The sequence below is a fragment of the Furipterus horrens genome, unplaced genomic scaffold (genome assembly GCF_987537825.1).
Source record: "Furipterus horrens unplaced genomic scaffold, mFurHor1.1.pri manual_scaffold_1, whole genome shotgun sequence".
NCBI lineage: Eukaryota > Metazoa > Chordata > Mammalia > Chiroptera > Furipteridae > Furipterus > Furipterus horrens.
In genome coordinates this window covers 82,712,752-82,827,272 of record NW_028327171.1, presented here as the reverse complement: position 1 = coordinate 82,827,272, position 114,521 = coordinate 82,712,752, and the positions used below count along the sequence as shown (strand labels likewise).

The 114,521-nt window shown below is 38.0% G+C and overlaps 1 pseudogene; it reads left to right on the top strand.

Moving 5' to 3' along the window:
• The first annotated feature begins 919 nt into the window (after nucleotides 1-919).
• LOC150021376 (actin-related protein 3-like) lies at nucleotides 920-90,665 on the top strand (annotated as a pseudogene).
• Nucleotides 90,666-114,521: the final 23,856 nt, after the last annotated feature.

Here is a 114,521-nt window from a genome sequence, read left to right as displayed (position 1 = left end):
CCCTTTATGTCATTTGTTTATGCTGTCTGGTTATATTTCAGATGCTTTTTGGTGGGATCTTCCCTCTGGCTAGTTGATTGAGAGTCACTCTGTCCACTTTGTCTTGAGTTCTTTTGTGGAGATACTTTTAAAAACATAAACACACAGCCCAGGCAGGAAACCCACACCCTCAAAAATATCCCCCACCCTGTATCCCACTATCGTCAGCAAATGAGCCAGTATTAATATAAATGTGGAGAGGTTAGGGCTTTTATACTATAGGAAGAATAGATACGAGTTGTTTTTAAAAGAGGAAAAATATAATTTTTGAGAGGGGGAATGATAGATTAGTAATAGTAGCAAGTAGTGTCGAGACTATGCAAGACAGTAGGTAATATTTACATTGTATGTTAATAATCATAAAAGAAAAAGAGGGAAGAATGCAGAATATAGAAGACAGTGAAATTGTATAGTATTAGATTTATATAGTAGTTATATTCTATTTATTTAGTGTAAAAGGGAGGCTAAACAAAACAGACAAATAAACAAAAATTAAAGAGGAAGGATGAGAAGGAGAAATGGTATGAAACAAATTAAAGAGATAGTTTTTTAAAAATTTTTAAATAAAGTAAAAATTAAAATTAAAAATAAGAAATTAAATTAAAATAAAGTACAAATAAAAAACTAAAATAAAAATAAAAATTTAAAAAAATACAAAAGGAAAGTTTTTACTCAGTTCAGCCTTTGTGTGTCATCTTCTTTTTCTGAATCCACAGCTGGTCTAATGAGGCGAGCCAGAGGTTTCTGATCCTTGCAGCAGCAGTGTGCACCTGCGTGCGGTCTTGCTCACGCACCCGGGTTACTCCCGCACACCCACGGTGGCCAGTGCATTGGTTTGGCGCCTGTTTGGAGCCAGCCGGGGTGCTTGTGCATGCGCAACATGGCCTGCGCGCTAGCCTCAGGCCTGCCGAGCCGTGTTCCGGGAGTCAGTCTCTCGCCCCTTGGGGCGGAGCCTGGACACTTGTGCATGGTGAAAGCGAGAGTCTGTGTGTCACCACCGCCCGCTGTTCCTGCGCCACAGCCACCCACCGTTCCTGCACCCACCTGGGAAGGCATGAGCAGAGCTAGCACAAGTGGGCTGTGCTCCGGCCTGGCACCCACTGGAGCTGGCCAGGGGTTTCTGTGCACGGTCTTCTGTGTGTCCAGTGCGTCCTCCCTGCACCTATTGGGGCACTGATCTTATGTCTGTTGGGATGTTTCCAAGGGGCACCCAGAAGCGTGGCTGGCGACCTGGCTGTGCGGCTGGGCCAGTGTATGAGAGCATTTCCCTGTGCGCACCTGCGCTACCCAAGGGGAGGTTTGGGGAATGGGCAAGCACACTTCTGCACCTGCGCTCCTCAAGAATGTTCTATCACCCCCAACCTTTCCTCCCCTCTCCGCAGTATACAAGAGAAAAATATAAAGGAAAATCATATTCTCACATGCACAGCAGTATGCTGTTTCTTGTCTTTCAGTGCCAGATGCCACCTGGCCCACTCCTGGCTCGACCAGTGGGCAGATATCCGCTCTCCTCCCGAGTCCTCTCTGGGGAAGCCTGTGGTCGCTAAAAAGTCTTTGTGTACTTCCAGCTGCAGCTCAGGGAGCCACCCCAGTCGAAAATCCCGTCTCATCCCTTTTTCCTCTGCTATCCTCACCAAACAGGTCGCTCCCAGATGGTTTTCTCTAATCCAGCATTGCCAAGGCTCGACTCCTGCCAGTGTCCAGCTGCTCACTGAGATGTTCTGTCTGCAACTAGTCCAAACTACAGATGGGTCTCAGGAGCCAGAAAGCACAGCCTCCCCTCACTCCTCCACCATCTTCTCCCCAAAAATCTATTAGTTATTTCTAACAGAGATTCCAGTACAAGAGTCAAACAATAATGTCAGATTTTTTTTTAAAGAAATATTTTAACTCTATTTTTGGGTGATGAAATTCTGATTTACGTTTTCTGCACTCATAATTTTATTACAAACTTTCCCCAAAGAGTTAAAGTCCCTATGATTGAGTTAGATACCAGTTTCCTTTAACCAAAAATTCTGGAACAAAACTATACTTTCTGCCTAATTATATCAGTTAGATTTGTGATGACTAACAACCTGATTTCTGACTTGACACAATTGTGGACTTAAAAGAACAAGTTCATATTCAGGTTAGTACCTATTCTGACAATGATATTAAAGAATCCTATCAAAAGGAACCCCATTGCTCTCATTAGCATCATTTAGACAAAAATCTAGGACCATTTATCAGATCATTCTACTAATCTAAAATATTAAAGCTATTTATCTGTGGTAGAAAACAAAACCAAGTTGTTTATATAATGTCTTGCTATCTTATTCAATAAAGAAATCATATATTGTTGCAATGAGAACAGAGAAGTAGAATCATGAGTATAATTCATTGACTAGATATATTTTTTACAACTAGAAGGGACCTAGATGTCATTTACTCCAGAGGTTTCAATGTAGCAGTTCATTCTGCAATTGTGTTTTCTTTGGCCTGCAATGTTAGTTCACTGCCAATATTAAATAAAAGTACCCTTTATATAAAATACCCAGACTTTCACTTCCTCTCAAAGATTTTAATTAGCTGGCACAATTCTCACGTTTATATGGGGCAAGTGTCTTCCAATATGCAAAAGTCATTTACTCAAATTACCATATGGCTTTTAATTTTGAGGATTATGACACATTCCCCATCCTGGTACAGCTAAGTATCCTAAACAGGGTGTTAGAAAACAAACCAACAAACTACTAATCAAATGAATCATTTTTTCTGGTTTCATTAAGGCCAAATCCTAGTTGATAAAATGGAGCACTTCTTCTTTATCTTACTGGAATGTGAATATTTCACTCCAAAAACTCAAAACAAGAATTTATTTTTATTTAATATTGCATGATTAGAGAGAAAGAACCAGGCAGGGCAGGAAAGGTAACTAATAATCAAATCGTATATAACTCTTGAATTTCCATTTGAAAGAAAATATTTTTTAAAATTTTTTCAGTGGCATGTGCTTATTGTATGTTGTAACAAAGCAAAAGGTACATATCTTTATATATACATATACATAAAGAGTATAGCCAAAGTAGATTTCTAGTTGTGAACACACAAAACAGAGTTAATAAAACTACTACAATAATCATTACCTGCATGTCTTTTTCCATACAACGGTAAACCTACTTTTGCCCCACCCTATATATAAATGTGTGTGTATGTGTGTGTGTGTGTGTGTGTGCGTGTGTGTGTGGAGAGAGAGAGAGAGAGAGAGAGAGAGAGAGAGAGAGAGAGAGAGAGAGAGAGAGGGAGAGAGATCACATTTTCTTTATCCCTTCATCCATGAATGAATCAATGAACCCCTTTGTTGTTACTATATCTTGGCTATTGAAAATAGTGCTACAATAATCACTTTGTGGGTGTAAAAATCTGTGAGATACTAATTTTTGTTTCCTTTAAATATATACCTAGAAGTAGGATTGCTGAATCATATAGCAGTTCTGTTTTTAATGAACTATTATACTGTTTTCCTTAGCGGCTATACCAATTTAAATTTCTACCAATAGTGTACAATGTTCTTCACATCCTCACCCATATTTATTACGTGTGTGTGTACATATATACAGCCATTATATTATAGGTGTGAGGTGATATCTCATTGTGGTTTTGATTTTCATTTCCCTGGTGACTGGTGACATTGAGTACCTTTTCATGTAATTATTGTCCATTTGTATGTCTTTGGGGGAAAATGTCTATTCAAGTCCTTTGACCATTTTAATTGGATTATTTGGGGGGTTTTTTGTTTATTGTTGTTGTTTTTTTAATGGGTTGAATGATTTCCTTATATATTTCGGAAACTAATCCCTTATCAGATATATGATTGCAAATATTTTCTCAAATTCCATAGGTTGCCTTTTCTGATTGGTTCTTTTGCTGTGCAGAAGCTTTTTAGTTTGATTTAGTCCAATTTGTTAATTTAACTTTAGTTGCTTGTGCTTTTGAAGTCATATCTGAAAAAGCATTGTCAAGACCAATGTCAGGGAGGTTTTTTCTCTGTTGTCCTCAAGAGTTTTACAATTCCAGGACTTTTATATTTAAGTCTTCAATCCATTTTGAATTGCTTTTTTGTGTCTGGTGTAATATAGTGGTCCAATTTTATTATTTTGCAGGTCCAGTTTCATTCTTTTGCATGTCAATGTTCAGCTTGGCCAACACCACTCATCAAAGAGATTATCTTATGCCCACTGTGTATTCTTGGCACACTTGTCAAAGATTAGTTGACCATATATAAATGAATTTCTGGACTCTCTCTTCCTTTCCATTTGTCTATGTGCCTGATTTTATGCCAGTACCATACTGTTTTGGTTACTATAGCTTCATACTATGCTTTGTAATCAGGAAGTGTAATGTTTCCAGTTTTGTTCTTTTTTCTCAAGATTGCATTGGGTATTCAGGGTTTTTTGTGATTCCATATAAATTTTAGGAATTTTTTATTTCTTTGAAAAAAAGGTTGCTTTAGGTAGTATATACATTTTAACAATAGTAGAACTTTCCATGAGCATGAGCTATCTTTCCATTTATTTTTGTCTTCTCTAATTTATTTCATTAATGTTTTAGTGTAGAGATCTTTTACCTCCTTGGTTAAATTTATTCCTAAGTATCTATTTTTTTGCATGGTAATGTAAATTGGATTATTTTAAATTTCTCTTACAGTTTATTAGTATATAGAAACACAACTGATTTTTATACAGTGATTTTATATCTTGAAACTTTACTTAGTTCTTTTATTGGTAGAGTTGGGTTTGTTTTTTTATTTGTGGTGGAGTCTTTAGTCTTCTATATATAAAATCATGACATCTGCGAATAGGAAAAATTCTTCCTTTCCAATTCAGATGCCTTTTCTATCATTCTCTTAACTAATGGCTTAAAGTGTCCAGTACTATGTAGAACAGAGGTGATAAGACTGGGCATCTTTGTCTTATTCCTGATATTTAAAGAAAAAGCTTTTATCTTTCACCAATGAGGATGATATTAGATGTGACCCTGTCATATATGACCTTTATTTTATATATATATATTATGGTGCATTTATTCTATATTTATTTTGCTGAGAGTTTTTATCATGAAAAACTTTGGAATTTTTAAAATGCTTTTTCTATATTTCATCTTGAGATGATCAGTGATTTTATCCTTCATTCTGTTAATGTGGTAAGTCACACTTATTGATTTGTATCTGTTGAAACATCCTTAGGTGCTAAGGATAAATCCCACTTGATCACAGTGTAAGATCCATTTAATGTGCTATTGAATTAAGCCTGCTAGTATTTTGCTGAGGATTTTAGCATTTGTGTTCATTAAGAATACAGGTCTATAATTTTCTTTTCTTGTAGTGTCCTTGTCTGGCTTGATTTCAGGGCAATGCTAGCCTTTTAAAAGCTAAAAGAAGGGGGGAAAAGAAGGAAACCATGCCATTTTGGACAACTTGGATAAACCCGGAGGACATCATGCTAAATGAAATAAGCCAGACACAGAAAGACAAATGGTGTATGAGCTCACATATATGTTAAATCTTTAAAAAGAAAAAAAAAGCCATATTTATAAAAATAGAATGGTGTTTGCCTGGGACTGAGGAGTGGGGAAAATGGGTAAATGTTAGTTAAAGAGTACAAACTTTTATTTATAAAAAGAATAAATCATGAGGACCTAATTCAGTGACTATAGTTAATAATACCCTATTGTACACAGTCTGTCTCCACTCATGCTGCAAACTTTCCTAAGATCTATCAAAGGTTCACAAACATCAAACAAGCAGCATCTGGACTTGATATGCCTCATACCTCTTACTAAGTGGCCCCAAGCCTAGCACTAGTGGCAACTGGCTTAGCTTTGCAGCTTAGCCTTTCTCATGTGCCTGTAAGCTCAGCAGAAATGGCAACCATCTGCAGATTACTTTGTACCTAATACCAGGTGGCTACTGGCCAGGCATGGGGAGCAGCTGACCTTGGCCTATACCAAGAGGCCCCAGAACCAACATACCCTGTGCACTTTAGACAATACCAGTGCACTATCCAACCACCTCCAGAAATAACACACCCATGGGCAGACTCTGCAGGAACCAAAGCCCCACTAAAGCAAATCCTGCTCTGTGGATTTAGCACTTGCACAATAGCTCCTTCACTGTAGTCATGGCTATTCTCACAGTCAAACACCGTGAGGGTCAATCCCTCCCAGTGATGTGCCAACAGTTTTCAAGACTGAACAACAACAGGAGTGCACACACAACCCACAAAAAAGATAACCAGGAGTACCTAGCTCAAGTGACCAGAAAGGCTGCACCACTGGCCCACACAGGACACCCACTGCATGAGGTCACTCTACCAAGACTGGGAGACATAGAAGATCTTCCTAATACACAGAAACAAGCATTGGGATACAGCCATAATGAGGAGACAAGGAAACATGTCCCAAATGAAAGAACATGACAAAGCTCCAGAAAAAGAACTAAACAAAATGGAAAGAAACAATCTATCAGATGCAGAGTTCAAAACACTGCTCATAAAGATGCTCAATGAATTTAGTGGAAGAGTGGATGAACTTAGTGAGAACTTTAACAAAGAGATATAAAACATAAAAATAAAGATAGGAAACAGGAAAAAATCAGTCAGAAATGAAAAATAAGTAACTGAAATGAAGAATACATTAGAGGGAATAAACAGTAGATTAGATGAAGCAGATGACTGAATCAGCAATTTGAAAGACAAGGTAGCAGAAAACACCAAATCAGTATAACAAAACTAAATGAAATAAATAAATAAATAAATAAATAAGGATAGTTTAAGGGACCTCTGAGGCAACATCAAGGATACCAACATTTATATCGCAGGGGTACCAGAAGGAGAAGAGAGGAAAAAAGAAATTGAAAACCTACTTAAAAAAATAATGATGGAAAAATTTCCTAACCTGGTGAAGGAAGTAGACATACAAGTCCAGGAAGCACAGAGAGTCCCAAAAAAGATGAACCCAAAGAGGTCCACACTAAAACACATCATATACTGCACTGTTGGTGGGAATGCAGACTGGTGCAACCACTATGGAGAACAGTATGGAATTACCTCAAAAGATTAAAAATGGAACTGCCTTTTGAACCAGCGACTCCACTACTAGGATTATACCCGAAGAATCTTGAAACACCAATTCAAAAGAACTTATGTACCCCTATGTTCATAGCAGCACTGTTTACAATAGCTAAGTGCTGGAAACAACCTAAGTGCCCATCTGTAGATGAGTGGATCAAAAAACTGTGGTACATTTACACAATGGAATACTATGTAGCAGAAAGAAAGAAGGAACTCCTACCATTTGCAACAACATGGATGGAACTAGAGAGAATTATGCTTAGTGAAATAAGCCAGGCAAAGAAAGAAAAATACCATATGATATCACCTAATACAGGAAACTAAAGAACAACACAAACAAAGGAACTAAATAGAACAAAAAGCAGAATAGCAGTCAATAGGGGGGAGGGGAGAGGGAGAGAAGGGGGATAAGTAAGGGAAGGGTTTAATTAAAGAGCCTGTATAAAAGACTCATGGACATAGACAACAGGGAGGGATATGATTGCGGGAGAGGGGGTGGGCTGGGTGGGGGAGAGAAATTGGGGGAAAAGGGGACAACTGTAATTGAAAAACCAAAATAAAAAAAAAAAATAAAAAATAAAAAAAATTAAAAAAAGAAAACACATCATAATTAAAATGCCAAAGGTTAAAGACAAAGAGAGAATCTTAAAACAGTAAGAGAAAAGCAATTACCTACAAGGGTGCTCCCATAAGACTAATTTCTCAACAGAAACTTTGCAGGCCAGATGGGATTCACACTAACTATTCAAAATAATGAAAAGAAAGGTCATACAACTATGATTGCTCTACCTAGCAAAGCTATTATTTAGAAGCAAAGGACAGATAACAAGCTTCCCAGACAAGAAAAAGCTAAAGAAGTTTATTACCACCAAACCAATATTACAAGAAATGTTAAAGGGGTCTTCTTTAAGAAGGAGATATGAAAAATAAGCCCTGGCTGGGTGACTAAGTTGGTTGGAGCATTGTGCCATGCACCTAAAGGTTGTAGGTTCAACCCCAGCCAGGGCACATACCAAGGTTGCCAGTTAGAGCTCTGGTCGAGGCACAAAGAGGAGGTAACAGATGGATATTTCTCTCTCACATCAGTGTTTGTTTCTCTCTCACCCCCTCTCCCTTAATTTCTCTCTAAAATCAATAAACATATCCTTGGGTGAAGAATAAAATATATATAACAAAAAATGAAATGACAATAACTACATACCTATCAATAATTACTTTCAGTGTAAATGGATTAAATGCTCCACTCAAAAAACATAGAGTGGCTAAATGGATAAGAAAATAAGATGCTTACATATGCTACCTACAAGAGACCCACTTAAGATCAAAAGACATACACAGACTGAAAGTAAAGGGATGGAGAAAGCAATTTCATGCAAATGGAAAAAAATAAACAAGCAAAAACTGGGGAAGCAATACTTATATCAAACAAAGTAAACTGTAATACAAAGGCTACAGTAAGAGACAAAGAAGGACCCAGCAGTTTCACTTATGGGTATTTATTTGAAGAAACTGAAAATACTAATTTGAAAAACACATATGCATACTAATGTTCATAGCAACATTATTTACAATAGACAAAATATGGAAGCAACTTAAGTGTTCATCAATAGATGACCAGATAAAGTGACACATATATACAATGAAATATGAGCCATAAAAAAGTGAAATCTTGCCATTTGTGACAACATGGATGGCTCTAAGTCAGACAGAGAAAGACAAATACCACAATTTCACTTATATGTGGAATCTGAAAAACTAAACAAACAAGCATAACTGAAACAACTCATAGGTACAGAGATCGTTTTATGGTTTCCAGATAGGAGGGAGTTAGGTTGATATGTGAAAAGGGGACAGAATTAAGGTGTGAAAATTGTCAGCTATAAAAACAGTTACAAGGAGGTAAAGTTCAGCATAGGGAATATAGTCAGTAATATTGAAATAACTATGTTTGGTGTCAGATGGGTCCTAGATTTATCAAGGAGATCACTCCATAAGTTATATACATGTCTAATCACCATGTTGTACACCTGAAACTAATATAATATTGTAACTAAACTGTAATTTAAATTTTTTAAATTATTTTAAAAATAATACTCTATAATATACTTGAAATTTGCTAAGAGAGTAGATAATAAACATTCTCACCACACAAAAAGAAAAATGGCAACTATGTGAGGCAACAAATGTATCCATTGATTGTTATAATTATTTCACAGTGTATACATATTTCAAACCAACATAGTGTACTGTTTAAATATATTTGCCATTTATGTCTTAATAAAGCTGAGAGAGAAGGAAAAAGAAATGATTAGTTTGCAAAGGAGCACAGGGTACTAGGAACTAACTGCTTTTATCCTGAATAAGCCTGTAGTTAAAGTTGAATTTGTTACCCACTTTACTGTAAGAAAGCCCAAACTACAGAGAATATAATCTAGCTGTTCAGCATTTTACATAAGAAATGTCTTAAATTTTCCCACTTGCTCAGACTGATAAGGCTATTTTACATTTTTGATAACTTGGTCTGATTTGTAAAATTCATAATCTCAAGAGATTGCCAGACAGCAGCACGTGAGAGCTCAAAATAATTTAAGAAAAATACTCCCTTAGAATGTTTATTTAATGCAAGTATCTTGTATGAAAGTTTACAAAACTTTAACTAACATTCTTTTTAGAAACCTCTAAAGTCTCCCAAATTATTATTTGTTTTAGCTTTATGAATTATATATATATCTAAATGTATCACTATAAAAATAAAGAATAAAACAGCAGCCCTAGCCAGGTGGCTCAGATCATAGGAGCATCATCCTGTACACCAAAATGTTGCAGGTTCTTCTCCTAGTTCTCTTCCTCTCTCTCTCTTTCTCTCTCTCTTCATTTTCCTCTAAAATCAATATTCTTGGGTGAGGATTAAAAAAATAAAAATAAATTTAAAAATATAACAGTAGTATTTTCATCACAAAATAAAAAATCTGTAATAAAAATGGATTGCTAGATTTAAACAAAACATATATTTGCCTTAACAGTAGTTCTTTTATAAGACAAAACCTATTCTGGAATAAGCTAAACCAAAATATTTCATGTAGCCATAGAGAGTAAAAACAGATAAGAACACTTAACAAAAAAGCCTACAAAAATGACACCTAAGGTCAATGCAGCAGCCACCTTTGGGGATGTAAAGTTTGTTTTCCAATAAAATGTAATATTTTTGAGGAAGTGTACAGCTTATAACGCTTAATTCTTCCAGAAGCTCTGTGGTGAATCATCTATTATTCATCTCTTTGAACTAGTAATCTGCAGATAATCACCCTGAAAATGTACTTGAAGTAGGTTCTGTAATCACCAAACTTCTTGTGTCAGTTGCACCAGATACATAAACAGATGTCCCAGGACAGACACCTGGAACAAAACTTCAAGAGCTGTAGTGCAATGAAAAGAATAAATTCATAGGTGCACGATGAACAGAACAACTCAGAGAGGTGTGCAATCCATTTATTAAGATATGGCCATGGAAAAAGTTGGAATTCCAGGTAACAACTAGGACTCAATAATTTATATGAAAATCTAAAGGTGATGTGTTGTACTTGTTGCCCCAGAGCTAAATGCCTCGGTCAAGGACAGCCCTACACGAAGTAAAGTAGCATCAGTGCTGAATGGTCTGCCCACCTCACAATGTAGCAAAGGTCAAGATTCAATAACTCCTGGGCATTGGGGAAGGCATCCTTGTGCAGGCCAACAGTTGCCTTCCATGGAGCAAAAGCTCCATAGCAAACCACAAGGTAAGCACTAAGTATACAGATACAATAAATAAAAGATTCCTGAAAGAACTATAAATGTTCTATGTTCTATTAAAAATGCATAATTATTCTTTAAGGTCATTCAATTTATGGATATAATAATTTTTAAGATAAAACTTACTATGTTTGTGTTGCCATGGAAATTCATAATAGGATCATCACCTAAGCCAACTTCTTTCAGGTTAATGTGTTAATTCTACTTGAGTTTTTATAGAAGTATATGAAGTATTGAAGTAGTAATTAAATAAATATTGAAACATATTTTGCTTATATCTAGGTTTGCCCCAGCAAAGATGGGTTTCCCTCTTTTCTATTCCTCAACAAAAACTGAGGCGCTGAGAGGTTAAACAGCTTCCTCAGGTCATATAAATAATTAACAGCATAGTCAAGTCTCCTGACCCCTGACTTAAAACTCTCAACACACAGCTATGGATAAAAACTTTGCAAACTAGGACACTGTGAAGAATGCCACAAACTATCAAACTCCACACCCAATAAGAATTCAGGTTCTTGAGCATTCAGATTAAATTCTGTATTGAACACTATGACTAACTCACTACACTTTGGAGGAGGGAAGAGAGATCCCAAATTTCCACAAAGAACAAATACGCATTTTCTTTGTAAAATTATACACGTGTAAAATATTGAAACTTGCCAAGATTCTTCTTGGTTTCATTCACAGGCAAAAATAATCCATTGCTGAAACCAGTAGGGATGAGGATATGAACTCTGTATAAGAGAGACAAAAGCACTTCTCTAAATGAAACTCTTCCTGCAGTTCACACCAGCATTTATACAGTTAACATCTCTTCTCACTTTGTGTATTTACATGACCACTTTCTCCGCTTCCTACCAAAAAACATCTGAGACTTATTTCCAAACTGTTAAGTTACATGAATTTAAACAAAGTTCAATCAATCACAATTCTTTAAAACTGGTTCACAGATTTTGTTTCTTTTTAAATAAAAATGCCTCATAGCTGCTAATGTGAGAATACAGAAAAGTCATTAACTTCCTTCATTTGCCTCTGAAAATAAACAAGATACTTGAGAAATTTTTGACTAATTTATAGAAAAGGTATTTATTTATTATGCCTAAATTATAAATATGAAGACTACTTCCTACATTCTATACTTTTTCCTTAAATTATTTCATAACTATAGAGCTCCGTGTAAAACGCTGCTAAAAATAGGGTAGCATTTTCATGGGCTCAGGCTCTGTGTTTTGACACATGAGGAGAAGCTGGAGACTGCCAGAGCCAATGGCATGAGCTCACCTGAAGGTTAACCATTCATGGGTTAATGAGGGGCTTAATGAGAGGTTTTATATTAATATTCAATGTCAACCTAGTGTATTTCCCTCAATTAAATTATCATATACCATGTCACCTTTGTCACCCTTAAACCTAGAACAACACTCTTGCTATACTATTAGGATACTATACCATTTCTACAATGTTAAGATAGGTGCTAAATTTGAAGTAACTTGGTATTTCAACTTTCTAATTCAGTTCTACTAATTCAAGAATTGACAAGTACAGTCCACCTACACCTGTTTTTCTACCTCACAAGAACAAACATAACAAAGAAACCCCGGATATATGATTCTATAGATTTTGAAAAGTGTGATGTTTTATGTATTGTAAGTAGTTAGGAAGAAAGTTAACATTTTTCCTGTGGTCCCTGAGGCTAATATAAGGACTATGTGTGTACATGCATATTAGCACACTCTCAGAGTGCACGCATACATTTGAAGATATTGAGACTCTTCTGTCACAGGAAACATTCTCCATTCTAACATTTTGTCCGTACTCTGTGTCTGAGCCACACACTGTGCTAAGCAGTAAAAAAAAGAGGAAATATGGGAGACAAACGATCTATTCTTCTGGGGCCCACATAGGCAGTGATGTAATGTAATTAATAGAATATGTTGTTGGAAGAGAGGTTAGTCCTGAGAAGAAGGTGTAAGAAGGGGGAAGTGAGGAAGACAGCAATGTGGTGTGGGAGATGCTCACAAGATTTGCATGAACCTGTAGAGATTCAAGATGTCTAGATCACATTACAGAATATCTTCCTTTTTTTTTTTTTTTCTTTTTTTCTTTTTTTACAGAATATCTTTTTGGAGGCACAAGGGAGTATACACCAAGTAAAAAAAGGGTGTAATCATATTTGGGGGAAGGTACTGGGATGAGACAAATGCTGTCACTTATATATGTACAAATACACATCATTTTATTCCATTTTTCAAAATGGAAAAAAATTAACTCAAAACAGATAATTGTGTTTTTAGAACCACCCACTTATTCTGTGAAACAAAGCCTCATTTCTTTCTCTTGCAACTGTATAAAAAAATAATTTTTAGAGAGACCTGCCATTGGTCCAAGAAATGGATTTCCTGTACCCCATACCCACCATTTCAGACACACTCTACATGTACTGAAATTGTACTCACAGTCAGGTTGAGGATCTGAAGTCCCTGGACTGTTACTGGCAGTATAACAGCCAAGCAACACCTGGTTTAAGGGGAAAGGACACAGAACCATAAGAACTTGTTTCCAATGTCATCAATGAAGGAGCTGAGATTAGAAGAGACATGAGCTTAAAGCTCTACTGCTTGCCTCCTAACTAGGACTCAATCTAGTCAGAAACTAACCTATTTTGAGATGCCTTGCCCTTTAAGAATAGAGTGGCTACTAGCACTAAACTCCCTTCCTAGCTCATTTTTCCAATGAAAAATTAGTCTTTAAACATGTGATTATATTCTTTAAATATATGATATTATTCTTTTATTTTTTTAGTTTTTTTCTAAAAGTTACTTTTAAGTGATATTTACTATTATTGTTATAATTTATTCATAATTCTGATGTGCTGATCAAGTGCTATGTGGTAAAAATGCACTGGCTTGAAGGACATAGAGAAAGAAATTGGCATACAATCTTTTTGAGGTTCAATAAATCAAGGGCTCAAGCAGAGAAAATTAATGTTATGGGAGGAAAATAATGGCATATTTAGTTGAGGATATAATGCATAAAAATTAAAGTAAAAAATTATTGGAGCAAAGCCCATTAGCAAAAAGAAAACATCCATGGAGTAATTACTAGAAATAGAAAAGTCATATTATTTTCCTGTGGTGTAATGTCCATTCTGCAGGGGTGCAGTAAGGACTGAGTATAGATGTTATGCTATATACTTTCACTCACATACAATCTGTCCCAGAGTAGATGACCAATAATTACTTGTTCCTAAATTTGAGGAGCAGACAGCAGTAGAAAAGCAGGAGGAAGAAGATGAAATTTAGTTTGTTATTTAAGCACAAGCTGCACTTGAGGAGTTCTAGATAAATAGAACAATATTGTGGCAACTAGGGTTAATCTTCTTGGTTTTTGTGGCATACACTAAAACATGTCTGTGTGAATTCTCATTTGTAAATACTCAAGTTTTTCAAGCTATTCAGATCTGAATTTATCTGTTAATCTAACAATATATTCATCTATGGCCAAATAGAACAAAATGTTGTAAAAAAAAAAAAAAAAGAAAGAAAGAAAGAAAGAAAGAAAAAAAGAATGAAAGAAAAGCCAAATTGGACAAAACTTTTAAAAATAGAAGCCAATATAATATAGCAACACAATCCCACAAGCAATACATGAAAATCAGTCTTACCAGTGCTAAATCCAAAGTTGAGAAACCTTGGGACAAAACTGACTCTATCATTAATTAATTCAGTCACTTCAAATATATTAAGCAAGTTAGACCTCAACTTCAACATAGAGTAAGTACATGGAATATCTGATTATAATATTTTAAGATTATCTAGAAAAATAGTTTAACTTAACAGATTTAGAAATGTTTTATGTGTGTATCATTGCTTATATTTAGGGTAGGCAATAAGTCACAGAAGAAACAATGCAAAGTTTTGAACCAGAACAGACTTCAGGCTGGCTTCTTAGTCTCAGGATAATCAGTACTCTAACATGTGACCCAGCAATATTGCTCTTTGGTATTTACCCAAAGGAGTTAAAAATTATGTGCAGCCAAAAAGTGTGCACATGGATGTTTATAACAGCTTTATTCATCATTGCCAAAGTTTGGAAGCAACAAAGATGTTCTTCAGTTGATGAAATGGATTAATGAACTGCTGCCCATCCAGACATGGAATAATATTCAATACTAAAAAGAAATGAGCTATCGAGCCACATAAGGACATGAAAGAAACTTAAATTTATGTTACTAAGTGAAAGAAGAGAATCTGAAAAGGCTACATTAATAGGATTGCATCTATATGACATTCTGGAAAAAGATCATTGATTGCTGGGAGGGAGGAGTAGGTGAAGCACAGAGGATCTTTAGAGCATGGAAACTACTCTGTATTATACTATAATAGTGGATACATGTCCTTATACATTTGTCCAAACACATAGAATGGACTTTGTGTGATAATTATTTGTCAATGTAGGTTCATCAATTGTAACAAATGTACCACCTGTACAGACTATTGATAGTAAGAAAGATGGTGCTTGTACAGGGGTAGCAGGTACAGGGGAACTCTGTACTTTCTGCTCAGTTTTTCTATGAACCTAAAACTGCTCTAAAAAAATAAAGTCTATTTTTTCAAAAAATGCATCACACTAAAAGGGCTTTAAAAAAATTCCAACTCAGTCTCTTTTCAGAAGTAAGCACAATGACTTGCCAAAAACTGCATTCAACAAAATAATTATATTGATTGAAAGAGGTATGTTTATAGCTGCTTGGATTCACTCACAATGAATCAGGGGCGGAGGAAAGAAGAACAGTTGATTTATCCAACTTTTAAACTATCTTTAGTTTAACATTAACCAAGTTTTTGTCATCATCAGATGGATCATCTAGGTGGCATATAGAGAAGGAAGAGACAGAATAAAAAGTCTCATCCTTAGTTAAGCTCTTCATTTTGTCAAATAAAGACAAACATCCTTTCAAATAAGCATGACAAGATCCACCCCACTCAGGCAGCTGCTTTCCAAACATCGCAGCTGTGCTGTAATCTGGGTTAATGGAAATTTTCAAAACTGTGCTATTATGTATGGCTTATGAAAGCAAATTAAAGATCTGGAGAAATTCCACTGATTTCCAACATGAGGAAAAAGTACCTTGTATTTTCACATGGTGAGTCATGTATGTATTTATTTTTCAGAGCTAAAATCTCTCCAGTATTGTTTCAAATTTTTAAAAAATCTTAGCTATGAATTGATAGAATTCTCTGTTACTTAAGTAAGCAGGTCACAGGTCAGCACATCTTCATATAGCTACATAGGTATTAGTCAGAACTGCATGAGTCTATAGAAGTGGAATTAAGGAATCATATACATCACTTAGTCATTTCTGTCAATTCCAAGTCCTTAGCCAAAAGCAGCTTGAAACTCTCTGTGACCATAAACACATAACCACATCACCCCTCATTCAGATAGGTCTCTCCAGCACAAGTCAGAAAACATGAAGAGATAGAAATACAAATATTTAAAGACAAGCCTCAAAAAGAGATAGGAACAATTTTCAAACATTTTTAAATTTTAAAACAAATGCCTTGACTCTACTCATCTAGAACCAATCAAGTCTTTATTGTGCATCTACTGTGAGTAAAGAACAGTGGCACATCTATGTTTTTTAATAATTGTAGTACAGTGTTTTCTAATTTCGTCCTTTCTCTTACCAGGGATCAAATAGGTAGGTAGATAGATACATAGGTACATAGATAGGTGATAGATAGGCCATCTTTTAAAAATAAAAAAATAAGGTCTGTGTTATAAAAGCTCATCAGAGAAAATTAAATAAAAATCTAGTGTCATGGTTTATTTTCCAGATAGGACAAAAAAATTTTTAGGTAATAGAACTACATAGTATACTCAGGACTTTAGGATATACTCAGAATAGCTGTTTAAAGTAAAAGTAGATTGATGTGGACAATCAAAAATTTATTATTACTTTAAACACTTTAACTAAAACATGTAAATATACCAACTTTCAGACTTAAAACATTATCCCAATATCATAGTCAAATTTCCAATTAGTCTCCAAGCAAGAAAAAAACAGTTTCCCTTGTCAAACTGTCTGAGTGAAAACACTTTCCAGATTGGTGAGATCCCTTGCTCCAACCTCAGTTATCTCATTCACACCTCATTAGGCAGCGAGCATAGTGCCATGTTTTCATTAATACCCAAAGCATTCATCTTTGTTTTCATAGAAATTATTCTCATTCCAATATTTAGTTCATTGATTTATATACCATCTAATTAAATTATACAATGATCTTATAATAAGCATATATTAGATTGACTAATATACAACTGGAAGAAACATATTTTGGAACAAGCAATTTAGTTGAAGGTAATAGAAATATATGGCCATGCTTGAAAGTAACCTGCAGCTATGTAACTACAGGATTACTGTATTCAAAACAGACTTTAGGAGAAAAAAAAAACTTCAGCAGCTACAGAGAGCTGGCAAATGGAGGTCAATTGAAAGTGTTTCTATCATATGAATTGGCGGGGAGGCAGGTGGGGTTGCTGAATTGTGCACATGATAAAACAGGCCTAATTAACACCTTTCTCAAACATGTATCTTCAAATGTATCTTATTTCTCTGGTGTATGTGTGTATAAGCATGTGTGTAGTAGAAGACACTGTGGCTGTCTGTGAGTGCTCTAGGAATGCTTTCAAACCTTATTTTTTTCTATTTGGCAATTTTTTAAAATTATGTGAATATATGCTACATTGTCTAGAAACTCACCTCAAAGTTGAATCCTGGCTCCCCATTATGATCATGGGAATACCAATGATCATCTAAAGTCATAGAATTTAACTTTGTACATGTGGCTAAGCAGGACCAACTGCTATTACGTAGGTACCACTTAATGTCAAACTAACTGTTCTACACTGTATGTGTAATGAATTATTTTTACCATTTAGTAAGATAATTTTTCTTTACCAAGAGACTCTGTAGCTGAAAGGCATGTCTTTCACAGAAACAGACTTCAGTTTAAGATATTAACATTGATGCCAATTTGATATACGATATGGTATGGTGGAGAAATGTACTTGTTTAATGGTCACAAATTATGACAAATAGCATAAATGTGGACTTACTCTATAAATGTAATGGACAAATCACACTCAGTTTACTACAAAAGTTTTCAACAATTTAAAATTTCTAGTTAATGATCAAAAGAAGGAATAAAGAAATCTATGTTACAGGCATGTCACTTTTGAATCATTTATAGTATTTATGGATTGACCTCCATCTGAGATCAGGCTCAGTATTTAAACTATTTCTATTTTCAACATCTGGAAAAATAAAAAACTTCAAATATTTTTCTTCTTCTGTGATTGGATTACATGCCACTGTAATACAGAATTCAATAACAACACAATAATTTTATCTTAAATAAACATGGAAGCTTTATGGTTAAAGTGATATGTTATCAAGAATGGCATCTAGGAGTATTCCTTGTAGTTTTGGTTAAAGGTAAAGTCTAATTATGGTGAATGAAGCCTGGAGATTATTAATGATATTCTGTACAGCATACTTATATAAGCAGTCATTCTTTGCATTTGTGGATTGAAGTTCTAATATACCAAGTCAATATATTACATCTAATAAAAGTCCATTTATTTTCAACAAAATAGGCATATTAGAACAGTTCACTTGAATTGTATTTGATTTTATAATATTATTTGCTAGTTTGTAAATTTGTTTTACTTTTATAGTTGCATAAGGGCCACAGGGACAAGGAGTTGATAAATATGTATAAATATAAAAGTAAGTAATAGTGAAATAAAAATAGTTTAAGTCTAGTGGGAGCCCCTCCGGACAACTCCCATATTCTTTGGGAGACCCACCTGTCATTATTCAAACCTTAGCTTGCTGGCACCACAAAGTGTTCAGAACTTATCAGTGCCCTCCTTTCCCCGGATTGTAATCAAACATTTCTCAAAAGAAGAAATTCAGAAGGCACGACCTGGGCACCAAGCAAACTTCTTGCTACACTGGTGCTATTGCTTCTATGTACCCATATGTTGGACAGAATTAAGAAATATGTATCTTTAAACATCATAAATTCATACTTATTGTTCATACCAATATCACCAATTCAAGTGCATTAACACAGATTCTTTGTCACCATTTGCATTTCATATTTCTCTTTACTTTTTCCTACAGTGAGAACCCTCATCCCCAACATCAAAATTTTTACTCATATACTCCCACATAATGTACACAAAAGTTACAGAATTAACTCATTAATACCACAACCAACTTCAATACTTATAAGTAAAGTTCAATACTTCTGTACTGCCCTGCTCTAGCTTCTTCCCAAACACTTCAGTCTTAGAGCTATTAGATGGGGCAGAGCAAGATTTGCTAATCTCATGTGATGGAGGCTTGGGGGAGCCATGGTGAGTGAGTCAGTGTGAGGAATGGGAGCCTACCTGGGGTCCGAGACCTGTTCCTTTGATCTGTAGGGTTACAAGTATTTTTAGAATAACACTAAGATATTAATTGCCTTTTGTACTTTTATTGTCTGAAAAACATACTAAGGAGTTCTTCGAAAGCTATAGGACTTCACAACTGTATGAGGCTGAATTTTCTTCATATACTTCAATCAAAACAACATAGTTCAATAGTTTGAATTCAGAAGCAGATTCAGAATCTATCTGCCTTTCTATTAAGCCAGACATTAGGATTTGGAAAAAATGTAAAGCAATAATACATTTCTCATAAATTGGTTTTGTTTTTTAAAAATTTTTCTTTCATAAAAATATTTTACTCATATTAACATGAAATGGGCTTGCTACTATTATTTTAAATAAAGTAATTATATTTAAAATATATCTGACTAATAAATATTTTTAACTTTTTGGTTTTATTTTTAATATGGCAAATGTCAATAGCTATAACTCACATAAATTAAACAAAATAAATTAATAAATAACCCATGTAAATTATGGCTCTTTTGAGTCCTCCATAATTTTTAAGAGTGTAAAGGAGTCCTGAGAGGAAACAAACAAAAAATCAACTGAGAACCAGTGCTCTAACACATCAGTGACAAGGGGAAAAAAAGAGGAGGAATGATCTACAGATAGGAAACAGTAATAACCAAATTCAATGAATGTCTTTTTGAACACTCATCAAAAAAGATATTTCTGAGATACCAGAAAATTTTAATTATGTACTATTTAATGGTATTAGGAATTTTAATTTTGTTAGGTTTGATAGTGGCATCGTGATTATGAAAAAAAAATTCAGGTGAGGGGGAGGGAGAAAAGGGGATAAGTAGGAGAAGGGTTTAGTAAAGGAACTAGTATAAGTAACCCATGGACATGTACAATGAGGCAGGGATTGACTGTGGGAAAAGGGGTGGGCTGGGTTGGGGGGAGCAATGGGGGGAAAAGTGGGACAACTATAATAGAAAAAATAAATTTAAAAAAATAAATTTAAAAACAATAATAAATTTTTTTAAAAATTCAGGTGAAATGAAATGATGACTAAAATTTGCTTTAAAATACTATAGAAGAAAAGTGTTGTAGCAGAGAGTAGATGAAACAAAATTGGGAACTGTTGATAATTCTTGATGATGGATATATGTTATTGATAATATGCTCTATACCTAAGTATTAGTCAAATTTTCCAAAATAAACTTTACCACAAAAAAAGGAAACAACAATAAAAACTTACAAAATATTGATTTTAAGATTTCCAGGAGTACATATCATGTAGGGATTCAAACTTAATTTTTTAATTAATAAAGTTAAATTTCTATTTTCTTTTAAATCCTATGCTTAATTAGAAAGAAGAACATCACATCAGTAGATTAAACACAGTTAAAAACAATGAGAATCTCAGATAGTCATGCATCCCTTTTCTACATGACTTCAAAAATGTTCCTAACATTATCCTGTGGATATCTCTGGCTATATGGGAAATTCCAAGACACTGTGAAGTTGTGAAATAAATTTAGTAATTGGAATGTGAATTGTCTAAGTTAACCAAGGGATTCTAGTAAAGAAAACAATTTAGAGCAAACTGGAAGTGAGCTTTTCTTTTCTTAGCCAAGTAAGAAGAAAAGGGAAGCTTCCTCAAATATTAAAGTCTTCTGGGAACAATCAATTTTGTTAAGTAACTGTCTTGTGCAAGCAGAATTTTGTGAGGTCAACTATATATATATATTAGAGTTCTATGGTGTAATATCACAAATAGTTTAAGATCTAAGAGACAAAAAGACTAGACTATACAAAGCAGTAAAGTGCCCAACTGTACAACAGAGAGGATATGAAGTTCATTATGTGTCTGAGTTGGGGCTATTCCATCCTATAGCACTATCATTATCTATCCCTTGATATTAAAGCAAGGCAGTTGATGAAAAAATTCACTCTGTATAGACTTCTGGTAAGAATTTCCATTCATGAAAAACAGTTGACTAGAAGATAAAGATATTCATCAAAAAATAAAGGAGACACATGCCAGTTATTCTATACTTTAATCATTAATGTAAATGAATAACCAAGGACCACCAGGAATACCTATGAGGAGATCTAAATTTATAAAAGAGAAAAAAATTCCTTTGCCCCACAATAAAAAATAAATAAGTAAATAAATAAAGAACTCGGTAGAGACAAATAGTTCAAGGTATAGAGGAAAATTCTGCTCTACCTGAAGTAAATCCAGCCTCCACCACTCATCTTTCCAGCTGTCCAAGGTAAAATCTTCTCCAAAGCTTCATCACCTACAAAGTGGGGTGAAGACAGACCAGCTGGACCTCATGACTGAAAGGTGGCAGGGGCCTCTCCCCACCTCTTTAAAATGTGGAGCCAAGATGCAGCCTGGAAATGAGGCCTGGGCTGTGACAAGTGATTGATGAACTCCTGGTCAAGGTGGAGGCATAGGTAAACATGGCTCATCTCGCACAATGACAGCAAAACTTACAACTACACTACAAAACAACTATCACCCAGAATAGTCAGAAAATTGAGCTGAATGGAAGTCCAACAAGCAGGGAATTTAAAAAGTCAACATTCATCCAGATGGGTAGGAGGGGCAGAGACATGCAGAGATGTGGAATGGGCACTCCCACACCCACATGTGGTGGATAGAAATTGGGAGGGATACCTTGGGATATGGGAATCACAGCCTCACACCAGACCACCTAGGCCAAGGTCCAGTGCCAGGAAGTTAAGTCCCACAACTTCTGGCTATAAAAACCAGTGGGGGTTAGGGCATTGGAAGAAACTGAGGGATTCTCATGCTTCTCGTCTTAAAGAGCCTGCAACAAACTTAGGACTTACACAGGCTCATTCCCTCTGAGCTCCAGCACTGGTGCAGCAGCTGGAAGGGCAACAATGGCATATAGGGAGAAGCTGAAGTGTCTGGTATCAGGGCAAGTGCAGGGGGACAAAATCCTCCCAGACAAAACTCCAGAGGCCAGACAGGGGCATTGTCCCCTTTCTGAAACTCCATCAATCTGGTTCACATAGGTTGCCCTGATCTGGTGATTCCCTAAAACTGTACAGTAGGCCATGCTACTAAGACAGGGAATCAAAGCAGCTCTACCTAATACACAAAAACCAACAAAGTGAGGTGGCCAAAATGAGGAGACAAAGAAATATGGCCAAAAATATAGAACAGAATAAAACTCCAGAAAAAGAACTAAACAAAGTGGAGATAAGCAATCTATCAGATGCAGAGTTCAAAATACTCATTATTAGGATGCTCAAGGAACTCATTGGGTATTTCAATATCACCCAAAAAAAGAAAAGAAAAAAAAAAAAAAAAACAGGCAGAAATGAAAAATACACTAAGTGAAATAAAGAAATATTGAGACTTCCGGCCAAGATGGAGGCCTAGACAGACATGCTGCGTCTCCCACCACAACTAGGAAGGAATACAACTACCTCAAAACTAGACACAACCAGAAGTTTCAGAAAATCATGTTGCATGGAAGTTCAACAAACAAATATCTAAAGAAGAAATACTCACCCAGACAGGTAGGAGGGGCGGAGATGGGGCGGAGAGGATGCGATGTGGTGGCAGCAGCAGCGGCAGCAGTGACAGGATGGTGGAAAGCACAGTCACACATTTTAAAAGGTCTGGAGGGACACCTGGGGAGCGCTCCCAGCATCAGACCAGGCCGTGCAGCTCACGGTCCCAGCACCAGGGAAAATAAAGCCTCATTGCTTTTGACTGTGCAAACCAGTGGGGGTTGGGGTGGAGGAAGAAACTGCTGGTCTCTCAGCAGAGTCCGCTTATTTAAAGGGCCCCCACAGTCCTAGAACATCCACAGACCCTCCCACTCTGGGAACAATGGCCAGGGAAACAGCTAGAGAGGCGCCAGTCCCATACGGAAGTGGGAGAAGTGCCTGGAAAAGGGGCGAGTGCTGAGCAAGCAGCATTGTTCCCTCTCAGACCCCTCCCCCACATACAGCACCACAATGTGGTGAAACAGGTTGCCCTGTACTGACGAATCCCTAAGGCTCCGCCCCTTACAACATAACAGGAGCAAGAGTTCTGCCTAAGACACAGAGGCAAACAAACACAGGAGCCTGTCAAGATGAGGAGACAGAAAACTGGCCTAAAAGGGAGAACGGATCAAGGTTCCAGTGGGAGAACTAAGCGACGAGGAAATAGCCAACTTAACAAATGAGGAGATAGCCAATCTAATAGATGCAGAGTTCAAAACACTGGTGACAAAGATGCTCACAGGCTTGAGAGATATCCTTAAGTATGGCAAATACGTGAGGGAAGAAATGAAGGCTATGCTAAATGAAACAAAGGAAAATTCACACAAAACCAATGGTGAAGGGAAGGAAAACAGGGATCAAATCAATGATTTGGAACATAAGGAAGAAAGAAACAGTACAGAATGAAGAAAAAGAATTTAAAAAAATGAGGAGAGGCTTAGGAACCTCTGGGAAAACTTTAAACGTGCCAACATCCAAACCATAGGGGTTCCAGAAGGAGAAGAAGAGCAAGAAATTGAAAACTTATGTGAGAAAATAATGAAGGAAAACTCTCCAAATTTGGTGAACGAAATAGACATACAAGTCCAGGAAGCACAGAGTCCCAAACAAGCTAAACCCAAAAAGGACCACACGAAGACGCATTATAATTAAAATGCCAAAGGTTCAAGATAAAGAGAGAATCTTAAAAGCAACAAGAGAAAAGCAGAGAGTTACGTACAAATGGGTGCCTATAAGACTCTCAGCTGATTTCTCAAAAGACACTTGCAGGCAAGAAGGGACTGGCAAGAGGTATTTAATGTGATAAGAAGCTAGGACTTACAGCCAAGATTACTCTATCCAGCAAAGCTATCATTTAGAATGAAAGGGAAGATGGAGTGCTTCCCAGACAAGGTGAAGCTAGAGGAGCTCATCTTCACTAAGCTATTATTATATGAAATGTCAAAGGGACTTAAGAAAAAGAAAATTAAAATTATTAACATTAAAATGACAACAATGTCACAACTATCAACAACTGAATCTAAAAAATAAAAACAAAATTCAACTAAGCAAACCAGAATAGGAACAGAATCATAGGTATGGGGATCATTTGAGGGTTATCAGCTGAGAGGGGGGAGGGAGAGAAATGGGGAATGGTGCATGGATTAAGAAGCATAATTGGCTGGTACAAAATAGACAGAGGGAAGTTAAGAATAATATTGGAAAGGGTAAAGCCAAAGAATTTATATGCATGAACCATGCACATGAACTAAGGGGGGCGGGATTGCTGGAGGGAAGGGGGGTACTGGGCAGAGGGGAGAAAAGGGGAAAAATTGGGACTATTGTAACAACATAATCAATAAAATATACTTTAAAAAAACAGATATTAACAGGGAACCTACAGTGGAGTGGATGAAGCCAAGAATCAAATCAATAATTTGGAACATAAAGAAGAAGATAAAATTCAATCAAAACAGCAAGAAAAAAAAAGAACCTCCCAAAATAAATATAGGCTAAGGAGTCTCTGGGACAACTTTAAACATACCCACATTCAAATCACAGAGGTGCCAGAAGGAGAAGATAAAGAGCAAAAAACTGAAAATTTATTTGAAAAAATAATGAAGAGAACTTCCCCAGTTTGGTGAAGGAAATAGACATACAAGTCCAGGAAGTACAGAGAGTCCAAAACAAGATGGACACAAAGAGGACCACCTCAAGACTCATCATAATTAAAATGCCAAAGATTGGACTGCCAGTCAAGTTGGTGGCATAGGCAAACATGGCTTGCTTCTTTGCCCAAACATATCAAATTACAACTAAAATATAGAACAATTATCAATCAGAACCAGAAGAAATTATATTGGATAGAAGTCTAAGAACTATGGAATTAAAGAAACCACATCCATCCAAACTGGTAGGAAAGGCCCAGACGTGGAATTGGTTGATTCTACATATGCATGGTAAATAAAAATTTGGGAGAGAGATCTCAGGAGTGAGGAGTTCCAGCTCCACACCAGGCCCCCTAGAGTTTCACTGCCTAGAGTTTCACTGCCAGGAAGATAAGTCCCAACTTCTGGTTGCAAAAACCAGCAGGGAATGAGTTGGTGGAAGAAAATGCTGGAGCTCCAAGCAGTTCCTCTTAAATAACCCACAGATGGACTCACCTCCTCAGACTCACTCCATCTGAGCTCTAGCACCAGGGTAGCAGCATGAAAGGCACCAGTGGTATACAGGGAGAAACTGAAGTGTCTGGCATAAAGGCAAGCAAAGGCCATTGTCCCTTTTCTAAGCACTCCCCTGAAGAGCCACAAAGCCAGCAAGCTGGTGCTATATCTGAGACTATATCAACCTGGCTACTAACAGTTTGTCCTGCCCTGGAGATCCCCTGAGACTCCATCCCACACAACTTATAGACCCACCTAAGCTATTAACAGAGACTTTCCGATATGAATGGCTGGTGTTGGCTCATGCTGTACAACTAGCTAAATTCTCTCAAGAAGCATCAGCTGACCTCAGTAAAGCCCCAGGCCTGACACTAGCAGCAGCCAACCTAAATTCCAAGCTTGGCTCTCCTGGAAACCCCAAACCCAGAAGAGGTAGCAACCATCTCAGATTATTTCATATCATGCCCGGTGGCCCTGGGAAAAACACAGGTGGTGGCTGATCTTAGTCTGCACCACATAGGAAATCTCAGGGCCAGTACTCCCAGTGGATAGATACAAACTACATCAGAGCACCAGCATCCTGCCCCTGCACATATAATACTCCACAGAGGGTGGAGGTTGGTGGTAAGTGGTCACAGCCAATCCTTGCAGCTGACTTGCCTGGGTAAACCCCTCCTATTGATCTGCCAAGAGCAATCAAGCCTCAACTACAAAACAGGGGTGTATTCAGCCCACACAAAAGGCACACCTTGAGTACCCAACTTGATAGGGTACTCAAGGTGTCCCTACAGGACACCTACTACATTAGTCCACACTACCAAGACAGAGTCAAGGCAATTCTACCTAATATATAGAAACAAACACAGGGAGGTGATGACCAAAGAAACATGGCCCAAATGGAAAAACAAAAACAAAACAGATGAAAAATCCACACAAAAAAACTAAACAAAATGGAGAGAAACAATCTATCAGATGCAGAGTTCAAAACACCGGTTATAAGGATGCTCAAGGAACTTAGTGAGGATCTCAGCAACACAAAATAGATCCAGTTAGAAATGAAGAACACACGAAATGAAATAAAGAACAATTTACAGGAGGAGAACAGTAGAGTGAATGAAGCTGGGAATCAAATCAATGATTTGGAACATAAGAAAGCAAAAAACAATCAGAACAGGAAGAAAAAGGAATCCAAAAAAGTGAGAATTGTATAAGCAGCCTCTGGGATAACTTCAAGCAGCCCAACATTCACATCATAGGGGTGCCAAAAAGAGAAAAAGCAAGAAATTGAAAACTTACTTGAAAAAATAATGAAGGAAAACTTCCCTAACTTGGTGAAGGAAATAGACATACAAGTTCAGGAAGCACAGAGAGTCCTAAACAAGCTAGACCCAACGAAGACCACATCAAGACACATCATAATTAAAATGCAGAAGGTTAAGGATAAAGAGAGAATCTTAAAAGCAGAGAGTTACTACAAAGAAGTTCCCATAAGACTGTCAGTTGATTTCTCTAAAGAAACTTTGCACGTAACAAGGAACTGGCAAGAAGTATTCTGAGTGATGAAAAGCAAAAACTTACAACCTAGATTACTCTATCAAGCAAATCTATCATTTAGAATGGAAGGGCAGATTAAGTGCTTCCCAGACAAGGTAAAGCTAAAGGAGTTCATCATCACCAAGCCATTATTACAGGAGATATTAAAGGGACTTATTTAAGAAAGAGGAGAAGACCAAAACTATGAACATTAAAAGGGCAACAAATTCACAACTATCAACAACTGAATCTAAAAAAGCAAAGCAAACAACTAGAACAGAAACAGCATCATAGATATAAAGGTCATTTGGAGGGTTATCAGTTAGGAGTGGCAAGGGGGAAAATGGGGGAAAACATGAGGGGATTAAGAAGCATAATTGGTAGGTATAAAATAGACAGGGGGATGTTAAGAACAGTATAGAAAATGGAGAAGCCAAGGAATTTATATTCACAACCCATGGACATGAACTAAGGGGTGCTTGCTGGAGGGAAGGCAGGTACTGGGTGCAGGGGGACAGAGGGGAAAAATTGAGACAACTGTAATAGTATAATCAATAAAACATATTAAAATTCTTTGAGGAAAATATTTTAACCCAAAATTAAATACCTAGCCAAAATATCAATCAAGAGTAAAACAAGAACAAGACACTTTACAAATGCAAAAATACATACTTATTCTTTTCTCGCATATCATTTATTCAAGAAATTACTTGAGAATATTTCCAGAAAAATAAAAAGCAAAGCAAGATAGAACAAAGCATTGTATCTGGAAAACAATGAACCCAATCCAAATCTTTCCAGGATAAAAAAAAGGCCATAGGCCCAGGAAGGATGTCACAAAATTGGGTAAGGAAGAAAGTCAGGCTTGCCATCAAGATGACAAAGTAGATAAACATGCTACTGGCATCCTCCCATAACCACATCAAAATTACAACCACAGATTAAGAACCACCTGAAATCTAGGTGAGCAGAAGTTCTACAACTAAGGAAATACAGAAGAAGCCATGTTGAGACTGGTAGAAGGGGCAGAGACATAAACTGGGTTGGTCACACACCCATGTGTGGTGATTAAATCAAGAGGGATAACTAAGCTTCAAAGAACCCTACTGAAAAGCAAGTCCCAGGCCCATACCAGCTGCCACCCCCCCGCCCCCCAGGCCAGGGTTCCAGTGCCATGAAGAAAAATCCCTGTAATTTCAGGTTGTCAAAACCAGTGGAGATTGTGGCTGAGTACGACAAAGGACTTCTGGAGTCCCAGCTATTCCTCCTAAATCACTAGCACACAGATGTACTCAGACTCACTTTGAACACCAGCACTGGGAAAGCAGCTGAGAGGGTGCCAGGGACATACAAGAAGAAACTGAATTGTCTGATATTGGGGAGAGGGCTGGAGGGGTAACTTTCTCTCAGACAGAATTGCTGGCAGAAATCATTACTCTTTTGCTAAGCCCTCTCCCACCAAGTGCAGGCAGGCAGCATATCTGAGCTCCATCAACCCAGATAACACTGTTTGCCATGCCCTGGTGGTTCCCTGAGACGTCTCCCCCAACTTTCTGGCCCACCAACCTGCTTCAAGTGGCTTTTTCATACAAACATCTTGTCTTGGCTCATGTTGTGGACTTTTCTACCTCTCAAAGGTTTACAAACAAACAAGCAGCATCTGGGCTCAATGTGCCCTGTATATCTTGATAATAGCCCCCAGACCTAATGCTAGCAATAGCTAGACTCGGTTCATAGCTTGGCCTCTCCAGGGCACCTCAAAGCCCAACACAAACAGCAGCCATCTTCAGATCACTTTGTAGCTCATGCTGGGTGGCCCAGAGCAGAGCACAAGTGGCAGCTGATCTTGATCTGCATCACCTAAAGGCCCCAGATCCAGCACACCCAGTGGCCATCTTTAGACAATGTTGTGCGGGAGATTGGTATGTCTTGTATAGAGGGCTGTTGACACTGTGTGGATCCAGGACTGGAATATGGGCCCATAAGTCTTAACTGGCTGGCAAATGTGCCCCACATACCATACTGCCAATCGCACACTCCAGAGGGTTTTAGAAGTAGAATAGGAATGCAATGTACTCTTCGAAGCTGATGAAGCCTGTTTGCTCTGGGTAGCCTCAAATTCTTATCAGTAAAATGTGAAGACAAAATTGTTTTCCTATATACAAGCAATGAATAAGTGGAATTTGAAAATGAAAACCCCTAATTATTTACATTAGCACCACAGAAAATGAGATACACAGGTATAAATCTAATAAAATATCTTATAAGGAAAACAACAAAACTGATGGACAAAACCAAAGAAGAGCTAAGTAAATGGAGAGATATTTCATGTTCATGGATAGGAAAACTGGACACTACTAGGATATTAGTTCTTCCCAACTTGAACTATATATTCAACGTCTTCCCAATATAAATCCCAGTAGGTTATTTTGTGGATATTGACAAACTGATTCTAAAGTTTATATGGAAAAATAAAAGACTCAGAATAGACAACACAATATTGAAGGAGAAGAACAAATTTGGAAACTGACATTATACAAATTCAAGACTTATTATGAAACTACAGTAAGTAAGAATGTGTGGTATTGGCAAAGACTAGACAAGTAGATCAGAGGACAGAATAGACAGTCCAGATATAGAACCACATATATATAGTCAATTGATCTTTAACAAAGAAGCAAAGCAACCCAGTGGAGAAAAGACAGTCATTTCAACAAATCATCCTGGAATGACAGGACAGCCACATGCAAAAAATAAATAAATAAATAAATCTAGACACAGACCTATGTCCTTCATAAAAGTTACCTTAAAACAGATCACAGGGAGATCCAAGATGGCGGAGGAGTAAGTGGAACCTACACTAACCTCCTCCCAGGACCAGTCTGGATTTACAACTTAATTTTGGAGAAATCATCTGGAATAACCAACGGAACACTAGCTGGAAAGAAGTCTTATAACCACGGAGAGACAGAAAAGGCCGCTACATCACAACGTGACCGGTAGGGAGTGTGGAGACGCGGAAGGGCTGGCTGGGCTCACACGGGTGGCTGCTGAAGGGACTGAGAAACAGCTCAGCAGCCGGGGATTCCCCCTGAGAAGGGCAGGGTCTAAACCCCCAGCTGGGCTTCCCAGCCTACAGCGACAGAGTGGAAAGTAAAATAGTATCAGCTGTGAAAAGTGAAAAGCCACAGGCTTTCTTGCTAGCCGGAGAGAAACAGCAGGAGAAAAAGAGCTCTTAAGTGGATCACATACGAAAATATTTTGGCCACCACTTACCCTGGGCTCAAGCAGAGGGAAGGCAGAGAGGGCTGGAGACACTTGGGGAGAATTTGGCACGGTGGCTTTGAGGGGAGAACTGGAGGAGCAGCTGACTGGGTCCCAGTGCTGACTCATCCCCAGTACTGCGGGTAGACCATTCCCCTCCAAGTGGCGTCAGCCTGAGGGGAAGCAAAAGCCCTGCCTACAGGAATTAAGCTGCCACACCCACAGTCCTTAAGCCTGACAGCTAATCACAGATTGAATAGATTAACAATCAAAGAAGACAGACAACAGCAGTAGATCCCTGGAAGTCTCCAACAGGCTGCCTAGGGCCAGACTGGTACATGATCTGACGCCACCAGAGGCAGATCCAGGAAGTGCAGATCATTCCAAGAAGCACCAACAAACAATAGGAGTCAAAAAAATGGGGAGACAGAGAAACAACCTCCCATCAAAAGGAAAGGTAGAATCCCCAGAAAGAGTGCTAAATGAAATAGAGGGGAGCGAACTATCAGATATGGAATTCAAAACATGGATTATGGAGAAGCTGAATGAGCTCAGCGGAAACTTCAAAGAACTCCAGAAAAACTACAAGGAACTCACAGAAAATTACGTGAGCATGAAAAAGGACATAGAAGCTATCAATAAGAGCCAGGAGGAAATGAAAAATACGATCTCTGAATTGAAGAACACAGTAGAAGGAATTAAAAGCAGGCTAGAGGAAGCAGAAGATCGGATCAGCGAGCTGGAGGACAACCTACACAAAAACTCCCAGACAATGCAACAAAATGAAAAAAGACTGAACAAGACTGAAGAGGTTCTAAGACAGCTGCAGGACAACATGAAACGTAATAATATCCGTATCATAGGAATTCCAGAAGGAGAAGAAGAAGAGCAAGGGATAGAAAACCTCTTTGAAAAACTAATGACAGAAAACTTTCCTAACATGACGAGAGAAAGAGTCACGCAAGTCCAGGAAGCACAGAGGGTCCCAATGAAGATGAACCCCAACAGGCCCACCTCAAGACACATCATAATTAAAATGGCAACATTCAAAGACAAAGAGAGGATCCTAAAAGCAGCAAGAGAAAAACAACTAATAACATACAAGGGTACTCCAATAAGGCTATCATCAGATTTCTCAGCAGAAACACTACAAGCCAGAAGGGAATGGCAAAAAGTATTCCAAGCAATGAAAAACAAAGGCCTACAACCTAGAATACTATACCCAGCAAAGCTCTCATTCAAAATGGAGGGTGAAATAAGGAGCTTCCAAGACAAAAGAAGGCTAAAAGAATACATCTCCACCAAACCAGCAATGCAAGAGATGCTAAAAGGTCTGCTTTAAGAAGATAAAGAAACAGAGAGAGACAGAGAAGAACACGAGTACAAAGGGGAAAAATGACAATGAATAAGTACTTATTGGTAATAACCTTAAATGTAAATGGATTAAACGCTCCAATTAAAAGACATAGGGTAGCTGAATGGATTAGAAAGAATGACCCACATATATGCTGTCTACAAGAGACCCACCTTAGAACAAAAGATCTACACAGACTGAAAGTAAAGGGATGGAAAAATGTATTCCAAGCAAATGGACATGAAAAAAAAGCTGGGGTAGCAATACTTATATCAGACAAAACAGATTTCACAGCAAAGTCCATAAAAAGAGACAAAGAAGGGCATTTCATAATACTTAAGGGAAAAATCCATCAAGAAGATATAACCCTTATAAATATATATGCACCAAACCTAGGAGCACCCAAATATGTAAGGAAACTTTTGAAAGACTCCAAGAAAGATATAGACAACAACACACTCATAGTAGGGGACTTTAACACCCCATTGTCAACAATGGACAGATCTTCGAAGCAAAGAAACACCAAAGATATGGAGGCACTGAACAACACTCTAGATCAAATGGACTTAGTCGATATATATAGAAGTTTTCACCCCAAAGAAGCAAAATATACATACTTCTCAAGTGCACATGGAACATTTTCAAAGATAGACCACATGGTAGGACACAAAACAAGCCTTAACAAATTCAAGAAAATTGAAATTATATCAAGCATCTTCTCAGATCACAATGGCTTAAAATTGGAAATCAACCTCAAGGAAAAAATTCAAAAACATTCAAACTCATGGAGAATGAATAACATGCTATTAAATAATGAATGGGTTAACAATGACATCAAGGAAGAAATCAAAAAGTTTCTGGAAACTAATGATAATGAACACACAACAACCCAAAACCTATGGGATACAGCGAAAGCAGTCCTAAGAGGAAAGTTCATAGCAATACAGGCCTACCTAAAAAAGTTAGAGGAATATCTAATAAAAAATTTAACCCTACAGCTACAAGATCTAGAGGAAGAACAACAAGCAAAGCCCAGATCAAGTAGAAGGAAGGAAATCATCAAGATCAGAGCAGAATTAAATGACATAGAGTCTAAACTAACAATTCAAAAGATCAACAAAAGTAGGAGCTGGTTCTTTGAAAAAATAAACAAAATTGACAAGCCTTTAAGCAGGCTCATCAAGAAAAAAAGAGAGAGGACCCAAATAAATAAAATCAGAAATGAAAGAGGAGAAATCACAACTGATACCACAGAAATACAAAGGATTATAAGAAATTATTATGAACAACTGTATGGCAAGAAATTTGACAACCTAGAGGAAATGGACAGATTCCTGGAAACCTATAGTCTTCCCAAACTGAATCAAGAAGAAGCAGAAAGTCTGAATAGACCAATAACAGCTAGTGAAATTGAAGCAGTAATCAAAAAACTCCCAGCACACAAAAGCCCTGGACCGGATGGCTTCACAAGTGAATTCTACAAAACATTTAGGAAAGAACTAACTCCTATCCTTCTCAGACTATTCCAAAAGATACAAGAAGAGGGAAGACTGCCAAACTCATTCTATGAAGCCAGTATAACCCTAATTCCAAAACCAGGTCAAGACACAACAAAGAAAGAAAACTACAGGCCAATATCGCTGATGAACATAGATGCTAAAATCCTCAACAAAATATTGGCAAACCGGATCCAGCAACACATTAGAAAGATCATACACCACGATCAAGTAGGATTCATCCCAGGGATGCAAGGATGGTTTAACATTCGTAAATCAATAAACGTAATACACCACATAAACAAAATGAAAGACAAAAACCACATGATATCAATAGATGCAGAAAAAGCATTTGATAAAGTACAACACCCATTTATGATAAAAACTCTCAGCAAAATGGGAATAGAGGGAGCATACCTCAACATAATAAAGGCCATATATGAGAAACCTGAAGCCAACATCATACTCAATGGGCAAAAACTGAGAGCATTCCCCCTGAGATCAGGAACAAGACAAGGATGTCCGCTCTCCCCACTCCTATTCAACATAGTCTTGGAAGTTCTAGCCACCGCAATCAGACAAGAAAGAGAAATAAAAGGCATCCAAATTGGAAAAGAGGAAGTAAAACTGTCATTATTTGCAGATGACATGATAGTGTACATAGAAAACCCTATAGACTCCACAAAAAAACTACTCGACCTAATAAGTGAATTCGGCAAAACAGCAGGATACAAAGTCAATATTAAGAAATCAAAGGCATTTTTATACACCAACAATAAAAACTCAGAGATAGAAACTGAAAGAAAAATTCAATTTACCATAGCAACAAGAAAAATAAAATACCTAGGAATAAACTTAACCAAGGAGGTAAAAGACCTGTACTCAGAAAACTACATAACATTGAAGAAAGAAATTAAAGAAGATACAAATAAATGGAAGCATATACCATGCTCATGGATGGGAAGAATCAACATCATTAAAATGTCCATACTACCCAAAGCAATTTATAGATTCAATGCAATCCCTATTAAAATACCAGCAACATATTTCACAGACCTAGAACAAATACTTCAAAAATTTATATGGAACCAAAAAAGAGCCCGAATAGCCACAGCAATTTTGAGGAAGAAGAACACAGTAGGAGGAATCACAATACCCGATATCAAACTATACTACAAGGTCACGGTAATCAAAACAGTCTGGTACTGGCATAAAAACAGACATATAGATCAATGGAACAGAATAGAGAGCCCAGAAATAAACCCAGGTTCATATGGTCAACTAATATTTGACAAAGGGGGAAAGAACATCAAATGGAATGAAAACAGTCTCTTCAACAAATGGTGTTGGGAGAACTGGACAGGGACATGCAAAAAAATGAAACTAGACCACCAACTTACACCATACACCAGAATAAACTCAAAATGGATCAAAGACTTAAATGTAAGCCGTGATACCATAAAAGTCCTAGAGGAAAAAATAGGCAGGAAAATTTCAGATATCCCACGTAGCAACATTTTCACTGATATATCTCCTAAGGCAAGGGAAATAAAGGAAAGAATAAACAAATGGGACTACATCAAACTAAAAAGTTTCTGCTCAGCTAAAGAAAACATCAGCAAGATGAAAAGGAAACCAACCATATGGGAAAATATATTCGCCAATGACATCTCAGACAAGGGATTGATCTCCAAAATATATAAAGAACTCATACGACTCAACACCAAGAAGACAGACAACCCAATTAAAAAATGGGCAAAGGACCTGAACAAACACTTCTCCAAAGAAAACATACAGAGGGCCCATAGACATATGAAAATATGCTCAACATCACTAGCCATCAGAGAGATGCAAATAAAAACCACAATGAGATACCACCTCACACCAGTCAGAATGGCCATAATCAACAAATCAACAAACAACTTGTGCTGGAGAGGATGCGGAGAAACGGGAACCCTGGTGCATTGCTGGTGGGAATGCAGACTGGTGCAGCCACTATGGAAAACAGTTTGGAATTTCCTCAAAAAACTAAAAATGGAACTGCCTTTTGAACCAGCAATTCCATTACTGGGATTATATCCGAAAAATCCTGAAACACCAATTCAAAAGAACCTATGCACTCCAATGTTCATAGCAGCACTATTTACAATAGCCAAGTGCTGGAAACAACCTAAATGCCCATCTGTAGATGAGTGGATCAAAAAACTGTGGTACATTTACACAATGGAGTTCTATGTAGCAGAAAGAAAGAAGGAACTTCTACCATTTGCAACAACATGGATGGAACTAGAGAGAATTATGCTTAGCGAAATAAGCCAGGCAACGAAAGAAAAATACGTTATGCTGTCACCTATTACAGGAAACTAATGAACAACACAAACAAATGAGCAAAATTGAACCAGAGGTATGTAAACAAGGAGTAGACTAACAGTAACAAGGGGGGAGGGGGGAGGGAGAAAAGAGGGTAAGAAGGGGAAGTGTAAAATCAAAGAACATGTATAAATGACCCACAGACATGGGCAACTGAGTGGGGACTGAATGTGGGGGAAGGGAGGGGCAGGATACAGGGAAGCAAGAGGGGAAAAAAAAAAAAGTGAGACAACTGTAATGGAAAAACAAACAAAAAAATTTTTTTTAGTGGGGGAAAATGAAAATATGAAGAATGGAAATGCCAGTTCAGTGAATATTAGGACAAAGATTTTCCTTCACGTTGTATATTTTTCTCCCTATTTGATCTCTCCAGAGTTTGGCATTCTAAACAAGTAAGTAATGACTTAAGTTTCTTTGCATAGACCTAATAAGACCAGTTGTTAATAGAGGTTCCTTTTTCTGAACAAGCCTTTGACTGGAATGTCAAGCCTAAAGGAGACATGCTTGGGCTCATGTTGTTACCAAAAAGCCCTAAGGAACTGGGAATGACTTTCAAAGGTAATAAAAGCCCGCGAAATAAAAGGCCTGCTGCCATGGTTGGTTGTGCGGTCCACAGCAATCTCTCCAGGGAAGGAACGAAGGTTGTTTTCCTGAAAGATGGCTAGAAGGGACCTTAAGGCACAATGGAAAACCAGAAAGACTTGGAAAGGACAGGTGTGTACAGGCAAAGATGAATGCCAGATATGTGGCCCAGCTTCTGTGCACTGAAGAGCAGACTGAGGGCCACCCTAAATGTTCCTTGGGTAAGTTCCAGCAAAACAGAACTAAAGATCATAAGTGATCATTTGCTGCTCTTGTTATGCTTATGCAAATGAACAGGATAAATTAAAAATGGACTTAATGTAGTCCCTTTAAAGACAAGGAGAGTAATCTTAGGGAGAAAAATCAGTATTCAAGGAAAATCACAATGATCAGTGGCAGACTGTAAAGTAGGGCAGCTAACCGTCTTTAAAGTTTCTTCTCATTTAAAAAATGGTTTCACTTGAAAATTAAACCATATCTGTGATATCACCAAAGAGATTCAAGTTGCAGGCAAGTAGAATGTCAAGTGCCTTGCAACTGTATGTCTTCCCAATAAGACAGTCTTACAGATTTAGAGACTTTTTTGTTGGTTATGTTACATAAATTAACATGTGTTTTCTGTTTTCAAAGGGCATAAGCCTATGACCGCATTACCTGAGTGATTGTCTGTACGCATAAGCTTCACTTAATCCTCTCTGCAGCGCTGCCTCCGGAGACTCAACAGTTTGGCTGAACTAAATGGCTGAGTTGGTGAAGAATGGGGTGGTCTGTGGGCTTCACTTTAAAACTGAATTCTCTTTTCTATCCTAATGGCTTGGACAGAAAGGGCCCAGAGGTCTGAGAGGGGGGAAACATAAACTATTTCCCTCAGCCCAAACTAAATAAAATGGGCAAAAGGGTTTTGGACAGGAGAGATGTGCCTAGCACACCTTCCTCCAAAGAAGCCCTTTTTTTTTTTTTTTTTCTCCTTATGTGGAACATTGAAAAATTAATCCCTGCCTTTTGCCACCTAGTAGTTATGGATTGAATGATGCTTTTTAACCCTTTTTGCCAAATCTGTTGCCCCCAGAACACAACAGGGATGCCAGCCTGCTAAACCAAGCACGCCGTTGTCCGGAGACAGCCAACTGACCTGGAGTCTGCACAATCCTTCCCCATGTGGGAAGGCCACCCTCCCCTCCACACCCCCACTGTTATTAGGGATTTCTGGACCCAAGGGTAGGTAGGACGACGACCATGTTCAGCTTGAAGCAGCTAGAGGAGCTTGAGACCTTCGCCCATTGTCCTTTACAAGATTACAAAGGGTCTTAATATCTGAGAGGGAGGGATAGTTATTTTTTACGAACCATGGGTATGGACTTGGGGGGGGATGCTGGGGGAGGGAGATACTGGGTGGAGGGGAGTAAAGGGGAAAAAATTGGAACTACTGTAACAACATAATCAATAAAATATACTTAAAAAAAAAATAAAAAATAAAAGTAGTGCCTGAGGGACAAGTGGAGGCATGTAAGTCACTTAAAAAAAAAAAAAAAAACAGATCACAGACAAATAAACTATACATCTCCTAGAAGATAACATCGGATGACCTTGGGTATGTCAATGACACTTTAAATATAACATCAAAGGCATAATACATGAAAGAAAGAACTGATAAGAGAGCTTTCATTAAAATTAAAATTTTATGCTCTGTCAACGACGGTGTCAAGAGAATGAAATAAGAAGTCATAGATTAGGAAAAGATAAAGGGGTATTATCCAAAATATAAAAAGAACTCTTAAAACTCAACAACAAACCAATTAAAATATGGGCAATGTCGGAAATTTAAGAGACTTCTGGCCAACTGGAGGCTTGGACTGACACTCTCTGTCTACCTCCACAATTAAGAAGGGATACAACTACCTCGAAACCAAAAATAACCAGAAATTCCAGAAAATAAAACTACATGGAAGTCCAACATATGAAGTTATAAACCAGTGTTGCTCGTCTGGACAGGTAGGAGGGGCGAAGCCAGGATGGAAAGGTTGGGCTGTGCTGTCCGCGGTAGCAGCAGGGATAGCGGTGGGACTGCGAGAAATGCTAGGGGAGCAGTCCTGGTGGCAGTCGAGCTCCATCAGCTCGCAATTCTAACGCTGGGTAAGGCAGACCCCCATTGCCACAGACTGTGAGGCCCAGAGGGCATGGGGAAGGAGGAAGAGGCTCCCAGTCTCTCAGCGGAGAGTAATGGCAGGAATCCATCTTGGACCCTGTCCCTACACAAAGTGCCACAGTGTGGTGAAAAAGGTCGCCGGGTTGTGATGAGTGCTCAGGGTGCTGCACCCAACAGCGTAGGAGGTGTGACAGCCCCGCCCAAGAAGGAAAGATAAATGAAAATAATCAGAATGACAGGAATAATTATTGAAATACCAGTTATGAAGCTAACCAAAAAACAGATAAAGGAATTAACCAATAAACAAATAGAAAAACTTTCTGAGGCTCAGTTCAGAGCTATAGTCATAAGGCAGCTTACAGAATTAACAAAAGATTTTGAACACAACAGGGAGGGAATGAAGGCTAGCCCTGCAGAAATTAGCGAAAACACATACGAGACAAGTGGTAGTGAAACAAAAACCAGGGATCAAATCAACAAACCGGAACATCGGGAAGGAACAAACAGTCAACCAGTGCAGAAAGAGGAAACAAAAAGTGAGGAATATGAGCAGAGGCTCAGAAACCTCTGGGACAGCTATAAGCAAACAAACATTCAAATTATAGGATTGCCAGAAGGTGAAGAAGAAGAACAAGAAATTGAAAAATTATGTGAAAAAATAATGAAGCAGAACTTCCCTAACTTGAGGAAGGAAATAGACTTACAGGTCCAGGAACACAGAGAGTTCCTGAAAAACTGGACCCAGGGAGAACCACTCCAAGATACATTATAATCAAAATGTCAAAAATTAAAGATAAATAGAGAATCTTAAAAGCAGCAAGAGAGAAGAGAAGAATTATGTACAAAGGGGTCCCAATTAGACTATCAGCTGATTTCTCAAAGGAGACCCTGCAGGCAAGAAGGGACTGGCAAGAAATATTCAAAGTAATGAAAATCCAAAACCTACAACCACGAATACTCTATCCAGCGAAATTGTCATTCAGAATAGAAGGACAGAGAAAGTGTTTCCAGGACAAAGTAAAACTGAAGGAGTTCATTAGATCCAAACCACTGTTATATGAGATGTTAAAGGGACTGGATTAGAAGAAGGAGGATTAAAACTATGAATATTAAAATGAAAACTGTATCACAAGAACCAACAACAGAAGCTAGGGAATTGAAACAAAGGCAAACTAAGTAGGCAACGAGAATGGAAAAAGAATTATAGGTATGGGGAACATTATGGGGGGAGGTCAATAGGGAGGGGGAAGGGGGAAAAGGGAGGAAGATGATGCAAGAATTAAGAAGCATAGTAGGAGGGAATGGAGTAGACAGGAAGAGTTTGAGAAGAACTATATGCACAACCAATGGACATGGACTAAAGGGGGGGGGAACAACTGGAGGGAGAGGCGTCACTGGGTGAGGGGAGCAGAGGGAAAAGAAATTGGGACAACTGTAAAAGCATAATCAATAACACGTTTTTAAAAAATGGGCAGTGTCATTGAACTGTGGTACATTCATACATGAAGTATTATTCAGCAATAAAAAGATATTAGCTATGAAGCCATGTAAATACATGGAGGAACCTTAAATGCATATTACTAAATGAAAGAAGCCAACCTGAAAAGGCTTCATACTGAAAGATTCCAACTATATGACATTCTAAAAAAGGCAAAATTATAGAGACAATAAAAAGATCAGTGGTTGCCAGGGATTAGGGAGGAGGAAAGGATGAAGAGGCAAGCACAGAGGATTTTTTATACTATGAATCTCCACTGTATCATACTATGTAATGGTGGGTACATATCATTATAAGTTTGTCCAAACCCATAGAATAAATTTCAAGAGTGAACCCTAATATAAACTATGGACTTTGGTTGATAATGATGTATCAGTGTAGGTTTATCAATCATTAAAAAAATGTACCACTCTAGTGATGGATGTTGATAATAGGAAAAATTAGGTATATGTGTGGGGTCAGGGAACATATGGGAAATCTCTGTTCCTTCCTTCCAATTTTGTTTTGTCCCTAAAACTACTCTAAAAAATAATAATAAATTCTTAATATGCAAAAATATATGTATTTTGACCCTTGAACAATATGGCATTGAACTGCGTGGGTCCACTTACACGTGGATTTTTTTCAATAAATATACAGTCAGCCCCTGATATACCCAGATTTACAACCATGGATTCAACCAACTGCAGATTTAAAGTGATAGTTTTGATTCACAACTGGGAATGCAAGAATATGTAGGGAGACTGTATGCATTATTCTACCCCATTTTATATGAGGGACTTGAGCATCTGCAAATTTTGATATCTTCAGGGGTCCTGGAATTAATCCCCCCATGGATACCAAGGAACAACTGAGTTTTTAGGGAGTCAAAAGCTACATGTAAATTTTCACTGTGCAAGGGGTTGCACCTCAATACTTTCATTGTTCAAGTGTCAACTGTAATATTATTTTAATACCTTAATAATTACTTCTCCTTAACAAACAAACAAACAAAAACAGAGAGAATTCAATAGACCTGGAAACAAAGAACATGTTTTTTTCAGGGTCAATGGGTATATTATAATGTTATAATAATGTAGGCAATATTTATTGGTTTTGAACATTTAGAGATAAAAACAGAAAGCTAAGAAGTGATGCAGATAGAAGGTAACTGAGGACTACAATAAAGATAGAGAAAAAGGTAGGGGCACTGATATTCTCATTTAGCAAGGAGGAAATAAAAAATAATAAAAGAGCTGAAGGACAAGAAATAAACACATAGATTAAAGTGATGAAAGTAAAAACTGAACTAAAAACTGCAAATATAAATATCAAAACATTAGAAGAGGAAGAGTAAAGAATTAAAAGATTCATCTGCAATGTTGGAAAGTCAACAGACATCAAGTTGATAAATCAATAAATAAATACAGGTGTAAACACTTTATCTACAGTTTTTGAAGTAACCACTAGGAGAACAAAAAACAGTTCAAGTCTATTTCCTCTGAGAATGGACATGAGAGAAAGCAGAAAACTACTGCTTTCAGTTGTTCTCTACTGATCTGATGTCATGTTACCTGAATTAGTTTACTTACCAGGCGTTAATGAGGAGCTTTAGGACTCATTGGATTGGTGGTGAAGGAAAAAAAGAATGAAGGCAGACCTTATTTGAGCCCAAGTCATTGAAAAAGTGATTTCACAGAAACAGAAAAACACAATAGGAAATTGGAAACTGAGTTGAAGGAAGAAGATAAGAACACTGGGAGATGCAGTAAGAATGCATCAAGATGTTACATTAGGGAGGGTCTGGAAAAAAATATGGAGTAAAATATGAACTTGAGAGGCATTTACATAAATGTAAGAGTTAAATTGATATCAACAAAAGTCAGAAGAGGAAAACAAAACAGAAAAAAATTTAGAGGCATCCCAGTGAAACTTACAGAGCCTGTGGTGAAAGTGTAGCCAGAGGAAGAAAAAAGAGAAATATAGTGTATTGGGGTCCGCAGAATGAGAAAGTTCACCAAATGCGTCCACACTTATGAACACTGACACCATCAATTATAATAAAAAGGAGAGAAAATACAAAGATGCCTGTGGCATTCACAGATAATACTTAAAATAGGCTCATGGAATTTGAAAGCTGATCCATGTCTTCTTTATTTATAGCTGGCTCTCTCATAACATAGTTGAAAAGAAGCACTACTATTCAGGATTTTAACTGCATAAGCCATGTAAAAATATGTTCTGCCAACTCTGTTCTAAATCTTACTCATCCATTGTGTTCTACTCGAAAACCATACCATTTGGAAGAAAGAATACATGCAATCACAGAAACCTGAAAGCCAATTTTTCTTCAACGCCAGTGATGTAACCTTTGGGAATTACATCAGATAGCATTGCTATGATATCGTCGGCAGCCGTCCGTCTCGAGAGACGATGGTGTAGCTTCTTAAGAGTCCATCTGCACTGCCGAGAATGGCTGTGCAGTCCGACTCGGGAGTGACATGGTAGTATCTGTCTCCTCCCGTGTTGAATCGACATCTTGCGATGACGCTGAAGCTACAGAGCCTGGGCAGGGTAATATGGAGGGTCTGCTGTTGCCCATGCAGCAGACCCCCCCTCTCTTCGCAGCTGAAGGGTCCAAGGGAAAGACGGAGTCGATACAGCTTGGGTTCAGGTGCGCCGCAGGAGTTGCCGGTGTTGACTACAACGTCAAACCGCCTTAGGGACTCCGGCTCCGGATTTTCTGTCGGGGTTTACTCCCTTAGCCTTTCCCCTGAAGAGGTATGCCGCAAGGCAGCGGAGGTTTTTTGGAGTCAGAGTTTTCCTTCTCTGAATTGCTATGATAACAGTTTGGAAATATTCACATTTTGCTTACTTTACAAGAAATTTTGTAAGTGTTCACCTTGGATCTCTAGAGACAAGGCATGAAATCAGGAGTGGCATGGAGCTATTATTAAAGAATGCTTACGATGATGAAAAAGAGTTCAAGTTGCAATCTAAATTTGAAGAGAAGATACATTTAAAGATTAAACAAATGGGCCTTATGTGTAAATTATAAACACATATATTTTTGTTTCTCAGTGATAATAGCAAAACCTCTATGTTGGCTTCATCGATCTAAGCTTCCCCAGTTTAAAACTCTGCCATGCTCATCCCTTTCCTGCCACTGTCTTCTCCCTTCTCTCTATAATGACCACATATATTTAGATCTGCCTAAAGTGGACTCATCTTATTTCCAACTCACTTCCAAGACTTCCCACTTGCTCGTATTCATCACTCTGTCCAAGTAGCTCTTACTGATAAGAATGAAGACCCTGAGGTTTCGATACACTTCCTGTTTCATTTATCTGGCTAAATTCAACACCTTGAATCAACGCTTCATTGTTGAAACACTTTCTTCCCTTTGTTTTCAAATACAGCACTCTTTCTGTCTCCCTTGCAGGAACATAATCATCTACCAGGTTTCAATTACTCATCTGCAAGCGCAGTACTACAAAATCTCACCCATATGTACTATTATCTCTTCAGCATTTATTCTCAGAAGACTGGGGAATCTCAAAATTGCCTCATATTCACCTCTGACCCTGACTCTTTGTTTCCTCTCAAGGAGTGGACCCGACATCTATCAAAGTATACAAGCCAAAAAACTTGAAATTATCTCTGACACCCCCTCCTACATTAAACTTATCATTGATTTTGCTCTCTAAATGTCTCTTGAATCCATACAAACCTCTGTCTCCACTATCACACATTATTAGTCCAGAGTGTCATGATCTTTTAACCTGAACTACTGAACCAGCCTCCTAATGTCTTTCTATGTTTACTTCGGCCTCCTTCTAAACTCTCTTCCCCACATCAGGCAGAGCCATCATTTACAAAGCATAAAGCTGATCTCACACACAACTCTAGTTTTCCCAAGCCCTTGTTTAAACTGCTTCAATGTCTTCCCATTATTCATAGATTCAGACCAAAATTCTTAACATAGTCCACCAGGCTCTGTATGGGCTGGCCTCTGCCTACTGCTCAAGCTCACTTTACACACTCTCTTCTCATTCTCTGAGCTCTGACCTGACATTCTAATTCTTCTGATGGGTTATACTCCCCCCACCTCCATCCCATTATACTGCCATTCCCTCCCCAGCCCTGTTACCAACAGATTCTTCAGCTTTTGCTCAACCACAATCTTACAGGAAAGGCCTTCCTGACTTCCTAGGCTAGGTTTGGTTCCTCTGTTATCTGTTCCCATAGGCTGTTCCATTCTTTCAGAATACTTATATATCTCAGTTTGTGATTACACATTCGATCATGTGGTTATTTTATGAATGTCCTTCTTGCACATTAATCTATAAGCTCCATGATGTCAGTCATATTTTTTTGTTGTTTGCCATCCTATCTCCAGCTCCTAGCAAAGCTCCTGACATATAGGGTCATCAGTAAATATTTGTTGAATGAATGAAGTTATGTACGAATAAATAGCAGATTTGACTTAAAAATAAGTATATGGTTCATAAACCAATCCCAATGTCAATTCTGACCTAATTTCCCCCAATTTTTAGCTTAAAATGTGTTCTTTACTTTTCTCTTATGCAACTACAATGATAAAGATTGTTCACAGAACTGAAATGTTACAGTGCTCGTGAATATATTATCTTACTTTCGGACCAACAGAGAATAGTAATGACATGAATACATTATCTTTCATACCAAATAACTATTTTAGATAATGTTGAATAGATTCTATAATTAGACTAAAGGTATGTTTATATGACATCCAGAGACACACAGGTAGATTTACTAATCCTTTTTCTGCTTCACAGGATTCAGGATAGTATCTTGGGTCAGGCCTTTTTAGCCTTGGAGCTGAAGGAAAGAAAAGAGACAGAAATGTCAGTTGTGAGTTGAGTAACTTTTGCCTTGCAATCGAATGTTGTGTATAACTCCAAGACTGATGACCTACCCCTGGCCCAGATGCAGAGCCAGTAACAGAATTTGTAGGGTCCAGTGTAAAGTAAAAATTCAAAAACCAGGATTAAAAAAATTTTTTTTTCCTTCCACATTAATTAATGATTTGTTGTTGTTGTTGCTATTTTTGTTATTTAGTGTTTCAGTCCCTTCGACACAAAGGCACTTGTGGGGTGTCACCAGTACCTGGGTCCCTACCCTATGACAGGGTGGGGCACAAGTGCCTCCAAATGATCTTTACCATGCCCAGGTCCCCACCAGGAAGGGAGGGCAACAACAATCACTGAATGGGGCAGAAGAGAAGATGGTTGAGAACCCAATCTGGGGAGGCAGGACTGTGGCAGGAGGCAGGACCTCATGAGCCAAAGCTCATGAGCCAGTGTATATTTTAATGTCCCATTAGACTTTATTTATAGAACACAAATTCAAAGATGATTAAGATTTTTTTTTAAAGAATTTTAATGTGATCATTAAACCTCAAGTACAGTCCTCTTCTGAGTGTGGGTCTTGTACAGCTGCACTGGTCATATACCCATGAAGCTGACCTTGCCCAGATGACATTGTTTCTAGCCTAATTCAACATCATAAAGAGGGTTGGAACACAAATGGGAAAGTGATGCCCCCAGAAAGTATAATGTACCCTCACACACCAGACTACTATCTGTCACTGGGTCTCACAGTTTTTCCTGTCATGGGACAGGAAGATCTGTGCTTTTTTTGGAAAAGGTTGTAAATCTCTGCTGAATGGCCTAACTATACTACATTTTGTGTCACTCAAATAAGTGCATCTTGGGTAATTTATCTCAGTTGAGTCAGTGCCTGGTGTTTGCTCAAATCCAGTAGATATGCAACCAAGCAGATGCTTTTCAGGACAGGGATAATCATTTTCTTACTTCTAGCAATTTACAATAGCTTGTGTAAGTTGATGCTCAATAAATCCTTCTTGACTTGAAATAACAATAACTGCTCTTCAAGTTATTCTATTCCTAAAATAAAAGTCAATTTCTTTAAGTGGATGGTAGCTAGAATTGTATATTTGCTATAAACATATACACATAATATCTACATGTATGTATATGTATGTATGTGCACACACACACACACAGTCTTAATTCCACACATTTGTTCTCAGAAGTTCAATGTGGCTGTCAGGACAAATTCTATAAATAAGCAGATGGAAAAGTCCCACAAAGTTACTAGAGGTTTTTTTTTTTTTTTTTTTTGGAGGATTTTATTTCTTTTCAGAGAGGAGGGAGGGAGAGAGGGAGCGAAACCTTGACGTGAGAGACAAACATTGATCGGTTGTCTCCCACACACCCCCAACCAGGGGCCAGGCCCACAACCAGGCATGTGCTCTGACCGGGACTTGAATCAGCAACCTTTTGTTTCATAGGCCAACACTCAATCCACAGAGCCATACCAGCCAGGGCCAAAGTTACTGTCTTAACTGAAAAGAAAATCTATTTCAAGAAAGTCTCAATTAAAATGAAAAAAAATAAAAACCCACCACCTAAAACAATATCTACAAAGAATATTTAAATAACATGGAACAGAAGAGCTCATGGTATAATTAAACAAAAAACCAAGAAGAAACAATATAATAAGTCTTCGAAATAAGCCCATGTACTTATATACACAAAGTAAAAAGATTGGAAGGAAAATTATCTGACAAAATTAGCATTTATCCCTTAGTGTGTAAGATTATGAGTGATTTGAAGAATTTTAACTTGCTCTTTGTATTTATTAAATTTTTCTCTCACAATGAGCATATGCTGCTTTAAAAATTTTTTTAAATATGTAAAAAGAAAAAATCTTTGGAAAGAGCAATTTTCAGTCATTTAAACCAGTAGTTAAAAGTATTTTTATTAAAAAAGAAAAAATTCTTTTTTGGCATTAATATTATGAAACCACAAGATATTTTTTTTAAATAAGTGGGGTACAGGTTCCTCAGACAATTTAAATCTTCATCCCCAGTACTTCATTGCTTAAAAGTACTCCTGAAGTGTTACTCAGAAACTCACTGATTTAAATCCAAACCCCATCCACTGGTTGTGAAATAAGTTTATGAAATGACCTTTTATCCCATTTCTTTGATTTATATTTTATTCAACATTGTTATTATTTAACTAATTCTTGGTTATGCCTCAGTAACAAATTCTAAAATTTCAGTGATTTAACTACAAGTGTTGATTTTTCATTCATCACAATTCAGTGCAAATCAGTTGGAGGACAAGCAGTGACTAGGTGCCCAAGCTCTTCAATCCTGCAGCTACACCATCTTGGATTTCTTCACTTCCAGTTACACAGATTAAGAGAGAGAAAGGGATGGTATAGGCCATTGGTTCTTAACTGCCCTGGCCAAGAAACCATCTCTTTGGGTTCTTTTCTGCCTGAAGTAGTCACATGGACCCAACCTAACTGCAGAGCAGACTGGGAAATAGATGTGCAAGAATCTCTGGTTATTATTAACAGTGTCTGTCACAATATTTTATTTTAAAATTTCAAATCACATTAAAAAAGGTCATAAGATTTATCACAATGGAACAAAGCTTAAAAGGTTATTAAACACTGTATTAGCAGAAACTGTTTTTTAAGATTCACATACTTGAAAAAATTCTAAGAGGATATGACAAGTTACATCACTGAAGTGTGGTTGAGAATGAGTTTAAATAGTTGAAAGAGTGAAATAATACCCTAAGATGTCAGGTAACTACTTACCACCCTGTGATTTCCAGGCGCTCTGTACTGAGACAAGTGGGGGTTTTAAAATGTCCCAGCAGAGGTGGAAAGCTGCCACAACTAATTACAAGGTTTGATTTGATTTATGCTGCTTATAATAAACTTCAAAGAGGTGCATGCCAATAGTTCCTAAATGTCATATAAACACATCTTATAAACATCAGTCTGGAACTCTCCCAACTTGGTCAGAGCCAGGGGATATTCAACAGAGCAACTTAGCAAAAGATTTTATTCTCAAGCCTTCCCAATTAAGGATTATTTCATTCATTTTTCTACTTATTTAGTAGAGTACCCACTTATTGTTCCTACAATACTTTCAGGCAGCAATGTACGTTCTCCATGGTTTTACATGTCAATTTAGATTTCTCAAGAACATTGCAAATTTAATGGAAAGAGTATTTTCCAATCATGTGCACTGTACCTAGGGTTGTGCTCTGTGTGCTCAACTTCCATAAATGTTGATTAGTGACTTATTAATATAGTAACTAAAATCAATGGAAGATACACTTGAAATGTGATTCTACTAATATATGTGGTATAATTTTTTAAATGTAGCTGCACTCCTAACACTTGGATTAAGTGCATTAGTGCCAAAATGTAAACTAGTTGGTTCTGTACTATATTTTCTTATAAATGGTCAAGAAAGATTTAAGGTAGATTAACGCTTAAATGTTGTATTTGTCAGAAATTTGTAAAGATAATCCTTGCTCCTCCACTTGAACAGAAAGTAAGGGAGGGAGGGAAGGAGGAAGGAAAAAAATCTGTTTTGTACTATTTAAAGAACACTTGGTACTCTCTTTAGGTCATGGGTGTTCAACTTTGTTTCTTTATCATTCTCAATGGTTTTATAGTCTCTATGGGAAACTATAAAGTTCTTATTGGTTGTTAAACAGACAATATGAAATCAATCATTTTATTTACTAAGGGATGGAACCTCTGAATGAAAGATTTCGACTGGCTCATCTTATCTTACCAGCTTCTTCTTTGAAAAAGAATGAATCATCAGTTTAATGCATCAGTAAATCTCTAGGAAAGTTCACAAGTTTGCATAGCTTTTGAACCTAAAATAGTCAAAAACATAAGCCATCTTAGCAAACACTCAGCAACTTTATTTTGGTTCACTGACTCTTAAATTATCATATGAATAAATGAGTTGATTCATCACTTTAACTCCCTTATCTTGGGCACATTGCCAAAACAACTATATTTAACTTCCAATCATGAAATTAAATAGGCGTGATTTGGTAAACACCCCACTCCTATATTTTTTCTCTCCTAGAAGAAGTCAATAAGGTTTGTAACTGAAAATAATCTCATAGACTTTTGACTGCCATTTTCCCAGCACAAGTGGCCCTGCTGTTCTACTCCCCAGAACAGATGACATTTCCCTCAGATGGCAGTATTTACACTGCTGAACTTCTCATACAGGCGAGCAGAATCAAGATGTTCTCTGACATCCTAATAGCAGAGGGAACTTGAGTCAATTACACTGGTGTGGCCTATATTTTAGGTGTCTGTCTACTAGTCTGTCTCCCACATTCAACTGTGCGCATGAGAGAATTCCTCATAACATCACTGTGTTGTTTCCAGCATATATGTCAACAGTCACAAATGTTCAATTCATTTTTTTAAAAAGTGTTCATAGAATACTAAATGTTAGTTAAAGCAATATATTCAGGAGTGTTGGAGCAGATAATTGTGTGATTTACTTGTAGACTTTCTTCCTTCTTTTCAAATTTTTTCCAAATGTCAATAATCTAACTAAAGGAACTCCCTCCTTGTGTCCTGGCCTTAACTAATGTTGAAAAATAGAACAGGAGCTTATTTCAAATAAACTATTGCCATGAACTCTAGGGGCATGAAGAAAGCTAAGAGGAGCTTATAAAGTTTGAAAATTTTATTTAAATTAATTTCCTTAAAAAAAACAGCTAATACATGACAAACCTCAGCAATGCATTCAATGCTAAAATTCCTACTCATATTTGCAATCCAAATTTAGCTTTGGGGCACCAGTCTTCTCCCTCTCCTTTCTCCTATTCTCTTTCCTGTCACCAACTGTCCTAATTGAAACAAGACTTCTACTTTGAAGTTTACTATGGAAGCAGGTAAGTTCAGTGAGGTGGGGACATTAAAAAATGAAGTGAAATCAAATGAAGTGAAGTGAAATGAAATAAAAACCCAACACAGCCTGTCACTCAAAACAGGAATGAAAACCTGGAAGTGCATTAGTCAATTCTAGTAGTCTAGTCATCTTAAGCAGGTCCTCCAGACAAGTTGCCACATACTTCACACACATGAAATACATAATGCTATAAGATATGAAATAAGACTGACAGAGAAAATAGGAATTTAAAAAGTAAATAATTATCCATAAGGTATTTGACTAGAAATAGAGAGACTCACTTATTAAGAAGCTGTTGAAGTAATCTAAGCATGGAGAGATACCTGTCTGAACTTGACTCTAGACCAATGGTATTGAATACTACCATGCCTTAGAATCACCTGGAGAGCTTGGTAAAATAGCTAAAATACTGACTGCAATTCAGAAGGTCTGAGATAAGACCAAGAATTTGCATTTCTAACAGGTGTCCAGGGATGTTAATGATGTGGATTTAGAGACCACACTTTGAGGGGCACTGATGCAGACTGCTTAGGCAAAAATAACAAAACCAAATAACTATTTTCACTAAGAATCAAAAGGATACAACATAGCCTAATTATAAGGAATAAAATAATAAAATGTCTTGTGAAATGGTGGTAGCATTTTCTAACCAGTAAGAGATGAGTTTTGTTGTTATAAATGCTGGGTTGGTGTGACATTAGCATGGCTTTGTGTACACAATCTGTATGAGAGCTGAAACAGGTGGTTGTCACAGGAATATATTAGAACTCAGATATAAAGGTAAAGGTTTGCAAGTCCCATTAAAACAGTAGATAAACTCAAGAGAGGATAAAGACTCTGAGTTATGGGAAGAAACCAGAGAGCCATGCACAGAACCCCAGAGAATTTGGTATCATAGGTTAGGAGAATAAAAGACACCAAAAGAGAGAGGACTGGTTGCAGTGATTATGATGGCAGAAGAGGAGCCAGCGGTGAGTGTTGCAGGCATTTAGAGAAGGGACAATTTCATTTATTAAAAAGTTATCTCTACTGAATCCTTCAAAAAGAACAAGAGGATGAAAACCAAAGAGAGATGCTCCAGAATTTGGCTTGATAGTCTGAAAGCATTGGATCAGTAGCACTGAGCAGAAGCCAAACTGCAAACGACTAAGAACAAAATGGGAAATGAAAATATGAAGCAGACAGCATGATTAAAACAAAATTCTATTGAACTTCAGCTTTGTTTACATAACTAGGCTTCAAGGACATCTGATGTTTACAACTTCCTTTTGCCTTTTTTTTTTTTTTTCTCAGTTACCAAAGAGTCATATATAGGTTATGGTAGGCTGGAAAATGGTCTGGCAAAGATATTCACATTCTAATCCCTGAAACTTATGAATGTTACCTGATGTGGCAAAAAGAGTCTTTACAGATGTGATTAATATAAGGATCTTGAGATGGGGAGAGTAGCCTGGATTATTCAGGTGTCTCCTAAATGCAGTCACAGGTATTGTTATAAGAGGAAGGCAGAAAGAAATTTCACACACCTAGAACAAGAAAACAATGCAACAATGGAAGCAAGACGCTATGCCACTGGCTTTGAAGATGGAGGAAGAGACCACGCTGCTCTAGAAGCTGAAAATGGCAAGGAAATAGGCTCTTCCCTAAAGCCTCCAGAGAAAGCAGGCCCTGCTGACACCTTGATTTCAGCTCAGTGAAACTGATTTTGGGTTTCTGAGCCCACAGAACTGTAAGAGAATAAATTTCTTTAAGCTACCAAGGTTGTGGTAACTCATTAGGGAAGCCATAGAAAGTAATACATAGGTCAATACTCAAATTTTATCCTGGCAATAAATTCCGTCTATTAAGTCACCTATGCATAGACAAAAAACATTCTAAGAGATTATAAGATATTTCTCAGTTGAGGGTTATAATATTTATTCCTCTTCTCACATCCAATTTGGTAAGAAACATGTTTGCTGTGTTATAAGAACTTAGAGAACATCACTATTTAAAGAATTTGAAAAATTGAACAGAAGTTATAGATTTTATTCTCTAAAGTGTTAACTTTTTAAAATACGGTTTGGCCAGCTAGCCAAAATGAGTTATCCAACTAGCAACTAAATTAGAACACTTGCCAGAAAGTACAGCCATCATCATTTTATAACACATATGCTAAATTAGAAATTCAAATTTCCCAGTAACCATAAAAAATCAAAGAAAAAATTCTGACAGGAAATAATTAAATTTAAATACAGAAAGGAAACTCCATAGAAGATATGGAAGTTGGGCACCACATCTAAAAAGGTACTTTGTATTCAATATTACTCTTTTAGAAATGACTTACAGCAACTCAACAACAACAAAAACAAATAACCCAATTAAAAAATGGGTAAAGAGCCTTGGCCGGGTGCTTCAGGTGGTTGGAGTGTTATCCTGTAAACCAGGGCACATACAGGTCGTGACAGATTGATGTTCCTCTCTCTCTCTCTCTCTCTTTCTTTTTCTCTAAAATCAATAAAAACATATCCTTGGGTGAGAATTTTTTTAAATTTTGAATAAAAATAAATTTTTAAAAAATAGGCAATACTTGAATAAACATTTCTCCCCCAAATATACTAATAGCCAACAAGTACATGAAAAGATGTTCGACAGCACTAACCATTAGGGAAATGCAAATCAAAACCATTAGGGAAATGCAAATCAAAACCATAATGAAATACTGTTTGTCACCCATTAGAATGACCATAATAAATAAATAAATAAATAAATAAATATTGGCAAAGATGTAAGGAAACTGAAATCCTTGTTCACTGCTGGTAGAATATGACATGAAAATGGTGTAGCTACTATGGAAAACAGTGTGTCAGTGCCTAAAAAAAGTTAAACATAGAATTACTATATAATCTAACAATTTTTCTTCTATGTACCCAGATAATTGAAAGCAGGATGTTTTCATTAGCTCATGCTCCCAGAACAAAATATTAAAGACTGTGTGGTTTAAACAACAGAAATTATTTTCTCACAGTTCTCAAGGCTAGAAGTAACAGATCAGGATCCAGCAGTTTGGTTTCTCATGAGAACTCTCTTACTGACTTGCAGTAGCCACTTTCTTGCTGCTCCTCATAGCAGGGTGAGGGCTCTCCTCTTCTGTTTTACAAAGCCATAGTTCTATTGAATTAGGATCCCACCTTTATGAGCTCATTTAATCTTAATATCTCCTAAAGGCCTTATTTCCAAATACAGTCACATCATGAGTTAGGGCTTCAACATATGGATGGGGCACTGCATAATTCAGTCCATATCACAAGGACTCAATCAGATATTTGTACATGCAGATTCATAATGCATTATTTACAAAGTCAAAAGGTGAAACAACCCGAACATCTATGGACAGATGAATGGATAAACAAAGTGTGATATACACATTCAATGGAAAATTCAGCCTGAAAAAAAAAAATGAAATTCTGATATATGCTCAACATGGTGAATCTTGAAGACGTTATGCTAAGTGAAATAACTGAAACAAAGAGACAAATATGTACAATTCCATTTATGAAAGGTACCTAGAGTTGTCAAATTCATAAACACAGAAAGTAGAATCATGGTTACCAGTGGCTGGGGAGAAGAAGAATCAGGCGTTATTAATTAATGGGTTCAGAGTTTCAGTTTTGGATGGCAAAAAAAGGTCTAGCAGTGGACGGTGGTGATGGTTGCAGAACAATATGAATGTACTTAAATGTCACTAAATTATACACTTAGAAATAGTTGGAATGGTAAATTTTTGTGTTATATCACAATTTTTAAAATGACTCACAGTAATTTTAGATTGTAAATCGATCTATCCAACAACCCTAATGTTGTTCTGTCAAGGAGAATCTCAACATCATGGAACATGTGACAGAAAATGATTCCACAAATACGAAAATGTCTCCACTTTACTGATAACAAAATGATGGGTCTTATTTGACCAAAACCCTCCCATCTTACAAGTGATCCCTTCAGCTACTCTATTTTAGGTGCCATGTCTAGACCTCATTTAAAGGGATACCAGACAAGGTTCCCCAATCTTATACACACTATGATACTCATCATGCGCAGATCATTTATTCTTTCCCTGGACATTGATAGGAAGGCACAGTATCTGTAAAGCTTATTCTGTATAACCCTTTGGGGTCCCTTAATTTCTAGTTATAAATCTGTTATCCAATATAACCATTTTAGTATTTTTAGTCTGTATTTGCTCATGACTTACTGTACATTGTGCAAAGAAATTTCACATGTCATCTAGTTACTTCCTTCAAGGGGAATTTCATAGGGTCTCTTCAGTCATTCATTGATTTATTCTGGGAGTTTATTCTATTACATGCTCACTCCATGACTGAGGCCTAACTGAACCATGTGACACATCAGGCTTGGAGTTACACAAAAGGCAAAGGAAAAACTATTCTATTCATAACACTTCTGACACCAAATGTGGGGGGTTTTCACACCAAGAAATTCTCCCATACTCTGTGGATGCCAACTGGATGTCCTAAATTTAATTGAATTCTGATACTTACCACCCAGAGTTAGCACATACCCACAGACTAAGGGTATACAAGACTACCCCCTGTTTTGGATGCCTATCACAAGTTTGAGCCTCCTGAATTTCCGACCAAATGGCTACACTTCAGGGACTCCCACAACCCCTTCCTCAGGTTCAATAATTTTCCAGAATGATTCACAGAACTCAGGAAAACACTTTAGTTGCTATTATACAATAAATTTATTATAAAGAATACAACTCAGGAATAGCCGGATGGAAGAGATGCATGGGGTAAAGTACAGGGGTGAGCAGTACAGAGTTTCTGTGCTGCCCTCTCAGCATCTCAATGTGCTCACTGACACAGAAGCTTTCCCTTTGTTTAGCGTTTTTATAGAGGTTCCATTATATAGTCATGATTAAATCATTGACCACTGGTGATGAACTTAACCTCTCTCGCCCAGAGGTGAGAGGTTGGAACTGAAAGTTCAAACTCTCTAATCACTTGGTTGGTTTCTCTGGCAACAAGCACCCCTCCTTTAAGAGTCACTTCATAAATATACAGAAATCTAAGGCATTTCTGTACACCAACAATAAAATAGCAGAGACAGAGACAAAAAAGAAAATACCATTTACTATAGCAACAAGAAAAATAAAGTACCTAGGAGTAAACTTAACCAAAGAGATAGAAGACCTGTACTCTGAAAATTACATAACATTGAAGAAAGAAATTAAGGAAGAAACAAATAAATGGAAGCAAATACCATGTTCTTGGATGGGAAGAATCAACATCATCAAAATGGCCATACTACCCAAAGCAATTTACAGATTCAATGCAATCCCTATTAAAATACCAATGACATATTTCACAGACCTAGAACAAATACTCCATAAATTCATATGGAACCAAAAAAGACCCCGAATAGCAAAAGCAATCTTGAGACAGAAGAACACAGCAGGAGGAATCACAACACCAGATATCAAACAATACTACAAAGCCACTGTAATCAAAACAGTATGGTACTGACATAAGAACAGACATATAGATCAGTGGAACAGAATAGAGAGTCCAGAAATAAACTCAGGCCTCTATGGTCAACTAATCTTTGATAAAGGAGGAAGGAACATAAAATGGAGTGAGAAGAGCCTCTTTAACAAATGGTGCTGGGAGAACTGGATAGGGACCTGCAAAAAAATGAAACTAGACCACCAACTTACACCACACACAAGAATAAACTCAAGATGGATCAAAGAGTTAAATGTAAGCCGTGACACCATAAAAGTCCTAGAGGAAAACATAGGCAAGAAAATATCAGATATCTCACGTAACAATCTCTTCACGGATACATCTCCTAAAGCAAGAGAAATAAAGGAAAAAATAAATAAATGGGATTACATCAAACTGAAGAGTTTCTGCTCAGCAAAAGAAAACATCAGCAAGATGAAAAGGAAACCAACCATATGGGAAAACATATTTGCCAATGACATCACAGACAGGGGACTGATTTCCAAAATATATAAAGAGCTGATACGATTAAACATCAAGAAAACAAACAACCCAATTAAAAAATGGGCAAGGGACCTGAACAAACACTTCTCCGAAGAGGACATACAGAAGGTCCATAGACACATGAAAAAATGCTCAACATCATTAGCCATCAGGGAGATGCAAATAAAAACCACAATGAGATACCATTTTACACCAGTCAGAATGGTCTTCATCAACAAATCAACAAACAACAAGTGCTGGTGAGGATGTGGAGAAACGGGAACCCTACTGCACTGTTGCTGGGAATGCAGACTGGTGCAGCCATTATGGAGAACAGTATGGAATTACCTCAAAAGATTAAAAATGGAACTGCCTTTTGAACCAGCGACTCCACTACTAGGATTATACCCGAAGAATCTTGAAACACCAATTCAAAAGAACTTATGCACCCCTATGTTCATTGCAGCACTGTTTACAATAGCTAAGTGCTGGAAACAACCTAAGTGCCCATCTGTAGATGAGTGGATCAAAAAACTGTGGTACATTTACACAATGGAATACTATGCAGCAGAAAGAAAGAAGGAACTCCTGCCATTTGCAACAACATGGATGGAACTAGAGAGAATTATGCTTAGTGAAATAAGCCAGGCAAAGAAAGAAAAATACCATATGATATCACCTAATACAGGAAACTAAAGAACAACACAAACAAAGGAACTAAATAGAACAAAGAGCAGAATAGCAGTCAATAGGGGGGAGGGGAGAGGGAGAGAAGGGGGATAAGTAAGGGAAGGGATTAGTCAAAGAACCCGTATAAAAGACTCATGGACATGGACAACAGGGAGGGATATGATTGCGGGAGAGGGGGTGGGTTGGGTGGGGGAGAGAAATTAGGGGAAAAGGGGACAACTGTAATTGAAAAACCAAAATAAAAAAAAATATATGAAAGAAAAAAAAAAAGTCACTTCATTAGCATACAGTTAGGTAAGGTGAAAGGAGGTCATTATAAAATTTTTAAAAGATGCTTCTCTCACCCCTGCCATATATGAAGTAAAGGTTTTAGACAATCTGTGCCAGTAACTGGGAAAAAAGACCAACTATATATTTCTTATTATGTTTTAGCATCGCAGGAAGCAACCAGAACCCAGATCTCAACCCTATTATCATTACTCCCCTGTATAAACCAGTATTCCTCATGTTAGAATTCTTCCTGATGAGCACAATTTTTCCTGTCTCTGACAGTGAAAGCACTTGATGTGTGCCTCTGTATGTCACAGTAAAAGTAAGATAATGATTATTCCTCAAATTTTGATCATTAAATGGGAAAAACATGGCATACAATTGGAACATAAGAGATCTATAAAGTATTCAATTGAATATTTTCTGTGTGTAAAGTTTAATCCCCCAGTAACCCTATACAAAGCTTTTATTTCAATTTTACTGACAAAGAAACTAGTAGAGGTTAAATAAATCACCCAGGCTGATTTTACCCCAAATCTGTGGAAACCCATGTTCTCTCTGTCACACCATTCTTTACCCAACAGCTAACAAACTGAAAAAGATAACACAGTTGGAAATATCTGATATGCACTAAAACTAAAAATCTTTTAAATATGTTAATATTATTTAAATGGCTTATTAAATTGGTTTGCCTTCTACAAAGGTTACTTTAATAATACATAGCAAAAGACTCAGAGTTTTGTGCATTCTCTTTACCTAAAAGTACGTTAATGAATTCCAGTTACTGAAGCTTAATGGGAAAAAATCAAAGCTGTTAGCAAGCATTTAGGCACAAAAAATCTTCAACAGAGTTGTAAATAATTGTGAATGACTGGAAAGCAATTTAATATACCTAAGTAGGGAATCAATTACGTTACATAATTTAATAGAATGTTATGCCTTTATACATACATACAAAAAATAATATGCACAGAGTGAACTTCTGTTCGCACATAGAAAATAAGTGGACATATGTATCCCAAAAGTGAATAGTTATCTTTAGAACAGATGAGATTTTGGCTGATCATTTTTTCTTTTGTTTATCTGCATTTTCTAATTTTTCTAAAATATATGCTATTTATCTACTAAAAGCATGATTTAAAATGTTTTTCCTAAAGCAATGAGTAATAAAATATTGAATACAGGAAAAGTTGAGAAATTATCATTCTCATATAATTAGAAATATTTATGGGAAGTTCCTATAATTAATAAAAATCCAAAATGGAAATAATAAAAGGAAATTAACAGGAAAGATCAACAACTACATGCCAACAAACAAGACAATCCAGAAAAAAGTGGATAAATTCCTAAAAACATACAATCTTCTAAAACTAAATCAGGAAGAATCAGAAAATATGACTGAGCAAATTACAACTAGTAAAATTGAAGCAGTAATCAAAATTTTTTCAACAACCAAAAATCTTTGACTGGATGGCTTCACAAGTGAATTTTACCAAACATTTAAAGAAGAACTAACACCTATCCTTCTCAAAGTATTCTCAAAATATTCAAGAGGAGGGAAAACTTCTAAACTCATTTTACAAGGCCAGAATTATCCTAATTTTAAAAGCAGATAAAGACATTACAAAGAAAGAAAACTATAGGTCAACATTCATGACAAACATAGATGCCAAAATCCTCAACAAAATATTAGCGAACCAAATCCAGAAATACATTAAAAAGATTATACACCATGATCAAATGGGGTTTATTCTGAGGATACAAAGTTGGTACAATATCTAAAAATCAATAAACATGTTACACCACATAAACAAAATGAAAGATAAAAACCACATGTTCATATCTATAGATGCATAAAAAGCATCTGATAAAATGCAGCACCATTTATGATAAAAACTCTCAGCAAAGTGGGAATAGAGAGTAAATACTTCAACATAATAAAGGCTATATCTGACAAACCCACAGCCTATATCATACTAAATGAACAAAAACTATAAGAATTTCCCTTAAGATCAGAAACAAGACAGAATATCCACTTTTGTTACTCTTACGTAACACAGTGCTGGAAGTCTTAGCCATAGCAATCAGACAAGAAGAAGAAACAAAAGGTATCCAAATTGGAAAGGAAAAAGTAAAATTGTCATTATCTGCAGATAACATAATACTGTATGTAGAAAATCTTGAAGATGCCACCAAAAAACTGCTAGACTGATAAAATGAATTCAGTGAAGTAGCAGGATACAAAATAAGTATCCAGAAATGAGCTGAATCTTTATACACCAATAATGAACTATCAGAAACAGAAACTAAGAAAACAATTCCATTTACAATTGCACAAAAAAAAAAAAAATTAAAAAAGAAAACCAGAAAAATGCTAGGAATAAATTTAACCAAGGATGTAAAAGACCTATACTCAGAAAATTATAAGACACTGAGGAAAGAAACTGAGGAAGATACTAATAAGTAGAAGTACATACCATGTTCATGGATAGGAAGACTTAACATCATTAAAATGTCCATACTACTTAAAGAAATCTATAGATTCAATGCAATTCCTATCAAAATACCAATGTTGTATTTCACAGAACTAGAAAAAATATTCCAAAAATTTATATGGAACCCAGAATATGTTCAGCAATCTTGAGAAAGAAGAACAAAGTTGGAGGATTTACACGCCTGATATCAAACCATACATAGTACAAGGCCACAGTAATCAAAACAACATGGCAATGGCATAAAAACAGACATATAGATGAATGGAACAGACTAGAGAACCCAGAAATAAACCCACACCTTCATGGTCAATTAATATTTGACAAAGGAGGCAAGAACCTACAATGGAGTAAAGACAATCCAATAAATAGTGTTGGGAAAATTGGACAGATACAGACAAAAAATGAAACTAGACCACCTTTTTACAACATATACAAAACTAAACTCAAAATGGATTAAAAACTTAAATGTTAGACTTGAAACCATAAAAATTCTAGAAGAAAACACAGTCAGTGAAATCTCAAATATTTCTTGTAGCAATATTTTTTATGCTATATCTCCTCTAGAAAGGGAAACAAAAAAAGGGAGGGGGGAACTCCATCAAACTAAAAGATTTTCACAGCAAAGGAAATCATCAACAAAATGAAAAGATAACCCACTGAACTGAAAAACATACTCAACAATTATACATCTGATAAGGGGTCAATATCCAAAATTTATAAAGAACATAAAACTCAACACCGAAAAATCAAACAGTCCAAGTAAAGAGTGGACAAAGGCTGCCCTGGCCTTGCTGCTCCATTGGTTGGAGTGTCGTCCTGTACATCAAAAGTTTGTGGGTTTTACCCCTTATCAGAGCATATACAGAGGTTTCAGGTTAGACTTATAGTTGGGGTGTGATGGGAGGCAACCTATCAGTATTTCCCTCTCATATCAATGTTTCTCTATCTATCTATCTATCTATCTATCTATCTATCTATCTTTCTCTATCTCTCTCACCAATAAACATATCCTCAAGTGAGGATTTTTAAAAATGAACAAAGGACTTGAATAGATAGTTCCCCAAAGAAGACAGATGGCCAATAGACATATGAAAAGATGCTAAAGGTCACTAATCATCAGAGAAATGCAAATTAAAACCACAGTGAGATATCACTTCACATCTGTCAGAATGGCTATCGTTAATAAATCAACAAACAACAAGTGTTGGCAAGGATGTGGAGAAAAGGGAACCCTCATGCACTGTTGGTGGGAATGCAGATCGGAGCAGCCACTGTGAAAAAGAGCATGGAGTTACCACAAAAAAAATTTAAAATGGAACTGCCTTATGACCCAGCGATTCCACTTCTGGGAATATATCCAAATAAACCCAAACACTAATTTGAAAGAATAATATGCACCTTATGGTCATTCCAGTATTTTTTTCAATAACCAAGATGTGGAAGCAGCCCAACTGTCCATCAGTTGATGAGTGGATAAAAAAGTGTGGTAAATTTGCACAATGGAGTACATTAAAAAGAAAGAAATCCTACCTTTTGCACAGCATGAATGGACCTGGAGAGTAGTACGCTAAGTGAAATAAGCCAGTCAGAGAAAGACAAATACCATAAGATTTCACTTATATGTGAAATGTAATGACCAAAATAAACAAAAGAGAAACAGACTCGTAGATATGGAGAACAGACTGACAGCTGTCAGAGGAGAGGCAGGGTGGGGTACTGAGTGAAAAAGGTGAAGGGATTAAGAAAAAAAAACCCTCATAGACCCAGACAACAGTATGAGAAACCAGCATGGTGTCAGGTAGAAGATGACAAAGTCGGGGATAAATGGTGACGGAAGGAGACTTGACTTGGGGTGGTGAACATACAATACAATATACAGGTGATGTATTATTGAATTGTACATTTGAAACCTATCTAATTTCATTAACCAATGTCATCCCAATAAGTTTAATTTTAAAATGTTTTAAAAGAAGCTACATCATTAAGCAGAAGATTTCCCAGAAGGAAAGTGAAAATGAATAAATGAAGTTCAATAGAGGGATTTTCAAAAAATATCAAGCAAAATTAATAGAAGGAACGAGGAGGCTCTGACTGGTAAAAAGAAAGAGAAAGATTCAGTGTGGGCTGCAACCATCAGGTCTTGCCTGGTTCAGACTTAGTTCAGTTTCAAAGCCTGTGTCTTTAATGGTTCCCAACTGACCCTTTCTTCTCTTCTGGCTATCTTTACTCAAATATCTACTCCAAAGTAGTATGAAAAATATTCTTTTGTGTAACAGGATATTACAATAGAACTCCTATGTCTGTTTTGGCTGAGATCTCAGGAAGATAGATGCCTACTATTGCCACACCCAAGTAAAACCCTAGGCTGGGTAGAACTTCTAAAATAAGTAACAAAACACCAGTTTTGTAACTTTTGGCTTACCTGTAAAACTAAATGGTGAGAAACTCCTTTAAAGAGAACTGTAAGTGGATTATGAGCCTAGAGAAGTGGGTCCTTAACTCTCCTCAAACCTCATGAGAGGGTCTTCAAGAAGACCACTTGGAGGCTTGATATGTCTCCGTTGGAACTGGGGGACACACAGTAGAGTACCCAGATAAGTTTCAGACACTAGGCTAAAAGTGAGAGGCAGTGGCTGGAGCCCCTGCTCTGAAGACAGAACAGGCATGATACCTGCATTTGAGACAGGCTGACTAGACAGCGTGGGTCACTAGAACAAAATACTATAAACTGGGTGGCTTAAACTACATTGACTACTCAAAGTTCTGGAGACTGGGAAGTCCAAGATCAAGGTGATGGCACAGTCCAGTTCTGGTGAGGGCTCTTTTCCTGTCTCATAGATGGTGCCTTTTCACTGTATTTTTAGATGGCAGAGAGAGGAAGAGGAAGCAAGCTCCCCGGTTTCTCTTCTTATGAGATAACTAATCCAAACATGGGAGATCTACCCACATGATCTCATCTATTTACCTCCCAAAGGCTCCACCTCCACATACCATCATAGCGGGGGTAGTTTCAACACTGGGGGAGTGGGAACACATAAACATTCAGTTCACAGTAGTGTGCAATCCCTGTGTTAATGCTTCTCCTGGGCCAGAGATGGTCAGGTGATAGAACCTTCCCAGGAGGGCTGCCTGAAGGAGTGAGAACCCCAGCACAAAAAAGCTAAAGTTGTACTACTAGAAGTTTAAAGACAAGAATGTGGCCAGTTGGAAAAAATGTATTAGTTATTATACCACAGACAAGATGTTGCTAGTGTTTGGTGAAGAAGAGGTCCTTAAATACCAACAAAACCCCCTTGAGGGTCAGCTTTAAACATTCGCCAAAGCTAGAAGAAGCCATAATCTTCATAATTTGGAGCCAGTCAAATAAATCCTCTTTTCCTTACCATTGTCTGCCTTCCCCATATTTGAAAGTTGGAGGAATTAGAAGCTGAGGCTAGAAAGTGAGGATAAGGGAACAGGAACTGGCATGTAAAGAGGAAAAAAGCAAAGCAGATGTTGCCCCTCTGACTGAAGGCTGGAGCTCAGGTAGAGAAGAAATATTAACTTAGTATTGACTAGTTCATGATTCTTGATATTTTATTCACTAACATGAGACATTTTTAATAGGAATAGAAGACATTATTGTGCATGAGATGCCAACCAGAGGTAAAGTAAAAGCTATCTCACAGAATAGATTTAAAGGAGGGGTGGTACATGAATAAAAAAGTATTTTTGATTACACCTAAATGTTTTACTCCTTCAAGATACAAGCTAAACTTATAACCCTTGAGAAGGATTAAACAAGAAATTCATTTTTATTCCCTACTTCTTTTTTAAGACAGACTGCCTCTTTTTTTTTTTACCACCTACTTAATCCTTATAACCTTAAAACTCACTTTCTATGGAAATTGCCTATACTAGTTATTGGTGGGTTCTATCAAATAATTTTTTAATTTCATTATAATGTAAACTATTTCAGAAAATACTTTCTATCACTCAGTTGAAACCAACCATTTCAGTGTTTCGCTTGAAATAAAGAATTGAACAGTTATCAGAATTCTGCATGTGGACCTGCCAGATGTTTTCCTACTTGACTATACAACCCACCCCATGATAAGGGACTAGTACCTGAGTTATATAACCATGAAATGCTGTGGTAAAGAGCTGGCAATACAACATACCAATTACAGTAGACTCTTGAAGAACATGGGGCTAGGAAGTGCCGACCCCTTGTGTAATTGAAAATCCACGTGTAACCCTTGATTCCCCAAAACCTTAACTATTAATATTCTACTATAGACTTGAAGCCTTACCCTCAATATATTTTGTATGTTACATGTATTATATGCTGTATTCTGACAATAAAGTAAGCTAGAGAAAAGATTAAGAAAATCATAAGGGAGAGAAAGCACATTTACAGTATTCATTGAAAAAAATATGCATATAAGTGGACCCTCATAGCTCGAACCCATGTTGTTCAAGGGTCAATCATACTTTCAAGACAATCAAGTAAAAAGTAGTGGCATCTCATGCTGTAGCTGGTATAGGGCAATGATTCTCTACCTTAGCTGCACATTAAAATTACCTGGGCAAAGCACAGGACCTACTCTAGAAATTCTAATTCAGTTTACCTGAAGTGAAGTCCAGACCCTTTTGCTGTTGTTGCTGTTGTTTTTTAGTTTCCCACTTACATAGTATTTGATCATTAAAACAAAGGGAATGTGATCTATTTTTCAGCAGCAAATCTGTGGCATAAGAAGGCTTTTTAAAAAAATAATGATGATTTACTCTCTCATCAAAGATACACAGTGTTCTGCCCTGAACAGTCCTACCCAGTAATTCTGAAAGTAAAGAAACACCTTCTTTTAGAACAGATCTGGTTTTTGGTTAGTACTTACTTCAAATGTTACAATTTTGAGTCCCCCTGAACCCTATAATAACCTCTTACAGGTCATCTTTGCCTCCACACAACTTCATAGCAAATCTTTATAATTGAAAAAGTGCAATGCAATGACTAACGTTTTGTGTTTGTATTTGTGAAGACAGGAGAGCAGGACTTACAAGATCAGACAAGGCACAGGGCACACATTGCCATTGGCACAAACAGAGCTCTTGAATTACTTTTCCAAGTCAATATATTTGCCAGGCGAAAAAAGAAAACAAACAAAAATCCTGCCAAGAAGGCAGGAAGATTTCAGGATGAACTCCGAGACATTTTGTACATAAGCACAAAAACATCTTCACACTAAGTACACCCCATTCAAGTTCTCTCAAAAGAGAGAAAAATATCCTTCCATTTCGGTATTGTCTTTAATGACTTACAAATGTGATCCCCAACCAGTGAAAGTCTCACAACAAATACCTTGGACTGATTTTACATCCTACCATGTTTTGTTTAAATTCTTAATTTTGGCAAAATTATTTGACCTTTTAGTATGTTTATCCTACTTAACCTAGATAGTTTGAACTAGCTTCTTAAGAGCCAGGAATGTTCTTTTGTATCTCTATCCCATAGCAACTGATACCAATTAGCACTCAAATGACAATTGAAAAAACACTTGCTTAAATCTTCTTCACCCTAAGGCAAGAGCTCACATACATGAACCCAAGTACACAATCCTGGGGTAAAGGAAGTCTCCCCAAATTCTATTTATCAGAATGACCTGACCTGTTAAGATACCCACACACAGGAGGAAAGGGAGGGGCAGCTGGAAATGGTAGAAAAGGAAACTTGTTGGCTTTGGGAGCATCAGAAGGAATCTCCCTTCATTTCTCCATTCTCTAACGTTCTCCATTGCCCTGAGGAGCTTCAAAGGGCCTCAGAAGCAGAAAGAACCCCCAACAGGGAAGCCCAAGGTGCAGAAGAATAAGCTGGGGTAACTGTGACTGTCATACTGACTTGTTGTCCAATGGCCATTTCTTTGGGAGAAAGTCAGAAATATAATGGGAATGGGCCACTTCACAAGGATATGGAAAGTTTTATGTACACATTTGGAGGCAAAAACAGGAACTTTGACTTCCTAGTGTCTTTGTGCTCCCTTTGTATCCTCAGGCTGATGAAATATCATCACATTGAGTTGTTAGCACACAAGAATGCCAAACATGTATCAAATGTGCTTTCTCCTAATGCTCCCAAGCCCTAAACCTACTTTCATTACACCTCCCAGCTGTCCCAAACCCCTTCCCCAACAACACAGACCACATAGGGCTAAGGGCTGGAATTGCAGTCAAGATTCAAACCTTAGACTGTGTGATTTATTCAAAGCCCAGGCACTTTCTCCTACACCGTGCTGGCAAAGGTCAGACAGACAAATAATGACACATAAAGTGTACTTTTACAGAATTTACTATAATTAAGGAAAAAGTACCCAAAACATTGAAATTTGGCAAAAGGAAAGGTGCATATCTTTTCAATGCAGAGGTTTTTTGTTTTTTAATAAAAGAGATTTAGAGGCTTCAAGAATCTCTCTTGAAAATTAGACTATGGATAATGAGCCATCCATACAAACCAGTTGGAAAGAAGTCAGCTTCCTTTGCCTAATCAACACTTTAAACCTCATCCTCAAACTCATAACATTTTCCACTTATTAAAAGAGAAATTGCTTGTGTTTGTCATCTATGAATAGCAAAAGCTGATACTACAAAAGATAGCCATCTAAGCAAAATATTCTTTGGGGGAATAAAACCATGGCTACTGTACAGGCAATACTACTATTTATTATATTCAATTACTAAAAGCAAAACAAAATATAAAGTGTTTTAAATGGCTCAATTAATAAGCACCCATTAATAACTGCTTAAGGCCCATCAGTAAATATTTTACATCATGAACACTGGTTGATAAAGGGAACATTTGTATTGTTCTCACTAAACACAAAGCTGTTTCTCAGTCAATAGTTACTCAATTCATCCTTCAAGTCCCACTCCTCTTTCAATAATAACCATTTATGAACACGTACTATCTACCTGGCTCAAATCCCATACTAGTGAGTTTTAGTTTTTCATAATTCAAAACTTACCTTACACATCTGACAGTTTTATGTGATATGTCACCTCTTATGATATTAATCAATGGATATGTTAAGGTAATGGTCACATTTAAAATCTAATCCCCTAATCATTTGAAGCAAATATAAATTAGCCCCTACAACACAGATTTCCCTCTGGAATAGCTATCTCCTGAAGTCCTTTACCAAAACCAACACTAACAAAACTCAAAGCAAGAAAAACTCCAAAAATCTCTTTACCATTCCAAAAGCAATTTTTGTAGTCACACTGAGTGAAATGGAGTTTGAATAGTTAATTATACTCTGTTAAACATGACAATATCTTTATCAAAGTGTATGTATGAGTTTGCCAGCACAGGAAGGCAAGTTGTTCACCTGCTTCTTGACTTTGGCTCTGTTGGCAAGGTTATAAAGATCAGGACATTTAGAGATGGCTCGGATAGTGCTGGGACCATGCAGGTTCAAAATGGCTTCCTGCTTCTCCAGGAAGAATGACAGAAAGGTATTAAAGCTGTTCAGCTGCCAAAAATAACTGGGGTAAGATGAGCTGAGCTGACAGGTGAGTATCACTCACCTCACCCCACAACAGCACGTCAAGCCAACCTCCACTTCTGAGCTGCATCGCCATCTCCTCAAAACCTTGAGAGCTTAATACACCTGTTTAAAGACAAACGCAACATAAGCCAAGTTCTAAATCCTCTGAAGGCACAGGTTTTCAAATGCTCTGTAGTGTAATGAGAATTGCCTGGAGTGCCTCATCCTAGCTCTTCAGAATCAGGATCCCTGTGCAGCTGGAGACTGGAAATGTGCTTGTTTATACACTACCGAGGTAGGTCTGGAAGAGTTAATGCCATTTTAGACACACTAATCTGCAGGGGGAATAGTAGGGGAGCGGGGGAGGAATCCACTCCCTAATGCAAAGGTTCAGACTGGTGTTTAAAGCCCCTGAGAAGAAAAAGCTACCAGAAGAAAAAAAGAGTTGAAGTCTGTCTTTCTTGGGCTAACAGCTCCATCACATTTCACTTAAACCTAGACCAGATTATGCTAGCATTTCTTCAAAAGCAATACATCCAATCCACTCAGTTAAACTGTAGAGAGATAAAGAAAGGGGGAGGTGGAGGAGAGGGTGGGGGAGGCGGGGGGGGGGGGCGAGGAGAGAGAAAGAGAGAGAGAGACAGAGAGAGAGAGAGAGATGTCGCCAGCACAAGACTGATTCCTACCATGTTGAGGCCTTGGTGCAGGAAAAGCCTGGACTAAGAGCATGGTTATGAACAGAGTAAAGAAACCTGTGCTGCTCAGAAGCAGGGAGCTGAAGTACTGAGAAGCAGAGACTCCGAGCTCCAAAATGAGTGAGACAAAGGCAGGGATATACATGATGCCAGCTGTGTCTTTCATATCCCAGACCTCAGCTGAGTCCTTCGCTTACTGAGAGAAAGTTCCATGTGGCAAGTGACCACAGCATTGCCCTCATTCTATAAACTCAGGGGATAAGCACTCAGCCAAAGTTCACCTTCACCCTTTCCACCAGTCTTCCACTTAATTAGCTCCCTTCTTGGAAAGGCCTGGTATAAGCCCATACCATATTTGCTGGAAATATATGAAATAGACATAGGCACTCACTTCTGCAAATCTTATCCAAATTCTAAACTGGCCTTCTAACAAGCATCTTAGGAAAGAAGATAAGACCAGCATCTTACACTTTCAATGGTGTGGACAGGAATTCTCTTGGAGGCATACCAATGTTGAACCTCTGTTTTCCTTCATGCGTGACATCTTAAGTTGTAAATCAAACAAGGTCAACCAGCAGGATACTTATTAGGGGAGTCAGACCTGCCTCACTGTTAATATTTGGTAGGCAGAGAAAGAATACAATACAAAATGCCAAATTTCTGGAGTGGTTGTTTTTTCATTGTCTATACTGTATTCCCACACTTTAAGTTGCCATTCTTAGGCTCTCAATGTGTAGAATCTTGCATTCTTCCCACTGTCATTTAATCTGCCTGCAGAGTTAGACAGAGGGACACATTTTGCCTTAAGGCAAGAGTCTGAATGCTCAAAGCTTCAGGATTCCTTCCAGGTCCATGATTTGTTGAGGAGCAAACTGGATATAAAAATTACATGTAGCTAAAGAATTCTTTCAAGACATGAGTAGCAGGGCCCAGCATAGTGCCAGCGGGGTTCTGGGCTCCAAGCCTTTATCCTGTCTGTGGGAACACAAAGCGTCAAAGCCTAAAGCGAGTTCAAATCCCACCCAAGGAGGTGGATCAGGAAGATATCGCCAAGAGACAAAAACTGTATGATTCCACTTATATGAGGTACCTAGAGGTGTCAAATTCATAAAGACAGAAAGTAGAAAGGTAATTGCCAGGGGATGGGGGTGAGGGGAATGAGGAGTTATTGTTTAATGGGTACAGAGTTTCAGTTCTGCAAGATAAAAAGTTCTAGACATTGGTTGCACAACAATGTGAACATACTTATCCCTGCTGAACAGTATACTAAAAATAGTTAGGATGGTAAATGTTATATTTTTTTTTACCATGATTAAAAAAGAATACAAACAGGGAGGCTAAGTATGCTGATAGGTCAAAAATGTTTTATTGAGGACAGAAATGGAAAGCAAAGCTCAAAAACAGGATTAGAGCAGACATTGGCTCAGAGCAGGGGCTGCAGTGAAGGGACAGTGCCCAGGGCTGTTTTCAAAATCAGGGTTTTATAGTCAAAATTTGCTTTTTTTGGAAGCTGACCATGCAGTACCATCTGGCTGTCCCAGTTTACAGGCACCAGTTGTGGTCACATGAGGCAATGGCCAATACCCACCAGGCTGCACTGGGGCACAACAGCACACACCTCAGAGATCCATGGTGCTGAGCCATTAGAGCCAACTTAAGAACAGAGCAAAACTTTTCAAACTGTTCTTAACATACTGTTTCTTTGGACCTCACCAAATTGGGCAGGAGCCTCAGAAAGAAAAGCCTTCCTTCCTTGGTTAATGTATAAAGAAGAGAAGGAAAGGATTACAATGGCATACAAGAAAGAATAAAAAAAAAACATAGAGTGTTACACTGTATCATAAAATTTTTACTTGTCTAGAAAGTCTTTGTAATGGCTGCAATTTTGCCACTCAAAAAGAATCTGGTCACTCCAAATTTATGCCAGACAAGATTTTCAGGCTGCAACCCACTATACCAGCCTCCTTGGAGCTCCGGACTTAAATTTCCAACTGTCTGATAGCTACAGCCACATAGATGTGCCCTCTCAACTTCAAGCTCAACATTGCAAAATTGAAGTGAGACCGAAAGTGCTTGTGCTCTTTAGTTCTCTCAGCCAAGGCCCCAGCATCCTTACAGTCACCCAGGCTTGAGCTATTGGAATCAGAGAAATTCTTCTAAACACACACCAGTTTGGTTGCCAAAACCCTGTGCTATTTGCCACCACCATCTTCTCCTCTCCCCTCACTCTGCAACTGCCCTATTTCAGCTCTAAACATCAATCATTTGCCTGGTGTGTTGCTAGAGCTTCCTAACTGGTCCCAACCTGCACTTGCTCATTTTCTACCCAATTCTACTTTTAATTAGCCACCTGGGTTACATGCTTATACTGCCTTCTTAAATGCCTTTAGTTGCTCCCAGTGTTCACATATCAAAATGCAAACTCCTCAGCCTCAATTTCAGATTTCCAAACAACCTTTCCAAAACTTTCCCCTTTGCCCCATCTTCCACTACATCTATTTAGCGATCACTGCCATGCCATACTCACCATTACCCTAACATGCTAGGGAATTTTACATATCTGTGCCTTGATTATATTGTTCTCTCAACTATAATGCCCTTATTATCTTCCCCATCTTATCCTCTTATTGAAATTTTACCATCTTTTACAGTTCAACCAAATATCATATTCTCCATGAATCGTTTCTTGTTCACACTCAACTGTTATTAAAAACCACTAATACTATATATTGGGTCCCAAGCCACAGGTTCTGTTCCCAGAAAAGTTAGCATGAGATTTAAAGAAAATATATTGTAGTCTTTGTTATTCTTGCCTATAACTTGTTTACATTTTACTTCCCCAGCAAGGCATAAATTTCTTGATGGTAGAAATCACGATTCATTAATCTCTTTAACCACAAGTTATAATAGGTGCTCAATAAAACTCAACTGATTGAATGACAAAAATAAGTGAATAAATGAATGATTAATTTATCTTTACCTGCCAATTTATTATACCATTACATTTTAGCCTTCAAAAGCAACAAAATTTCAAATATTTTCAGTCCTGAATTTCATCATCAACCAGGAACTCAAAGTTATACCTTTTTCCATTTTTAAAAGCTACTGGATTCGCTGAGTTATATTTGAAATCAAGGCCATATATGCATTCTAAAAATGTACCTTTCTAAAAGTTTCTTTTCATTTTCTAATACCAGTGCTAATAGGCTTATATGCCAGCTATAGAATATAATATGCATACATTTGTTGTGGACATTTCCAAGAACAATGCAGTATAAAAATTACTTTCCTTGCTAGTGCTCAATTGCATTTTAACTTTGCTTCTATGGAGATGCTGAATGTGTTGGAATTAACAGCAGAATCTACTGCTAATACATTCTAATTTTATTTTTAGGTAGATAACTGTATAGCTTTGAAGAAGGACAGTGCTAGAGAGAATTTCCCAAGACCCATCAGAAAATCCTCTATCATTTGTGAACATTTCCCTTAACCAATATTTGAAAGATAACAGGAGGAAAAATGCAAGATCATCTTTGGTGGGTACAATTAACTATTGCTCAGAAATAGTCATGCACTCTTTCTATCTTAGTCCTGGCCATGTGACTTGTTTTGGCCAATAGAACATTATAGGTTGTGTGACATGACCAGAAGCTTGAAGGACACCTATGCAATGAGCCTTGACCCCTTCACTTCTGCCATCTCTATGAGAAAAGCATCCATGGGTGGGCTTGATGGTCCCAGGATGAAGAAAGACACACAGAAGAAGCTGCTCCAGCCAGATCATCCCAACTGGGCCCAACCTAGAAAACACACAGACCCATAAGCTAAATAAATGCTTATTGCTGCATGCCACTTGGATTTTGTGGTTGTTTGCGATGCAGCAATAACACAGTGAGCTCATAACTCACTCCCTCCCTCATATCCCTCTAACCTGGGAAACAACCATCTTCTCCTCACTTTTAGACTGAGTCCCATACCTGATATCTTGTGCTGGACAACTTTTATTGACCCATCCAGATCCACTCTCCATACATTTCCTTCCTGCTTTCTGCCCTGGGTCACTGACCTGGGTGAATTGCATCAATAGGCTGCTTTCTCTCAGACTTCCAGTTGGAATCAGCCAGTGAGAAGCCATAAAAGAAAGATTGCTGGGAGGGAGAGGTGTTGGGTTGGAGCATTTATTCCCCTGATTCCATGCCTCACTGTGTCCATTGATTAAGGGTCATTTCTCTCAAGAAGGTCTCCTCGGACTCTTTTCTGGGTCCTGGGGACGGTTTCCTCCCTTTTCTCTTTGAGCCTAGATTGGTAGTAGTACAATTGCCACTAATTCTGGGTTACTGCATCATATCCTATGGTGCTCTACATTCCAGAATATGAACCTTTACAGATAGTCTCTTTGTAAATACAAAGTCTGTCCAGAAAAAGTCCAGCCATTATAAATATAACAAGAACAGTTTGCACGACATTGATATAACCTGGCAGCCAAGGAGAGTGAACTGGAATGTGCATGTGTGAACAATGATGACTTTACTGTACTAGTCAGTGGGGGTGATAGATGCCATTGAGTGAGCATTTGTACAGTGTGGCCATCGCATTCAAAATGACTGAGCAAGAAGAGCAAAGAATTTGCAACAAATTTTGCATTAAACTTGAAAATTCCTCCTCAGAAACTATTCCGATGATTCGGGAGCCTTCAGGGATAATGCAATGAGTGTAAAACAAAAGTGTGGCACAAATACTTCAAAGATGGTAGAGAATCTCTTGAAAGTGATCCATTTTCTGGAAGGCCTGCAACAAGTAAAACACCTGAGAATGTTTAATGTGTACAGGCTGCAATCAACAAAGATTAGCAACTGACAGTGTGAGAACTAGAAGCTGATCTGAGGATTCCAAAAACTACTATGTCTGAAATTTTGATGCAGGATCTTGACATGAAAGACATCATCACAAAATTTGTTCTGTGGCTTCTGCTACCAGAGCACAAGGAACATCATGCTGCAGTTGGGAGAACTGTGTGAGGTCCCAAGGTGCCTACTTTGAAGGGGACTGAGGCATCATTGTCCTATGTACAATGTTTCTTGTATCTTGTATCTTCTTCAGTAAATGTCTCTATTTTTCATAGTACATGAATGAATACTTTCTGGAAAGACCCCGTATATCTCCTTGGAAATATCTTAATTTGTATGTCCCATCTCTGTCCTACAGGGGTTTGACTGACACATATCCCCTCTGGGCCTCTCATACCTTCTGCTCAGTATGACTTTTCTGATGACAGCCAATCTATTGGATCTGTCACCAGCTGTCCATCATTTAAGCCCTGCTTAATCAATCATCTCTGATCCTGGACATGGTCAATTAGTCAATCATTGGACAACTTTGATAGAGTGTCTACTCAGGGTTACTAGGTACTGGAGATACAGAAGTCCCTGCCTTAAGGACTTCATCATCTAGTGGGAGAAGGAAACAAATCAAATTAAAATTTAATATGGCAAGAACAAGGATAGAGATATCCATAGTACACTATAGAATTCACAGAAGAAGGGATATATAACACAGGACATCCAGAAAAAATAGAAATCATGGCAGTAATGATAAGAGGGAGATATAATAATGTATGTGCATAGCAAAATCAACTAACAGGAAAGTGGAGGGCAGCATATTTCCAGATGTGTACCTTTCACCAGAAGAATTCAGTTTTTATTTGTTTTACACATTGGGCTTTCATAAAACAATTCTTTTGAACAATAATTCAAATTTGAAAGCCCCTATGTCAGAGAATAAGTGAAAACAAGTTGGAAAACTGGAACTGCTAAAATCTATGAATAAGAGAGAATAAAATCAGATGGACAGTGGAACAGAACAGGAAATGGTAAATACATGTATTGTTTGGAACACAAGTCATTAACTAAGCTAGCTGCAGAAACCAAAGAGTGGCTTTCAGCAACATATTCACCAAAGGACAGAGGCAAAAGCCCAGAGGGGCTCTGTTGTTATTTTTCTTGAGAATGCATGTGTTTGAGAAATTATCTACTCTAATCACATCTTATAAGAAGTACTATGAATAGTGCTTTTTTTACCTAACTGAACTGCTGAATTTCAAAGACTATACTCTGCACAGAAGCATAACTAATGCATATTTTTTAAAAAACTATTCAAATGACTAATTAGGAGGTTATATTCCTGTCATTTGGAAATAATTGGGAAGGGAGTTTATAGAACCAGTGGCAGGATTGAGGAAAGGGTGAAAAAATACCTCTGGCCTAAGGAAAACCAATCATCAGCAGAGAGTGGGCAGTGTGTAGGGAAATGACAGCACTCAGTAATTACTATCATTAACCAAGCTCCTGTTCTTTTGGGCTACATGCTCTGCGCTAATTCTTATACATAAACGAAGATAACATTTATTGAGTCTTACTATATCCCAGGAATTATGTTATGGGTATTAATTGTAAGACTTAATAAAATAATATAAAACTGGTAGTTTCACTAACAGAAATAATTATTAATTTTAAGAGATAATTATTGAGCACTTGCTATGTGGCAGGTATTGTGCTAAGGGGTTTATATACTTACGTTACTTCATCCTTGCAATAACTACAGGGGGTAGTATTAATTCAACGAATGTTTTACTTTTCTTCCATATACATCTATATTGTGTGAATTGTTTTTCTTTTTTAAATTGTGAATTTTGTGAACAAACAAGACATAATACATATGACTATCTCTTATATTTTAGTCCCTATGCTCGACCTAGAGGCAGAATCATAAACAAAACAGACAGGGCACTATCTCAAGATGGGAGACATAGACAATTGCAAATAAACAAGTACATAATATACCTGATGGTGCTACGTCATGAAGGGTAGAAAAGTAAAGGAGAGTAAGCAAGATGATGAAAATATGGTGGGGGAGGGGGCTGGAGGGGCTCTTCTATTTAAGGTGGTAAAAAAGCCCTCTCTGAAAAGAAGACATCTTAACAGACAAGTGAAAGAGGTGAAGGTGGAATTGTTCCAAGAAGAGATAACTACCATAATTAGGCTTATCCTAGGAATGAGGAACTGGACCAACAGAGGGCAGCAGACACTCAAGTTCATTAAATATTCCATTTGTTTCCCTTCATTTCCCTTTCTCCTTTCAGCTAAGTAGCAGAATGACAAATTTGGGGAATGGTTACAATACAGTATGTAAAATTGGAGTCATTTGTCATTTACAGAATTCTATGTTTTTATTACAATATTAACAATGTTTTTGTAAATATTAAGCAATATAGAAGTTTGTTAAGAAAAGGTGAGAGTATCCCTTAATCTCACTTCCCAAAGGTTCCCATCATTAATGTGTACATCCTAAACATTTTATTATACTAGAATATTACTATGTAGAAATAGGGAGGGTAATTTCATATCTATTAAAAGTAAATATGACTACCATTTGACAGACTGATACCACTAGTCGGGATGATGCAGTATAAGTGAAAATAAAATTTGTCACTTGCCGTGTGAGGCAGTAAAAAGCTGACACCCAGTTCTCTAGTTTCTCTCTTCCTCAGCTACTGTGAGTGTGGGACCTCCACATTCCAGATGCAGCTACAGGATGGTGGAGCCATCACCAGCCTTACTGACTTTATAGAACAGAGGCCTCCCCACCCCATCCCTGGTTTGCGTTCATTATGAGTGAGAAATAAAGCTTATTATGTAAAGTCTCTGAGATCTGGCGATTGCTTATTATTGCAGCATCGCTATTGAACTGACTAATACAGAGAGGTTAAGAAAATTGCCCAAGTTTTCCTAGCTACCCACTGGAAGAGCTAGATTCAAACCTCAGTTTGAGTGCAGAGTCCTTGCTCTGTTATACTGTTTTTCAGAAAATGTCCTATTTGACCTTAACAGACTATCTGGAAAGATAGGTATTACTAGCCTATGTTAGCAGGAAGGAAAGTGAAATTTAGAGATAAGGCCATTTATATGTCCAGCTAGCTTAGTTAGTAGAGCATCAGACAGTTAGAGATAATGGCATTTGTCCACCACCACACAGCTGGCAAGTAGCAGAGCTGAGATACAAACCACCTATACCCACAGTCCTTACCCTGCTTTCCTCTACACTAGAAATAAAAGCATATCCTATTTATGTAATAACTCACAAGCTGATGTTGGTATACTTATTTATTTTAATAATCAACACAGTTAAGAATTTTTAAAACCATTTGCACTCCCCCCATTTACTTTTTATGAGGGAGCATTATAAAAAGCTTTCTGGTAAGCCCTGGCTGCTGTGGCTCAGTGGATTGAGCATCGACCTGTGAGCCAAGTGTCGCTGGTTCGATTCCCAGTAAGGGCACATGACTAGGTTGCACGTCAGATCCCCAGTTGGGGGCGCGAGAGGTAACCACACAATGTTGTTTCCCTCCCTCTCTTTCTCCTTTCCCCTCTCTCTAAAAATAAATAAACAATTATTTTTTTTAAAAATAGCTTTCTGGTAATATCATCAATATTGCCAAGAATCAACATTAGGCAGTTCACCTGCATCTTCATTTATATGTAATTAATTTACACATTTTTTGAATAAAGTAATAAAAACATTACTCATTTAAAATCTACCTAATTACCACTTTCAGACTTGCATGTGTTGGACCGACTGCCCAACCCTCCCCCATCTCCCACATCAGTGTAGCTCAGGAGCACTGGGAGCTGACCATAGTATCACACAACAACACTCCCCACCTGATCCAAGGCAAGTTCCAAGCCAGTGTCCACCAGACACAGAGGAAGTAAAGGCTGTTGGCAATGAATTCAAAAGAAAGGGTATCAGGGGCTTTGAAAAAGGTAAGAGGATCACTGACATGTCTGCTTGCATCTTCTTTAAAAAAAAAAAGTCAGAAAAAGCATTGTCATTGGGATAAAAGAGAGAGTGAAGCCTGAAGCATCAGGGAGCAGGACAGAAAGCTCCTCTGCAATCATACCCTAATGGAATGAACAGGTTGATAAAGTCTGTTAACTCTCATTTCAGTCTGGCCATTTTACCCACAGCAATAACTAATTATCTCTCACCATGCAGTGAATTGTTAGATTCAAAATTTAGCATAAATTAGAATTACCTGAAAAGCATGTTAAAACACAGATTCCTGGGCACCATCCTTAAAGATTCCAATTCAGCAGGTCTGGGGGTATCAAGAATTCCCATTTATGAGACTTCCAGCCAAGATGGAGGTCTAGACCAACAGGCTGCATCTCTCCACAACTAAGAAGGAATACAACTACCTCAAAACTAGAGACAACCAGAAGTTCCATAAAATTGAGCTGCATGGAAGTCCAACAAACAAAGATATAAAGAAGAAATACTCATTCAGACAGGTAGGAGGGGCAGAGTCAGGGTGGAAAGGATGCAGTGTGGTGGTGGCAGCAGCAGTTCCAGTGGAAGGCTGCCAGAAAGTAGTCACACATTTAAAAAAGTCAGTAGGGACACCTGGGGAGTGCTCCCAGCACCAGACCAGACCACACAGCTCACGGTCCTAGCACCAGGGAAAATAAAGCTTCATTGCTTCTGACTGTGCAGACCACTGGGGGTTGGGGCAGAGGAAGGAATTGCAGGTCTCTCAGCAGAGTCCCCTTATTTAAAGGGCCCCCATGGTCCTAGAACGTCTGTAGACCCACCCACTCTGGGAACAACGGTCAGGGCAACAGCGAGAGAGGTGCCAGTCCCATACCAAAGTAAAAGAAGTGCCTGGAAAAGGGTCAACTGCTGAGCAAGTGGCATTGTTCCCTCTCTGACCCCTCCCCCACATACAGTGCCACAACGTGGCGAAATGGGTTGCCCTGTACTGACAAATACCTAAGGCTCCATCCCTTATAACATAACAGATGAGACAGCTCTACCTAAGACACAGAGGCAAACAAACACAGGAGCCTGTCAAGTTGAGGATAGAGAAAAGTATGGCCCAAAAGGGAGAATTGATCAATGTTCCAGTGGGAGAACTAAGCAATGAGGAGATAGCCAACCTAACAAATGAGGAGATAGCCAACCTAACAATGAAGAGTTCAAAACACTGGTGATAAAGGTGCTCACAGACTTGACAGATATCCTTAAGTATGGCAGACACATAAGGGAAGAAGTAAAATGTATGCTAAATGAAACAAAGGAAAATCCACACAAAACCAATGGTGAAAGGAAGGAAACCGGGGTTCAAATCAATGATTTGGAACATAAGGAAGAAAAATACAGTCAACCAATACAGAATAAGGAAACAAGAATTGAAAAAATTGAGGAGAGGCTTAGGAACCTCTGGGACAACTTTAAACATGCCAACATCCAAACCATAGGTGTGCCAGAAGGAGAAGAAGAAGAGCAAGAAATTGAAAGCTTATGTGAGAAAATAATGAAGGAAAACCCCTCAAATTTGGTGAAGGAAACAGACACACAAGTCCATGAAGCACAGAGAGTCCCAATCAAGCTAGACCCAAAAAGGACCATGCCAAGACACGTCATAATTAAAATGCCAAAGGTTCAAGATAAAGAGAGACTCTTAAAAGCAGCAGGAGAAAAGCAGAGAGTTACCTACAAGAAGGTGTCTATAAGACTATCAGCTGATTTCTCAAAAGAAACTTTGCAGGCAAGAAGGGACTGGCAAGCAGTATTCAATGTGATGAAAAGCAAGGACCTACAACCAAGATTACTCTATTCAGCAAAGCTATCATTTAGACTGGAAGGGCAGATGAAGTGCTTCCCAGACAAGGTAAAGCTAAAGGAGCTCATCATCGCCAAGTTATTATTATATGAAATGTCAAAGGAACTTACTTAAGAAAAAGAAGATCAAACTTATGAACATTAAAATCACACAAACTCACAACTGTCAACAACTGAATCTAAAAAATAAGAACAAAATCCAACTAAGCAAACCAAAATAGGAACAGAATCATGGTATGGGGATCATTTGGAGGGTTATCAGCTGGTTGGTACAAAATAGAGAGGGGAAAGTTATAAATAATATAAGAAAGGGTGAAGCCAAAGAAATATGCACAACCCATGGACATGAACTAAAGGGGGTGTTATTGTTGGAGGGAAGCAGGGTACTGGGCAGAGGGGAGCAAAGGAGCAAAAATTGCAATACTGTAACAACATAATCAATAACATATACTTAAAAAGCTTTTTTTAATTCCCATTTATAACAGGGTCCCAAGGGACCACATTTTAGGGATTTTGTGGAGGACTGGGTAGATGAAGGAGAAACAATTTAAAGAAAATGATAAAAATGAAATAGATTTTTTCTAACCTAACAAAAAACTCCAGTGTTCAGAGTGAAAGAACACACTGGTAATCAGAAGACGTATTGAAATAAAATCTATCTAGTGACATTTCTGAATTTCAATATACATTACATTACATAGTAAAAGGGACTTTGCAGATGTGATTAAGGATATGGACCTTGAGATGGGGACACTATCCTGTATTGTCCAGGTGTGGCTAATCTAATAATATGAATACTTCAAAATGGAAAATCATTCTCAGCTCGAGAGAGACAGAAATGGCAGCATGCGTGGAATTGACCTGTCATTGCTAGCTTGAAAATAAAGGAAGGGAACCATGAGCCAAGGAATGTGGGTAGTTTCTAGAAGCTGGAAAATGCACAAAAATGGATTCTTCCCAGAGCCTCCAGAATGAACATGGTACTGCTGACTTACTGATTTTAGCCCAATGAGAACCATGTTGGATTTATGACCTACAGAACTGTAAGATAATGTATTTGTGTTGTTTAAGCCACAAAATCTGTGGTAATATGTTACAGCAACAATAAGAAACTGATACAGGCATGAAAAGGGAGTGGGATGTAGGGGAGAACCTTTTTGGACACCAGATACCATAACTGCCCTATAAGAGTTCTTTCCTAATGCTTTAGAAATCACTCTCTTAGACAAAAGAGATCTAAATCCAGAAATTGCTGGTTGTACACATTTCCTAACATATGTTCTTAATCAGAATACAACATTTATAATTTTTAAAATAAATTAATGATATTAATACTAATTGAAAACTGTCAGACATTTTGCTTGTGTTGTGCAAAAGAGGTTTTACTGATTAGCTTAAACAATCAGTCTATGTCCTCCAACAATGAAACCATTTAAGCTTACAAACAGTCAGTGCGCCTTAACTACTAAATTCCTTGGGTAAGAAAAATGTATATATGTGACTTGGTAGTTATGAAATATTCAAATATAACTAAATTTAAGCAGGAACTAGAATATGTCAAGCTGAACATCCTGAGAGGAGAGTTTAAGAGACTAAGAATTTAGGCATCTGAGTTGCCTACCTGACTGAAAGGTAACTAGTCTGTGCCAACAAACTGGAGATAACCTATCAGAGAGAGATTAAATATTTAGGAGTTTCTAGTACAAGTTTTTATATAATTATATGTCAAGTTTGGTTATATGATAATGAGGTAGAAATTATCTACTGTCTCAATAATATTCTCTTGCTTTCCCTTTCTTCAATGATTCTGTAATTCATATAAGCAAAAAAAGAAACATAAATTTAGAGAGTGTGGTATTGTCCTGTCTTCAGCTACTACTTTACTTTTCTCCTTCTTACTCACCAGCAATCACTTCCCCAAAAAAATCTGTAATGAGATTTTTGGCCAAATTCTGTTACTGGAAAGTTGAGTTTTTAACTTGTTTAGACTAAAAGTAATGTTCAACATAGAGATCATAAAGGACTTTGCCAGAATTCTTCCTTTGATACCAAAAAAAAATTTGGTGAGTGAAGGAAAACTCATTTTAAATGTGCATGTCTCTATTTGTTTAGACAGGACAGAAATAGAAGTGTCAAGAAAATGTCATAAAGTCACTTTACTAAAACAGGCCCAAACTATTTTTACAGTCAAAGTTAAATTTGCGAAACCTTTAGGTGATCCAATGAGATAAGGGAGTTCAAACTTTATAACCTCACCACAGTGGGATTTATTATACTTATTATACAGTTGTATTTGTTAATTTTTTTACCTTCATAAGAAAAACAAATACATCCTATAAAATCTTTCATCTATTTTATATTCTACTAGTTTTGCTAGTTTTATAGATTGCTTTCTACTTTACTCCTTCAAAAATATTGTATAAAAAGCTGAAAAACATATTATCAGATTATTTTAAGAAATATTCTATTTCTTATAACCCCTATAACCAACCACTGCAAAAACAAACAAAAAGGCAAAACAAGTTAGTTCATGTTCCTTGTATTTCAATCAATTGCATGGGGTAGTCTCATTCACCAGAACTGGGAGACTCAGAGGCCAGACCATTAACCACTCTCCTTCCTTTACCCTCTCCCCCCAGTGCAGACACACATTCAGTCTGGGCCTTCTTTTCCATTCCCATTGTACTTCTGATCTCAGGTTCTCTCTAATCTGAACTACCTTAAAAGCCTCCCAAATAACCTCTACCTCTGTTCTTTACCTTCTATAAACCATCCTTCACACAGTTACACTCTCTTACAATCTTGTCTTGAGGGTTGATTTAATTAGATTCCTAAAGTCCATTCCTTGCTCACCTCTGTCCTGCAATGGACTTTGCTGCCCACAGAACAAAATCTAAACCCTACATAATAGACAAGGTCTCCATAATTTTGGTTCAACATCTTGTATCTCAATCTCCCATATAATTTTCCTGCTCCTCCTCCTTCTCATCTCTAATTTCACCCCCACCACAGCCTAAACATGCACTACAATTTTCCACCTTTGCTTATCCTGTTTTCTCTACCTTGAATATCTTTCTTCTTCATTTCAATGTTTCCAAATTTTGCCCTCTCCCGGAAGCTTTGATCCCTCCAATCTCAAGTCAAAAATAACCTCTTCTGCACCTATGTACCAGACTACTTCATTTTTATATCTACTACATCCCCATCAAAAGCTGAACTACAGCACAGTCGTGTGCACCTGAGGATAGGGACTGTACCTCATCCCTCATTACACAGACCTTGGCTTATATTGAACCTTGATCAATAGCATTTTGCTTAATTGAACTCAAAAGGGTCAAACTAGAGGGGGAAAAAGAATTGGCAATGGGGAGTGATAATCTATTAAAATGACAGGTCATTATTTTTAATTTGACAAATTCTACATTTATTTATACCACTGGTATACATAAGAGTCTACCCAATAGCTATCGATTGGACCAAAAAAATAATAATAATAATTTCTAAGCAAAAAGGTTAATGACAAAACCATTCCATTCTTTTCACAATTTTTCTTCAAAATCTTTGTTTTATTCTCCTGGGATTTTTCCAAATAAAAGCTGAAAGATGGGCTAGAACTGAGTCATGGTGACCACATGCTTTATCACTAGCGCACTGACCAGAGCTGCATGGATGAGAATTATCCATCCACATACCAGTAGCCACAGACAGCCTACCTATGACTCACCTGCATTTTGAGTCAAGAGACTGAGTAAGAACAGAAGGAGCTAAGGTCACCACTTGACAATGTAGATGGTGTCTCACCACCTTCATTCCAAAAAAATCATGCAGAAAATTTATTTTGTTTACTAGCATCCTGACTTATACCTCTAGTTGTATAACCCTGGGAGAATGACTAAGCCTATCTGTGCTTCAGTTTCCTCACCTCTTCAAAGGCAATAATAATAATACCTACCTTTGTTTTCCCCACTACTGTAAATAGTATGTTACTTAATTTATATATGTAAAACATAATTATTGACCAGAGTAATCACACTCAATAAACACTAGTTTTAAATAAAAACTAAAATTAATGTTAGTTTTTCACTATTATTGTTATTGTTTTAATTACTGAAAACACATAAAAAAGCATAGCTGAAATCAATGATATAAAGATGACAGCATAATTTATGCTTTCAGTGGGAACATCTGTACACATAATCATAAAGACCCAAACAAAAGTAATAAAATCCAGATCTTCACTCATCAGATTCATCTGGCAAAAGTTCCAAGTATCTTTATTCATGAAATTTAATATATGACTTTTTCTCTCACCCCCAACGACAGCCCTTTAACATTTATCTAGTATTTTAATCCTATTCTCCATCAAACCTTGGATGGGCTCATTGATATGATGCCAGCTGTTGGCCTGGCACATTATCCTCTTTACCCCAACAGTCTTTTAGGCAAAAATGAAGAGGTGAGAAAGGAACATAGGGACTTTTTAACAACCAGTGATACATTGGGCAAAATATGAACACTCCAAACCATGAAAAAAAACAGATAAACTGTCATCCGACTATCACTTTCTGAATAATTGTGCATTGATTTTAGTGAACAACAAAATGAAGATGTCTTTTAAATTATATGTTTTCAGTAACACAACCCAAGAAGTGGTTTGAATGTGATGTACTTGAATTTCTACAGCTCCTGAGACTATAGCTCTATCCCTAAATGGTAAAATAATCCACAGATTCTATAAAGCAAGTCATTTGATTTCTACCAAAAAAGTAAATAAATTCTTGGCATCATAGTGGTATTTGAAAAGCTGTACTAGAATAAATTTCATTAGCCTGAAAAAGACAGTAAATGAGTATCCCAGTTGTTATTCCATGGAATAAAGTAATGTGATTGTCTTTTTTGTTTTTTCTTTCCTGTTTCATTTTATATATTTAACCATCGAATGCTAATTAGTTCTTCCCAAAATTCAACTTATAAACTGTTACCTTTAAAGAGTTAAATCTGAGAAACAAGATGGCGGAGGAGTAAATGGAAGCTACACTAACTTCCTCCTAGAACTAGTCTGGATTTACAATGTAATTTTGGAGAAATCATCTGGAATAACCAACCGAACACCAGCTGGAGAGAAGTCTTATAACCATGGAGAGACAGAAAAGGCCGCTACATCACAACCTGACCGGTAGGGAGTGCGGATACGCGGAAGGGCTGGCTGGGCTCACACGGGTGGCAGCTGAAGGGACTGAGAAACAGCTCAGCAGCTGGGGGTTCCCCCTGAGAAGGGCAGGGTCTAAACCCCCAGCCGGGCTCCCCAGCCTACAGCAACAGAGTGGAAAGTAAAATAGTATCCAGCTGAGAAAAGCAAAAAGCCACAGGGTTTCTTGCTAGCCAGAGAGAAACAGCTGGAGAAAAAGAGCTCTTAAGCGGATCACATATGAAAATATTCTGCCCCCACTTACCCTGGGCACAAGCGGAGGAAAGGCAGAGAGGACTGGAGACACTTGGGGAGAGTTTGGTGTGGTGGCTTTGAGGGGAGAGCTGGGGAAGCGGCCGGCCGGGTCCCAGTGCTGACTCATCCCCACACTGCAGGCAGACCATTCCCGGCCAAGTGGCGTCAGCCTGAGGGGAAGCAAAGGCCCTGCCTACAGGAATTAAGCTGCCACACCCACGGTCCTTAAGCCTGACGGCTAATCACAGATTGAATAGATTAACAACTAAGAAGCCAGACAAAGGCAGTAGATCCCTGGAAGTCTCCAACAGGCTGCCTAGGGCCAGACTGGTACAGGATCTGACGCCACCAGGGGCAGATCCAGGAAGTGCAGATCATTCTAAGAAGCACCAACAAACAATAGGAGTCACAAAAATGGGGAGACAGAGAAACAACCGCCCATCGAAAGGAAAAGTAGAATCCCCAGAGAGAGTGCTAAATGAAAGAGAGGGGAGCAAACTATCAGTTATGGAATTCAAAACATGGATTATGGAGAAGCTCAATGAGCTCAGCGGAAACTACAAGGAACTCCAGAAAAACTACAAGGAACTTACTGAGAATTACACCAGCATGAAAAAGGACATGGAAGCTATCAATAAGAGCCAGGAGGAAATGAAGAATACGATCTCTGAATTGAAGAACACAGTAGAAGGAATTAAAAGCAGGCTAGAGGAAGCAGAAGATTGAATCAGCGAGCTGAGGGCAACTTAGACAAAAACTCCCAGACAGTGCAACAAAATTAAAAAGACTAAACAAGACTGAAGGGGCTCTAAGACAGCTGCAGGACAACATGAAACGTAATAATATCCGTATCATAGGAATTCCAGAAGCAGAAGAAGAGCAAGGGATAGAAAACCTCTTTGAAAAACTAATGACAGAAAACTTCCCTAACATGAGGAAAGAGTCACGCAAGTCCAGGAAGCACAGAGGGTCCCAATGAAGACGAACCCCAACAGGCCCACTTCAAGACACATCATAATTAAAATGCCAACATTCAAAGACAAAGAGAGAATCCTAAAAGCAGCAAGAGAGAAACAACTAATAACACACAAGGGAGCTTTGTATTGGTTTGCAGACTGAAGGTCACCCTAAATGTTCCTTGCATAAGTTCCAGCAAAGCGGAACTAAAGATCATAAGTGATCATTTTCTGCACTTGTGCTCTTCTTGTGTTTATGCAAATGAATAGGATAAATTAAAAATGAACTTAATGCAGTCCCTTTAATGACAAGGAGGGTAATCCTAGGGAGAAAAATCGGGATTCAAGGAAAATCACAATGCTCAGTGGTGGACTGTAAAGTAGTGCAGCTAACCATCTTTAAGGTTTCTTTTCATTTAAAATTTGTTTTCATTTGAAAGGTATACTATGTCTGTGGCATTATCAAGGATGTTTAACTTACAGGCAAGAAGAATGTCAAGTGCCTTGCAACTGAATGTCTTTCCAATAAGACAGTCCTACAGATTTAGAGACTTGTATGTGGGTTATGTTACATAAATTAACATGTGTTTTCTGTTTTCAAAGGGCATAAGCCTACGATCTCATTGCCTGAGTGATTATCTGTATATATAGGCCTCACTTAATCCTGTCTGCATCGCTGCCTCCTGAGACTCAATGGTTTGACTGAACTAAGTGGCTGGGTTGGTGAAGAATGGGGTGGTCTGTGGGCTTCACTTTAAAACTGGTTTCTCTTTTCTGTCCTAAAGGCTTGGACAGAAAGAGCCCAGAGGCCTGAGAGGGGGGAAACCTAAAATATTTCCCTCAGTCAAAACTAAGTATAATAGGCAAAAGGGTTTTGGACAGGTGAGATGTACCTGGCACACCTTCCTCCAAAGAAGCCCTTCTTTTCCCTAATGTGGGACATTGAAAAATTAACACCTGTCTTTTGTCATCTAGTGGTTATGGATTGAATGATGTCCTTTAACCCTGTTGCCAAATCTGTTGCCTCCAGAATACAACAAGGATGCCAGCCTGTTAAATCAAGCACGCCATTGTCCGGGGACAGCCAGCTGACCTGAAGTCTGCACGATCCTTCCCCATGTGGGAAGGCCACCGTCCCCTCCACACCCCCACTCTTATTAGGGATTTCTGAACCCAGGGGTATGTAGGACGATAACCATGTCCAGCTTGAAGCAGCTAGAGGAGCTCGAGACCTTCGTCCATTGTCCTTTATAAGATTATGAACGGTCTTAAGTCTGAGAGGGAGAGATTGTTATTTTTTATTGTTAAAATAATAATTTATTTATTTATTTATTTAAAAAAAGAAGAATAATATTTAAAAGGGTGAGGCAGGAAATCTTGTATGTACAACCCATGGGCATCGACTGGGGACGGGGGGGTTGTTGGGGGGAGTGCTGCGTGGAGGGGAGCAAAGGGGAAAAAATTGGAACTATTGTAACAATATAATCAATAAAATATACTTAAAAAATATTCATCAAATAAGTGCATCAGAATGTTGCCTGGTGATGGTAAGGAGGAAAGAACAAACTCTCTTTGGACGGGTCTCTTAATTCCTTATATTGCACAACAAGTTCTCAGATCCAATGATTCAGAGGTAAGGCATCAAGAACCTAAAGTAGGAGGAAAATTTCTTCCCCGTCAGTCACATTTCAGGCCATGAGGAATTAAACAGACCAAAGCACCATTGCCTCAGAAGGGCTCTTCAGGCTCTGCTTCTCTTACTCCATCTTCCCTGTTCTCTGTCACCAGCCTTTCATGGAAGAGCTTTTGCTTTCCACCAATTGGTTTGGACTGAAGAATTCAGACATTTCTTTGCATCCCAAGTCAACCTAGCCTTTAACAAAAATGTAAATTGCTCTCTGCCCCAAATCCTTGGTTTGGCCTCAACCTGTCCCACCTCTTGAGAACTGACCTGGGTCAGAGGTCCAGGTCTCTTACAAATGCAAGAGGAAAACCTGGAAAAAACTGCCAAAGTCCCAAGACTGGTGGTGGCAGCAGCAGTCACGACAACCTAACTACCATGCAGATTTGCCCCTTGCACCATCACTCACCCTTGGGACAGGGTTTTCCCAGCCCTGCTTCTCCTACTGAAGCAATTCCTTTACAAATGTGGGCAAAACAGCAGTTGCAGGGAGATGCCTAGGCCCTGGTGTCTTAACTCTGTTCTTAAAGTTGTGTGGTGGTGCTGGTGGGTCTGGACACTACCATCACCACCTAAAATTCTGAGACTAACAATGGCACCAGGGAGCTACAGGAATGGAATCAAAGATTGCATCTCCCTCATGAATATATAGAGCCCCTAAGTTATCTAAGCAGAAGTGTCTTTGACATTACTTGAATCACAGATTTAGCTCTAGCTTCTGCTGGTAGTTACAGGGCCCTTTCTCCAAAGCATGCAGCAGTGCAAGCACAGAAAACAGTATGCTTTTTATAGATGTATGCCCTGGACAAGAGATTCCTTCTGGGTGAAATACAACCAGAAACATAACCAATAAGCACTAAATATCTTTGCTTTAAATAGCACCAAATGCAATTTCCAAAACCTTGGAAGTCATGGCAGTTTAAGCATGAATGGCATGTCACTGCTTACAAAGTATTTCCACCAATTTCCCCACTTGAAAGGAAAATAGGGAGTAAATTGTCACAACTTCAAACTAAAAACGATAGAAGACATAAGTCTGGTTATATAGACTTTTCAGAAACTCATAATAGTAGATCATTCATTCATTGTAAGATAATGATTTGGTTTAAGCTACAAAATATGTTTTTAAGAACTGGTATGTTATCATTATCTGTCCTTTATAATCTTTACATTTCAGGCTATGAAGAAAGCAAAACAGAATTTTCACCTCTTTTATATGCATCAGAGAAGTGTAAGAAAATATTTCCATGAAACTTACTGTGGCGGACAATCTGCTTAATTACAGCAATGCGCTTGATGTGGGCTCTGGACACAAAGCAAACCCCCCAAATTGGAAATGATAACTGATGCCTTTGCCAAAGCATGTCAGCAGCTGGTGACTATGACTCACTGAATTTTGAGTGCCTGTCTCCTGGTGGTGGTTTCCTATGTGTGTGCCCCACTGGAGTTCTCTGGGTGGGTGGTCTGTGAACTATTTGGAATTTATGAGGCTGACTTTGCCCACCTTCAGTGAGACAAACATGCCACATGCTATTGCTTGCAGTTTGATTGTGGAGTGGTACCTGGTTTATTCTCCCCAGAATCAAATCAAACGCTAAGAATGCTAAGAGATCCTGATCACCATTAGCATGGCTCTCTTATGAGCTAGGGGAAGAATTGCCAATACATGCAACATATCCTTCACAGTCAGGGAGAAAAAGGAATTGTTCTTTGCCACTTCTGTGGAAAATAAGAGAAAGGACAAAGGTAGATTCTATTCTTGTTGTAAGCCCATAGTAGCTTCTACTCTCTGCTGAGTTTCATTACTCTGTCCAGAGTTCTAATGTATGTCAAATCACTTTGCAAACCATTTCTCAAACTTTCCAAAGAAATTCTTACTGAAGAATTCAAAAGTATTATTGAAAAAGAAATCTTTCCTCATTATGAAAATGATAATTCAAATGCCATGCTAAGCCATCATCTTTTCAACTTAGAAAATGTAAATACCCTTAGGAGAACCATACCATAAAAAACTTGACATTTTTTACACTTTATATGAATGAAGGATATGAGAATTTATATTAACTGTGAAGAAGAATTAAGACACTAATTTTTACCAAGAAACAACAGAGGAATAAATAAAATAAACAACTAACTTAAGACGAAACTTCAACATCAATTTTTTATGTGCCCCTGTTGAGGGGACAATGATGTGTAGTCCTTATGTGGTTGGTGGTAGGCTTCATCTGGGTTTGGGTGTTTCTGGTGTTCTTTATTTCATCTTTGGAACAATGATTCATTCAACATTTATTGAGCTTCTACAAGCATCTTCTATGTGCCAGTCACTCTTGTCAATAGTGGGGCTATAGAAGCAAGCAAAACAAAGTCTCTGCTTTCATGAAGCTTTTAGTTCACTATAAGTTTAATATAATTAAAATAAAATATGTTGGATACATTCATATCCAACTTTATAAAGCAGTTATCCCATATGTACCTACAACTCAGTACAAACACATAATTCCAAGCTGTGGTTCTATTTTGGTCGCCAATCCCTCTTTCTTAGGATTGAAACAAGATAACAAAGGTTGCATCTCCAGCCACAATGTCAGATATGATCCACCTCCTAAGCCTGTTTTGGCCTCTTCTATTCAGTCTTACTCTGTATTTAACTGTGCTGTCATTGCCCCAGTACCCATTTCCCTGCTCTGGAGAGCCATCCTACCCACTGAGGAACTGCCCTGCAACAGACCAATGCCCAGGACCCACCAGTTGACTGTGATCTGCTCAGTGTCTTCAAAGCCTTTCTCTTGCCCCATTTCATCACAAGGTTTCTTTGATTTGCATGTTCTTAAACAGGCTTAGCAACCTCATGCTTGAGTTCACCATCTGACTACCCAGGGGAGAAGAGCAATTCCTGCCCTATCTGTAAGTGAGACTATTAATCCTTCAGATCAACTCCTTGCTCTTTAGATAGGGAAACAAATTAGTTTCTGGAACATTATAAAATGATTCTGCTAGCTCAAATATTTCTTCCTCAACCTATCTCCTGTAAAGTTTTTTAAAGATAAAAATGCCACCCATGGAGAGTTTGTTTTAAAAGGCCCCAGGTAAGACCCAGAGAGCTATTGGTGTAACCACATGGGTCTTTCAGATGTGTGTCTTGGTTTGAGAGCATTGCTCAGAAAGCTAATTAGTTAAAACACACTTACTGCAGTAACCTCTGCACGTGTACCATTCCCAGCCTTCCTCTAGATATGTCCCCTTCTACTAGTATATTCAACCTAAACATCTGATTTTGTGACCACACTTATGGTGTATCATTCATGATCTCACCATCCCCATCCCTTTTATTTTCCTCGGTGACTTTAGCCTATGCACTGCCTCCATTTGACTCTTTCCATACTTTATTTCTCATCTACCTATATTAAATTCTTTTCAAAATTAAGGATAATATTGTAACCAGGCTAGGCTTGACTTCTATGTTTCTTTTAAATAAGCAATGAGGCAAACAATAGCCTAGAAATCAAAATTTTATCCTGCTGCCTTGTCACCTCCATTCAAAACAATTATGCAGAATACTCTGGGTGTGCACCAGCCTGGGTATGACTGGGGTGTGGGCACCTATGGTCATCTTGGCTTTCTGGGAAAAGGCAATATGAGAGGAGAGAGCAACCCAAATGTGGAGGGCTAGATAGCCCCATACCCTGTCATCAACCTCAGGCAAGCCAGCAGACCAGACAGTGATAACAGGAAGAGCAGGAGGAAAGGAAGAGGGCAGGACAGCTACGAGCTTGTGTGGTGAGTCATGGTACTGAGTCTACAAAATTGGAACATAATGCCAATACAGACCACAGTTTATTATCGTTTCATGCACCACAATCAATGACTCAGATAAAGTGGGCAATCAAGTGTAAAAGAGAGTGATGGAAGTGGCCATGTTCTAGTCTTCTTTATTGGAATGAAGTAATAGAAAAGGCCACATGTACCATGAAGTGGCCAGTCCGTCTAAACGGTCCTGCTGAAGACCAACTTGATGGAAAAGTTTAGAGAGCAAGTGTTTTCAAAATACCTAAAGGTCATTGTCTTCTTTTAATTAAACCTCCACTAAATAATCAAGAAAACAGAATATACTGCTGAAACACTGTTTGAGCCTTTCAATACTCCAGGCTCATACATAGCCACTCAGGCTGTTTTAGCATTAAAGACATCCTGAGCATCATAACAAGAAGGAAAATTGCTAGTGACTAGTATGGTACCAGATAGTGAAGGCTGTGTCACACTAGTCCCTCCTGTGGCTGAGGAACATGTGATTGGCAGCTGTGGTAAGCACATGTCAATCCACACTGCAGGCTGTAACATAGTTCATTGTGACTGCTAAGGCTGAGAAGTAGGAATTCCTCTAAAACAATCCCTAGAAACAGCTATGAAAGTAAAGACATGCTATGGTTACATCTGCCCAGATTAGTAAAAGAATTTAACAAGTATTACACACATGGGCCACGTGGATTGAACAGTATACTGATTCAAGGAAATTTCAAAGAATTTTCCATTGACATTGGATATGACGGATCCTGAAGTCTTTCTTCAAGAATTTTCTAATCCAGACTTCACACCACCTTCCTAACAAGTAGTAGATAAATAAATTCAAAATTAACCTTATTGCTGTGATTCTATCTACAAGAATATTGATCTCACTTAATTGAATGTGCAGAGATTTTGAGTGTCACTTTTATATTTTGAAGGGAAAATGTGACCAAGTAAAAAATAGATTTCAAAACATAGCCTCATTACACAACAATGTGAATGCACCTTTTCACTGGACTGTATATGTTAAAATGGTTAAAATGGTAAATTTTATGCTATGTGTATGTTACCACAATAAGAGAAATAACTTTTTTTCAAAAATGGCCTCGGACGTCCAACCAAGATGGAGACCTAGAGAGACATGCTGTGTCTCCCTCCACAACTAAGAAGGAATACAACTACCTCAAAACTAAAGACAACCAGAAGTTCCATAAATTCGGGATGCATGGAAGTCCAACAAACAAAGATATAAAGAAGAAATACTCATCCAGACAGGTAGGAGGTGCGCAGCTGGGATGGAGAGGGCACAGTACTGTGGCAGCGGCAGCGGCGGCGGCAGTGGCAGCGGCAGCAGCAGTAGCAGGGTGGCAGAAAGTACAGTCACACATTTTAAAAACTAGGGAGGGACAACTGGGGAGCACTCCCAGCACCAGACCAGACCGCGCAGCTCATGGTTCTAGTGCCGGGGACAATAAAGCTTCATTGCTTTTGACTTTGCAAATCACTGGGGGTTGGGGTGGAGGAAGAAACTTCCTGTCTCACAAGAGAGTCTGCTTGTTTAAAGGGCCCCCATGGTCCTGGAATGTCTGCAAACCCACCCACTCTGGGAACAACAGCCAGGGCAACAGCTAGAGAGGCACCAGTCCCATACAAAGTGGGAGAAGTGCCTGGAAAGGGGGCGAGTGCTGAGCAAGCAGCATTGTTCCCTCTTAGACCATTCCCCCATAAACAGCGTCACAATGTGGTGAAATGGGTCGACCTGTACTATGAATACCTCAGGCTCCTTCCCTTACAACGTAACAGGGGCGACAGCTCTGCCTAAGACACAGAGGCAAACAAACACAGGAGCCTGTCAAGATGAGGAGACAGGGAAGCATGGCCCAAAAAAGGGAATGGATCAAGGTTCCTGTGGGAGAACTAAGCAATGAGGAGATAGCCAACCTTACAAATGAGGAGATAGCCAACCTAAGAGATGAAGAGTTCAAAACACTGGTGATAAAGATGCTCACAGGCTTGACAGATATGCTTAAGTATGGCAAATGCATAAGGAAAGAAGTGAAGGCTATGCTAAATGAAACAAAGGAAAATCCACACAAAAGCAATGGTGAAGAGAAGGAAATCAGGGTTCAAATCAATAATTTGGAACACAAGGAAGAAGAAAACAGTAAACCAGTACAGAATGAGAAAACAAAAACTAAAAAAAAAAAAATCAGGAGAGGGTTAGGAACCTCTAGGACAACTTTAAACATGCCAACATTTGAACCATATGGGTGCCAGGAGGAGAAGAGGAAGAGCAAGAAATTGAAAACTTATATGAGAAAATAATGAAAGAAATCTCTCCAAATCTGGCAAAGGAAATAGACATACAAGTCCAGGAGGCACAGAGTCTCAAACAAGCTAGACCCAAAAAGGACCACGCCAAGACACATCATAATTAAAATGCCAAAGGTTCAAGATAAAAAAAGAATCTTAAAAGCATCACGAGAAAAGCAGAGAGTTACCTACAAAGGGGTTACTCTAAGACTTTCAGCTGATTTCTCAAAAAGAACTTTGCAGGCAAGAAGGAACTGGCAAGCAGTATTCAATGTGATGAAAGCAAGGACTTACAACCAAGATTACTCTATCCAGCAAAGTTATCATTTAGAATGGAAGGGCAAATAAAGTGCTTCCCAGACAAGGTAAAGCTAAAGGAGGTCATCATCACCAGGCTATTATGTGAAATGTCAAGGGGACTTACTTATGAAAAAGATCAAAATTATGAACATTAAAATGACAACAAACTCACAACTATCAACTGAATCTAAAAAGTAAAAACAAAATCCAACTAAGCAAACCAGAATAGGAATAGAATCATAGATGTAGGGATCATTTGGAGGGTTATCAGCTGGGAGGGGAATGGGGGATAAATGGGGAGATGGTGCAGGGATTAATAAGCATAGTTGTTTGGTACAAAATACACAGGCAGAAGTTAAGAATAATACAGGAAAGGGTGAAGCCAAAGAACTTATATGCATGACCCATGAACATGAAGTAAGGGGGGGTGAATTGCTGGAGGGAATGGGGGTACTGGGAAGAGGGGAGCAAAGGGAAAAATGTGACTATTGTAACAATATAATTAATAAAATATACTTTGAAAAATAAATAAGTGGCCTCATAAACTTGTCATTACTCATTAATTATTCATTGCTACCAGCCCCCCAAAAACAGAATTGATTTTTAAAAATTTTAAGTAAAAACAAGACTGTGGGACCAGTTTTAAAAGAAATTAAAAAGCAAAGCTCACAACATTCAGGTATTGCTACACCAGCTTCAGCCTCTGCTCTTTCTGGTTCATATGTTTAAGCAGGTGCCATTGACGCAAGGTGTAAAGCAGACCCAGGGCGGTGCTGTGTGTGCTAACTGTTGTCTGCTACTAAAGGAGATGTTTTGATCTCTCTTAGAATCTCTCCCATGGTAGAAATGAACAGCAGTGCAGAAGTCCAATCAAATCTCTCTTAGCTGATTTGAGTGGCTTTAATGGACCTGCTCCCTCTCTGCCACTGCTTTTTTTCTTCTTCTTTTTTTGTCTTTTGTGTGTGGCTTTTTTCACTTAACATCATGTTTTCAAGGTTCATCATATATAGCATGTATCTGTACTTCATTCTTTTTCAAGACCTTAGTCAGCTCAAGCTGTTATAACAAAATATCACAGAGTGGGTGGCTTAAGCAACAGATGTTTACATCTCTAGTTCTGGGGGCTGTGAGGTCTATGAGAGTGCTGCCAAATTTGGTTCTTGGTGAGGGCCCTCCATCTCAGCTCACAGATGGTCACCTTCTCCTATATCCTCACATGGAAGAGAGAGGAAGCTCGGTGTCTCCTTTCTTATAAGAGTGCTAATCCCGAGACCCAGGAAGTGCAGATCATTCTAAGAAGCACCAACAAACAATAGGAGTCACAAAAATGGGGAGACAGAGAAACAACCCCCCCCATCGAAAGGAAAGGTAGAGTCCCCAGAAAGAGTGCTAAATGAAATAGAGGGGAGCCAACTATCAGATATGGAATTGAAAGCATGGATTATGGAGAAGCTCAATGAGCTCAGCGGAAACTACAAGGAACTCCAGAAAAACTACAGTGAACTCCAGAAGAACTATAAGGAACTTACTGAGAATTATACCAGCATCAAAAAGGACATGGAAGCTATCAATAAGAGCCAGGAGGAAATGAAGAATACGATCTCTGAATTGAAGAACACAGTAGAAGGAATTAAAAACAGGCTAGAGGAAGCAGAAAATCGGTTCAGCGAGCTGGAGGACAATGTAGACAAAAACTCACAGACAGTGCAACAAAATGAAAAAAGGCTGAACAAGACTGAAGAGGCTCTAAGACAACTGCAGGACAACATGAAACGTAATAATATCCATATCATAGGAATTCCAGAAGGAGAAGAAGAAGAGCAAGGAATAGAAAACCTCTTTGAAAAACTAATGACAGAAAACTTCCCTAACATGAAGAGAGAAAGAATCATGCAAGTCCAGGAAGCACAGAGGGTCCCAATGAAGATGAACCCCAACAGGCCCACTTCAAGACACATCATAATTAAAATGCCAACATTCAAAGACAAAGAGAGAATCCTAAAAGCAGCAAGAGAGAAACAACTAATAACATACAAGGGAGCTCCAATAAGGCTATCATCAGATTTCTCAGCAGAAACACTACAAGCCAGAAGGGAATGGCAAAATATATTCCAAGTAATGAAAAACAAAGGCCTACAACCAAGAATACTCTACCCAGCAAGGCTCTCATTCAAAATGGAAGGTGAAATAAGGAGTTTCCAAGACAAAAGAAGGTTAAAAGAATACATCTCCACCAAACCAGTATTGCAAGAGATGCTAAAGGGTCTGCTTTAAGAAGATGAAGAAACAGAGAGAGACAGAGAGGAACACGAGTACAAAGGGGGAAAATGACAATGAATAAGTACTGAAAGAAAGAAGGAACTTCTACCATTTGCAACAACATGACTGGAACTAGAGAGAATTATGCTTAGCGAAATAAGCCAGGCAACAAAAGAAAATTACCTTATGCTATCACCTGTTACAGGAAACTAATGAACAACACAAACAAATGAGCAAAATTGAACCAGAGGTATGTAAACAAGGAATAAACTAACAGTAACAAAGGGGGAGATGGGAGGGAGAGAAGTGGTAAGAAGGGGAAGGGTCTAGTCAAAGAACATGTATAAATGACCCATGGACATGGACAACTGGGTGGGGACTGAATGTGGGAGAAGGGAGGGACAGGATGCAGAGAAGCAAGAGGGGGAAAAAAGTGAGACAACTGTAATGGAAAAACAAACAGAAAAATTTTTAGTGGGGGGAAAAAATAAAAATATAAAGAATAGAAATGCAAGTTCAGTGAATATTAGAAGGACAAGGATTTTCCTTCGCACTGTATATATTTTCTCCCTATCTGATCCCTCCAGAATTTGGCATTCTAAAGAAGTAAGCAATGACCTAAGTTTCTTTGCATAAAACTAATAAGACCAGTTGTTAATAACGATTTTTTGACTAAGACTTTGACTGGAATGTCATGCCTAAAGGAGACATGATTGGGCTCTGGTTGTTACCAAAAAGCCCTGAGCAACTGGGACTGACTTTCAAAGGTAATAAAAGTCCACGAGATAAAAGGCCTGGTACCTTGGATGGATGAGCGGTCCATAGCAATCTTTCCAGGGAAGGAACGAAGGTTGTTTTCCTGAAAGATGGCTAGTAGGGACCTTAAGGCTCAATGGGAAACCAGGAGGACCTGGAAAAGACAGGTGTTTACAGGCAAGGCTGAATGCCAGGTATGTGGCTCAACTTCTGTGCCCTGAAGGGCAGACTGAAGGTCACCCTAAATGTTCCTTGTGTAAGTTCCAGCAAAGCAGAACTAAAGATCATAAGTGATCATTTGCTGCTCTTGTTGTGTTTATGCAAATGAATAGGATAAATTAAAAATGAACTTAATGAAGTCCCTTTAATGACAAGGAGGATAATCTTAGGGAGAAAAATCGCGATTCAAGGAAAATCACAATGCTCAGTGGTGGACTATAAAGTAGTGCAGCTAACCATCTTTAAGTTTCTTTTCATTTAAAATTTGTTTTCATTTGAAAGTTAAACTATGTCTGTGGTATCATCAAAGATGTTTAATTTACAGGCAAGAAGAATGTCAAATGCCTTGCAACTGGATGTCTTTCCAATAAGACAGTCCTACAGATTTAGAGACTTGTATGTGGGTTATGTTACATAAATTAACATGTGTTTTCTGTTTTCAAAGGGCATAAGCCTATGATCTCATTACCTGAGTGATTGTCTGTACGTATAGGCCTCACTTAATCCTGTCTGCATTGCTGCCTCCTGAGACTCAATGATTTGGCTGAACTAAGTGGCTGGGTTGGTGAAGAATGGGGTGGTCTGTGGGCTTCACTTTAAAACTGGTTTCTCTTTTCTATCCTAATGTCTTGGACAGAAAGAGCCCGGAGGCCTGAGAGGGGGGAAACCTAAAATATTTCCCTCAGTCCAAACTAAGTATAATGGGCAAAAGGGTTTTGGACAGGTGAGATGTACCTGGCATACCTTCCTCCAAAGAAACCCTTCTTTCCCCTAATGTGGGACATTGAAAAATTAATACCTGTCTTTTGTCATCTAGTAGTTATGGATTGAATGATGTCCTTTAACCCTGTTGCCCCCAGAATACAACAAGGATGCCAGCCTGTTAAACCAAGCATGCCGTTGTCCAGAGACAGCCAACCAACCCGGAGTCTACACGATCCTTCCCCTTGTGGGAAGGCCACCCTCCCCCCCACACCCCCACTCTTATTAGGGATTTCTTGACCTAAGGGTAGGTAGGACGACGACCATGTCCAGCTTGAAGCAGCTAGAGGAGCTTGAGACCTTCGTCCATTGTCCTTTATAAGATTGTAAAGGGTCTTAAGTCTGAGAGGGAGGGATTGTTATTTTTTATTGTTAAAATATTTAACTAATTAATTAATTATTTAAAAAAAAAGAAGAAGAATATATGAAAGGGTGAGCCATGGGCATGGACTTGGGGAGGGGATTGTCGGGGAAGGGGGGTGCTGGGTGGAGGGGAGCAAAGGGGAAAAAATTGGAACTATTGTAACAATATAATCAATAAAATATACTTAAAAAAAAAAAAAAAAGAGTGCTAATCCCATTAGGTCCACTCACAGGAGCTAATCTAAATCTAATTACCTCCCAAAAGCCCAAACTCATATTGTCACACTGTGGCTAAGGGCTTCAACATGTGTGGGGGAACACAAACATTCAGTCCATAACACGAGCCCATAATATTCCACTGTGTGGGTATACTGGGTTTTATTCTTTCATTCATTAGTTTGCAGGCATTTGAGTTGTTTCACTTTGGGGCTATTATGAATAATACTGCAATGAACATGTGTACAAGTTTTACGTGGACACGTTTTCAACTCTCTTGCGTAAATACCTAGGTGTGGAATTACTAGCATATAGTAACTTTATGTTTAACCATTTGAGAAACTATCAATCTGATTTCCCAAGTGGCTGAGGGTTCCAGTTTCTACAAGTCCTCACCAACACTTGTCATTGTCCATCTTTTTTATTATAATTATCCATTCTAGTGGTATGAATTGGTATTTCATTGTGGTTTTCATTTGCATTTCCTTGATGGATAATGATGTTTCCTGTGCTTATTGGTCACCTGGATATTTTCTTTGATAAATGTCATTTGAATCCTTTACTTATATTTTAATTATTTTTTCTTTTTATTATTGAATGTAAAACTCGTTATATATTCTGGACATAAATCCTTATCAGATATATAATTTGCAAATATTTTTCTCATTCTTTGACTTGTCTTTTTACTTTCTTCATAGAGCCCTTTGAAGCACAAAAGTGTTTTTCATTTTTGAAGATAAATTGCTTTTATAAAAAGCCTCAGATCTGAATCCAGAACAATATTTTTCTAATACATAATAGTTTCATAGAATTTAATAGCATGTAGTAAAGTAATTCAGGAATGTATTATAAGAAAAACATGTTAACCTAATTGTTAATGAATTAAAATAAAAATATTTTGATGGGTAAGATATTAAATTTCACAGATATTATATAAAAATTGAGGTTCTGTAATACAGTATTTTCTTTTATGTGCATGAATGCACAAAAGCAGATTGAAAGAAGTTATTTCACAAAACAAGCCACAGAAAAATCTATGCTTACCTTGTAACCTGACTACATGGAACTGAAGAGAATAGAATTAATTATTCAGGTTAATGGGATGGTGTTTATAAGTGATAAATGGCTACTTTTTAAAAGTTATTGAGTTTATATACTGAACTATGCTAACAATATTTTAATTAACAAAAGCTGTTCTTGAAATAAACCTTTCTGATGAATTTCTCCCCTTTCTTTAGAATCTTTGGTAGCTAAAAAGAACTAAATTTAATACATTTTTGAAACTTACAACAGCTCATGGTGAGTATACAAAGTTAACAGCTTATAAATTCTCTTTACCTCAAGAAAGAAAACAGGCATAAGAAACTGAATCACTATTGTGTTCACTCCTGCTAAAATACTTCTCCAGTGTAGTTTGGGCTATTCACTTCCTTCTTTTTTCGAGATGTAAATGACATACAGCATTATATTGGTTTCAGGTGTACAATACAATGATTCAGTATTCCAAATGGTCAGAGCAATAAGTCTAGTTAACATCTGTCTCCATACAGTATCCATTTTTTTCTTGTGATAAGATTAATTCTCTAAGATACTTTTAAATCTACAATTTAGTATTCTTAGTTACCAGACTGTACATTAAATCCCAGGACTTATTTATTTTCTAACTGAAAGTTTGTACCTTATAACCATCTTTACCCATTTTGCCCATCCCATAGCCCCTGCCTCTAGCAACCACCAATTTGTTATCTGTAGCTATTAGCTCATTTTTGTTTGTTTGTTTGCTTTTTAGGTTCCACAATTAAATGAGATCATATAGTATTTGTCTTCGTCTAACTTATTTAGCATCATTCCCTCAGGTTCCATCCACATTGTTGCAAATGGCAAGATTTTATTCTTTTTTACATCTGAATAATAATATTCTACTGCGTGTGTATGTATTACATCTTCTTTATCCATTCATCCATTGATAAACATTAAAGTTGCTTTCATGTCTGGGCTACTGTAAACAATGCTGCAATAAGCACGGAGATGCAAACAACTTTCAAATTAGTGTTTTTGTTTCCTTTGGATAAATACCTAGAAGTGGAATTTCTGGATCACCTGGTAGTTCTATTTTTAATTTTTTTGAGAAACCTCCATACTGTTTTCCATAGTGGCGGCACCAATTTGCAATCCCACCAACAGTGAACAGGGTTCCCCGCAGTCTCATCAACACTTGTTATTTCTTGTCCTTTTGATAACAGTCATCCTAACAGGTGTGAGGTGACATCTCATTGTGGTTTTGATTTGCATTTATGTGATAATTAGTGATGTTGAGAGCTTCTTTATGTACTTGTTGGGCATTTGTATATTTTTCAAAAAATGTTTATTCATGATCTTCCACCCATTTTTAAATTAAATTGCTATTTTGTTATTGAGTTGTATGAGTTTTTTATGTTTTGGATATTAACCTTTTATCAGATATAGACATATCTTGTTTTATTGTGCTTCACAGGTATCCTGATTTTTTCTTTCCTCTCCTTTCCTTTTTTTTTTTTTTCCCAGAAATTGAAGTGCAAGGGCAGGAGAAGACCAATGTCTGGTTCAATCAGGCAAGTACCAAGAAAAAATAATAAAGTCCTCCTTCCTCTACTTTTTACTGTATTCAGGCCCTCAATGGATGAATAGTTATGTCCTCTGCATGGGGAGGACGCTGTACTTTACTGAGTCCACCAATTGAAATGTTAATCTCATCTAGAAAAGCCCTCACAGAAACCCCCAGAACTAATGTTTAATCTAGGCACCCCATGTGCAGTCAAATGGATACATAAAGGTAATTGTCACATGACCATTACTCTTCTTTCCTTCATAATTGATCCTTCGTCCTCAATGCAAATGACCCCACATGAGCCCACCACAAACGTCCTGAGAATCCCTATTACATTGTTAAAAATTCAGGACCTGCCAGTCAGACCTCTCCAATTTATCCAACGTAATTCCCTTTACTACCTATAGTAGGTTAATAGTATTCCCCCAAAAGATACATCTAAGTGCTAACCACTGATCCCTGTGAATGTGACCTTATTTGGATATAATTACATCTGTAATTAAATAAGGATCTCTAGGTAATATTACTCTGAATTTAGAGTGAGTACTAAATCCAATTAATGGTACCCTTATAAGAGAAAGGAGAGGAAATTTCAAGACATGGGGACACAAAGAGGAAGGCATGTTAAGACAGAGTAGAGATTGGAGTGATGCATCTCTGAGCCAAGAAACAAAAACAGCCCCCAGAAGGGAGGAGAAAGGCACAGAACAGTTTCTCCCTCAGAGCCTCCACAAAGAATCAACTTTGCTTTGATTCTAGACTTCCAGCCTCCAGAATTGTAAGAGAAAAAATTTCTGTTGTCTTAAACCACCAAGTTTGTGGTAATTTGTTATAGCAACCCTAGGGAATGAACGCTCTAGCTTATAGTCTCCTCACTGTCCCTGAAACGTCTTATTCTCTCTGTCACCTCTACATCTTTGCTTAACTATTCCCCCAGTACACTAGCCTTCCCACTGATCCTTCCGAGCCTTTGGAACCTCTGTCAATCCTGCTTATCCAAGCAATTTTCTCCAACTGTTTCTACCCACTTATGTTCTTAACTTTTCATCTTAGTATATATCATATACTGCCTTCCTCTACTATGTAAGGTTCTGTGTCGTTTCCCTAACGAAAGTTGCATGAGTGCAGACTTTTATATAGGTACTAATATAACTTTAAACTAGTAAGCACTTGACAAAGACATATTTAATTATGGTATATCACTGAATTACCCAAGAGAATAGGCTTCATAGCTATAGCACTACTGATACCAAAAACCAAATTTCAGTGATGTTACTGCACACTCACTCCCCAGGTTTTATACCTCACAGGCTGAGTCTGCTGCAGCCCAACTAGACTGAAATGAATGAGACCCCGGGTAATTCCTGTGAGATGCTGCCCAAGGCTGAAAGTTTATCCCCAAGTTGTTACTGTCACTTTCTCATCATTTTTGTGAAACAAAAAGGGGCCAATGGGAGGTTTCCACAGCAATACTATGTAACTCCTACAGCATTACAGTAATTAGTGATATTGAAGATCATTGATATATTTCAGGTACAAAGGTCTGAGGCTGCTAAAGCTTAATATTACTTAAATGGAAGACTAATAGTAAAACAAGATAAACAAAACAGACCGTCAGAAAAACCTTCAACTCTTCACTTGTGATTCAAGCATGAATGAAACATTTTCTCAGAATGGAATGGCTTCAAATGTAGATTTACAAATTATCTTTCTTTTCTTTCTCCTTTAATCCCAAGCAATGGCTTTAACAAACTCTGTTATCTTCATACCTTCTTGCCTATATATTTTCTGGACTTTCAGGTAAGAACCCATGACCCAGCTCCTTGTAAAATGTAGGTAACCTGCATTCTTCACATGCAAAACTAACCTTGCTGCAGAGAAAGACTTAATATGGAGTTATGGACTTGCCAGCAAATACACTGTTAGGATAAGATATACAACAGACACTTCTCCCTCTGGCCTCTCTTGTTAATAGGCTGTGAGTTGTAATGTGACTAAATGGGAATGGTTCTGAGGACACTGTAGAAATCATATTATGGAGATGAAATCTTTGTGGAAATTTCTCTCTCTACATCAGACTTCGGCCAGGATATTACCTTCCTCCTGTTGTATAGTAGAATTCATATGATCAAAAATATCTTAGAGATGCTCCAAGCCAAGAAATCACTGACTACCCTAAATTATCTCAGAATCCAAAGGGGAATGGTCACAGGGTCCTGATGATACAAGTCTTTCATTTATCACCAAGACTAGCAAGGAAAGATTTCACGCTCAGGCTCCTCAAGTTCCATAAAGAGGACTCCACAATTCATTATCCTGTTCCCACAAGCCTACCCTCCACCAGCCACAGTGATCTCAACTGCTTCATCTGGGCAACAGTGCTTCTTCAAATTGGGAATTTTCCCTATTTTATACTTAGGATAAGTTCTCAGAAAAATTGAATCTCTAGAGACTCACATTCTTCCCCTCCTGCCCAACCCCTCTTCTTCCTTTTTCTCTCTCTCTCATAAACACACATGCACGCCCTCATTTGAAGGGTCAGATTTGGCTCATTATTTCCTTTTCATAGTTTACATTCACTCAATAGGTTACCAAGCATCAAAAAAGTTTTCCTAAGATACTGGAAAAAGCATTGGCCTCTGTGTGCAGATGTTTATGATATGCAGGGACCTCTTGCTATGTCTGTGGGCACAGCTCACACATGCACAGAGCTGGCAGGATGGCTAGCTGCACAAGCACCACTAACCACCACCTTGTTGGGTCTTCAAGCCTTTGTCGTGAATTGTATTTCAGAGACCTAGAGTCTTTTTCTTAAGTCTGACAATAATTGTCAACACTCTAGGTCTGTAAATAATTTTGTACATTCCAGAATAGTAGTTCTCAACCCTGGGTGCATGTTAGAATCACCTGGGAAATTTTATTTAAAAGATTATGCCTGCTCACCCTAGAGATTCTGGTTTAGTAGGCACAGTCCTCTGGGATCTGTAGCTTAATAGGGACAGTCCTCTAGGATCAGTAGATTAATAGGGACAGTCCTCTAGGATCAGTAGATTAATAGGGACAGTCCTCTAGAATCAGTGGATTAAAAGTCCCCAGGACTGTGCTGAATGACCCAGGTCAAGAGAACCTGGAAGCAGAAGTAGGTCAGAGTTCCAGCCTCCTTTCCAAATGGTCCACAGCCTCTATGTAAATTTACATTTGCAAATAGATTTGGGAAGGAAGTGAAATTCTGACTAACTCACTTTAACCCTCCTTCTGCCCACCTATTACAACTATTTCCCTTTCAATTGTAACCAGAAGCAAATATGAAAAATTTTGTTGGAAACAATACTTTTTCCCCTTCCATTCACTGTCTCAGTAGGAAGATATAAATGTTGGCATTGCATTAGATAGTAAAGAGGAAAAATATTCCATTTCAAGGGACATCAGAATGTGTTCATCATATAATCTTATACTTCATTCACTCATTTTTACCCAAATTCAAAGCAGAAAAAAAGATCAGATCTTTTCTATTTTGTACAACTGTGGGCTATTTTATTTAGAAGCAAGCATAGACAATTATCTAAAATGTCTTCTATTACTCCCAAAAATGTTAGTAAATAACAGCGTTATGTGGCATATGGTTACAACCCTGCTCCCAGTGAGAACAAGGCCAGTTTATTTGATTTTCCCTGCCTCAAAGAATTCTCCACTCCTTCTAGACCTGTAATTTAATTACAGAGAGAAACTATAAACCCTCTAGAGTACATAACGAAGAAGTAGCCATTATCTTTATTTATGAGTGTTTTAAACAAAAAAGTTAGCATATATGGATACAGTGGATTTCTCCCGGGGCACACCAAGCAGGAGGTAAAAATAGGGTCACCCTATGCTATAAACAGGATCTGTTGGCTTTGTTCTACATCAACTCTGCCAACACTCTCCTCCTCTCTTAGAGAACATGCAAAGAATTCTGGGAGACTTCAGAAGGTACAGGAACTAATGCATGTATTTGCAATGGGTGTCTTCTCTTTTCCTCTGTTCTGCTCAAGCTCACTGAAGTGACAGTGCCTGTCTCAGGAGACTGCAGAGTTGTGAGCTACACCATCACCATCTTTATATCCCTATGCCTAGAGCAGCCCCTATTACACAACCAATGATGTCTGATGCAGTTAACACCCATGGAGGTTCAGCAGAATGGCTATATCTCCTCTGACTCTTGGAGTTGCCTTAGCCTAGGACTTTAGCACAACATCATGGACACTGTGCCAGAGAACAACATGGTTGAAAGATATTTGCTCTATTTAAAATCATCTCTCCCCTCTGGCTTTGTTCCAGTCCCCTAGAATCAAGCATGTTTGTCTTCATTTTCTCCTATGAGGAAGGGGCAACTCCAGACATAAGGAACACCATGTACCAAGCCCAGAGGTTAGATAGAGCATATCAACTTCCAATTATAACCCTGGAAGAGGCACTTCCATCTGAAGTTTTAACTTTCTCCACCAACAATTTGTAACCACAAAGGCAACAAAACGACTGACTTGGCTTGCTCTCCTGAGTTTTCCTTTGAGAAGGGGTTCATTAAGCAGGGACAGGCTCTGAAGTCAGATGGAATTAGAGTTGCCAGATGAACTACAGAATGCTCAGTTAGATTTGACCTCAGATAAATGATAATTTTTTAGTATAAATGTGTATCAGATATTGCATGGGCTATATTATACTTATTATTTGCTGCTGATCTGGAATTCCAATTTAACTGTATTACTGTTATTTATACTTGCTAATCTAAATTTATACTTGGCAATTTGAAATCATGAAAATGACCACAAACTTGGTCATATTCATTCACTGGAAAATAAACTGAAAAAAGAAGAGATAACATTACAAAAGCAGACATCACTGGTAAAAACATAAAAATATACAACTGACCAAAAAAACTGCAACAGGCCAAGCAAATTTTCTTGTCTGAATTCTAAATAACTAAAACCTGTGGAGAATGCTCTACAATAGCAAGAAGGTTCTTTGCCAGAAGCACTTCATAAAAGAATCATTGCAGAGGAATGACCCTTATGACTGATTCTCCAAATCACTAATAACAATCAGCTCAGGCAATGAACCTAATACCAACAGAAAAGACCTGCAGTCATCAATCAAAAGGCCAGCCATCCCTGGACTCCTGGTCTCAGATAGCCAAGGTGGTGACTGCAACACAGTTGTTGAAAATTCTGCTGGGTAAGAAGCATGTCTGACTGCATATGTGTTTGTCTGCTGGCGTCTCATTATAAGATAAGCCTGTGCCCATGTCTTGTGGCCCAGTCTTAATATGTGTGCCCCACCCCTGCCTCAGAAGGAAATGATGAGAATCAGCGTGTCTACTGGGAGGAGGAAAGTTTACAGCAGCAGAAAACAAACAGATCAAGAATGGAGAAAAGGATGGTTTTCTGCTATTTTGGTCCTGATTTGAAGAACAGTAGTGTTTGATGAAGAAATTAAATGGGAAGGAATGGAATTTTCATAGATAGTATTGTACCAAATCTGGGTCTTTAATGTCTCCATAGGGCTATTTTTTTTGGAGAGGGGAGGGATGGTGAGAGAGAAACAGAGACAAAGACAGAAAAAGTTTAAGAGATTAACATGACAAATGCAAGAGAAAGATTGAAAAAAAGAATATTTTTATTATGTTGCAATTTCCATAAAATTGTTGATCTTAAGTGGAAATGCATTAAATTTGAAGACAGATGAGAACAAAACCAATAAACTTTATAAGACTGTAGTGAACACCAGATGTTGAAAGTCTTACAGACCAGATGTCTGCATTCACCTCTAACAGACAAGAGAAATAATATAAAATACATTTTTAAAAAGACACAAAAACAAGCAGCACTAGAGATGATTAAGCACAAATGCACAGCCCCATATATTCCCATCGTCCATACATTCCTCACCCTGAGTCTGATGCTCCAGACTGCCTTGCTTCCACAAAGATCAATTGATCTCAGTTCTTCACACTCGATCCTAATCTGAAATTATTAGGGGGTCCATCTTTGAACTACCCAAAGCTGGAACACCTAGAAACATCCTCCATCCTCCTTCGATCCTTCCCCCACCCCAGTAAACCTAAGTAAGTATCCTCATTCCCTGGTCCAATGGAGATAACCTCCTCTTTCCAGAAATAGGCAGAGCAGTGGGGTGGGTCATGCAGTTCATCTTTCCACCTAGCCCTTTACATCACATTAAATAAACAGTAGGTTTTGCTCATGAGGTTCATATGGTACACTAGACTCAAATACATATTGCATTTTTTATTTAAAAAGTATGGTTTTGTGGAGGCATTCAGAAAAATACAAGCTTTGCTTGTACGTGAAAATATACAATGGAGGTGGGCCATGTTAAAACTGATCTGAGATGGATGTTCTAAAGAACCAAAACTGCTATGCTTTCAGATCAAATTACCTGTTGCAAATTTAACATGGCCTAAAAACAGGTGATTATTTTCTATTTTTCTATGAGAAGAATTTTCTTATTTTAAAAACAATATCAAAAATTTGGGAAGCCAAAAGCACAGAAAAGAAGTTAAATCATCTATAATCCTATGTCAGAAGTAACCCCTATTAATTAACATTTTAGTATTTAGCCTCTTAGTTTTTGTTCTGTATTTACATATTGTTAGTTTTTTAATATGCTTTATTATGCTGTTACAGTTGTCCAAATTTCTTTTCCCTTTGTTCCACTCCACCAAGTGACATCCCTCCCTCCAGTTGTCCTCCACCCTTAGTCCATGCCCTATGGCTGTGCATATAGTTCTTCTCAACATCTTCCTATCTACTCCACTCCCTCCTACTGTGCTTCTTAATTCCTGTACCATCTCCCTCCCTTCCCCTCCTTCCCCCTCCCTGCTGACCTCCCCCCATAATGTTCCCCATACCTATAATTCTTTTCCCACACTTGTTGCCTACTTAGTTTGCCTTTGTTTCGGTTCTCTAGCTTCTGTTGTTGGTTGTTGTGATACAGTTTTCATTTGAATGTTCATAGTTTTGATCCTCTTTCTCCTTAACAAGTCCCTTTAACATTTCGTATAACAGGGGTTTGTATCTGATGAACTTCTTCACTTTTACTTTGTCCTGGAAGCATTTTCTGTGCCCTTCTATTCTGAATGACAGCTTCACTGGATAGAGTATTCGTGGCTGTAGGTTTCTGCTTTTCATTCCTTTGAATATTTCTTGCCAGTCTCTTCTTGCCTCTAGAGTTTCTTTTGAGAAATCAGCTGATACTCTTACTGGGACCCCTTTGTATGTAATTCTCTTCTTCTCTCTTGCTGCTTTTAAGATTCTCTATCCTTAATTTTTGACATTTTGATTATAATGTGTCTTGGAGTGGTTCTCCCTGGGTCCAGTTTTTTTGGAACTTTCTGTGCTTCCTGGACCTGTAAGTCTATTTCCTCCCCCAAGTTAGGGAAGTTCTGCTTCATTATTTTTTCACATAATTTTTCCATTTCTAGTTCTTCTTCTTCACCTTCTGGCAACCCTATGATTGGATGTTGGCCACTTATAAGTTTCTGAGCCTCTCCTCATTTTCCTCATTTCCTCTTTCTGCACTGGTTGATTGTTTGTTCCTTCCCTATGTTCCGATTTGTTGATTTAATCCCTGGTTTTCTTTCCCTCACCACTAGTTTCGCATGTGTTTTTGTTCATTTCAGCAGGACTAGCCTTCATTCCTTCCTTGTCTTGTTTAAGATCTGCTGTTAGGTCTGTAAGCACTTTTATAAGCAAAGCTCTGAACTGAACCTCAGAAATATTTCCTATCTGCTACTTCATTAGATTAGAAATTTGCTGTCTGGTCAGCTGCATGACTGGGATCTCTAACATGATCTGTAACATCCTGAACAGTTTTGTGTTTACCTTTGCATCCTGGGCAGGACTGTCACACCTTCTATGCTATAGGGGGCAGAGCCCTGTGCACTCATCACAGCCAGGCGTTTTCTGTGGGGGTGGGAGCCTCCTCCTCCATCACCACCCCCACCAGGCCTCACAGTCCAAGGCAATGAGGGTCTGCCTTCCCCAGCTTTGGAATCGCAAGCTGACGGGTCTGGTCTGCAGCCGGGGGTGCTCCCCAGGCACTTCTCGCCTCCTCTTAAATACGGGTGTCTGTGCTTATCGCTGTCCTGCCACCGTCACTGCTGCTGTTGCGGACAGCACAGCTTGACCTCTCCTCCCCGGCTTCGCCCCTCCTAACTGTCTGGATGAGAACCACTTCTTTATAACTTCATACGTTGGACTTCCATTTATTTTCTGGAACTTCTGGTTATTGCTGGTTTTGCGGAGATGGAGAGTGTCAGTCTAGACCTTCATCTTGGCCGGAAGTCTCCTGTGTTTGTTTGCTTCCATGTCCCGGGCAGAGCTATCACTCCTACTATGTTGTAAGGGGCGGAGCCTTAGGGATTCATCAGTAACAGGTGACCTGTTTCACCACATTGTGGCGCTGTATGCAGGGGAGGGGTCTGGAAGGAACAATGCCGCTTGCCCAGCACTCGCCCCTTTTCCAGGCACTTTTCCCACTTCCACACCAGACTGGCACCCCTCTAGCTGCTTCCCTGGCCGTCGTTCCCAGAGTGGGTGGGTCTGCAGATGTTCCAGGTCTGTGGGGGCCCTTTAAACAAGTGGACTCTGCTAGCAGTTTCTGCCTCTGTCTCAACCCCCACTGGTTTGCACAGTCAAAAGCAATGAGGCTTGATTTTCGCCGGTGCTGGGACAGTGAGCTGCTCTGGTAAGGAGCTGGGAGAGCTCACCAGGTGTCCCTCCTGATTTTTTAAAACGTGTAACTGCACTTTCTTCTGGCCTGCTGCTGTTGCCACTGCTGCCACCACCACACTGTGTCCTCTCCACCCATCCTACCTATCTGGATGAGTATTTCATCTTTATATCCTTGTTTGCTGGACTTCCATGCACTTTGGTTTTCTGGAACTTCTGGTTGTTTCTAGTTTTGAGGTAGTTGTATTCCTTCTTCGTTGAGGAGGGAGACGCAGCATGTCTGTCTATGCCTCCATCTTGGCCGGAAGTCCAATGTTATTTTTAAAATATCTTCCTTGTGTTTATTGTTTAGTAACAACTCTATGAATAAACAATAAATAGGCAACATTTTCACATCATTAAATATTCTTCTATATGTGAAAGGGTGAAGCCAGAGAACTTGTATGTACGACCCATGAGCATGGACAGGAGTGGGAGGAGGAAATGCTGGGGGAGGAGTGGTGCTGGGCAGAGGGGAGCAAAGGGGAAAAAATTGGAACTATTGTAACAATATAATCAATAAAATATACTTTAAAAATATATATATTCTTCTAAAACCCATAGGTTATTTTGGGACATTGCAAATATTTCATTGCTCACCTTAAGTGGAAATACACTACATTTGAGGACAGATGAGAACTAACCAATAAGTTAGTTTTGTTATGTTGATGTGCCTTAATGGATTTAACCAATCCTCCTAAATTACTGAGAATTTATATTATTACCTACCACCAGTTCTCTCACTCTCTCCCCCTCACCATCTGCAATAATAAATGTAACACTCTTGTAGCTAAATTTTTTTGCACAGTCTAGTTATTCTTTGAGACAAATTCCTATAAATGTTATTGCTGGGTAGAAAAGAATTTACTATGATTTCTGAACCAAATGTTTGTGTTTTTCTTCTGAAATTTTCTAGAATTAAGCAACGGCCCCACATGGGTCTTTTTAGTGATATATGCAGTTTACGTGAGTGAGGGACATCTTGCACAATTCATCTACAATTGCTAATTGTATTCTACCAAGTGGCAGATGTTAAGCATATGTGTACTTAATTGTTTATTAAAATATCTGAGTCATTTCAGCTCTCATGCTGACAGCTCTAATCATTTTCAGCTCATTAAACTATATCACAAAATTAAATCTATTCATGGAAGCAACTTTACATTGTAAAACTAGAAAGAGCTAATTTCTGTCCGAAGTATCATGGAGAACTATATTATTCTCAAATCTAAAGTCAATTAACTGCAGACGCACACAACAACATTAATGAATCTCATGGGCCTTATGTGGAGCAGAAGAAGCCAGACACAAAAGAGCACATAGTTATGATCATGTGAAATTCATAAATAAGCAGATCTAACAGAAAAAATCTAGAAGTTAAAATATTGGTGACCTCTCAGGGTCAGGGAAGATGGTATTGACTGGGAAAGTAGCCCAAACAAAACTTTGTGGGTCCTAGAAATATTTTATCTATTGGTTACAAGCATATATGTAAGAAACTATTGAAATGTACACATAAAAATTGAACAATATACTAAAAATGTGTGCACTTTCACTTTGTGTACTTTATTGTTGTATGTTATACCTCTTTTTTTTTTAACATGAAAAAAACTAAATTCTAAAATAATGATTTATGTGTTAGTTTCTTAGGGCTACCATAACAAAGTACAGGGACCATACAGACAGGCAAAGTTCACCTCAACAGAGACCTACAAAAGGCAATGACCACATGGGCCCCTTACCCAACACACACACACAAAAATGAATCAATAAATTGAAAACTAAATCTGATACATAGGTTGTCCCCATTTATAAGACATTTTAAATAAATAAATGCACAAAAAAGGAAATATATATACACCTTGCCAGATTACACATTTCAGTTTTTTGGTTCAGACATCATGGTCACCTAAAAAATCCAGCAAAAGAGAAAAATATTCAATGGTTCTAAGAGCACCAAGACAGGAACAAAATTGGACTCAAATTGAAACCTATGTAATTTTATTAACCAATGTCACCCCAATAAATTCAACTTTTTAAAAAAGAGTAGCATGAGGCATAAATAAAATAAGTAACTTGCTCAATGTCACACACCCAGTAAGTAGAAGAGCTGGGACATAAAACTAACAGTCTAGCTTTAGAGCCTGCACTGTTAGTGTGTGTACTGTGGTGCCCTTTATTAAAGTCATTGTGTAAAACCAACAAGTTCAGAAATTTGTCATACCTTTAGACATTTTATTAAATGAAACAATAAATTTCTCTATTGTTTAAAAGAATTGACTCAGGCTGGAAACTGTAACTAATGATTTGGCTTTTATCAACTTCTCAGTTCAGATCTAAAGAAGAAGCAATAAAAAGTATTTGATGTATGACCCACGGACATGGACAAATGGGTGGGGAATATGGGAGAAGGGGGTGCAGGGTGCAGGGAAGCAAGAGGGGGAAAAAGTGGGACAACTGTAATGGAAAAACAAAAAAAATTTAGTGGGGGAAAAAAAGAAAATATAAAGAATGGAAATGCCAGTTCAGTGAATATTAGAAGGACAAGGATTTTCCTTCACACTGTATATTTTTCTCCCTATCTGATCCCTCTAGAGTTTGGCATTCTAAAGAAGTAATGACATAAGTTCCTTTGCATAAAACTAATAAGACCAGTTGTTAATAGAGGTTTGTTTTTTTTTTAACTAAGACTTTGACTGGAATGTTATGCCTAAAGGAGCCATGCTTGGGCTCTGGTTGTTACCAAAAAACCCTGAGGAACTGGGATTGACTTTCGAAGGTAATAAAAGCCCACGAGATAAAAGGCCTGGTACCTTGGTTGGTTGTGCAGTCCACAGCAATCTTTCCAGGGAAGGAACGAAGGTTGTTTTCCTGAAAGATGGCTAGAAGGGACCTTAAGGCTCAATGGGAAACCAGAAGGACTTGGAAAAGTCAGGTGTGTATAGGCAAGGCTGAATGCCAGGTATGTGGTTCTGCTTCTGTGCCCTGAAGGGCAGTCTGAAGGTCACCCTAAATGTTCCTTGCATAAGTTCCAGCAAAGCAGAACTAAAGATTATAAGTAATCATTTGCTGCTCTTGTTGTGTTTATGCAAATGAACAGGATAAATTAAAAGTGGACTTAATGCAGTCCCTTTAATGACAAGGAGGGTAATCCTAGGGAGAAAAATCGCGATTCAAGGAAAATCACAATGCTCAGTGGTGGACTATAAAGTAGTGCAGCTAACCATCTTTAAGTTTCTTTTCATTTAAAATTTGTTTTCATTTGAAAGTTAAACTATGTCTGTGGTATCATCAAAGATGTTTAATTTACAGGCAAGAAGAATGTCAAATGCCTTGCAACTGGATGTCTTTCCAATAAGACAGTCCTACAGATTTACAGACTTGTTTGTGGGTTATGTTACACAAATTAACATGTGTTTTCTGTTTTCAAAGGGCATAAGCCTATGATCTCATTACCTGAGTGATTGTCTGTACACATAGGCCTCACTTAATCCTGTCTGCATTGCTGCCTCCTGAGACTCAATGATTTGGCTGAACTAAGTGGCTGGGTTGGTGAAGAATGGGGTGGTCTGTGGGCTTCACTTTAAAACTGGTTTCTCTTTTCTATCCTAATGGCTTGGACAGAAAGAGCCCAAAAGTTTGAGAGGGGGGGAAACCTAAAATACTTCCCTCAGCCCAAACTAAGTATAATGGGCAAAGGGTTTTTGGGCAGGTGAGATGTGCCTGGCACACCTTCCTCCAAAGAAGCCCTTCTTTTCCCTAATGTGGGACATTGAAAAATTAGTACCTGTCTTTTGTCATCTAGTGGTTATGGATTGAATGATGCCTTCTAACCCTGTTGCCCCCAGAATACAACAAGGATGCCAGCCTGTTAAACCAAGCATGCTGTTGTCCGGGGACAGCCAACTGATCTGGAGTCTGCACGATCCTTCCCCATGTGGGGAGGCCACCCTCCCCTCTACACCCCTACTCTTATTAGGGATTTCTGGACCCAAGAGTAGGTAGGACAACAACCATGTCCAGCTTGAAGCAGCTAGAGGAGCTCGAGACCTTCACCCATTGTCCTTTATAAGATTAAAAAGGGTCTTAAGTCTGAGAGGAATTGGTTTTTTTTATTGTTAAAATAATTAATTAATTTCTAAAAAAAGAAGAATATATGAAAGGGTGAAGCAGAAGAGCTTGTATGTACGACCCATGGGCATGGACTTGGGGGGGATTTTTGGGGGGGCTGCTGGGCGGAGGGGAGCAAAGGGGAAAAAATTAGAACTATTGTAACAATATTATCAATAAATACACTTAAAAAAAGTATTTGACGTGCTCTTCAGGATGTAAGAGCATGAAAAGAACTCAGACTAACAATGGTTGGTCATGTTTTGCCCATGAAAATCAAGATGAGAAGCAAAGAGAAATGCTGTGAAAAAGGATTCCACTGGGAAGTAGGGCATGTCTTTCTGCTTTTCATAAATCCATCTGCCAACATTACCTTAACCATGAGTGACTATCTAGTTGGAAAAAAAAAAAAGTGCTCTACTAACAAAATCACTTTTAGAAAAACATCAACTAAAAGCAGATGTAATTATATATACTTCTACAAATGGATGCTGTTTTTTACAGACAGGACTGGCCAGTATCCATGTGATATGTTCATTCTTGAGTAGTTCTACTTCCTGTTTTACCACCATTGAGTACTTCTGCCTTTTGCCTGAGCTTTAGATGACCATGATTTCTCAACCAAAATTTGGAAAAACTGATCTGACAAAGGAATCTTTCTTTTTCTCATTTGTAAATTTATTTATGATATATACATACATATGTTCACATATATAGTCTTATAAATGAGAACCAATTGTGTGAGATTTAGTTAGAAATTTAATTAATCATTTTATTGAAAAGAATAAAATTACACAAAATTGAGACTCAATTAGAAAATCCAGGACAGGTCAGCATATAAGGAAAATGGAGCTTTTTAGAGAAAGGAATAGGTGTCATCTGGAAACTGTCCCTTGCTTCTGGCAGCACAAACATTTGCCTCAGGAAAATTGATCACTGTGTGAGTGTATGGTCCAGCTCAGCACCATGTGCCAAGGAAGATGTAACTATCATCTGGCGATGATAATGAAGAAGAACAATTCCACAGGCTGAAGCAAAGCACTTATTAGGATCCAACTTCCTTCAACTTGATTTGTACAGTGCCTGATCTGCTGTCAGCAGTTCCCTATGTGCTCCTTTCCATCTTAAGTGCCCTTGTGCTGTCCCACAGATGTCTGAGGCTTCTGTCCAACAACCTAACCATGAGACAGCCTTTTCTGCATGTTTGCCAGTTCTGTTAGTTAGATCTTGTGCCTTGCATCTCAAATTAATTCATCAGCAGATTAACATTTTGGCTGGAGCAAGATAATGAGCATTTCCACTTCTAAAATAGTAGAAATTAGTACAGAAAATAAATGTTATTTCCATTTATTAATTACTCTCTACTATGTATCTATGCACTTATTTTTTTAAATAAAAAATATAAATCAGTTGATTCTTTGTTGGGGGTAAAATTATGACACTTCTCTTTTTTTTAGTTACTTGCATAGTTTCTTTTAAAAAAACAATTACAGTTAACATTCAATATTATATTAGTTTCAGGCATAGAGCATAATAGTTAGACATTCATATAACTTACAAAGTGATTCCCCCAGTAAGTCCACTACCCACCTGGCACCATACAGAGTTATTACAATATTATTGACCATATTCCCAATGCTGCACTTTACAACCTCATGACAATTTTATAACTGCCAATTTGTACTTTTTAATCTCTTCACCTTTTTTATTCAGCTCCTCAACCCCTCTCCCGCCTACCAAACATTAGTCTGTTCTCTAAATCTATGAGTTTATTTCTCTTTGTTTGTTAATTTATTTTGATTTTTAGATTTCACATATAAGTTAAGTCATATGGTGTTTGACTTTCTCTGTCTGACTTATTTCACTTAGCATAATCCCCTCTAGGTCCATCCATGTTGAAAATTGACACTTCTAAAATCATGGGAAAAAATTATAGAAATGTATCATTTCAGCACTGTAAAGGAGACCTGACAACACCTAATAAAACACAGTATTTTATGGATGAGAAACTTGAGTCACGAAGAGCTTTAGGTAGCTGGTCTCAAGTTTGAATATG